This window comes from Muscardinus avellanarius (genome assembly GCF_963383645.1).
Source record: "Muscardinus avellanarius genome assembly, chromosome: 6".
NCBI classification, from domain to species: domain Eukaryota; kingdom Metazoa; phylum Chordata; class Mammalia; order Rodentia; family Gliridae; genus Muscardinus; species Muscardinus avellanarius.
The window spans coordinates 96,978,190-97,122,368 of NC_137791.1; the positions used below are offsets into that span (position 1 = coordinate 96,978,190).

Below are 144,179 nucleotides of genomic sequence, written 5' to 3' on the forward strand. Positions count from 1 at the left end.
CAGCATGGCTGGCTTCGAACCTGTGCGATCCTCCTGTCTCCGCCTCCCAAGCACGGCAATTACAAGCTGCGTGCGCCACCACGCCTGGCACAGTTAATATTTTAATGTTTATTGATTTTTGTGGTGCTGGCGATTGAACTCAAGGGCATTCTACATCTGAGCTACACCTCCAGCCCTGTTTTTATTTGGAAACTGGGTCTTGCTAAGAGTCTTGCTATTTTAAGAGATGATAAACTGAGACCCAGAAGGCCTGAGTGACTGCCCCAAACCATGCAACTGAGAGCAGTGCTGGAGTTCCAATCCTGAGTCTCCGCCAGCCTACTCTTACGCCCCGCGCTGTTCTCTCCAGCTACACTTCAGTATATTCAGAAGCCCTGAAGACACATCATCTGGATGTCTTAGAGATACCACAAAATCAGCTTGTCCCCAGTAGAGTTCGCTCTCTTCATCCAACCCTACATGTGCCTTTGGTGTCCTCTGTCTTGATAAATAACAATCCCTGGTCTTTGAATCCAAAGGATCACTTGTATCCAGGACTCAAAGCTGGCCTGGGCCACAGAGTGAGACCCTAGCTCAAAATACAAATGTCAAAACATTTTAGCCCAGCTGTGTAGGACTCAGTGCACATGCTTTCCCCTCTGAGCCTTCTCTTCCTCACCCTCTTCTAGTTAGTCAGTTCTTCCTGCTGTCATCCATGTATTTTCTCTCCATCCACTACATCTTCATTAGTTGAGGCTCTCGGATCTGTGTTCTGGCCACTGAACCAGCCTCCACTCACTCTCCCTCTGTTCAGTCTTCTCTCCCCTAGTCATGCTCTCACATTGTCATCTTCATTATAAACTCTAAATGGCTCTTCACTGCCACAGGAACAAGACCAGTGTCCTATCTTTTGAACATCTCCCACTTCCCGCACACCAATTATGATCTAGCCATGCTGAACTAATTATAGTTACCTGAATGCTGTCCAGTACTGTCCAATACAACTGTCCAATACAACTGATGGAAATGTTCTTTGTGCTGTCCAATATAGTAGCCACATGTGGCTGGCTACTAAGTTCTTGAAATGTGACTAGCACAACACAAGAACTGAATTTTTTATTTCATTTACATTTTTTTTTGGTACTAGGAGTTGAACCCAGGGGTGCTCTACCAGAGTTATACCCCCAGCCTTTTTATTGTTTATTTTAAGACAAGGTCTCACCAAGTTAGACTTGAACTTGCAATTTTCCTTCCCCAGCCTCTTGAGTAGTTGGGATTACAGACATGCACCTCCATACCTGGCTTCATTTACTTTTAATTAATTAAATTAAAATAGTCAGCCGTCCGTGGTGGCGCACGCTTGTAATCCCCGTGCTTGGGAGGCTGAGACAGGAGGATCGCATGGGTTCGAAGCCAGCCTCAGCTACTTAGTGAGGCTCTCAGCAACTTAGTGAGACCCTGTTTCCAAAAAAAATATAAAATGGGTCTGGGAGTATAACCTGGAGGTAGAAAGCCTCTGGGTTCCACCCCAAGTACCACCAAAAATAAATAAATAAATAAATAAATAAATAAATAAATAAATAAATAAATTTAAAGTCACATATGGTTGATAGTATGTTAAACAGCACAGTTCATACCCTTGCTTCCTGAAGTGTGACTCTCAGCTTGGGCAGCACCTGAAAGCTTATCAGAAATGCAGATTCTCAGGTCTCATCTCAGAAATGCTACTTCAGAATGTGCTTTTCAACAAAATTCCCAGGTGAATATGGACGTGGTGGCATATGTATTCTCAGTACATGGGAGGCTGAGGCAGGAAGATTGAAGAGTCAAGGCTTGCCTGAGCAACTTGGTGATATTCTCAGCAACCCAGCATGACCCTGTTTCAAAAACAAAAAATAAAATAGGGTAGGGGTGTAGCTTAAAGGTAGAACACTCATGGCTTCAATTCCCAGTACCAAAAAAAAAAAAAAAAAAAAAAAAAAATCCCTAGAGGATTTGTAAGTTCCAAGGAGCCATGTCCTGCACTGTCTCTTGCTTCCTTGCCTTTGGAAGTGCTTTTCTCATTGTCTGGGCTGCTGTAACCTTTCCTTTGCTCTTTAATTCCTCCTTACCACTCAAGACCCAGCATCTTAGCCAGGTGCGGTGGTGCATGCCTGTCATTCCAGTACTTGGAGACTGAGACAGAAGGATCACAGGTTTGAGGACGGCCTCAGCAACTCAGTGAGACTTTCAGCAATCTAGCGAGACCCGGTTTCCAAAAAAAAAAAGGCTTAACCTGGGCGCACCTGTAATCCCAACATTCTGAGGCTGAGACTGGAGGATCACAGTTCACAGACAGCCTCAGCTACTTAGTGAGGCCGTTTGCAACTCATTGAGACCCTGTTTCCAAATAAAGAATAAAAAATAGAGCTGGGGGTATAGCTCAGAGATAGAATGCCCCTGGGTTCCATCCCTAATACTGAAAAAAAGAAAGAAGAAAATAAAAGGAAAGAAAGAAAGAAAAGAAAAGAAAAGAAAAAAGCTAGGTGTGTAACTCAGCGGTAGAATGCCCTGGGTTCAATCCTAGTACAAAAGTGAAATCAATCAAACAAACAAACAAACAAAAAAACCCACCCAGCTTCTACTGTAGTCAAGCATGTTTATGTGGTCATCTAGAGAACAAGGGACAAAGGGTGTTGGAGAAGGAGTGAAAATGAGAAAACCTCTATGATAAAACCACATCGATCTTTTCGTCTACACATATATACTATGTATATACATGTATGTATACACATAGTCTCTGTGTGTGAAAAGATGGCCATTAAAATGTTAGTGGTAGCTGGGTGTGGTGGCGCACGCTTGTAATCCCCGTGCTTGGGAGGCTGAGACAGGAGGATCGCAAAGGTTCGAAGCCAGCCTCAGCTACTTAGTGAGGCTCTCAGCAACTTAGTGAGACCCTGTTTCCAAATAAAATATAAAATAGGTCTGGGAGTGTAGTCCGGAGGTAGAAGGCCCCTGGGTTTCATCCCCAGTACCACCAAAAAAAAAAAAAAAAAAGTTAGTGGTAGCTGGGCATGGTGGCACACGCTTGTAATCACAGTGCTTAGGAAGCTGAGACAGGAGAATCACGCAGGTTTGAACCCAGCCTCAGCTACTTAGGCTCTCAGCAACTTAGTGAGACTCTGTTTCCAAATAAAGTATAAAATAGGTCTGGGGAGTATAGCCCAAAGGTAGAAAAGCCCCTGGGTTCCACCCTTAGTACCACACACACAAAAAAAATTGTTAGTGGTAGTTCTCTCAAGGTGGTAGGATTTCATGTGTCTTTCTTTACATATTTGAGGTATTATTCAAATTCTTCACACTGAACATACATTATTTGTATAATCATCTTCATTACAGAAAACACAGTGAAGTCAAGTTTATCTTTTTCTAAGTAGAGATGGTTCTAGGCTTATGAGTTTCAGTCTATGATGGTAAATCAGCATGCAATCAGCAGAAAGCATACTCAGAGGACCTGTCTGCTCATTCAGTTTTTCCATTTCAGTACTACAGTCAGTAGAGTCCATGAAATAATCAATATTTCATTATGAAGCAGGCTTTGTGTTAGACGATTTTGACTTGATATAGGCAAAGGTTAAGTATTCTAACCATAGTTAAGGTAGGTTTGACTAAGCTAGTAATATTAGGTAGTTTTAAGAGTCAATTAAAGATGGGTCAAAGACCTGGAAATTAGACTACACAACTTGCAGCTTCTTGAAGACAGAATAGGACTAACACTCCAACACTGATAAAAACTTCCACAACAAGACCCCATAGGTACAAGAAATTGAAATGAAGATCAATACATGGGATTACATTAAACTGAAGAGCTTCTGTATAGCAAAGGAAACTATCAAGAACCTCAACAAAGAGCCAACAGAATGGGAAAATATTTTTGCCAGCTACTCCTCTGATAGAGAACTAATATATAGAATATACAGAGAACTCAAGAAACCACCAAAAATAAATAAATAAACAAGAAATGGACAAGTGAACTAAATAGATAATTCACAAAAGAAGAAATACAAATGGCAAATGTATGAAAAAATGTTCGACATCATGAGCAATCAGAGATGCAAATCAAAACTACTCTGAGATTTCACCTTATGCCAATTATAATGGCAATCACTAAAAACACAACAAAAATTGCTGGAGAGGATATGGAGAAGTAGAAACTCTAGTACATTGTTGCAAATTAGTGCAACCACTTTGGAAAAAAGTGTGGAGGATCATCAGAAGAATGGGAATGAACCTACCATATGATCCAGCTATACCACGGCTGGAGATCTACCCAAAAGAATGGAAATAAAGCTACCATAGTAACGCATGCATATGTATGCTTACAAATACACAATTCACAGTTGCCAAAGTATGAAACCAGCTGAGATGGCCATCAACAGATGAATGGATTACAAAACTGTAGGATAATGTGCACAATGGAATTTTATTCAGCCATAAAGAAGAACAAAATTGTGTCATTTGCAGGGAAATGGATAGAACTGGAGAACATTATGCTAAGTGAGATTAATCTGTCACAGAAAGTGAAAAGTTGGACGTTCTCCCTAATATGTGTATGCTAGGGAGAAGATGGGACATAGGAGGGGATCCAGACAAAGACAAAGGAAGAGAAGGCGACCTACCTGAGGGATACAGGAGGGGGAAGAGGGGAACACCTCAATGGACATGATGTACATACATGAACTTATCAAAGTCAGTCACTATGCCATGCATGGGAAGGTGGGGAGGGGTAGGAAATGGAGCAGGGCGTAATGAATGCTGTGTGTATGTATGTCTCAATCAACCTGTACTTCATCAGGATATGATTGCAATGCACCAATAATAAAAAATAATAAAAATAAAGAACATTAGGTGTATTAGTAAGTACATTTTGGACTTAAAACATTATCTACCTAAGATGAGTTTACTGGGAGCCAGGTAATTCCAGTATCTGGAAAGCTGAGACAGGAGGATTGCAGGTTCAAGGCCAGCACATCATAACCTAGTAAAATCCTGTTTCAAAATAAATAATAAAACAAGGTTGGGGTATAGGTGAGTGAGAAAGTACTACAAAAAAAAAAAACAGAAAGAAAAATTTTTAAAAATGATGGGTTTTTACAGAGGATGTAACCCAACTACAAGTTCAAAAACATGTCTACTTGCAAAAACATATCAGAATAAAGTGTAGTGCTTTGCAAGAAAACAGAGCCCACCGCTCCCACAGTATGCCCATGAGCATGCCCTCCTCATAATACTTCCCTCATTTGAGCCAGCAGTGGTGGTGGTATGAGGACCACTGAAGGCAGAAGGACACAAAGTATTCTCCTGTATCTAACCTCCCACCCAGAGACATGATTCTAACAGGGGCCATAAAGTGTACTGAGAGTATCACTTGGAACCATTAGAAGCAGCCACAGTGACTTAGATATGTTGAGTGACCTGAGTAGCATCTTACCTGGCCTGAAGCATCAAGGATTTGTTCCACTGAATACTGAGAACCAATGTTTCTTTATTTTTATATTGGTGTGATGGTTGGGTTTGGACTGTCCCACAAAAGCTTGTGTGTTGAAAGCATGGTCCCCAGTGCAACAAGGTTCAGAGGTAGGGTTTATAAGTAATGGTTCAATCACAGGGTTCTGACCTCAGTGAATTAATCTCTCAGTCACTGGATGGACTACTGGGAGGACTACATTGAAGGAAATGGGCCACTAGAGGCACGCTCTCAAAGGATTTGTCTTCTCCCCAGCCCCTTGATTTCTCTCTGCTTTCCACCTGCCATGGGCTAAATAGCTTTCCTTGACTATGCCCTGTTCCTATGACGCTTTGCCTGGCCTCAGGCCCAGGTCAATGGAATCAACTGACCATAGATGGAGACTCCTAAAATCAGGAGCCAAAATAAAACTTTCCTCCTCTAACTTGCTCTTGTCAGGTATTTTGGTCACAGATATAAAAGCTGACTAACAGAGTTGGCTATTATTTTTCTTTTTCTAAATTTTGGCAATTTTTTTTGTCACTGAAAAAAAGTAGCAATTACCTAGAGAGGTTATTTTAAATTCAAGGCAAAATGTGTTTTGCTGAGCTGTGGGATGCAATTTCTGTAGAGCTTGGCAGTCTCAGCTGTAGAAGTCAGTGGGCTCTGGTTAAAGGGTAAAGCCATAAAAAACCACCAGTTTGAACAGAGGCAATGTAGCCTCGGGCCAAAACAGTGATAGTATTCTGCACATCAACCAATCTACAAAAACAATCATATTTTGTGAAACTTGATTAAACAGCAAGGTGAAGGAAGCATTTTTTGGTTAGATGGCTAATAGTGTTATGCAAGCATTAAATCAATTCTAAAATCCAGAACATTTACATAATTTCTTTATTTATTTTGTGGCACTGGGGGTTGAGCCCAGGAGCATTCTACCTTTGAACTACAACCCCAGTCTTATTTTATTTTTATACTGAAACAGTGTCTCACTAGGTTGATGAGAGTCTTACTGCTCTTTGCTTAGGCTGTCCTCTAACTTGTGATCCTCCTGTTTCAGCCTCTCAAGTACTAGGCTTACAAGCCTGGCTTATATTCTTTATCTTAAAACATCATGCCTAGCCGGGCATGGGGGCGCATGCTTGTAATCCCTGCGCTTGGGAGGCTGAGACAGGAGGATCGTACAGGTTTGAAGCCGGACTCAGCTACTTAGTGAGGCTCTCAGCAACTTAGTGAGACCCTGTTTCCAGTATAAAATAGGTCTGGGAGTATAGCCCTGAGGTAGAAAAGCCCCTGGGTTCCACCCTCAGTACCACACACACACATACACATACACACAAAAAGACTATGACTGACTTATGTTCTTTATTTGAAAACAAAAGTGGCTCATCTAAATGAGTGACAAACCACATTTTTTGTATGTATGTATGTATGTATGTATGTATGTATGTATTTATTTTGCAGGTCTGGGGATGGAACCCAGAGGCATTTGACCTCCGAGCTACAACCCCTGCCCAATTTTTTATTCTTTATTTTGAAACAGAGTCTCACTGAGTTGTGGAGGGCCTCACTAAGTAGCTGAGGCTGTCCGCAAACTGCGATCCTCTGGCCTCAGCCTCCCAAATGCTGGGATTACAAGCGTGCGCCACCACGCCCGGCTCAAACCACCTGTTTTTTTTTTTTTTTTTTTTTTTTTTGGTGGTATTGGGGTTCCTGGAAGCCATTCTACCTCCGGGCTACACTCCCAGACCTATTTTTACATTTTCATTTGGAAACAGGGTCTCCTAAGCCAGCGCGCGCGGCTGGCTTCAAACCTGTGCGATCCTCCTGTCTCTGCCTCCCAAGCGCGGGGATTACAAGCGTGCGCCACCACGCCCGGCTCAAACCATCTGTTTTAAATGGGTCTTTTGTACATGCATGGCCATATTTATAAGCCTATAATCATTTATACATTTACTATAATCAGCACCCACCTTACCATGTATTGGTGACTTCAGAAATATAATGTCACATGTATACCAGGATGCACTCCAGACTGGGTGAGGTCAGTTTGGGCGATCTTTCTTAAGAAAAGTGATGCAAATATCATACTTTAATGTCTTTTACAAAAATATATATTCATGCAGTCTCCTTGGAGGATTCCCCTCCCAGGCCCTGAATAAGGTTTATGCAAATAAAGAAAGTGGAATCTAAACTTCACATCTGTGGTCTTAGAATAAATCTACCTGTGCTGCTCAGATGCTTTAGAGATGGAACACTTTGGCTATCCTTCAATCACAGCCAAAGCACAGCAATCTAAGGAGGAGATTCTGAGTTTATACATGGACTTCATCCTTAATAGTCAAAATAATGAACAGCATGTATTGCACTTCTGTTATGTGCTAGATACTAAAATTTTGACCTATATTGTCTCTTTGAATCTTCATGCCAATACTGAGAAATATGGATTGCATGATCTCCATGTTACAGATAGAAAAGAGACCAGAGAGGTTAATAACTTGTCCAAGAAGATAAGTGAGTGCTAAAATTCAGGTAGAGGTATGAACTGGTCTCTCCCTTTGAGTTTCTGGAGCAATGCTTTTTTTAGCCCTGTAGGGTCAGTGCAGAAAGCATTGCTAGGTCCCCAACTGAGATTTAAAAATGCAACTTCTGCTGTAGTAAGAATGAAGAAGGCAGAATTGACTCTAAGTGACCTAACAGGTCACTAGAAGATGGATCCAGTTTCCAGAACTGGACCAAAGGACTCAGCCACATTTGGGGAGTAAGGTTGGAGAAGCTCAGTCCTAAGCCCCAGGAACCTCTGCCATATAAAACGATATTGTTTTTAAAGACTTAAAAACGGTAGATTGGCAGCCGGATGTGGTGGCGCACGCTTGTAATCCCAGCATTTGGGAGGCTGAGACCCGAGGATCGCAGTTCGTAGACAGCTTCAGCTACTTAGTGAGGCCCTCCGTAACTTAGTGAGACCCAATTTCAAAATAAAGACTAAAAAATAGGGCAGGGGGTGTAGCTCAGAGGTTGAATGCCCCTGGGTTCCATCCCCAGACCCGCAAAAACAAAACAAAAAAGGTAGATTGGCTGGGATTAACTCATCAGTCAAGCATGTATTTACCCCACCTGAAGCCCTGGTTCATCTCCAGTACCAAAATGCATACATACATACATACACACATACATACATATTAAAAGGGTGGATCAATCTGCAGAAAAGTTTCCCAACATCCACAAACTCTAAAAATGGCCAACTGTCTGCATTTTCTGTCTAGGCACAAAGTTTTCTGGAAAGAATGTGACAACTGGTTTAGCACTACATTCATCTGACCTCACCTACTGGGGTGAATACACTGCCCATACTTTTCTTCATGGTTATTGTCTTGCACAGTCAGAGCAATCTCTCTATATTTTTTATACTTTTTTGATGTGTGTGTGGTACTGGGGATTAAACCCAGGGGCATTATACCTCAGCTCTATTTTATTATTTATTTGAATTAGGGCCTCACTGAGTTGCAAAGGGCATTGCTAGGTTGCCAAGGCTGGCTGGGAACTTGCCATTCTCTTGTTCAGCCTCAAGTACTGGGATTAGAGTCATGAGTTACCATGCCCTGGTCAGATTTTTTTTTTTTTTTTTTTTGCAGTACTGAGGATTGACCTCAGAGGCATTGTATTACCAAACTACAACCCTAGCCCTACTTTTTTTCTTTGTTTTTGAAACAGGGTCTAAGTTAAGGATGACCTCACTAAGTAGCTGAGGCTGGCCATGAACCTGTGATCTTCCTGTATCAGCCTCCCAAGGACTGGGATTACAAGTGTGTGCCACCACACTTGGCTCAGACCTTCTTTTAAGCCACTCGTTTGGTTTCCAATGTAGAAATAACAAATGTAGAAATAACAAATCAAATGTCCGTTTAGTCCTGTCCTCTCTCTGTTCATTCCATTTTTGTGGCAAAAACCCAGCACATTGACGGCTGATAAATGTCTGAAAGCAGCTAGAGCCTCACCTATATGAAAGAAAAGGGAGATAGTACATAGAGTAAAAGGAGTTCATCAGCAACTAAAGTCAAATTTGTGTCTGTATGTTTTTGCATTTATTTGTAATTATAATTTGCAGGTCTTTGGCTTATTTCTGCTTTAATTCAACTTTAGTCCAAAAAGATTTGAATGGAACTTACAAAAATACATTACAGTGAATTTAAAAACAAAACCAAACCGTGAGTTTCTAGGCACAGTGGCACATGCCTATAATCCCAGCCATTCAGTAGGCTGAGGCAGGAGGATCAAGAGTTTGGAGGGAGCCAGGACAAGTATGATCTAGTTCAGAACCAGTGCATACTGTATAACCTGTGGGGAACATGTGCTGAAGAAGGCCAAAAATCTTGCTCTGTATGCCTGCCAGTCAATGTAAAAATCATAAAATAGGAATAAACCAGACACTCAAGAGAAGCACAATTATTCCTGTAGAATATCCCCTCCATGGATATTCATAAAGAGGGTAGTGTAACCAACCTGTCAATATTAATAATCTGAAAAGAATATTTTAACCTTTCAAACTCTCATGTGTTCAAGATTTTTTTGATTACTAGTCAAGGTGATTTAGCATGCTTAACCTCAAAACAATTTTTTTCCAAATCATAATTATATGACAAGAGGGTTCTCTGTGAGGCCAGGTTACATCTGGCAAGAGAACTGGATTCTGATTATAAAGTGAGGAGACTACATTCTGATACTGAATCTAGTGACAAAATAGATGGTATGTTCCCACAGAAAGATATAGGGCTGGAGGTGTGGCTTAATGGTAGAGCACATGCCTTGTATATGAGACCTCTCTAGCACTCAAGAAAAAAAAAGTGATAATTTAGATTAGCTCTCTGGCCTAAGATTCAGCATTAAACTATAGGTGTGTATAGAGCATAGTCAGTATATTTTTAAGGCAAATAAATTAACAAGTTTTTAAGAGTAAAATTAGGTTCTAGAAACAATATATAACCATTGGAATCCATCCACAATAAAATGTTAAACTCATCACAATACCTTGATGTGAAATAGACTGGCTTCATCCTCATAGAAATTTGAGTGCTTTTGAGTAGACAATTTGAATTATTTTTCTCTTAAAAAAAGGATGGAAAAAAATAAAAAATATAAATAAAAATGATGACCAAGGGCCAAGCATGGTGGTGCGTGCCTATAATCCCAGGTCTTGGGAGGCTGAGACAAGAAGATCCCAGGTTCAATGCAGCAAGACAACAAACTAGTAATGTCCTGTTTCAAAACAAAAAATAAAAAGGTCTAGTGGTGTAGCTCAGAGTAGAATGCCCCTGAGTTTATCCCCAGTACCTGTCCCACACCCCGCCCCTACACAAAGACCAAGGAACTTTGAGCCCAATGTCTTTCCTACTCTATCCATTAATGGAGAGTTACTCTGTCTAGTTAATGGAGATATTCAAAATTTTCTCCTCTAGCTTTTACCTGCTCAAAATAATGACCTACTTCTAATATTTGCCCTTCAACCTTACCTTAACATTGTTGGTATTCAATGGCACAAGTGAAATTTTTGGAATCAAAACCAAATTAAGATGGTTAGGAGAACATTGAGTTCCTTTATTCTTAACTTTTTATTATAAAAATTTCTAAGCATGCAAAAAATTAGAGTTCAGCAAATCTCGGTGTATTCATCTGCCAGCCAACAATCATCAACTGAAAACGGGTTTTCCATACTTTTTTCCATCTACCACTCTTTTTGTCAAAGTATTTTAAAATAAACCTCTAATATCATGTCATTTTATTTCTAAATATTTTAGTATTCACCTCAAAAGAAAAAAGCATAATTATATCTGACAATAGTACTGGCATGATTACTAAGAAAATAAACAATAATTTAAAGTTTATACTCAAATTCTCCCATTGTCTTAAAATGTCATTTTACAGTTTGTTTCAATCAGAATGCAAATAAGGTGTGCTTGTGTTTAGTTGTTATGTTTCTGAAGTTCCTTGTAAGCTTCTTTTAGTCTAGGAAAATAAGCTTTTCATTTTAATGCCTTTAATTGTTTCAATAACAAATTTTGAGATATAATTTAAGTATAATATTTTTGTTTTATATTTTCTAAGTCAGGCACTATAAAGTCAACTTTTTTAGGTGTACACATTAGGGGCTTTTAATATAGTCATCAAGTTTTGCATAATTATCATCATAATCTAATTCTGACACATTTTATGCTCAACATTTCACTTAAAAAAGAAACACCTAGCACTTGGCAGCCATGGCTTTTATCTATATGGATTTGTCTATTCTAAACATTTTGTGTACGTCACATAAGATATGGCCTTTTGTATCTGGCTTTTTTCATTTGAAAGTAGTGTTTGCAAGGTTTATCTGTGTCGTATCATGTATTGTGTATCAGTCCATTTTATGATTGGACAACATTACATTGTATGAATATATTGCATTTTGCTTACCTATTTATCAGTTGCTGTACAAGTCCTTGACTATTTGAATAAACATGATCAGTTGTCTTAGGGCATCATACATATTGGATTTGGCTGATTGCTTATGCTTTCTTGGTACAGTTCAATTTGTTTCTCAATCCCCTATTATTCTTGTAGACTTGGGAGAAACCTGATGTTTTTGAAAACTTGATTGTCAAACTTTATTCGAAGTGAATCACCCGGCTCGCTCTCTAGAGGTACAGAGTTCTAGGCCATATCACCACAGTCCAATTTCATAAGCTCAAGAGGAGCCCCAGGAATCTACATGTTTAACACACCAGTTGATGCAGATACTGAATGAAATTTTGAGAAACATACCAGAATACAATTTTCAAAACATTACTATGTGCCCTTAAGTCTTAATGTTAATGACACTTGGCATTTCACAGAAAATGCCATAAAAGCAAACTGCAGGTCACTAATTATTTTTGTTTGTTTGAGGTACTAGGGATTAAACCAAAGGGATTTCTACACCCCTTGTTCTAGCCTTTTTGTTTTGTTTTGAAACAGGATCTGACTAGGTTGCTGAAAGTCTTTCTATATTGTTGAGGCAATCCTTGATCTGTGATTCCCCTGGCTCAGCTTCCTAAGTAATTGAATTACAGGGATATGCCAACATGTCAGAGGTCACCAGGATTTTTAAAAATTAAATTGGAAATATTACTTTTATTTATTTTTATTTTATTATCATTATTTTTGTGATATAGATAGAATCTGTATCAGGGATAGAACTGAGAGTCTCACACAACTGCTGAAACTGACTTTGAACTTACCATCCTCTCATCTCAGCCTCTTGAGTAATGGGATTATAGGTGTACACCACCATGCTCAGCAACTTATTTTTTATTTATTAATTTATTTTTTGACTGAACCCAGGGGAATTCATTTTTTCTGTGTGGTACTGGGGATGGAACCCAGAGCCATTCCACCTCTGAGCTCCACCCCCAGCCCTATTTTTTATTTTGAAACAGGGTCTTACTGAGTTGTAAAGGACCCCACTAATCAGCTGAGGCTGTCTGCGAACCACGATCCTCAGGTCTCAGCCTCCCGAATGCTGGGATTACAAGCGTGTGTCACCACGCCCGGCTAGGAAGTTTTATTTCTGAACCTGAAGCCATTTTCTTTAAGGTGATCAAGAGCAAGGTAAGCTGTGAACATTCTTTAAACTACTCATAACAAATACATTGTTGCTGAGATACTTTTTTTTTTTTTTTTTTTGGTGATACTGGGGTTCCTGGAAGCCCTTCTACCTCTGGGCTACACTCCCAGACCTATTTTATATTTTTATTTTGAAACAAGGTCTCTTTTATATTTTTATTTTGAAACAGCGAGACTGGCTCTGAACCAGCGTGATTCTCCTGTCTCCGCCTCCCAAGCGGGGATTACAAGAGTGCGCCACCACGCCCTGGCTACATTTTCATTTTAAAATAACGTATTTTACAAGACCAAAAACAACTGAAATTGGAGAATTGTTTTCCTCTAGTTACATGAAAATCATTTGTGCTCACTTAATAGATGAGTGATGCTCTTTGAGGTCTTTTAACGTCTCACAAAGCTGCAAATGGAATTCCATTTCCATTGACTGTATATGTCTTATTAAGCTATCATAAAAGAAAGTAATGCAGCATAGGGGAAACGTTGTTTTTTTGTTTTTTTGTTTTTTGCAGTACTAGAAATGGAATCCAGGGGCATTCTACCTCTGAGCTATACCCCTCGCCTTATTTTTTATTCTTTATTTTCAAACAGGGTCTCACAGAGTTGCAAAGAGCCTCACTAAGTAGCTAAGGCTGTCCTCAAACTGCGATCCTCCTGTCTCAGCCTCCCAAATGCTGGGATTACAAGTATGCACCACTATGCCTGGATTTTTTTTTTTTACCTTTAAAAATATGCATTTCAGAAAAAGAAAATTGAATTCTGAGTTTTTGAAAGAACATTTATAGGAAAGTCACTGAAATAAAATGTTTAATTCTTGAGTAATAATAACTTCCATTTCTTGCCCAGCCCTCTTACACCGATGAGCCTGTGTTAGAAGAGGTGGATGCCTATGGCAAGCATATCCAAAATTAAGAGTATAACAAGCTTAGCAACTACCAATATTTTGCTAATCTCATTTTATTTATCCATCCACCCTTATTTTCATTCAAGTTTTTGCAAAAATATTTGACATCCCTGATTGAAACAATCAGTTGTCTTTTCTTGCAGTCTGTTTCTTTTAGTCAGGATCAAGTCAAGGCCCATATATAGCAGTTGTATTTTATTTTATTTTTTGTGGCACTGGGGGTGGAACCCAGGGGCTTTTCTGCCTCCGGGCTAGACTTCCAGACTTATTTTATACTTTATTTGGAAACAGAGTCTCACTAAGTTTCTGAGAACCTCACTAAGTAGCTGAGGCTGGCTTTGAACCTGTGTGATCCTCCTGTCTCAGCCTCCCAAGCGCGGGGATTACAAGTGTGAGCTACCATACCCGGTTGGTTATGTTTTTTATAATACTCATATTCCCTTAGTCAAACATGGGTTTGTTGTAGAAATTGGATTGTCCTTCAAAATGACCCACATACTTGCCTTATCATATTGCTTCCTCTTACTGTTTTTCTTTGTCCTTTAATTCCTATTTCCTGGCTTGATGTTGAATTTTTGGGCAAGAAAACTTTCTACATCCTAATACACTATATTGTAAAGCTATTTATTTATTTATTTTCTTTCAGTAATATGGATTGAACCCTGGGGCACTTGACCGCTGAGCTATATTCCTGATCTTTTTTATTATTTTTTCCTTAATTTTTTTTGGTACTGAAGATTGAATGATCGAATCCAAGAGGTATTCTACCTCCAAATCTCCAGCTTTGCTTTTCTTTCTTTCTTTCTTTCTTTCTTTCTTTCTTTCTTTCTTTCTTTCTTTCTTTCTTTCTTTCTTTCTTTCTTTTTTTTGTGGTCCTGGAAGCCCTTCTACCTTCGGGCTACACTCTCAGACCTAATTTTACAATTTTTTAAAATTTTGGAAACAGGGTCTCCTAAGCCAGTGCGCGCGGCTGGCTTTGAACCTGAGCGTTCCTCCTGTCTCTGCCTCCCAAGCGCGGGGATTACAAGCGTGCGCCACCACACCCAGCTCTTTTTTTTTTTTTTTTTTTTTAAACAGGGTTCACTAAGTTGATCAGGGGCTTGCTGAGTTGTTAAGATTGGCCTCAAACCTGTGCTCCTCCTGGCTCAGCCTCCCAAGTACTTGGATTACAGGCATGTGCCATCACACCTGGCTTCTTGAGGCTCTTGAGGACACATTTGCCCTATTGTCTAGGCTTCATCAATGAATTCAGGTAGTATCTAATCTCTTCAATATAAAGTTAGCCTTTATCACTGTTTTTGTTTGTTTGTTTTTTGGTTTTTTTATGGTATTGGGTATGGAACCCAGGGGCATTCTACCTCTGAGTGACACTCCCAGCCCTAAGTTTTTCTTCTTTATTTTTGAAACAGGGTCTCACTGAGTTGCAAGGAGTCTCACTAAGTAGCTGAGGTTGCCTGCAATCTGCAATCCTCTGGTCTCAGTCTCTGCCTCCCAAATGCTGGCATTACAAGAGTGTACCACCATGCCCAGCACCTTTATCACTTTTGACTCAATGGCGTTATGTCCATTTATGTTTATTCTTTACATCCACTATTTTATCAGTAGCTGTAAAACAGTGATCTTTTTATTTTGGGCACTCTTGGGGATTGAACCTGGGATCTTGTACATGGTAGGCAAGTGCTCTATCACGAAACTATATCCCCAGCCATGAATTAAAATAATTCCATCATGATTTCTGCATTTATTATCTGGAAGAACTTTTTCATGTAAATGATTTGGTTACCCTAGAAAACAGTTCATACAGGAAAGTCCACATAAACTATTTTTCTTTCCCTTATCAAATTTCCCAGGAAAACCAGCTCCAAAAATGATGGGAGAGGCTTTGTGTTATTGTGAACTCAGAATTTTTACATATTTAGCATTTTGTCAAAGGAATGTTTTTAAAATTGATGCTGGAGACAAAATCATGAGGTGCTGGCATTAGTCTTCTGAGATGATGTTTCTGAAATTATGGCCATAGGTAACCATCTATATCAGAATCTCCTGGGGTCACTAGTTACTATGTAAATTCCTGGTTCTCACCAGGACCTGCTAGTTCAGAGTCTTTGGGAGGAAAGCCCTGGAATCTGAATTTCTGAACTCTCCTCCAGGGATATCTACAGAATGGACAGCCTGTGAGGCAGCTTCAGCTGCCTCATGAATGAATGGATTGAGAGCACTGAACAGTTATTCCAAAAGAAGTTCATGGATCAACCACTGATGATTCAGAGAAGGCAGGCAGACAGCTTAGCTCCTTCCAGAAGGGCCCAGAAGACAAGAGAAGTGCTATGTAGTGTGGACCACTTGCTGCTCTCCATCTTGCCTGACACATTCTAGGTTCTGACTACCCATTGTTCTTAGAACTCTTAGAAGCATTGACCACAGTAAATGTTGTACATTGTGGTTCTACATGGTAACAAATTAATTTCTCTTGTGGCTTGCTGGGGACACAGTTGCTTGTATCCACAGCCTCCCATCCTGCACAGCTGCTGTTGGCTGGGGCTCCAAGACCCCCCACTGCACGATTTCTGTCATCTCATCAGGTAACACAGTTCCTTTTCCATCAAGACATGAGTGCCATTAGTTATTCAAGATATCAGTTATCGGCATTGTCATCCACTGTATTTTTGAGTTGCTTAACTCCCCTAGGGAGCACATTTTCCATATTTTTTAAGTCCCCTAATGCTTGACATTTTGAGCAAAACATTTGTTTAGTTGCTTTTCCATAAAAGTGATTATCTGTTTTTATAATTTTATTTGCCTTCAGTTATTGAATTTTAAATAGCATTGTTGAATTGCTGATTCACAGGGGGAAAATATAGATGCTTAAAAAAAAAGATTTGAATTTGTAAATCTCCTTGTCATTTGAATTTCTAGCTGATTAGAGAAAGCTAAACTATATCTCTCAGCATTTTTCCACCCATGTATTTAGCAAGAGGGAATGGGAATCAGGTCCATTCCCATTCCCAGGGTGTAACAGAAACCCCAGGTCTTCTAGATGAATGCAACCCTGATGTAGGCCAGTGAGACTTCGTGTCATGCCAATATGCAGCTCACAGGAAGGGCAGGCAAGGGGCAGGACTGGGCAGTCCAGCAGGGCCCTGCAGGGCATGCAATTACGTGCAGCCTTGTGAGGTTCATTCACTGAACTGCCACTGGGGCACTGGTGTTATTTTTTCTGGGCAGGAGCCTGGCTTTGAGACTATTGGTTTAGAACAAGGGCTATAAATTAAATGCCTATGGGGACCATGTGGACAGCATGAAGGGGTGAAGAGTCCTGGACAGGAGACTGGTGAGTTAGGAAGATGTGTCTCTGCTGAAGGAGGCCATGTCCACTCAGCTACTTCTTGGCCACTACCAGCACATGGACCTGGAAGAACTGAAGCTTTTGACGGTTCGTCAAAAGCTGATAATCTGAATTTTTATGCAAACTCGCCAGATTTCAAGCGTTGGCATTAACTCAAATTGACTTTAAACACCAAGATGGTTAAACTAGATATGTGCATGGTCCACTCTTTTGGAACTTTTGAATTAGAGGATGCAGTACCTTAGATTAATATAATCACAAGGAAATAGAATGTACATTTCCCAAGTCAAGATGAGTGATGAGTGAGAGCGTCTGTAGCTGGCTTGCTGGATGTTGTTAGCAGACTCAGACCACAGACCTGATGGGGACACATTAGCCTTATTTTGGTTAGTATCCAGGAGCTGGGCCTCTGTAGCTGTGAGCCATTTATCAGTGAGGAGCTCTGGGTAGAAGTGCACGGAGAGTGCAGAGCCTTGACTTGAACGTCCATGCTTTATTGATTGTGGGCTCATGGTGACATCTTCCCATCAGAGAGCGATCCTATTATGGAATGGGCTCCCCTCTTGAGTCCCCAGAGGGAAAGAGAGCTGAGTATTTACATGGATTGCTTTATGAAATTCTAAGCCTTGCCTTGCTGGCAAAGCAAGCAGTGGGACTTGAGATTGCCTGCTTTTGTCTTTCAGAAGAACAATAGCCAGATAGCATGTTGTGCTAGGATTGGGTTTTGGTGTCCAGTTGCCTCCTGGTTAGTCAGGGAGAGGGAGCATGGCTGTGTAATTACAACATATGGACACACCGATCTTTTGTATGGTTAGCTAAGTGCATTCACAAAATTAATCTGAACTTTAGGGAAGTTAAAGAAAGTTTTTAGACTTCAAAAAAGTGTGTGGGTTAAAATTTGGGGTAGGTTATAAGAGCCCATGGGTATTTGGACCAAACTTCTAGTTCTGCCTCTGTCTGCAACTGGTAAAGTCTTAATTATTTAACCACCCTTGGCTTTAAATTGACTGAATTAAGCTGGGTGTGGTGGTGCATGCCTATAATCCCAGTACCAGGGAAGCTGAGTCAGAAGAATTACAGGCTTAACGCCAGCCTCAGCAACTCCGTGAGACCCTCAGCAACTTGACAAGAACTTGTCTCAAAACAACAACAAAAATACTTGGGAGGCTGAGACAGGAGGATCGCACAGGTTCGAAGCCAGCCTCAACTACTTAGTGAGGCTCTCAGCAACTTAGTGAGACCCTGTTCCTAATAAAATATAAAAACAGGTCTGGGAGTATAGCCTGGATGAAGAAAGCCCCTGAGTTCTACCCCCAGTACCACAAAAAAAAAAAAAGAAAAAAAAAAAAGAAAAAAGAAATGTAAAAGAAAAAGAAAAAAGAAAGGGCCCGGGGTGTAGCTTGAAGGTAGAATGTTCCTGGTTCAGTTCTCAATACAACAAATTGGTTTAATTAGACTGTAATAATTATTATTGTTATTTACATTTAAGGTGGCTATTCCTCTGATATTGCTTAGAAGGTCTGATTATTCATTTGTGCATTTTTATTTACTTATTTTTTGGTGGTACCGGGGGTTGAACCTAGGGCCTCCTGCATGCTAGGCAGGTGTTTTACCACTTGCACACCCCTAGCCCAGAACAACAGCTTTCTAAGCAACATGGCTAAATCTTATAAACATGATATTGAGCAAAAGAAGCCAGACACAAGAGCACACACTGCATGATTTTATTTGTATAAAGATACACAAACCAAAACCCATGCAAAATTGGACTGTGACATTAGAAGTCAGGATGGGGCTGTCCCTGGGGAAAGGGACAGTGGTTAGGAGGAAGAGTGTGTGGGGATGAGGGGAGAAAGGGGCATAGTGGCGCTAGTATGGTCCATGCCTTCACCTGGCTGGTGATAAGCACAGGTGTGTTTGCTTTACCATAACTCACCTAAATTTTATTCATTTTTCTGTACCTATGTTTTAAAGCCACAAAATTATGATCTTTGTACTCAGACATAAGAAATCTTTAAAAAGTAATAACCTGTAGGAATCCACTCTATTTGTAAGTTGAAACTGGTTATTTTATCAGTGACTTCTATCAGATGACTCATAATTATGACCCCCTAAAACACTGTTTTTTTAATTGCTTAAACTTAATTGTTAAGAAATCTTTGGATTTTTTTATTTTTTATTCTACCTCTGAGCTACATCCACCCCCACCCCACCCCCCACATATATTTTTTTGTGGTACTGGAGGTGGAACCCAGAGGCTTTCTACCTCCGGGCTATACTCCCAGACCTATTTTATATGGGGCCTATTTTATTTAGGGTCCAACTAAGTTGCCGAGAGCCTCACTAAGTAGCGGAGGCTGGCTTTGAACCTGTGTGGTACTCCTGTCTCAGCCTCCCAAGGGCTAGGATTACAAGTGTGCGCCACCACGCCCAGCTACCCAAGCCATATTTAATTTTTTTATTTTGAAACAGGGTCTCATTAAGTCACTAAGGTCCTCATTAAATTGCTGAGGCTGTCCTCAAATGTGTGATCTTCCTATCTCAGCCTTCCAAGTACTAGGATTACAGATGAGTGCCTCCATATCTGGCTCTATCCTTGTATTTTTAATTTATTTATATTTATTTTTCATAGTGCTGACAATGGAACCCAGGACCTTGCACATGCTAGGCAACTGCTCTACCACTGAGCTACATTCCACGCTGTGTTCCTTTATTTAACAAGATCAAACAGCAATGAGTATAGTGTGGTTAAAATGGAAACGTCAGCAGTATCATCTTTCAGAGGTTCCAAGTGAACCAGAATTCTGTGAAAAACAGCACAAAGTATTTGTAATCATTTGAATCAATTAGTACTCTTGAGACTGTTTAACCCAGTTCCTGTAAATCTATCTCTCTCTCTCTCTCTCTCTCTCTCTCTCTCTCTCTCTTTGGAGTACTAGAGATTGAAACAAGGAAGGGGCATTCTACCTCTGAGATACACCCCCAGCCTCAGCCCTATTATTTATTTATTTATTTATTTATGCAATACTGGGGATAGAACCCAGGGGCATCCTACCTCCCAGCTATACCCCCAACCCTACTTTTTTAATTCTTTATTTTGAAACAGGGTCTCACTGAGTTGCAAAGGGCCTTGCTAAATAGCTGAGGCTGTCCACGAACCAAGATCCTCCTGTCTCAGCCTCCCAAATGCTGGGATTACAAGCATGCGCCACCATGTCCAACTCTTACTTTATTTTGAAACAGGGTCTCACTAAGTTGCAGAGGGCCTCACTAAGCAGCCGAGGCTGGTGGTGAATATGTGATCCTCCTGTCTCAGCCTCTCAAGTATGGGGATTACAAGTGTGCAACACCATATCTGGAACCCTGTAAATATTAAAAGCCCTAGCCAGGCATGGTGGCACACACCATCATAGTACTTGGGAAGCTGAGACAAGAGGATCACAGGTTCAAGGATAGCCTCAACAATTTAGCAAGACCCTCAGCAACTAGGGAGATTCTGTTGCAAAAATAAAATAAATGAATAAAAAGGGCAGAGAGCATAGCAATGCCGTATAGGTACAGAGTAGCCAGAGCCACCTCTAGAATGCTGCTGCATACGAGGCCCTGCCAGTATACACCTTAATCTACTTGTCTCACCCTATTTTCTGAGAAGAAATGGAGGAATAGGACCCCAACCCTTCACTGGGGACAAAATTGTACCATTAGAGAATTCCAGACATGTCTTACCTTGTTTCCAAACGGGCCACATTGTTTATGGCTTCCTAGACAGGGTGCAAGAGGAAGGTGACAGGTGCTGCCCCTCTGAGGGAATCAGTCTCATTGCAGGTGCCACTGGGAGGCTCTGCCTTCCCACCAGGTGGTGGGGGTGTTGTGAAAGCTACAGAAATGATCCTGCATGGGCTGGGAAAGCACAGGATCTGATCAGGCTAGAAAACATGATTTTTGCTTTACTGTAAATAGCGTTTGTGGACATGGAAGGAATGTCCAGGCCCCCAAAGGAAGCCCACTCTAACTGTGCAGGATACAGACGACTTGCCTTTCCCTGGGGTCTATGCTTGCTTAGCATTCTTCCAGTCTTACTCTTTTTAATCACACTCTCAGCCAACAACTATTTACGGAACACCTCCTTTGTGCCTACAGTTCTGAGGGACCCAGCAGTAGTAAAACCTTTTTCGGGTAACAGAGGAAAATATATTCCTGCTTCCTCTACTGATAAGGTGGAGGCCATCTCAGGCTAATTTCCTCAACCTAATGGAACAACTTCCTCCTTTCCAATGTTTCTTGCGCCCTAGATCTGTTCCACCCCTCACACCATCTACTAACTGCCCTCATTACCTCACTGTTCACTAGTCCCTCATGATTGATTGATTGATTGAGGTACTGGGGACTGAACCCAGGGACATTCTACCTCTGAGCTACACCCTTAGCCCTCTTTTATTTTTATTTTGAAACAGGGTCTCACTGAATTGCAGAGGGCCTTGCTAATTAGCTGAGGCTGGCCACAAAACTGCAATCCTCTTGTCTCAGTCTCCCAAATACTAGGATTTCAAGTGTGCGCCACCAGGCCCCACTGACCCTCACTTTTGTGTGTGGTACTGGGGGTGGAACTCAGGGGCTTTTCTACCTCCGGGCTATACTCCCAGACCTATTTTATACTTTATTTGGAAACAGGATCTCACTAAGTTGCTGAGAGCCTAAGTAGCTGAGGCTGGCTTTGAACCTGTGCGATCCTCCTGTCTCAGCCTCCCAAGCGCTGGAATTACAAGGTTGAGCCACCATGCCCGGCTGACCCTCACTTTTTGATGACAAACATACTCAGGGTCTCCCACACAATTGTCTTGATGAAAGGAACAAAGAAATGGACAAAACAATTGATTCCCTCACCTCCTTCCAGCTCCCCTCTCACATCTCTCTTTATTTTATGTCCAAACCACTCTAGGAAGCCTCATTTCTAGAGAAGAGCATTTGCTTCAACTTCCTCACCTGGACTTACCTGCTTAACTCTGCTCCCCCACACCCTCGAGGGCTGTTGGTGCTATATCATTCAGACCAGAAGTTAGAGGAGAGAGGACACCGCCAGAAAGGCCATGGTGAGTAAAGTGGTTCTGATCAACTGAGTAAGGGCTGCAGGTAAGATAGCGACCTGCTGAATGTCAGACCTGCAGTGCTGGCGCTGTGCTTGGTGTTTCAGGCTTCCAAACAAATATCGACAAATCACCTTTCCTAGCACTTTTACTGGAGAAGGTGAGACTGGGAAGACTTCCTATGGAAGTGTGCTTTAAGGAGGGAGGAGACTTGAAACCGAAGGAAGGAAGAAGGGTGGGGGAGTGTTGAGCCTGCAGGCCGGGGACCCTGAAGTGTAGTAAGGTGTGTGACTTAAAAGTTGGAAAAGGCGGGAAGAGCCAGATCAAGGGAGGAGCAGCAGAAAGCCCCTCACTGCAGGCCCTTCTGAGCATCTTCATCGACTACTACCTCTGACTCCTCTCCTTCAAAGCCAAACATCATTAGAGTCTGTCTTCTTATCTTTTCACTTACCGACCTATTTCCATTCGTATATTCTCCTAACCATTGCACCCCAACCACCCTTAAGAGAATTCGTAGGACTCTAGTGATAATGCTTCCCTGAATCTGGGCAAGTGGCTTAAACTCTCTGAGATTTGGGGAATGAATTTTAACATGGTGGCGCACGCTTGTAATCCCCGCACTTGGGAGGCTGAGACAGGAGGATTGTGCAGGTTCGAAGCCAGCCTCAGCTGGTTTAAGAGACCCTGTCTCCAAATAAAATATAAAATAGGTCTGGGAGTGTAGCCTGGAGGTAGAAGGCCTCTGGGTTCCATCCCTAGTACCACCAAAAAAGAAAAAAAAAGGGGAATTTAATAGAACCTCACACATAGAACTGTCAAGAGGATGAAATGTATTCAAGAGGATGAAATTAAAGCTTTGTTAAAGGAGGAACCATTGTTACATTATTTATCATTCTCAACTTATCTGTATCTGACACACTGGATGACTCCCTATAGCTTTAACGACTCTTTGGCTTTTAAGATGGTGCTTGTGGGGTTTTGTTTTCTCTTGTTTGCCTCCACCACTTTGGAAGCTCTTAGCTTTCACTGTCTCCTTTCCCAGCCAATCCTCGCATGGTAGAGCTCTTCAGGACCTCCCTGTTGTCTGTAGCCACTCTGCACCCTCTCCCTGAGAAAGTTCATCCACAACTGCATGTCTCCATTTTTGTCTACATATAAATTACATTTATTTATCTGGTGCGGACTTTTCTTCTGCGCATCAGATTTGTACAGTTAAGGGCTTATGGCGTTTCAAGGTTAAGGCTTAGGGTGCGTCAACGGATTCAGATGTATATGGTTTACTCATTGCCAACACCTCAGAACCAAGCTTACTTTTCCCTAGTCACGTACACCTGAGCCTTCTCCTTCAGCATTCCCTGTTATCAGAAACCTTGGTCTTGTCTTTGTTCCTCAGCTCAGGCAACCACAAATTCAACTGACTGCCTCCAGAAGCCAATCTTCAATCTGTTTGCTTTTCTCGCTTTCCCTTGGCTCTCTGCTTCTAATGCCAGGCCACTAACAATTCTAGGATACAGAATCTCACTGGCCTCGCCTAGAGCACTTCTGCTACCCCTCCACCTTCTTTACCATAGTGTAGCCAACTGGAGTAATCTGTCCTTTCAGCTAATCAAAATGTATTATCAAATGCAAATTTAATCATGTCCCAACCCAGCTTAAAAAGCCTTCAATGGCTTTTTTCAATTGGCACTTCAAAATAAGCCAATTGTTCCAAAAGCTTAGGGCTTCTCAACCACCCATAAATATAGCCCTCAATCTATATCATGATTGTAGATGTAATTTCTCCATTAGAGAAGCTGTGATGGGATGCTCACTCCAAAGTTATCTTATCCTTATTTTATACTAATAGCACATAAGGAGTAAAGGAGTGCTACACAGCACATCTAGTAAACAGCATCTAGAAATGGTGCATTAGCATCAAGCACTGCAAGCATTGGGACTCCCTTGTTTTGTCTTAGGATCACCAGCACCTCTCATAGGCTCTAACACACCCTATGTCTTTAGTATATCTGTTGAATATATGATGATTAAGGAAAAAGGCTGTCCTAAATGCCCTAAAATTCTGCATAGATGTTAAATATAATCCACAGAAACCAGTTTGGCCATCAAACTCAAGTCTACAGCCAGCAAATATTTTTCCCAACAGAGAGCCAACATTTAATGGCCATTTGCATATCAAATGAGCTGTAGTAAACTACTGGGAGTGAGAAAAAAGGGAAGGGATTCCAGTGCCTTGAACAGTGCTTGAAACTGGGAGAGGCTTTTAAAACGTATAAGACCAGGTTCTCCCACTAGGAGCTTCCAGGCCACTTAGAAAGTGTATTTAGTATTTATTTTTTGGCTCCACCTATGGACGTTATCCTGGTTCTTTAGGTACAACATGGGGAGCAAGAACAGACCTGTTTCTTCCTGTCTGATGAGGGATGGGGAAAAGACATGAATCAAATGATCCCATAAGCAGTAATGATGGCTCCTGCTTAATGGTCATTAGTATAAACCAGGCATATTCTTTGTATTTTCAGAAAGCAGTGAAATCAGATTTCAAGGGGTGCTTTTATTGTCTGCAATTTATAGATAAGGTAATTGAGGCATCGGGTGGTTAGGAAACGTGCCCACTGTTAAACAGATAGTTCAGGCAACCTGACATCAGGGTCTGCCATTTTTTTAAATTTTTTTATTTTTTTGGTGGTACTGGGGGTGGAACCCAGGGACTTTCTACCTCCAGGCTATACTCCTAAACCTATTTTATATTTTATTTGGAAACAGGATCTCACTAAGTTGCTGAGAGCCTCACTAAGTAGCTGAGGCTGGCTTCGAACCTGTGTGATCCTCCTGTCTCAGCCTCCCAAGCGCGGGGATTACAAGCGTGCACCACCACGCCCGCCTAGGAGGGTCTGCCGTTTAACTGCCCACTGCCTCCGTCTTGGCTACACAAACATACCTGTCACAACCAGAGGACAGTTAGTGCTATAAGAACATATAACAGAGGTATCTCACGTGTCTCAGGGGACATTAGCAAAGGGGAGGAAGGCAAACTTGAAGATGGTAACAGAAGGGAAAGTAAGAAGCTAATGGCCATCTGGAGGCAGATGTTCATTGGTGGGGATGGGGAGAGAAGTACGGGTCAGGGGAGCAATGTAGGAGGGCCTCCTGTTGAAGGCAGACCTTGAAAGATCACTTTAGATAGCAGAGAAGAGGGGAAATGGGAACCTAATGAATTCAGAATGAATTTCAAGGACCAGGAGATATGGGTGAATTAAGATTCTTTCTGTTGTGAGTAGCAGTATCTATTTTTAAGTGGCCAAAGAATATATAGACTTTACTGTGTTGAGTTACTAAAGAGTCCAGGACTTAGATCTGGTAGTAAGTAGATAAATGCTGTGAGGATCTTTCTTCCATTTCTCAGTTCCTTTTTCCTACATTGGCTTAATTCTCAGGCAGTAGAAAGACAACAGGTCTAGATTTATGTCCTAGCAGCTCAGCAAACCCAGGAAGTAGAGCTTTTCTTCCCCCCAAAGTCACAGGGCCGACTTTCATTTGGCTGAGCTTGTGTTGTATCCTGTTAACTAAACCAATCACTGTGACTGGGCCATGCTGTATTCTCCTTGGCCAGGCCTAGATTCCGTGCCTTCCTCTGGAGCTAAGGGGCAAGGTTAGATATACCTAAACCCTAAGCTCTGAGAGAAGGAGAGGGAAAGTTCCCCCAAGTAGAATATCAGAGCTGTTAAGAAGAGGCATGACTGCTGGGCAAGCAGAAATAGAATCACACCACAAATGGTTGGGGGGAGCAGAATGTGATTCATTGTCTTACTTAGGCCCGGGATGGGAACTGAGTCTGTACATTCAACTATATTCCAGCTGCTGTCAGTGCTGCTCGTCCAGGGACCCCACTGTGTAACAAGGAACAAAACTACTGGGAGTGACTGCCTCCCTCAAACTCATTTACACTGTTTAGAGCCTACACCCATCCTTCCATATGCCCACTCCGCCCAGTCTTCCGCACCTTCGTTCTGCCTCTACGTGCGTGGCACTTTCCCCTCAGAGTTCCTCATCAGCTTGTCTACATCCTCAGGATTGTATCTTGCATCACTCTCAGATAATGTTTCCTTACTGAGCATAGCTAAAGCTACGATTCTCCTTCAAGTCTTCTCCAACATAGACCTGTGGAAACATAAAATGTATTTAATCATTCATGAGTCTGACAAGCTCTGCCATGTTCCATTGATTTGTTGTGTATGTAACTCATTACCTGAGTTCCAATCTGGTTGTTTGTCTATATTGAATACTTGGGCTTAGACGGCTGGCACGCCAGAGCCCCCTTCAGCTTGCTGATGAAGCCCTTAGTGATCAGATGCTGTTCAATTTTCTTCGTCAATGGTTCTTTCAGTCTTGCGGACTTTGCAATCCATGTGCCAATATCGGATGGAATACTGAACTTGATCATGGTATAAAATGTCTATATCACTTAAAGCTTTTGATTAAAATCTTTATAGTGGACCTTCTGCAAAACTGAGTTTGGAAGCCTGCGTTTTAGCCTGGAGGTTGATCCTGGGATTTTTTTTTTCTGGGCCTCAGCGCCCTAATTGGTCATAGTTTGTTTTGCTGGGTTTTCCTCCTGTAATGCCATCCAACCTAGGTTAGCACACAAGTATTCTCTTTAACATGTGAATAACACAAGACCCAGGCAGGATAATTGATTCTCTGAACCTAGGCTACTGATCTGCAAAAGAAGGCAACACTGTCCACCACTGTAGAATGAAATTATGGTGGAGAATGAAGACAAGGAATGTAAAAACCATGATTGACAAGGGTGAGAAATCAGAGTTAGCTATCATTATCGTGGGGAATCTATTTGGAAATAAAACTTAGGTTGGATGACTTAAGCAGTAATATTTTCATATCCATTGAAAAATAGTGCCAACATAACCACAAACCTTAAGTCTGAAGTGTTCATCTGTTTTCACCCATATCCTAGGGGTAATTAGAAATCATTAATTCTTAAATATTATTTGTGTAACATTTCCACCCCCCAGTACATTTCCTTGGTTAGATAAAAGCTGTCTTCAATTATACTAATTTCTAATTCAATTTGTCATTAAATATATTGGTTTGAGAATTTATCACGCATTTCGCTTGGAAAAAACTTCCCTGTTGAAAGCACTGAATTGCAACCTTGCATGGAGAATTGTTTTCCAGAGTTGGAAATGGATTCTTTCAATCTACGTGAACGTGGCTGCTGAGTGGTGTACAAATCCTCATTTGGAGCCTGTAGCCATAACGTACGTGTGTGTGTGTGTGTGTGTGTGTGTGTGTGTGTGTGTGTGTGTATACTGAGGATTGAACCCAGGGCCATTCTACCTCCAGGCTACACCCCCAACCCCCAACCCCCTTTGTAAAAAAATAGTTACACTAAGGTGCTGAGAGCCAGGGCCTTTTATGCAGGGAGATATGTATGAGCTGAAACACCATCCATCTAAACACTAGAGGCTAGGTGCCCCTGGAGAAGGGCATGCTTCCTGGAGGATGTGGAAAAGTTTTGTTCTTTCCACTCTGTGGACAATCTTTGGAATTGCCCAGAACCAGGACTTTTCCTTCCTACCTGTGAATGTCACCGACTGCCTGAGCGCGCAGCCCCTGGCCTCTGCCCAGCTCGGATTCCTTTCCTTTCCGGGGAACCCTTACCAGGCAGCTGGCCGGTGGCTGGTCAGGGCTCTCTGGCCACTCCCATGTCTTGACCCCATTTGACTTCTTGGGTCCCCGTGGGGGCCACCAGGCTGGGACCCTGGGGAGACACTAAAAAGTTGGACCTCATCGCCTTTACCCCTCTCTTTCTTGACGCGCCAAAAAATAATTCCCCAGGGCTGTTGGCGTGGCGGGGGGAGAGGAGCCGCGAGCCTGGGAGCTGCGGCGGCGGCCTGGCCTCCGGCGTCCGGCGTCCGGGTCCGGCCCGGCGCGTCGTGGGGAGGCCGAGCCCTCCGCGCTGCGCTCCGGCTCCGGCTCCGGCTCCGGCTCCGCTCGGCCGGGCGCGGCCGCTGCGCAGCGAGCCTCCGGGCCGGCGGGCGGCGCAGGGCGGGCGGGCTCCCGGCCCCTCCTCCGCGGCCTCCCGCCCGCCGCCGGCTCCCGCCCTCCGCCGCCCCCGCCCGGCCTCTCCCCGCGGACCCGCGGCCGGAGCCGACGCCAGGACCCCGCGCCCGCCGCCGCCGCCGCGCCCGCCGCCGCCACCATGGACAGTCCTGCTTTCACCTTGTAAAGATGGCGGTGCGGGATCGCTGCAACCTTTAGACTAATGACTGTCCGAAACATCGCCTCCATCTGTAATATGGTGAGTGGCCGCCGCCTCGGGGGTCGCGGGGAGCCGAAGAAAGGGGAGCCCCAGCGGCACCCACGTCCGGCGGCCGGGTGGGGGCGGGGCGGGGCCCCCCGGCCAGAAGTTCCCGCCCGCGGGGCGCCCCGGCCCCCACTCCCCGGGGACCCCGGCCCGGCCGGAGACCCCAGCCCGGCAGGGACCCCAGCCCCTTGAGCCCGGCCCCGCCCGCGCCCGCAGAGGTGGAGGTGGGGGCGCGGAGTGCCCGGGGAGGAGGGGCACCCGTCCTTGCCTCGCGGTCAATAGACCCGCGCTGGACCCCCTGACGCCTCATCGCATTTTGAGTTGAGTCCTGCGATGGTATTTAGAAATCACTTTGTAACGACGACCGGTTGTATCTAGAGAAATTTGAAATGTGATAAGCTGTAAAAAGAAAAAGTGCAAAATTGTGGTTGCAGAGGTGAACTTCAACCCGGCTTAGGAAAGCCTGGCCATGGGTTCTGGGTGCCTCAGTTCCTCCGCTCGTCCTCACCTGTGAAAGAGGACAGGGTTCCGCGGCAGTGGCACTTTGCGGCCCTACCGGGAAGGGGTGACTGTGGGCGTGGAGCAGAGCTCTGGTTATCCTTCCCTACCCACTGCCCATCCAGAGGAGGCCGGTGGGCTTGGACACGGGGATGTCACTGGGCTCTCCTGGGGTCTGGGACCGTGACCTTGCAGTCACTTCAATTTGGGATTCTCTTGTTGCTTTCCCTTTTTTATAAATCGGTTTCTACAGAATAGCCTCCAGGCGTGTCCCCAGGTTGTACCCCAACACTCCACTTGTCAGAGCCTCAGGAAGCTCTGCTCCTATAAGGCAGATAAGGCTTTGCTCCTCTGTGCAGGGGGTGAGGTGTCTTTTTGTTTTTCTTTTTTTCCTTGTGGTGTTGGGGGTCAAACACAGGGTCTTTTGAACTCTAGGCCAGCACTGAGTTACACCCCCCAGCCTGAGGTGTGTGCTCTGCCTGCACTGTTCAGAACCACCCCCCCCCCTCCAAGCTGGAGCACATGCTGTCTCAATGCTGGTTTTGGGGAACCTCCCTTGAAGCTGATACTGGGCCCTCAAAGAATCCGAGGAGGCTTGGTTGAGAAGCCTCAGGGTAAGGTGATCTGGCCGCCCTTCCCCCATCACAGAGCTTTTTAAATCTTCTGCCCCACATTCTGTTGCAAGATCAACACACCGCAGAGGAGCATTAAGGAGCTGTGTACTGAGACCCGTGGGTACTGGCACTGGCCCCACTGGCGGAGCGAATGCTGGGCTTCCTGGAGCGATGGCTGCCCGGTGGCAGCATTGGTGTGGGGCCAGTGAGATAATGTGGATGGCTCCCAGAGCCTTTTCTATTTCCTCTCCCTCCTTTTTCCCCATGATGAGACAGGCTTCCTGCCTCTTCCTGTCGGGTGGCATTAATGTCGCCTGGTGCAGTGAGAGGTGATGCTTTTCCTCTCGGTGTCTCTGGTGCAACCAGCTCCTGAGGGCCACTGTGAAACCACAGCCTTATGCATGTGCCTTTCCTGCCTGCTGGGGTGGCCTCAGGCCTACAGGTTCCAGAGGGTCTGTCCCTGCGCCTGCTTTTGCTCACCTGCTTCCCTGTGGTGGCACCTCGGTATTGAAGCAGGCTGGAAACTTGAGAGCTAGCGTGTCCCAAGAGGAAGCCAGCTCTGGGTTTTTAAAATTTATTTATTTTTGCCCTCAGTGCAGCTGGGGCTCCGTTGCACACCTGAGCTAAATGTCACAACCTGTTTTCAGTGAAACCTGGCCAGGTAAACGAGCTGCCAGGGGGACGGGAGCTATGCGGGCTGGTAATTTGTCCAGAGTGAACTAAAAAAGTACCACCATGTTTAGGATCATCACCTGGGTAAAGCGAGGATCTGCTGGTTGATATGCAGGGTGTTTTATCTTCCTCTTTGGACACTGAGTCTAGAATGAGTGATGAAGAGTCTGGGCTCTAAAGTCAGACTTCTGGGGTTCAAGTCCTGCTTCTCACAAGTTCTAGCTTTTTGAGCATGTTGTTTCCTGCCTTGCTTTTCTATAAAAAGATATTGATAATGGTGTCTATCTTAATAGTCACATTAAATGAATTACTGGGGTTTGGGGTGTAGACATAGCAAGGAATTCATGAGTGCTAGCTATCATTGGTAATAATGTTTTTCATTATTTGTTTACCTTCTAGTTGTTAAAGGGACCGTGGACCCTTTCCTACCCATGGGAGAAACCACTAATATAAATAACCCACATGTTCTGTTATGCAAGCCCAGTGGCAGTATACAAAGGCTGGGGTGGGAATCTTTAACTCCACCCCTTATAAAAGGCTGCTCAGGTCACCTCTGCCCCTCCCTGACTCATTTCCCAGAGGAGAAGGCTTGGGAGATGAGGAGACTGCTGTCTTTCCACCCAGGCACACATAAATGTTCCCTGGACCCCTCTTTAGAGACTTTCCTCAGTGATGAATTGTTTCCAGGTAGGTCTTTTCTGTGTCTCACTTTGTTGTTGGGCTTTTCTCTGGGGGCTCTTACTGATCCTTTCCATCCTAACTCTGTTTGGTCTTAGCTGGTTTGAGTAGTTGTAGTAAGAACAAGAGGTAATTGTTTTTCTAAAATATATATATTTTAAAAGCGGGTCATTTGACGTATTGTAAACAAGCTGATGTGTGTTCAGAAAAGGTGTTACAAGATACCATACTGAGTAAGACAGACCAAGAACAAGTGCTGAAAAGTGGCCTCATTTTCTCCGCCAGAGAAGAAAGGACCCAACATAAGCAGAAACAACAACAAAAACCCTGTAGTAAGTCCTTCTCGACTGAGAGCTCAATGCCACCTCTTCTCCTCACACTTCTGGTGCCAGTTTTAGATATTGGGGGCATGGAAAATTTCATTCCTCCTTTTGCCTCCTGCCTCCCCTCCAAGTTTTATTGTCCTTTGGAAGTTTAATGCTGACTCCTATTTACTTCTTCATGTGAGTTCCTACCATATTTCTTCTTGATGAACTTGCTTAGAGCAAGTCAGCCCAGCCACACAACAGTGTCTGGGTTGGCAATGGTAAAGCTTGTTTGGTTGGTGTGTTGTAATTTTGAAAATGTTGAGGCTGCTACCAAGCATGAGGAAATGTCCCCTGTTGCTAATCCTCTGATTTTTGTCCAGACCAATGGATTTAACTTCCTATGTACTTTTGTAAGTCCTGCAAATAAAAGCATTTTTTCCCTGAGTTTTCTATTTAAGTTGAAGAAACCACCTGTAACTTATATAATAGGAGAAATTTATTATATATGTAACTTATATATGTAATTTATATATAATATATATGTGTATATATCTAACATATAATAGGAGAAATATATATATATATATGTAACTTATATAATAGGAGAAACCACCTGTAACTTATATAATAGGAGAAACTTATTATATATGTAACTTATATATGTAATTTATATATAATATATATGTATATATGTAACATATAATAGGAGAAATATATATATATGTAACTTATATAATAGGAGAAACCACCTGTAACTTATATAATGCAAAGTGTCTTAAATCATCTAATCTTTATTTCACTCATTAATAGTTCTGCAAGATGTACTTTGGAGAAAATGCTATTTTGAGCCTGTAAGTGGTCGCTTGAGGATCTGCTGTGTTGGTGTTGACACACATGCTATGTAGGTCTCTGATGAGCTCAGCCATTCCTCCTCTTGTGGGCATAACATTGGTAAAAATGAAACAATCCACATCGATAAAGGCGAATGTAATTCCAGAAGGCAGGCCAGTGACTGGTTGACATAATAGGAATTTCTTTATTATTGATTCACTTTCTGCTTTTCTGTGAAGACATGATATTAGTCAGTGTGAGTTAAAACAAATCTGAACCATTGAGTGTCTTTCCAGTTAAGCGTGAATCTAATAATGGCTTTGGGCAAATTATATTTTTTGGAAAGCTTAGCTTTTCTCATAACACTTCTTAGTAGTATTTCTTGGATAAAGTGTTTATAAAAATTCACGTCCCTTAATTGATTAGCAACTGTATGAGTACCTAACTACCTTGTTTGAAACCTCATTGAACTTATAAGGTATTAGCATTTTAGTAACCTTGAAACAGCCCCAGGATAATGTTTGACACCAGTTTGAGATTTGCTAAATTTAAGGTTTTTTTTTTTTTTGGTGGTACTGGGGGTGGAACCCAGAGGCTTTCTACCTCCGGGCTATACTCCCAGACCTTTTAAAAATTTTATTTGGAAACAGGGTCTCACTAAGTTGCTGAGAGCCTCACTAAGTAGCTGAGGCTGGCTTCGAACCCGTGCGATCCTCCTGTATCAGCCTCCCAAGCGCGGGGATTACAAGCGTGCGCCACCACGCCCGGCAATATTTTTTTTTTAAAGAAAGGAAGTCACCTTGAAATGAAGGGAAAGTAAAATTAAAAATAAAATAGAATGTTTTTATAAATATAGTTTTATCTTAGTAAGTCAACTACTTACCTGAGGCAAATATCTTGAGAGTGTTTAAAAATATTTTAATAAATATGTCAATCTTATAATTTAGGGAAAGAGCAGAGCTTGCTTTTTGTCATTCATGCTTTCCATTCTCAGAGGTAATTGGTGCACCCTGGGCCAGGTGTGGTGGTGCACACTTTTAATCCCAGCTACTTTGGAGGCTGAGGTAGGAGGATCACAAATTCAAGACCAACCTGAGCAATTTAACAAGACCCTGTCTCAAAATAAAAAATGAAAAGGTCTAGGGGTATATCTCAGTGGTAAAATTCCCCTGGATTCAGTCCTCAGTACCAAAAGAAGAAGAATTAAAAAAAGGAAAGGTTAGTTTAATGAATCAGGTAGGAGTGGTAGTTACAGTTAGAGTTGTTGGATTTTGAAAAATGCAGCCTGAGGTGAGTTGCGTTAATGTTTAAAGATAAATTCTGTTCTTCTGGCCTCACTGGTCTAATATGCTGGAGTTTATGTTAGGTCAAGACCTGACAATTAGGTTTGCAGAGTTTTCTTTTTTTCTTGGACTCATAGAGAAAAAGAAAGATGAACACCAGTATTTAGTTAGAAGTAAAGATTATAATATCTTTTCTGGATATCAGTTTTGTGTTCCAGGTCATCCACATAATAAGACCTATTATTTATTTATTTATTTTTCACTAATGTGGAATTTTGGTAGGTTTGGGTTGTAATTGCAAGCAATTTAAAATTTTTATTCTCTTAGCAATTAAGAAAGTTTTCTCTAATTTAGATCCCCTCCTTCCCATCTTGGTCTCTCTAGTTAGTTTAAACCCATTGAGGTTTTATTATGATATTAAGTTCTATAATATCATTAGAAAGGTATCTCTTGGTGGTTTTATTTCTAGCCTAGCCAGCCCAAAACGAACCAACGGGATGAGTTGTAAAAATGGTATCTTTTAGGCTAGTTAACGTTTGTGGTCTACATATTTTAATGCAACTTCTTATAATAAATCTTCAGTTGTGGTGACACCAAATGCTAGGCCTTACTGGTCTTTTGAAAGAAAAGGTCACCCAAAATTGAAGTAGCAAAAACAAACCAACCTACCTCCCTTCCTTTCATGTTCTACCACTGAGCTACCACTCCTAGCCCTATTTTATTTCTTATTCTTTTTATTTTTGGCACTTGGGATTGAACCCAGAGGCTGAGCTACACCCCTTTTTACCTTTTAGTTCAGAAACAGGTCCTCATTAAGTTACTGTATGCTGACCTGAAACCTGCAATCTTCCTGTCTCAGCCTCCAGAGTGCTGTTAACAGGTTTGTGCCACCAAGCCTGACAGTTAAATTTATTTATTTATTTATTTATTTTGTGGTTCTGAGGATTGAACCCAGGGGCATTCTACCTCTGACCTACACCTCCAGACCTTTTTAAAAATTTTATTTTGAAACAGGGTCTCACTAGGTTGTTGAGAGTCTCACACTTGCTGAGGCTATCCTGCAATCCTGTTTCAGCTTCCCAAGTACTAGGATTACAAGTGTGTGTTACCATGCCCAGCTTTAAAAACTTTCTTGAGACAAATTCTGTATCAGCTACCAACACTGGCACTAAAGGCCTTTTGGATTGTGGGATTATGGGATAGCATTTTGGAGATGTTCTACATCCTCTACATGGGGCTGGGGATGTAGCGCAGTGATTAGAGCCCTTTCCTATAGCATGCATGACACTCTAGGTTTGATCCCCTTTACCTCAAAACAAACAAACAAACAAACAAACAAAAACGCCTACAGGGAATTACTGTACCACAGTTCTGAGATTTACCCTGGGTAGTTCTAAGATCATGGAGGGGTGTGTGTGTGTTGGGGGGGGGGGTTGGTTTTCAAGGCTTCACCTTCCTTGTTGTCTAATCTCATTCCTACCTTTGGAGTCCTGAGGCCACTTACAGAACCCTCAAATACTTTAACTAGCCCAGCCATGAGATTCTTTTTCTGGGTGGAGATGAATGTTAGGCATTTGGAAAAGTACGTAGAATAATAGGGTGAATACTCATAGACTCCCCACCCAGTGAAGAAATGAAGTTTTACAATACAGTTAAAACCTGTGAGCCCTCCCCCATGGTGTTGCCTCTCATCTGAGTGACCGCCATTCTGACTTTGATGTTGATGACATGTTTTCACACTTTTACTAGTACATGTACATTCATAAACTAAATATAGTATTGCTTCCTTATGTGTTAAGCATTCTCTGTAATGGTGAACTAATCTCCATTTGCTTTTATTGTTATGATTTTGAGATTACTTCATCAAGAAACACATAATTCTAGTTTAATTGCTGTATAATATTCCTTTATGTGAATGTGCTACAATATATCTATTTATTTTATTGGTGACAACCACTTAGGCTTACAACTTTTCATCTGTTGTTTCAGTGCTATGAACAATTTTGAACTCTCTAAGTGAATACGAAAATTTTTCTGTGGTATGTCCCCAGAAGGGAATTGCCAGCTCAATGGACGTGGGCATCTTCCTCTTTTATATGTTGCTAGGTTGTCTCTAAAGTAGTTGGCCAGCTTGCATTCCAAGCAGCAGCATTTGGAGGTTCCAGCTCCACATGCCTGCAGACACTTGATATTGTTAGAGGTGGCATTTTGCCAATCTGATGGGTGTGAAATTGCATCTTTGTGGTTTAAATTAGCACTTTCCTGTTTACTAGTGAGGCTGGACATCTTTTGAAGTGTTTACTGTGCTGGGTTGTTTTTCCCCAGGGTTCGGAGAACAGTTTTCCAGGGCTTGGGAGTCAGGATTACACTGTTGGTTTTGTCTGGAAACAGGTAGAGAATAGACTACAGAGGAACAAAGGGACCAAAGCAGCCATCTGGGAAGGTAGGGAGGAGACGCTGCCCTGCATCTTTACTGATGTTATTGCAGTTGGCATTGGTGAGAATCAAGTCAGGGTCCTTTTCCGGTGAGCAGACTTCTGGAGTTTTCCTTTTTACCCAGTTGCTTTTTGAAGTTCTGTTAGAAAGGCCATGTGAAAACTACAGGAAACCAGTTTTTTTTTTTTTTTTGGTCAGGATTTGCTTGAGTGTCCTGGTGGAACTACTGTCTTACATATTTAGAAAATATTCTCTGTACTTCATTTTAATTGTTAGAGCATGACAAATGTTCCCTTATTGGATACAGAAATATATGGTTTTAAAAGAATGGTTCACAACAGCTTTAAAAATACATTATGCTTTGGTGTCTCTTCAGTGTACCAAAGAATGATGCCCACATGTACATTTTCATTAAAAATTCAGACTCTGGGATCCTACCCCTAGAGATTTTGATTAAGTTGGTCTTGGGTGGGGCCCTGGAATTTATTTATTTTTATTTATTTTTTGTGGTACTGAGGGTGGAACCCAGGGGCTTTTCTACCTCCGAGCTATACTACCAGACCTATTTTATACTTTATTTGGAAACAGGATATCAATAAGTTCCTGAGTGCCTCACTAAGTAGCTGAGGCTGGCTTTGAACCTGTGTGATCCTCCTGTCTCAGCCTCCCAAGCGTTGGGATTATAAGCGTGCACCACCATGCCCGGCTGGGTCCTAGAATTTAAATAATCCTGCATTTTAAAGCAAGTATTCCATCTTTCCTCCACACTCAGTTACAGGAGACTTGAGGGTCACACTTTTGAGAAATACTGCTTTCTTACCTTGACTTAGCCTTTTTTTTTTTTTTTTTTTTTGTGGGTCTAGGGATGGCACCCAGGGGCATTCTACCTCTGAACTACACCCCCAGCCCTAATTTTTTTAATTCTTTATTTTGAAACAGAGTCTCACTGAGTTGCAAAGGGCTTCAGTATGTAGCTGAGGCTGTTTGCAAAACACGATCCTCCAGTCTTGGCCTCCCAAATGTTGGGATTACAGGAGTGCGTCACCACGTCTCACTCTAATTAGCCTTTTAAATATTGTTTATAGAAATTACCTGTCATGTGCAAGTTTTTTAAAAATTACTGTAAAATATTTAACATATTAATTTAAATTCAAGAATTATAGATTGCCATACATAATATTTACAAATACATCTAAATGCATCTAATACTTATATACATTTCTAAATATTAAAGAGTGAGGTTTTTAATATGTTAAGCTTCTGGAGTAGAGATTCTGAGCTCTGACTGTGTATCCCATTACCTTTGAAGCTTGTAAAAGAAACTTTAAAGCTGGGTGTGGTGGCACATGCTTGTAATCCCAGCATTCAGGAGGCTGAGACTGGAGGATTCTGGTTCATAGGCCTCAGCTACTGAGTGAGGCCCTCTGCAACTTAGTGAGACCCTGTTTCAAAATAAAGAATAAAATATAGGGCAGGGAATATAGCTCTGAAGTCGAATGCCCCTGGGTTCCATCCACAGTACCGCAAAAAAAAAAAAAAAAAGAGAAACTTTAAAATAAAAAATCACAAAACATCAATATCCAATAAAGTATGTAAAAAAATATAACTTACATACCCAAATACCCATTCTTCAGATTCGAGAGACACTAAAATTTGACTATATATGGCGGGTTTTTCTTTTTAGTTGTAATATATTAAAAAAAAAAAATACCGCTTAGCTAGTGCCTGTCTCTTCCCTTACCAATCCTCCCAGAACAAAACATTTTGGTGAAGTTGATATGCACCCACTATTCATGCCTTATGGTTTATGAAGCCATAGCGGTAAATCAGTGTTTGTGTATGTGTGTAAAAATATATGGCCTTTTGCAATTATCTTTTTTTGTTTCACATTTTTTTTTTATTGGTGCACTGTATTCATACATCATAGTGGGATACAAACTTTTGTAGACATACATGCACACATCGCCCAGTCAGCCCCCACCCGATCCCCACCCCATTCTCTCCCCATCCCTCCCTCCCATGCTTGGCTTAGTGGTTGACATCTAGTATTATGGCAATTTATCCAAAATTAAAAATGATAATCTCACATAACAGTTTTATTTGTCTGATACCAAGCTTTTGATGACTTAAAGATAACATTTCAATATTTCTTTTGACTTTCTTTCTTACCAGAGAATATTTTTTTTTCTATTTTTTTTAGGTGAAACTATCATATATTTATATATTTATTTTTCAGAAAAAAACTCTATCCTAATATGGAATATGGACTCTAGATACCCAAAACGATCTTGAAAAAGAACAAAGCTAGAAGATATATATTTTCTGATTTCAAACCATATAAAGCTACAATAATTGAAACAGTGTAGTACTATTCTAAAGGCAGATATATAAACCATTGGAGTTAAATAAAAGCCTAGAGCTAAATTCTTCCCTATATTGTCAAGTTATTTTTGACAAGGTTTCCATGAACATTTGGTGGTAGAAATAATAATCTTTTAACTAAATATTGTTGAAACATAATAATTACATGGAAAAGAATAAAGTTGGACCCTTACCTAATCCCATATACAAATATTAACTCAAAATAGATAAAAGACCTAAATATAAATCTTAAGACTATAAACTTTTAGGAGAAAATCTGGGTCATAAAACCTCACAACATTGAAATTGGCAGTGATTTCTTGGATATGATTTCAATGGCACAGGCAACAGAAGAGTATACAAACTCCCTAAAAATATATATATATATATATTCTATATCCAAAGACAATGTAAATAGAGTTAACAGTTACTAATAGAATGGGATAAAATATTTCCAAATGCTATATCTGAAGTTATATTAATATTCCAACTAGAAATCCTAAAAATTAACAATAAAGGCAAACAATACCATTTAGAGATAGGTAAAAGACTAACATAAGTAATGAATCTCCACAGATAACCAATCTTAGTTGACTGTTGGATGGAAACTCTTGTTCTCTGGTTCTGGTGTGTGTTACCTATTTCTTCTTTGTAGTTAATCTCTTTGAGTATTTTCTCTAGTGCTGCTTTTGAAGACAAAAATTCCTTCAGTTTCTGTTTGTCATGGAAGCTTCTTATTTCTCCATCTAATTTGATAGAAAGTTTTGCTGGGTAGGAAATTTTTGGCTGGAAGTTGTTTTCTTTCAGAGTTTGGAATGGTTACTCCAAGCCCTTCTGGCTCTCATGACTTGGTTTGGGAAGTCTGGAGTGATTCTAATTGGCTTGCCTCTGAATGTCACTTGGCCCTTTGTTTTTCTTGCCTTTAAGATTCTCTGCTTGGCTTCCACATTGGTCATTTTGACAATGATGTGGCGTGGGGATCCTCTTCTCCGATCCTGTCTAAAGGGAGTTCTATAAGTTTCCTGGATCTGTGTATCAACCTCTTGCTCTATGTCTGGAACATTTTCTGCTATTACTTCCTTGAAGAGATTGTTGATCCCTTTGGTTTCACTTTCTTTTCCCTCCTCTATTGCAATTATTCTTAGGTTAGCTCTCTTAAAATGGGCCCATATTTCTTCAATATCAGATTCCTGCTGTCGGTGCAATTATCTTCTTAACAGTTATGTTTGAGATTCTGTTGACACATATGGTTCTAATGTATGCATTCTAACTGCTCTGTGACAGTATTCTTTACCTGGGCTATCGTTTACTTATTCTTTTATTTAGGGATGATAGTGTCCTAAATATTCTCTTCTGCAAACAGTGCTGTAGTGAAATTTTTATATTTATTTATTTATTTATTTATTTATTTATTTATGGCAGCACTGGGGATGGAACCCAGGGGCATTTTACCTCTGAACTGCTACACCCCAAGCCCTATTTCTTATTCTTTATTTTGAAACAGGGCCTCACAAAGTTTCAAAGAGCCTCACTAAGTAGCTGAGGCTGGCCGTGAACCCATGATCCTTCTGTCTCAGCCTCGCAAGTGCTGGGATTACAAGAACAGGGAATGTTCCTGTTTCTGACTTTTTTGCACATGTACCTTCCTTTCTCCAGGATATGGCTCTAGAAGTAGATTACTACTCTTGAAACGGGCCCATCTGCAACTTTGCTAGATGCTGTGGTTTGGATATGGTTTGAGTGTGTCCTCTAAGGGGTCATGTGTTGCAGGCTTAGTCCCCCATGTGGTGATAAAGAGATGGTAGGCCTTTAATAGGTGAGGCTTAGTGGTAGGTCCTTAGGTCATTAGGGATGTGCCCCTGGAAGGAATGAAAGCCCTGGTTAGCTTTTGCAAAAGGTTGTTATAAAAGAGCAAGTCTAGCCAGGCATGGTGGCGCAGGCTTGTAATCCCGATGCTTGGGAGGCGGAGACAGGAGGATCGCGCAGGTTCGAAGCCCTTCCTTGGTCTGTCTGGCTTCCTGTTTCACAATACAATCTCTCCTTCTCACATGTACCCCTGCCACTGTGATTCCACCTGTCACAGGCCATCAGAGCCTGCTCCATGCTGTTTGCCCTTTTAGCTAAAACTATGAGCTAAGTAAACCTGTTTTCTCCTTCACCTATCTAGCCCTGGGCATTTTGTTATACTAACAGAAAATAGACTAATATGCTGAGTATTGTAAAATTGCTCTATGAAGTGGTTCCACCAATGCATGCTTATTTGATGTACAGATTCTAAAGGGACCTGTTCCTCACTCCCTCTCTTCTCTTCCTTCCCTTCCACTTTTTTTATTTTATATTTTTGTGCTGCTGGGGATTGAACCCAGGGGCATTCTACTTCTGAGCTATACTTTCAGCTCTATTTTATTTTATTTTGAAACAGGGTCTCATTAAGTTGCTGACACCCTTACTAAGTTGCTTAGGCTGGCTTCGAACATGTGATCTTCCTGTCTCAGTTTCCCAAGTACGGGGATCACAGGCCTGTACCTTCGTACCTGATGGCCATGGTTTCTGACTACATGCAGATATAAGTAGTTTACAGTGGATTTTAGGCACCCAGGGTGGGAGGGAGAGTGTGAGAGAGGAGTGTGTGTGTGTGTGTGTGTGTGTGTGTGTGTGTGTGTGTGGTTTTAAGTGGCGCCATTGATTCTGATGAGCAGCCAAGGCTGAGAGAGTACCACATTCTACTGGCAACTCTTTGAAGTCAGAAACTATAGGTATCTTAGGCATTGTTGATTTCCCAGCTATCATCATGGTGCTTAGCACATGTGTAGTAAATGCTCAGTAAGTAAGTACTGATGAACGAATAGAGACATGTGGCTTGGTAAAATGGGAAAATTGCCTTGTAGTAAAGCAGTGCTACTCTGGTTGCAAGTATGCACAGAAGCTTATGACAATGTAAATTCTAGTTCAGTAGGTCTGGGATGGTGCCGAAATTTTGCATTTCTTACCACCTCTCTAGTGATGTAGATACTACTGGTTTAGGGATCACATTTTGAACAACAAGACCCTGGAGAAAAAGCCCAAATGAAACAACTTTCTTCCTTATAGTTGTAAATTGGAGGAGTTTTGGATTTGGAATCTTGCACGGTAAATCTCAGAACCTGCTTCACCCCTTTACAACAGAAGCAAACCGTGAAGCGCCGTCCATCCTCACAGTGTTGCTTGGGAGCGTGGAGGAGCTCCTGCCCACGAAAGCTCTGTGTGCTATGATGCCTCATCTAGGCTACATTTTCTAATTATTTTTTCTCTTGTAGTGAATTGGTTTTTCCCTTCAGTTTGCTGAAAGCACAAAGTTGTTGGTGTGGTAGCATCCAAGGAAATTCTGCTCCCATTGTGACCTGCTGTCTGTATTCATTGGGGCCCTTGATCTGCATGAGGGCAGGGGTGGCACTGGGAAAGTGGAGGCAGGAATCTGCCACTTGCTCTGGTTCTGGGGGTGCTGTGGAGGTGAGAGGGTCACTTCTTACTGTTTCTCTGATATCAGAAAAAGAGGACTAGACAGGGGCCCATAGCTTTCTCCCAACCAGCTCAATGCAGTTAGCAGGATAGTGTGGAGGCTGTTTAATTTATTCCCCAAGTTAGATATACTTTAAAGTGAAAAGGGGGCGGTACTCAAATAACTCTAAGGTATTAGGTATAATCTGAACTATTCAAGGGAAAATAGAGCTAGAATCACCAAAGATTAAGCCATTTTAGGACGCTGCTGTTTAAACGTAAATTTGGGAGTGGTTTGGTAACTGAAGGCCCTGGCTCATTTATCTGGGAGAGGCAATGTGGTATGGAGAAAAGAACAAATAAAATTAATAGTCAGGTCCAGTGTGTGCACCTGTAGTCCAAAGCTACTCTGGAGGTGGAGTCAGGAGATCGCTTTAGCTCAGGAGCTCAAGGGCAGCCTGGGTAATATAGTGTGACCCTGTTTATTAAAAATAAAAGACTAAAGTGACGTTTAGAATAGTTGCATTGTGTGCTGGGGGTTGGGTACCTATTATTCCCAAGCTTTTTTTCTGTAGGGAAAAACCATGGGATGGATCCAATTCCTTAGATTCTCTTGACTTTCAGATGCTAGTTTATTTTATATTCTGTGGTTTTTAGTATATCTGTGTTTTTGTTGGAACTTATTTACCTAGTAGTTATCCTTAAATCTGTTTCTCCTTCTATGCTTAAACTAGGTGATAATGGATTTGGTGAGCTGGATTTGAGCTTTATAATACATCTAAAAAACATAACCCCTAGAGTTAAAAATGTTCATTCATGTGCTGCCTAAGATTATCTTCCATGATTCAGGACCCAGAGTTTGTGAAACATTCACTCATATAAGATGATCTTTATGATGATGGTTCAGAGAATGGGCTACTAGAGGAACACCACTGTAATGCCCCCGGAGTGGTGACTCAACCCTATAATCCCAGTACTTGGAAGGCTAAGACAGGAGGATCGAAGGTTCAAGGCCAGAGCATGAAGTACTTTAGCAAAATCTTGCTTCAAAAAGTTAAAAAGTTAAAAGGGCTAGGAGCTATTGGAAGAACAGTGTTCTTTAAATTGCTTTCCAAAATACGGGGCTAAAAGCCTTCAGAGGGTAGGTTAGCTGTGGATGGGATCTGGCTGGGATTTCCATGCTGTTGTTTGGCTGAGAGTCTGATGAGCCTGATATTCTCCTCTCGAGACTCATCCATGTGTGTAGACAATGAAAAAACTTCCCTTCCTGGGTTACTATGGAGCTTGAGTAGAAACAGTTATGTCTGTGGCTTAGCCTGCTGCCTGGACCTCTTACTGCTGGCTCCAAGAGCCTCTCCTTTTTTCCTTAGCAGGGATCTAAGCAATGTAGTGAACAGAGCCCTGGGCTAGGCATCCCAAATCCTGGGCTCCTGTTGCTTTCCAGTTTGGTGACCTTGGGCAGGTCACTTAGGCCTCCCTGGGTCTACCATTCCTTCTGGGAGTAGTGAGAAGATGGAGGCTTTCTAAAATAAGCATGGCTTCGAGTCAAGGAGGACCAGGGAAGGGCCTGGGGGAGAACAAAAGGAGGAAGAAGCTGTGACCTGGTGTGTGGCCAAGCTTCATAATCATCAGCTGAGATAGAATGGCTTTCCTTTTCCTGACATGAGGGTACATGGTGTTCTGAAAGATATTTAATCATCTGATGAGTCTATACCATGCCCCTTTGTGTTATCTGGTGAACCCAGGCATTCCTAACTGAAATACTAACCTCAGTTTCTTTGGTAGGTTCTTTTGTTCTGTTTTGTTTTTGTAGTACTGGCGACTTGAACCCAGGGATATTCTACCTCTGAGCTACACCCTCAGCTCTATTTCATTTTTTTATTTTTAAACAGGGTCTCACTAAGTTGAGAAGGGCCTTGCTAAGTTGCTGAGGATGACCATGAACCAGTGATCCTCCTGTCTCAGCTTCACAAGTACTGGAATTACAAGTGTGCACCACAGTTTTTAAATAATATTTCTCTATCTGTCTACTTTTAAATAGATAATGTATTCATATAGCAGAAATCCCAAAATGTGCAACAGGATATGTGCTGAAAACCATCTAATTCTTGTTTCTGACACCTACCAATATTTACAGTTTAGAGGTTATCTTAAGCATATATGAACAAATAAGTTTATATTTCCCATTAGTTTTTAGAAACATGAATAGTATGTATAATCTTTGTAGATCTGTCTCTATTTACCCCTTCCTTTTTGTATCTTGGAGGTGATTCTTTAAATAGCATCTTCATTTTTTTTTTTTTTTAATGGCTACATGATATTTGGTTACGTGAATGTATTGAATTCACTTAACCGGGCCCCCACAGACTACCAAGATGTGTAGGTAGTTTTACAGTCTTTGGTTTTTGTTTTGTTTTGTTTTGGTTTTTTTTTTTTTTTTTTTTGGGTGGTAATGAGGTTCCTGGAAACCCTTCTACCGCCAGGCTACACTTCCAGACCTATTTTTATATATATTTTTTTATTTGGAAACAGGGTCTCTTAAGCAAGCAAGGCTGGCGTCGAACCTACATGGTCCCCCTGTCTCTGCCTCCCAAGCGCGGGGATTACAAAAGTGTGCCACCACGCCCGGCCATCCAGTCTTTGGTTTTAACAAGGCTGAAAGCAACGGCTTTGTCCGTACACCAAATTGTACATGTGGGAGCATCTATCAACTGAGTTCTTGGAAATGGATTTGGATCTGTAACTTTGAGGGGTCTTGCCAAAATGCCCTCCATCTGCAATATGTACAGCTTGTATTTCCTGCAGCTTTGCCAAAGCAGGGTACCACCCAAGAAACCTTTTGATCTCGGTCAGTCGGAGGAGAGGGGGAAAATGGTGTCTTGGTATATTTTTAGATTTTATTTTTCTTATTAGAAGTGAGCTTGAGTATCTATTCATATGTTTAATAGAATAAGTTTAATCTCATTTAAGTGTTTTGCTGTTGTCAATTATTTTCAAAGTCTGCAGGAAAAGACCCATTTTATTTTTATTTTTATTTATTTATTTTTCTTTTAAATTTTTTTATTGGTGCATTATATTCATACAACATATTGGGGTAAAAAACTTGTGTGTACAAACATGTACTCATCGCTGATTTAACCCCTACCCAATTCCCACCCCATTCCCTTCCCGTCCCTCCCTCCCTTGCTTGGCTTAGTGATTGACTTCGATATGTTTAAGTACATTGTGTGTTTTAGAGATTTTCCTCTTCCCCCCTCCTTTCTCCTCCTTTAGGTTGTCTTGTTTGCTCCTCTATAGGATTTCCTCTTTCAAGAGTTCCTCCTATGACCCATTTCTCCCTAACTCTCACATATTAGGGAAAGCATCTGATTTCTTATTTTTTGTGACTGACTAATCTCACTTAGCATAATGTCCTCTAGTTCCATCCATTTCCCTGAAAATGATGTAATTGAGTTTTTTTTTTTTTGATGGCTGAGTAAAATTCCATTGTGTACATATCCCACAGTTTTGTAATCCATTCATCTGTTGATGGACATCTTGGCTGGTTCCATAGTTTGGCTATGGTGAATTGTGCAGCTATGAACATAGATACACATGCATTAGTTTGGTAGTTTGGTTTCTTTTCTTTTGGGTAGATACCCAACAGTGGTATTGCTGGATCAAATGATAGATTTGTTCCCATTCTTCTGAGGATTCTCCATACTGTTTTCCAAAGTGGTTGCACTAATTTGCAATCCCACCAATAATGTCTTAGAGTTCCCACTTCTCCACATCCTCGCCAGCATCTATTGTTGTTTGCATTTTGAATGATTGCCATTCTAGTTGGAGTTAGGTGAAATCTCAGGGTAGTTTTGATTTGCATCTCTCTGATTGCCCGTGATGTTGAGCATTTTTTCATGCATTTATTGGCCATTTGAATTTCTTCTTTTGTGAAGTTTCTATTTAGTTCATTTGCCCATTTTGTTATTGGATGCTTTGTTTTCTTAGTGTTGAGTTTCTTGAGTTCTCTGTATATTCTAGATATTAGTCCTCTATCGGTGGTGTAGGTGGCAAAAATCTTCTCCCATTCAGTTGGCTCTCGATTGAGGTTCTTGATAGCTTCCTTTGCTGAACAGAAGCTCTTCAGTTTCATGCAATCCCATGTATTGATTCTCCTTTTAATTTGTTGTGCCTTTGGGGTCTTGTTGAGGAAATGTTTGTCTGTACCTATGTGTTGTAGTGTTGGACTTATGCCCTCTTCAAGGAGCTTCAAGGTTTCTGGTTTAATTTCCAAGTTTTTGATCTATCGTGAGTTGACTTTTGTACAGGGTGAAAAAGTGGGATTAATATCCAATTTTCTGCATATGGTTAACCAGTTTTGCCAACACCATTTGTTGAAGAGGCTATGTTTTTTCCAGTGTATGTTTTTGGCCCCTTTGTCAAAAATCAATTGGCTGAAAGTGTGTGGACTTGTTTCTGGGTCTTCTCTTCTGCTCCATTGGTCTATATGTCTGTTCTTTTGCCAGTACCATGCTGTTTTTATTACAATGGCTTTGTAGTATAGTTTAAAGTCAGGTATTGTGATTCCTCCTGTGTGGTTTTTGTTGCTGAGAACTACCTTGGCTATTCTGGGCTTTTTGTTCTTCCAGATAAGTTTAAGGACTGATTTTTCTATGTCTGTGAGGAATGATCTTGGTAGTTTAATGGGCATTGCATTAAATCTGTAGATCACTTTTGGGAGGATGGCCATTTTGATGATATTTATTCTGCCAATACATGAACATGGAAGGTCTTTCCATCTTCTAAGATCTTCTTTGATTTCTTTTTCAGTGTTTTATAATTTTCTTTGTAGAGATCTTTTACCTCCTTGGTCAAGTTTATTCCTAGGTATTTTATTTCCTTGTGGGAGATCCTGAGTGGAAGTGTTTTCTGAATTTCTTTTTCAGTGGCTCTATGGTTAGTGTACAGGAAAGCTTCTGATTTTTTAAGATTGATTTTGTATCCAGATACTTTGCTGAATTTGTTGATCAGTTATATAAGCCTTTTGGTTGAGTTTGTTGGGTTTTCTAAATATAGTATCATGTCATCTGCAAATAGTGAAAGCTTAAGTTCTTCTTTTCCTGTTTGTACTCCTTTGATTTCCTTTTCTTGCCTTATTGCTCTGGCCAGAGTCTCTAGTACTATATTGAAGAGAAGTGGTGATAGTGGACATCCTTGTCTCGTTCCAGTTTTTAGGGGGAATTCTTGAAGTTTTTCCCCATTTAATATGATGTTGGCAGTGGGCTTATTGTAGATTGCCTTAATAATGTTGAGAAATGTTCCTTCTATTCCAATTCTCTGCAGTGTTTTTATCATAAATGAATGTTGAATTTTATCAAATGCTTTTTCAGTGTCTATTGAGATGGTCATGTGGTTTTTGTCTTTGATTCTGTTTATATGATGAATTACATGGATTGTTTTTTGTATATTGAACCAGCCTTGCATCCCTGGGATGAACCCTACCTGGTCATGGTGAATGATTTTCTTGGTGTGGTTTTGAATGCGTGTTGCTAGTATTTTGTTTAATAGTTTTGCATCCAAGTTCATTAGAGATATAGGCCTGTAGTTTTCCTTCCTTGAACTCTCTTTATTTGGTTTGGGTATTAGTGTGATGTTGGCTTCATAGAATGTATTTGGGAGAGTCTCGGTTTTTTCTATTTCGTGAAATAGTTTGAGTAGTATTGGGGTTAGCTCTTCTATAAAGGTTTTATAGAATTCACTTAGGAAACCATCTGGTCCTGGGCTTTTCTTTGATGGTAAGCTCTTTATTGCTGTTTCAATCTCTTTGATTGTTATTGGTTGGTTTAAGTGTTCTATATCTTCTTGACTCAGTTTAGGAAGGTTGTATTTATCTAGGAAGTTGTCGATTTCCTCCAGATTTTCCATTTTGTTGGAGTAGTTTTTCAAAGTAGTTTCTGATAATCCTCTGGATTTCTACGCTGTCAGTAGTAATGTCTCCTTTTTCATCCCTTATCTTCATAATTTGGGTTGATTCTCTCTTTTTTTTAAGTTAGGTTGGCTAGTGGTTTATCAATCTTGTTAATTTTTTCAAGAAACCAGTGTTTGGTTTTGTTGATTTTCTGTATTGTTTTTTTATTCTCTATTTCATTAATTTCTTCTCTAATTTTAATAATTTCCCATCTTCTGCTGGCTTTGGGTTTCAATTGTTCCTGCTTTTCAAGGGCTTTGAGGTGTGTTGTTAGGCTATTTATTCGAAGATTTTCTTATGTGAGCACTCAGTGTTATACATTTTCCTCTTAATTCTGCCTTCAAAATGTCCCAGAGGTTTTGATATGTTGTATCTTTATTTTCATTTGTTTCTAGAAATTTCTTGATTTCACCTCTTACATCTTCTATGACCCATTCTGAATGAAGTGTGGTGTTCAGTCTCCATGTGTTTATGTTGTTTCTCTGGGTCTTCTTATAGTTGATTTCTAGTTTCATTTCATTATGCTCTGAAATGACACAGGGGAGTATGTAACATTTTTAAAATTTGTTAGTGCTCATTTTGTGTCCCAGGATGTGATCTATTTTGGAGATGGTTCCGTGAGCAGCTGAGAAAAATGTAAACTCTGCTGTAGTTGGGTGAAATATTCTATATGTGTCCAACAGGTCCATTTGGTTAATGGTGTTCTTTAGTTCTGAGGCATCTTTACTGACCCTTTGTCTGGAAGATCGGTCTAGTGTGTTGAAGTCTCCCAGTATTATTGTATTGGGATTTATGTGTGACTTCATGTCACAAAGAGTTTGATTTATGAAAGTAGCTGCCCCTATGTTTGGGGCATAGATGTTGATTATTGTTATTTCCTCTTGCTGGACTATTCCTTTTACCAGTAAAATGTGACCTTCTTTGTCTCTTCTAATATGTTTGGGTTTGAAGTCTAACTTGTCTGATATCATAGTTGCTACTCCTGCTTGTCTTCGAGTACCATTAGCATGGATTACCTTGCTCCAGCCCTTTACCTTGAGTTTGTTCCTATCTTTACTTGTAAGGTGTGTTTCTTGTAAGCAGCAGATGGATGGATTCTGGCTTTTAATCCATTTTGCCACTTTATGTCTTTTTATTGGGGAGTTGAGGCCGTTTACATTCAGTGTGATTATAGAGAGATAATTTTTAATTCCCAACATGTTAAGATCTTATTTCTGTTTGAGATACTGTTTATTTTTCTTTGCTTAGTTGTCTGCTGGATGGGAATTCTTGTTTCTTTGGTTCTGGCGTGTATTACCCATTTCCTCTTTGCAGTTAATCTCCTTGAGTATTTTCTCTAGCGCTGGTTTTGAGGACATAAATTCCTTCAGTTCCTGTTTGTCATGGAAACTTCTTATTTCCCCATCTAATTTGATGGATAGTTTTGCTGGGTAGGAAATTTTTGGCTGGAAGTTGTTTTCTTTCAGAGTTTGGAATATGTTACTCCAAGCCCTTCTGGCTTTCATAACTTGGTTTGGGAAGTCTGGAGTGATTCTAATTGGTTTGCCTCTGAATGTCACGTGGCCTTTTGTTTTTGTTGCCTTTAAGATTCTCTCCTTGGCTTCCACATTAGTCATTTTGACAATTATGTGGCGTGGGGATCCTCTTCTCTGATCCTGTCTAAAGGGAGTTCTATAAGTTTACTGGACCTGTGTATCGACCTCTTGCTCTATGTTTGGAAAATTTTCTGCTATTACTTCCTTGAAGAGATTATTGATCCCTTTGGTTTTAGCTTCTTTTCCTTCCTCTATTCCAATTATTCTTAGGTTAGCTCTCTTAAAATGGGCCCATATTTCTTCAATGTCAGATTCCTGCTGTCGGATTTTTTTTTCTAAATTAGAAACTATGCGTTCATTTTTGGAGTGAATCTCGCTTCTTGAAGAAGTGAGATTCTATTCTCCATGTGGTCTAATCTGTTGTTTATACTTTGAATTGAGGCCTTTATTTCAATGATTGCATCCTTTATCTCTTTTTGACTCTCTCTGAATTCTTTTCAAAAGTCCTCTATTATTTCTAAAGTTATTTTTCTGATTTGATCTTCTAGAGATCTTTGGATTTCTGTGTTATCAGATTCTGATGTTGTGGGGTTGTGGGTATTCACTGCTCCATTGTTATTTCTCTTTCCCATAATTTTGGAAGTTTGTGCCTTCTCTGGGTTCTTCCCTGGGTCACTACGAGTTCACTTAACATACTCTGTATCTTGAGTCTGTGGTATCTCAGTCACCACTACTCCTTTACTGGGTTGTATCACAAAGTCTCAGACCCAGGGAGTCAATCGAGGCTGTTTAGACTGTGGGTGGTGCCAAGTTGGGCGTTCTCCAGCGGGGAGTTGTGACTATGGTGTGATATCTCTGCCACCGCCACTCCCCCACTGGGTTGCACTGCTAAAATCTCCGACCCAGGGAGACTATCTGCGCAAGTCCCTGGGAATGCAGTACTGGGATTTCTCCCCTAGGGGCTGCAATTTGACTCAAGGTTGTTGAGTGCGCTGATGGAGCTGTAGTGAACTTGGTGGATTCGCTGCTGCCACCACTGGCAATATCGCACCACTGCCACGCCCTCGGCCATGATGCTGTGTATTTCTTCTCCGGTTTTGAATTCCGCTCCGAGTCCCTGCCAGGTGTGCTGTGCCCGGCCCTTGGGAGCTTTAGATGTTCCCTGTGCCGAAAAAACTGCTGACTGCCGCCTGGATGTTCAGCACCTCCTCACCTCGGCTCGCTGTCCATCCCTCCTCTCTGGAGCCTGGTGGCTGGTTGAGTGCGTTGGTCTTCAGCTGTCCGGTGAACTCACCGCTGCTGCTGGCAGTAAGGTGCTGCTGTTGCGTCCTCGGCCGTGAGGTTGGCGTAGTTCTACTCTGTTTTGAGCTCCGCTGAGTCCCTGCGGGGTGTGCTGATCCCGACCCTTAGGAGCTTTAGACGCTCCTTGCGCCGAAAAAACTGCTGACTGCTGCCCAGCTGTTCAGCAGCGGCTCACGTCGGCTCGCTGTCCACCTCTCCTCTCTGGTGCCCTTTGGCTGGTTGAGTGTGTTGGTCTAGAGCCGTCTGGTGAACTCGCCGCTGCCGCCAGCCGTAAGGCGCTGCTGCTGCATCCTAGGCCGTGAGGCCGGCGTACCTCCTATCTGGATTTGAGCTCCATTCTGAGTTTCCCTTCTCTCTAGAGCCTGGTGCTGCTAGGGAAGATGTAGGCCGCGCCCATTTTATTTTTATTTTCAATCTGTTTCAGACCACTTTTTTTGTAATATATAATAAAAAGCATCACTAGCAAAAAGAAAAAAAACCCCAAAGATAAGTGAAAACACACACCATAGTTTTTTTCTTACCAAACTTGACAGAGACGAAATTGGTTTATCTCGATGTTTGCAGTGTCTGATCTTGGCTCCCAGCAGAGTGTTAATACTTTGAGCGACACTGCTGGAAAGGACTCCTTGCTCATTTTCTTCTTTGGTCACCCTATCTGGGGAGGGGGAGAAAGCATGGAATTTTATATTTCATATTTCACAATCAGTATGTTTCAGGATGTTTTTGGTTACATTAGATTAAAATACCTCTGGTGCTACTGACCTAGAAGGACATGGCTCCCAAGGGCAGGAACACCACCAAATACATTCAGGCCCAATGAGTCTGTCATTTCTCCCCATGATGTGAAGAGGGGTGCTGGAGTCATGGTTTTCACTGATGAAGACCTTGAGCTTGAGTAGGGGGATGGAGAGAGGATTGGGGAGGAGGACAAAATCACCCCGTAGTAACACAGGCAGAGCTGGCCTCTTTGACTTGCGGCTTTGCTACCTCCTCCCCACCTTTCTGGGAAGTGACAGGAAGACACCCTGGGTACTTAAGACACCCTGGGAGCTTATGGCCTGTCATCATTGAGGAGGCATCTCGATTACTCTGGAGAACACTGGCTGGGAATGAGGTCCTTACTTCCATCCCACTGAGTTCAGTGACCAGGGCTGACTCTTTCCTCTTCTGCCTTTAGCTGGAAGATAGACCTGGGCCTGGGATTCTGGGTTCTGCTTAGAGTTGAAGTCTGCCTCTGTGAGGACCTCACTGTGCTGTCTCTGTGTGCGGAGAGTGAGCGGTTTGACTGACCAGCACCTCTCACAGGTGCTTCCTGCTTCTTCCTATTGAGACTTCATGTTACTTGGTGGTCAGGTATCCTAGGTCTGCTGTCTTGAGTAGCGGATATTTGAATCTGTGTTAGGATAATCAAATGAAGCCATGTGGAAATGTCTTTCTGAGTAGTTCTCTGTCTGGTACCAGGTAAGGGAGGGACATACCTGCTGGCCATCCCTTGTATGGTACAGAGTGATGGTCACCACTGACCTCTGCTAACTCTTGACCTTGGTAAATTACTTAATTAATCTTAGTTGACCTTCTTTCCCTCACCTATTAAGTAAGGATAGTGAGTCCCTATCAGTGATTTAGCTAGTAGGGAGAGTTATGTTGAGGGTTGCTCAGTGAGATGGGCTTTGAGGTGGCCTGTATGCTAACTTGGAAGGGTGGGCATCTCTAACGACTCTGGGATGCACACAGTGGTCAGGTAATGTGTAGCAGTGAGCAGCCTAAGTGAGCATGCTCAGAAACATTCCTGGCTCTCTGCCCAGACCCTGCACCTGCAGCTAAGGGATTACTAAAAATGTGAATGGAAAGGGCCTCTCTTCTGACTTGTGGTCAAGAGCCCAGATTCTGCAACTGAATGACCTTGGTTTGAATCCTGGCTCTGCTCTAAGTAGCAGAGTGAGCTTGGCAGCTTCCCTTCATTTTTTTCATGTGTAGCTTGGGACGATTAAAAGCAATCTGTCCTGAGATGGTGAGATTACATGAATATAGAGGTGCAAAGTTCTTTGAATGCTGAGTGGACATAACTGCTTGCCCTTCCTGTTTCTCATGTTTATTCAATCAAAAAAGTTATCAAGTATTTTCTAGATGTTGGGTCCCAGGGCTGAGAGATGAGATATATTTTGTTCTGCATAGTTCTAATATTTTCTTCTTCCCTCTGAGTTTCATTGTTATTGTTTTTACTACTAACTATTGTAAATAGTAGTATTACTAGAAATGGTATGGCTTAGAAGTTAGGGAATTAGGATCGTGCTTTCTTTGATTATTAGCTATTCATTTTTGCAGCTGGGCATGGTAGTGCACACTTAAAATCCCAGTACTTGAAGCCGGGCGTGGCGGCGCACGCTTGTAATCCTGCGCTTGGGAGGCAGAGACAGGAGGATCATGCAAGTTCGAAGCCAGTCGCGCGCTCTGGCTTAAGAGACCCTGTTTCCAAATAAAAATGTAAAAATAGGTCTGGGAGTGTATCCCGGAGGTAGAAGGGCTTCCAGGAACCCCAGTACCACCAAAAACAAACAAACAAACAAACAATCCCAGTACTTGGGAGGCTGAGACAGGAGGATCACAGGTTTGAAGCCAGCCTCAGCAACTTAGTGAGACCTTGTTTCCTAATACAAAATAAAATAGGTCTGAAGGTGTAGCCCAGAGGTAGAAGGACCCTGGATTCCATCCCCAGTACCACACACAGAAACAAAAAATTCAGTTTTGCTTTGTAGCACTGTTTTCTCTTTTTGCCTTTTAAAACTTTAACATTATCTTCCTTTCTTAATTGGTTAGATAGATACCAATTCATGGCCTTTGAAGTGAGTATGAAAAGAAATCTCTTCTCAACGATGTCTCATGTCTTGTATACTCCCAGCCTCAGTGGGACATTTTCTTTAAACAGGTTGCAGTGATCTGCAGAGGTGTTACAGAAGAGAATCTGTGTGTTCTCATTCTAGGATACTTCAGGGATGCCTCAGAGGTAGGGGTGCTCCTGTACATTGAACTCTCACACCTTGCGAGACTTTGTTGGTAGTAGTTGTGTGAGTTCAAACATGGTTACACCTCTCAGTGGCTGTGTAAACTAGAATCAATTTACTGGCCCTCCCTATGCCTCTGTTTCCGGATCTTTAAAATGGGAACAATGATGGCATCTACCTCCTGGGACTATTGTGAGGATAAGTAAAATATGTATAAAGCCCTTAGAAAAGCGAATGGTGCGGTGCATGCTACTGATTAGTCTGCTCTTGTATCCCTGGATTGCACTGGAGGGGCCAGTGCCCTGCCTCCTCCTGCGCCTCCCTGGAGCAGGCAGCTCCCCACTCACCTGACATGTGGCTGCATCACTGCCTTCCTGCTTCACTTTCTCCACAGGCTCTAGAGCAACTTTTGCCATCAAAGTTCAGGAATACCAGTTCTTTTCAAAGGTAGTCCTTTATTTCTTATTGTACTTGATAAAGTAGCCTCTTGAAGATTGGGTTTAGTAGCAACATTCTGCTCCTGTTTTAATTTAGTAGCAATATTCTCCTTTATTATTTTAATTCATGCTTTATAAGTAATTATTCTCTGTGTTCTTTGGTGTAATCTTTACATGTTATCTTTGGTGTCCCCTCTCTACTTTGTACCAACTGGAAAGAGAGGCCATGTGCCCTGGAAGGTAGGTATCTGCGCTGCCTTGGGAAGACCCTGGGCAATCAGCCACCCTCTCTAGGACTGGGTGGTCTGGCTGACCTGCAGGGACCTTCTTGGCTCCATTTGTTGTCAGCTCCCTGGTGTTGTGGCAATGTCCTCGCCGGCTTTTACAGATAGTGTCAGGCCGGTGTTCTGATTCTTTCTCCTGGGCAAGAATATTTTTCCATTTTCCCCTCAAGGAAGAAATTCAAACTTGTTTTCCTTATAAATTGCTTTTCAAAATTGTTTTAAAAAGAAATTGCTCTCTGTCCCCATCGCCTGCACTTATGACTCATCCTCCCTGTGTCTCTGTTGGTGTTTCTTGTGTGTTGGTAGCACCCTTGGCAGTCATAGAATTGCTTTCAGAGGTGCTTTGAAAAGCTAACATTAGAGTCTTCTTGTTGGAACTTGTTCCAGCTCAGATTCTATTTTTAATAAAGTTGGCCGCATTGTTTTTCAAAGGTTACCACTTTTTTTTTTGTTTTATTTTGTTACTGATGGAAATAAGAAATTTGTTTCTTCTATATCCAGACCCTGTGATTTACCCCCACAGATAGGCTCCTTGTTCAGCCCCTGGTCATGCAACCGTCATCTTACAGTTTCTCCATTTGCCTTTGGTGCCATCACGCTGAGTGCCAGCAACAGGAATGCCACCTTTTGAGTTTGTAATGCGCTTTATGATTTATATATTTTGATAATATTGCTAGTTTTGTTTCATTGTGTCGCTCTTCGAGGTGAGAAGGCTACATATTAGCGACTCAACCTCTCAGCCAAGGAAACTTACATCCTAAGAGAGGTGAAGTGACTGAAATCAAGGCAAATAAATACTGGCAGGAAACAAAAGGTCAGGTATAACTCTGAGGTACATGCTGTGGGCTTGAGGTAACTGGGGGCTTCATGGCATTAGTTTACTGAGTTTTGTTTTAAAACTTATTGAAAGTTTAATACAAAAATAATACACGTTAATAGTAAAAAGTTCAAAGAATCGAGACAATATAAAGATAAGCCTCTTCGTGACTTTCCCTCCCCCCTCCCCAATGTCCTGATGCTGATAACCATAGTTAATAATTTCTTAAGTGTTAGTGGACACAGTGGTGCTCAGGAGGCTGAGGCAGGAAGATAACTTGATCGTCAGAACTTGAGGCTAGCCTGGGGAACATAGTGAGGCCTTGTCTCCAAAGTGGGGAGAAAAACGAATAAAAGACACAAAACACAAAGGGAATAAATAATTTCTCAAGTGTTCTTTTGGGAATTTCCGCTAAAGTGTGGGTGTTGAATTCAGTGTCCTGGTCTGCTTTATTTACTGTGTGTTCTTCACATAAGGAATAGTTTCAGGCACAAAGTCCGCGCAAAGCAGGGCCTATTGTCTGTTGATGGAAAGAATGCTATTTCCAGGACTATCCTATATACATTGTTACTCTATGCTGTGTTTTTTTTTTTCTTGTAGCTTGGACACATTTTTTATAACAGTACTGTGGAGCAACTTTACTTTTCCTGTGTAGGGTACCTACCTATATGGAATTCTATCATATGGATTATCATAATTAACCAGTTTAAATGCTAACTTTTTCTTGTATAAATTTTGATGCAGAGCCATCTGGGACATTGACTGGTGATTGGCTCCTCAGTATCTATTTTCATTTCTACTGTAAGAGAAATTTTAACATGAGGACTCAGGTTAAAGTCACTTTTGCTAGGCTCCCTTGCAGCTAGGTGTGGCCATGTGACTAGATTAGATTCTGGCCTGTGGGGTTGTGAACAAAAAAGTAATGGGTGCAGCTTCTAGGAGCATCCTTGAAAGGGAAGGACCAGTCCTTCCTTGTTTTTTCTGCTTATCTCTGGCAGAGGTTATTTGCTGGTTGAGCTGGAGTAGCCGTCTTGGCTCCAAAGCTAGAAGCTGACCCTACAGTATGACAGAGCAATACGATAAGAGGAGCCTGCATTCTCAGCACCACCAAGCCTCCGAGTAAGACCTCCACTGCAGTATCTTGAACATTCGCATGAAAGAGACAAATATTTATCTCGTTGAAACCACATTTATATTATTTGGGTCTTTATTCTAGTCTCTGTATTTATTCCAACCTCAATGAATATACATGTAGAATAAATTACTTAAAGTGGAATTGCAGGGTTGAGGGACGTGGTCATTTAAAATCTTGATTGAGCCAGGCGTGGTGGTGTACGCTTGTAATCCCAGCACTTGGGAGGCTGAGACAGGAGGATCACACAGGTTCGAAGCCAGCCTCAGCCACTTAGTGAGGCTCTCAGCAACTTAGTGAGACCCCGTTTCTAATAAAATATAAAATAGGTCTGGGAGTCTAGCCTGGAGGTAGAAAGCCTCTGGGTTCCACCCCCAGTGCCACCAAAAAATAAATAAATAGAAATAAAATAAAAATCTTGATTGAGCTGGGTGTGGTAGTATAAACCTGTAATCCTAGTACTTGGGAGGCTGAGACAGGAGGACTACAAGTTTGTAGCCAGCCTCAGCAACTTAGCAAGACTCTCAGCAACATAGTGACAACTTGTTTCAAAATAAAAAGTAAAATAGGGCTGGAGATGTCATTGTCATCATCATCATCATCATCTCATGAGATGTTCTTCATCATGTTTGCGTCATTTTTATCATACAAACATTTACATTTAATATTATTAAACCCCCAAGTCTGTTAAAGATGCATAAAAATTCATTTTAGCAAAGGAAAATCCTAGCATGTGAAGTAAGAGTTTGGTTCTAAATGTCAATATCAGTGACATTCTGTATCCATGGAAACTGCTTCCTGGAATGTGACTATAAAAGGGAAGAGAGAATGAAGAAGTGGTGCAGGGTACCACTCATGTCTCATTAAATAGTACGTAAGGAGGAACACTCACATCTGTGTCTAAATTATTGTGCACATAGTAGCTACTCAGTGCTAACCATCCCGGAGTGGTTAGCATCCATACAGCATATGTGTATTGTGGGCTCGCCACTGGGCAGGTCAGATGCAGCATTTCTCCCTTGAGATATATAGCTCAGGTGTTGATAATTATATAAATAATAATTAGAATATATAAGGGAGACATACAGTATGTTTTTGGGGAAGTAGAGGTTGGAGAGGAGGAGAACTAGTTTCCTATTGCTGCAATAAAAAGATTATCATAAACTTAGCTTAAAAAGATGCACAACTTTATTGTCTTATAGTTAGGAAGGTCAGAAAGGCATAAAATCAAGGTATGGTCAGGTTATGTGCCTTTTGAGGCTCTCTGGAGAATCTGTTTCCTTTTCCGGTTTGTACAGGCTGCTTACATTCCTTGGCTCGTGGCCCCTTTTCCATCTCTAAGGGCAATAGTGTGACATCTTCATTCTGTCTGACCTCCCATTCCAGTGTTATATTTCCTCACTAACTCCTCATCCCTTTCTGCCTCCTTCCCATGAGGACATTTGTGATTGTGTGGGGTCCATCCTGAGAATCCAGAAAGACATTTCCATCTCAGGACCCTAAATCTAATCATACCTGCCAGTGCCTTTTGCCATGTACAGTAGCATTGTTGTATGCTTTAGAAATGGAATATGGATGCCTGTGGAGAGGAGCTTTGTTTGAGACGGAGAGACTGACTTAATTTAGGGATGGTTCCTGAAGAATTTCCCAAGGAGCTGGTCTTTAAAACAGGCATGCAGGACAGCAGGATCAAGAGAGGGGAAGCACGTACAGACAGTGAGTGGGAAGGAACTGGTGGTAATACAGGACGGCCACTGGGCCAGGGCGAGGCAGAAGGTACAGGAGAACCAGTAGCCAGACCAGCCAGATGAGGTTGAGGACAGCAGGGAAAGTGAAAGGATTCCAAAGCAGGTTTGTGTTTGAAAAGAGTATTTTTACCACAGTGTTGACAGTGGGGTGAGGTGAGTTAGGTGGACGTAGGAGGCCATGTAGGAGGTGGTTGTAGTTCGGATGAGGTACTGGCAGCCTGGACCAGAATAAAAGAGAAGCACATGGAATGGAGAGATTAGGGGGCAAATCAATCAGTAGGGCTTGGCAGTAGGTAGCGGAGAAGCATTAGAGCCATCAGGTGTGAACTGTGGTATCCAACTTGGGCCAAGAGGGGCGTGGTGCCATGTACCAAGCAGAAACACCAGAGAAGGCAGAAATCCAGTTTGGGTAGATGGATGTGGAGGCCCATGGACAGGCAGGTGGGAAAGCCTGTATTCATGCAGTCTGCAGCTCAGAAGCGAGGTTTCCAGGTGCATATGCAATTGGGAATGGTTGGTTTTAGCTGCTGATTGTAGCCCTGGGAGTGGTTACTGCTTGGAGAGAGAGGGATGGAGAGAGGCCAGAGGGCCTTGGACTGCCCTGGGGAAAGCCAGCCTCTAACTGCGCTCCCCTTGGAGTCAGCAACATTTAGAGCTCAACAGGGACGAGGAGAAAAGAATCCAGAAGATCTTTGGAGGAGAGATCTGGAGGTGAGGCTCCAGAGATGAGTCTTACAGAAGACTTTATTACCAGAAACCTCAGACATGTTGTACACATTGTATTAGTGGCTTAAACAACACACAGCCTTATAGTTCTGGAGGTGGATCTCACCAGGCCAGTGTCAGGGTGGTGGTGAAGGGCGGTGTTGCTCCTGTAGCTCCAATGGAGACTTCACTCGCTCCTCCTCCGGTTCTTAGGGGCTGCCTGCATTCTTTGGCTCTAGCCGCCCATCTTCCATCATCAAAGCTTGCTGAGGCAAGGTGCATCCTTATACTGCGTGACTCTGCTCTCTCCCTCCTAAAAGGGCACTGATTACTCTGGGCCACCTGGATAATCCCAGGCAACCTTTCTATTTTGAAAATCAGCTGATTAGTGAATTAATGCCACCCCAATTTCCCTTTGGCGTGTAAGGTAATTGCCAGTTCTGGGGGTTGGGACAAGGACATGCTTGGGGGACTATTGTGCTGTCTATATTCTCATAGCCATGCACCGCCTAACAATGCTTAAGTCAGCAATGAACTACATGTACAGTAGTAGTCCCATAAGTATGGAGCTGAAAAATTCCTGCCACCTGGTGATGTTGCAGTTGTTATAATGGGTTAGTGTGATAAATTACTTGTGTTTGTGGTGGTGCTGATATAAACAAACCTATTGCCAACTATATGAAAGTATAGCATATCCAGTCATGTACAATGCAAAACATTTGATAATAAACAACTGTATTACTCATTTATTCATTTACTATACTAGACTTTTGTTATTTTAGAATATATTCCTTCTTACATACAGATAAAGCCTACTATAAAACAGTATGCATTGGCCACAGCCTTCTGTGTATCTCATGTTTACCTTGTCTCTTGACCACATCCTTTTTTCTTGTACTTGGTTGGATTTTGTGTTGTTTTGTCATCACAGCCCTAGGAGCAGTAGACTGTCTCTCTCTCTCTCTCTCTCTCTCTCTCTCTCTCTCTCTCTCTCTCCTCTCTCACATACACACACACACACACACACACACACACACCCATACAACCTGGGTGTGTAGCAGGCTATACCATCTAGGCTTGTGTAAATACACTAAAATGGTGGTGATCTTCCCTCACATTCATCACTCAGTCCAAAGAGCATGGTTTTTTCCACCTGATATATCCTAGCCATCATCAGGTTCATCTGTACGCACTTCAGAAGGGCATATGTTTAAAGAAGTTATGCTCTGAAGAAAGGAAAATAAGGTGGTGGCTAGGGAGAGGTATAGGGAAGTGTGTGTGTGTTTGATATGGGAGATGCTGAAGGATGTTTAGACTTTGATGAGATGGATCTGACAGAGGAGAGATCCTTGGCTGAGAGAGACATTTCTGCCATTGACAACAGATGGGCATATAGGTTTTTGAGAAGCAAGTTAAAGAAGTCCTTTTCTGCTGGATAAAAATGGGTTTTTGTTGAATGGGAGAGGTAAAGAGAGAGGGATAGAGGGGATGCTGATGTTCTGAGGAGCATGGGGACAATTGGAAAAGGCCATTGTGGACAGCACAGAGAGTGTACTTGCAACAGTAGAGAGGGAGCATGCTGGGGACCACTGGAATTCAGTGAGTTCTACTGACTCTAATGCATGATTTCTTTTCCTCTTGTATATTTGTCTGGCTTTATGTTTAGAAGTGGTGGATAATTTGGTTCATATTGGGTTGATTTTTCTTTTTTTTTTTTTGCAGGGTGGTATGGTCAAAGGATAGGGTAAGGGTTTAGAAAGGTATCATCCATAGTCTAAGCTGATTAAGAGAGTGGAGGAGTGAGAGTCAGGTGAGGTGTAAGTGTGGCCATGGTGGGATACTTAGAGGCCTGTGAGCAGAGCCATGCTTGGTGGATAGTGGTAGCTGGAGAAGAAGAGTTCGGGGTGGTGGCCAGATCCAGGTTATGCCTTGGGGTGTGTTTTTGTGCTGAAGTGCAGTAGAATAAAGGAGAATTAAGAAATAGGACCCCGGATTGTCAAAAGCAGGGGAGGGAAGCTCATCTGTGGGCTGTTGGAGCACCCAGGGTCACGGCAAGGGTTGAGGTGTAAACATGGGTCTTCCATGAATGGGGGTCGAGGGAGGGGAAGGAGGGAGCTGGTACATTGTGGGAGGTGGGAGCCTCAGGAGGGAGTGCTTTGACAGCAGGGGAATGGCCTGGAAGCTCTGTCAAGGACCCAGCCCAGCCCGCTTCACCTCCTGAGCTTTCCTGACCTTGGGTGCTGTGTAGGAGGATGGCACACTTGCAGGTGGCAAGGAAGAAGCACTGCCCCAGGGAAGGGGCAGGCCCGCTGCCTCCCCTCCGTGGGGGTGCCATGGGTGCTGCTTGGTGCTCCTCTCAGCAGGGGTCCTCCCAGCTGGGGTCACTACCCTAACTCCTGGGCTTCCCCGCCACGGTGGTAGGTACTGAGATAGGTAGAAAAGAGCGACTTGATCTGAGAACTAGCCACCAGAAAAAACTGATTAACTTGAATATATCGCTTTCATAAAGATTTAACAAGATATATTTTTATGTGCTGTATTTTTATACCTGACATTTCTCCTAGGCTTTAAGTCATATATTCTGATTTCCCTTGATAAAATGGCTGTGGGGATATTTAATGCACATTATTTACATTGGATTATGATTGAAATGTTACCTACTGAAATTTCTTAGTAATTTTTGTCTATACCATAAAATTCTACCATAATTTGGTGTTAGTTTAAAAAGTCTAGCTTTGAAAATAGGGTCTCATTACTGTGATGGCAGTGACCACCCTCATTTCAGCACACGCCAAAGAAGACACGGAAACCACCCCACCCACTAAGGAACCTTGAACTAAAGCCGCACATGGTGGCAAAGGAGTTCAGACTGGTGGGGCAGCGTAAAGGATCTAGCAGCGTAAAGGATCTAGAAACACATGGAGACAAAGGACGTCAGGGCAAGATGATGTAGCGTGCCATTTCTGACGCTATCTGTTTGCCTAGATTTGTATTGTTTTGCTTGGTGATTGGGATTATTAGAATATTTTGCTTAAATTCAGGTTATTTAATATTTGCTTGGTGTCTAGTGACCATTTTGACTGCTTCTCAGGCTATTTTTTTCCTGTAAGAAGAGTTGCTAATTGTGAATCAAGAATAAGTAGTAGCAGCAGATTTACAGGGTTTTTTTTTTTTTTTTTTTTTTTTTTTTTTTTTTTTTTTTTTACATAAAGCATGCCCTTTTATCAACCTTCCAATCTTTGAGTTTTTGTGCAGTGAGTCTTCCGTGATAGCCTGAGTATGTGAAAGGCTACAGAATGGTGCAAGGGCCCTGCAACCAGTGGAGTCTGATCCGTCCGATCCTTCCCACTCCTCAATTGTAGCCAGACCTTCACATCCATGGCCTCAATGACAGACCAAAAATATTAAAGGAAACTGCATCTGTGCTGAACACACACAGACTTTTTTCCCTTATTATCTATAAACAATGCAACATAACTAAACAATACAACAACTATTTACACAGCATTTATGTTTTCTGGTTGAAAGTATAGAGGAGGAGGTGTGTAGGTTGGATGCTGATACTACACCATCTACGTAAGAGATTTGAGCATCTGTGCAGGAGTCCTGGAACTAGCCCATGACGTACTTACCTCATTGGATCAAACTTTGGTCACATTTCCTAATCCCAGCAGACTCATTCAGGCTTGGGGCATTGATTATGATCCATCACCAGTAACTGGCCCTTTGTGGGGCTCATCTGTGTTTGTGTGTTTTGTTTTTTTTTCTTTTTTTGCATTACTGGGGATGGAACCCAGGGGCATTATATATCTGAGCTATTACTGCCCCCCTATTTTTTATTTCGAAGCAGGGTCTCACTGAGTTGCAAATGGCCTCACTAAGTAATTGAGGCTGACCTTGAACCTGTGATCCTCCTCTCAGCCTTCTGAGTACTGGGATTATAAATTTGCACCACCACACCCGCAGTCTGTCTTTCATGGGATGAGATGACTCTGTAGAATTTCGTTAAGAGCATGAGCTCCCAAGTCTGATTCCTAGGTTCAAGCCCTGGCTGTACCACTGGGCCATGGACCTGGGGCAGATTCTGTGGTCCTTCTGCACCGTAATTGTCTGTTAACAGAACTTAATCCTTGCAATAGTTGTGAGGATAAGTAGTGTGGTCCTGGGCCTATGGCTGTTATTACCATATTAGCACATCTCATGACTTCCCAATTTGATGCATCTAAGAACTGTTATATCTCAAATTGTGTTTTTGCCTTATTCACAATATTCTTTGGATATGTTGACTTGCAAGTAAGGACTTTCCTTAAAGGTGCAACTCTTCACCTTCTACCCCTACCACTACTCCCTTTCCTCCCATCCCTATTTCCTACTTCTATTATTTTTCTCCATTGCACTTACTACCTTCTGATACAGTGTCCAATATGCTTGCTTTGTGTTTCTGGCTGTCTTTCTTCATCTACTAAAATGGGAGCTCCACGGAAGCAGGCATCCGTGTCTGTCTTGCTCCCTGTTCTCTTATCAATGCCTAGAGCTAGAGACCAGTGTCTGGCTGAGTGGGCACACAATAAATCCTTATCAGAATGAACAAATTGACTTTGAAAGTGGTAGTACAGTTCTTTTGCTTTATAAAGCTGCAGCAGCTGTCTAGAATGATGGTGTTTTATTCAGAAGGTTTTAGTCATAGTTTGCTCATTTGCCTATCTCAAGCTTCCTTTCTTCATGGGAGATGATGGAAGCCACATTGATCAGGGCTGGTATTACTTAATATCCCAGTTTACATTTGGCATCTTTTCTTTCAGTACAAACATCCCCGAACACTTTGTCAAGCACTTCCCCTGGACAGCTTCAGTATCATCTGATTTTCTTGCTACTTCACAGGCCACAGAATGTTTATTGTTTTCTCTTTCAGGGCACCAATGCCTCTGCTCTGGAAAAAGACATTGGCCCAGAGCAGTTTCCGATCAATGAGCACTACTTCGGATTGGTCAATGTAAGTATTTAACATGAGCTGTTTTATCAAATGTGTTGGTGTATTTGATGCAGCTCTGCTCCCATGTTCATCACTGTCAATTTTTTAAATGATTGTTAACATGCTTTAGTTGGTAGACGTGGCAGATGTTAGAGAGAGAACATGTTTATCTATTTTTCAAAGTTAAATTAGTTGTCCTTTCAAAAGGATTAAATTACTACATTATGGGGTGAGATTTTCCCCTACCCTGTGCTTTGGGAATTTTTTTCGCACACCTAACTTTCCTAGTGGTTTCATTTGCCTTTGTAGCCAGTCCGCTTTGGTACGTCCTCCCTTATCCGCTGGGTGAACTCATCAGGCGCAGGCAGGCTTTGTTTCAGCACAGGTGCTGCCAGCGCATCAACAGCAACTGGCTCACCCTGGCAGGGGACCTTCCTGGAGCAGGCCCAGGCTGTGGGGGGACAACTGGGACCAGTTACTCAGGATGACGTGGCCTCCTTTTACTGTCGCTCAGTAATAGCCCCCACATGTATCTGGCTAGACTTCCGGGCTCTGCTTCCTTGGTAGTTGGTGATAACAAAGTGTAGGTCTGTCTCACCCTCCTAGGGGCTTTCTCCCTCACCTGATCTTTTCTCTCTGTGGTGGAAAGTTTAAGTGACATCAAGTGTTAACCCATAGACACATGGTTTTCTGGAATTGCTCTGTGTATAGACTGTCAGTGCCCAGGTGTGGTAAGTACTGGGGGAAGCTGGGACTATTCTCTTCAAGTAAATGCAGCCTGGGACGTAAGGGTAAGAGCAGTGGCGCCAGGGCAGTGCAGACCTCTGTTTGAATTCTGCTTGTGTTCTTCACTAGCTGTGTGATCTGGACAAGTTATTTGTCCTCTCTGAATCACATTTCCCCATCTGTAAAGTGAAGATCATAATGGTTTCTCTCCTGTTGGGTAATGGATGAATGAGAACTTCTATATAAGACCCTGACATGAAGCTGAGGCCTATTGGGGACACTTGGGAAATATTAGCTCCTTTTCTTTTCCAGGAGTTGTTCATTGAGTCAGGGCCAAGCACTGAAGACTGTCTGGGTAAAAGTGAGACACTGAATAGAAGAGAAAAATATAGAAGGAGAAAGCATAAATAAAGCAATGGAATATAGGGCACTGTTTGGCAGAATTCTGACTTCTAATTTCTTTTTCTTTTGTGGTACTGGGGATGGACCCAGGGGCATTCTACCTCCAAGCTATACCCCAGCCCTATTTTTTATTCTTTATTTTGAAATAGGGTCTTACTGAGTTGCAAATGGCCTCACTAAGCAGCCAAGGCTGGCCACGAACCATAATCCTCCTGTCTCAGCCTCCCAAATGCTGGGATTACAAGCTTGCACCACCACGCCTGGCTGACTTCTAATTTTAATACAGTTTTTTTTTTTTTTTTTTTTTTTTTTTTTAGCCATGCCCAGGCCTCTGCTTAGCTCTGTGAAGATAGTTATTCAAATGTTGGAAATTCTGTCTAGGCTAAGGAAATACAAATGCAGATTGTGAAGGAAAAGAAGAAAAAAGGAATTAAGGCCATTTCTTAGTTTGTGGAAGAATTGTGATATATATATATTTGCATTTATGATCCCCTGAATTGTAATTGATGACAGTTCCAAAGCTTGGGCTGTCTTCTGTAACAGTGTGTCAAAGCAGATTAAAATATATAGAAATAGGAAACAGTCTATGTCAGCACACATAGAAATGTCACAGAAGTGTGGCAGAGCACCTGTCTTGCTCTTGGGTAGACAACACAAGCGAGTGACTGGTTCTGGAAGGTGTCCGTGTTCTATTTAATCTTCCGTAGCCATTTGTAATCTGCACTAGTAATCTTGTTATTTCTTTAGGGGTTTGTTCCTATCCATTTTACTATGTAGGAACAATTCTAAAGTGACGGCCTCAGCCGTGTTCTTCTAGTCGGCCTTACAGTCACTTGGAAACCAGGGAGATAATCACTTTCCCCATGTAATAGTAATCACAGTGGCTGTGACTTAAGAGGTATAAAATGTCACTGTGGGCCCCGATCTGATTGTAGGGGAGCAGGGACTTGGGTGATCATATTGGGACAGTTGCTATCTTGGAGGACACAAGAGGGAGGGTGACTTAGGAGGTGAGGGGTGGACGGTGGCATGGCAGGGACACCTTTCTGCCTCTCCTGCTCTAGAGTGAGGGAGGCCTTCTGGTCTAAGCAGTGACCGGGGCCTGGACTCTTGACAGAGAAGAGCAGGACCCGTCCCCAAGCCTGCTTGAGCCAGGCAAGAGTCTTCTAGTTCCTCTATTTGTTTTTGATTTGGGTTTTAGTTTTCTTGTCATTGGAATTCTAATGTGTTTCAGTGACGTCTTTTATTTGGCCAGCTGCATTTCTGGATCTACAGATTATGAAGATTTTTTGTCTTTTTTTCTTTTTTGGTTTTTCTTTTTGATCCTAAAGATTGAGCCCAGGGACACTCTACCTGTGAGCTACACCCTTGGTCCTATTTTATTTTTTATTTTGAAACAGGATCTCACTGAGTTGTTGACATTGGCCTCAAATGAACTTGTGATCTCCTGTCTCAGCCTCCTAAGTATTGGGATTACAGGCATGGACTGCCATGTCCAGCTGTTTTCTCTTTTTCTAAGTACTAGAAAAATCTCATTAGACACTTTATCTATGGAGACCACATATTATCATCCTAGAGAGTTTTACAGGTTAGAGAAACCCCAGAATTATGTGCAGTAGGTCTCCTCTTATGATATGTTCCAGGACCTCTAGTGGATGCCTAACACCAGAGATAGGACCAAACCCTACATAAACTGTATTTTTTCCTACACACACACACACACACACACACACACACACACACCCATACACACACACACACACCCATGATAAATTAGGCACAGCAAGAGATGAACAACAATAATAATTGATGCTCTAATTAAACAGAACAATTAAAAGAATATATTGTAATAAAATTATCAGCGTTACTACTTATTTCTTTCTTTTTTTTTTTTTTTGCGGGTCTGGGGATGGAACCCAGGGGCATTTGACCTCTGAGCTACACCCTTTGCCCTATTTTTTATTCTTTATTTTGAAACCGGGTCTCACTGAGTTGCAGAGGGCCTCACTAAGTAGCCGAGGCTGTCCGCGAACCGTGATCCTCCAGGTCTCAGCCTCCCGAATGCTGGGATTACAAGCGTGCGCCACCACGCCTGGCATTACTACTTCTTTCTTAATAATCACCATTAACTAAAATCAAGGTTACTTGACCTGAGCACTGCAATGCTATGACAGCTGACCTGATGACCAAGATGGCTGTTAAATGGCTGATGGGCTGGTAGTGTATACAGCATGGATACACAGACAGTGGGATGATTCACATCCCAGGAAGGATAGTGCAGGAAGGCATGAGATTTTATTACACTACCTAGAGTCGTCCACTTCTGAAAACTTAAGACTATTTCTGTAATATTTTCAGGATGTAGGTTACTGAACTGTGGAAGGCACAACTGCAGATAAGGGGGCAGGGGGCTGTCATACACTTACTCCTTCCGTTGAGCAGGTAGTAACTGGTGTTAAGAGTAGCCAACCAATTTTCTAATATTGTACCGGGCTCTGGTATAGGAAATCTGAGAAGGTTCATAGATCCTCCTGTTCCAGAGGGGGCATGTCCTCAGGCAGTGATCCGAGCCCTCTCTTGTCCTTTGGCAGTTTGGAAACACATGCTACTGTAACTCCGTGCTTCAGGCATTGTATTTCTGCCGGCCGTTCCGGGAGAATGTGTTGGCATACAAGGCCCAGCAAAAAAAGAAGGAAAACCTGCTGACCTGCCTGGCAGACCTTTTCCACAGCATTGCCACGCAGAAGAAGAAGGTTGGCGTCATCCCACCAAAGAAGTTCATTTCAAGGCTAAGGAAAGAGAATGGTGAGTAGTGTGGGGCACAGTGGGCCTAAAGCTCTGAACTAAGGGAAACGAGCAGTTATGTGCATCCTCCAAATGCAAAGCTGATTTCCTTAAAAAGAGAACCCGGGTGTGGTGGCGCGCACCTGAGCTTCCATTACTTGTGGGGCTGAGACAGGAGGATGTCATGTTCAAGGCTAGCCTCAGCAACTTAGCAAGCTCCTGTTTCAAAATAAAAAATAAAAAGTGTGTGTGTGTGTGTGTGTGTGTGTGTGTGTGTGTGTGTGTGTGTGTGTGTCTGTCTGTCTGTCTGTCTGTCCTGGAGGTAGGATGTCTCTGGGTTTGATCCGTAATACCAAGAAAAAAAGGGGGGATATGATACTCAAGTATTATTTTTATGAAAAGATATTTCTCTTCTACCAATTATGTATAAGAGAAAATCAAGTTCAAAATATGCTTAAAAATTTAGATGTAGCATTTCATTCTAGAATGATTTTTTATTTGCTCCATTCTGGGTAGTATCATTTTAAGAGAAGTAATTGCCCATGGCAGCCTTCTGAGCAAGACACTCAGCAGATTAAATGGGCTGATGCAGTAATTGAATAAAATAGTACTATCATATGAACTTGTCATAAGTGCATATTATTGAGACACTGCTATTTTAAAAATATCTGATTTTTATTTGCCCAAGGCAGTTGAAGTATATCAAATTGATACCTTTATATATTAAATTGGTACCTTTATATGAGTGATACTAATCAGGTCCTGCTGTCACCTGATTTATCTATCTTCTATTTTGGAAGAAGTGGTGCTATTTTAGAAGTTTTGCAGTGTGTGTGTGTGTGTGTGTGTGTGTGTGTGTGTGTGTTATGGAAGGGGGGATCTGTGGATTAAACTCAGGGACATTCTTCCTCTGAGCACACCCCCAGTATTTTTTCTTTTCTTTCTTTTTTTTTTTTTTTGTGGATCTGGGGATGGAACCCAGGGGCATTCTACCTCTGAGCTATACCCTCTGCCCTATTTTTTATTCTTTATTTTGAAACAGGGTCTCACTGAGTTGCAGAGGGCCTCACTAAGTAGCTGTGGCTGTCCGCGAATCACAATCCTTCTGGATTGGCCTCCCGGATGCTGGGATTACAAGCGTGCGCTACCACCCCAGCACTTTTTATTTTCTCTTTTGAAACAGGGTCTCGCTAGGTTGCTGTGCAGGTCTCAATAATCTGCTGAGGCTGGTCTCAAACCCACAACCCTCCTGTGTCAGCCTCCCAAGCACTGGGATTACAGGTGTGTGCTACCAACGCCCAGCACATTGGGAACATTTCTGATTACAGAAATACTTAATATGGCAACTTGTGGCTATCCTAGCTTCTGCTGTGCCCCAATAGACTTGCACCATTAATCAGATGTTTGATTTACAAAATCATCTTTAATTTGACCACTGTCTTCTGAAGCAGTTGTAGTTTATACTAGGATGAAAGTAGTTCAAGAAGAGTAGGAAGCAGAGCACTCTTGGTCTAGTCATGAACATGATTGATAATGGCTGCATCCACCTCAGGTTGCTTGTCCCAATAGCAGGGAACAGGAGGCTCCTAGAGTCACTTGTATCCGGTTTCAGAACATAACCAGATAGATACGTGCTCACAAACATTCCCCATCTCTCGTAATTACTTCACTTAAGCTGCTTCCAGGCTGGTTCAGGGTTTAATCAGCTTTTGGGGAAGAGACTACAGTTACTCTGGGTAAACTACCCAATGGGTCGGTCATTGGTGGTCACATCCTGTTGATCATTGATATTTTTATCAGAGATCTTGTCAGCTAATTTCTGATCTTCTGTTGAAACAAATAAAAAATTGGGTCGCTTTTTATATGTATGACTACAGAGAGATAGGGGAAATTAGTTTTCAGTGAATGACAGAAAATGGAAATGAACCAAATTCTTTTAAGACTTAGCCATTGAAGTTGCATGAAATTTATATTTCATACCTATCCACTCGTTCAATATGAAAATTGAATTATAGCATGTAAAACTCAGCTTGGTCTGTTTGCTTTTCAAGAATCAGAGATTGAAATAATGACCTTCTCCTTCCCAGATCTCTTTGATAACTACATGCAGCAGGATGCTCACGAATTTTTAAATTATTTGCTAAACACTATTGCGGACATCCTGCAGGAAGAAAAGAAACAGGAAAAACAAAATGGAAAATTGAAAAATGGCAACATGAATGAACCTGCAGAGAATAATAAACCAGAACTCACCTGGGTCCATGAGATTTTTCAGGGAACGCTCACCAATGAGACCCGATGCTTGAACTGTGAAACTGTGAGTATCGGGGTCTCCTATGGAACTCATTCATGTGTATTTAGATAGGCTGTGTTGTGCATGAAAGCAGTGTGTTATTGTAGCACTTAGCAATTCCCATCGGTGTATTTTGACAATACTTTTTATGCAGGTGAAACTCAAGTACAAACTTTTGGAGGCAAGTATCCATCTACAATGCCTCTGTAGGTTGATACTGTAAGGAAGGCAAACCTTCTGCAATGTTGGATTGCTTTGAACCCAGTGCAAATTTTAGGAATCTGAAAATTGGAACTTTTGATCATAAGCTTAACCCATTATCTCAAAGATTTTGGTCATGAGGAGGCCAGGTGTGATGTAGAACAGACTACTGTCCCAACCTAAAGGGAATCAGCTGTGAGACAGTGGAATTGAAGTGAGAAGGTTGAGTCCAGTTTTTAACCACAGGTGGCTGGGTAGATGAGGTGAATCGCTTACAGCAGTTTTCAAGGGTCAGGTGAGCTTATGTGTGTAGAAGGGTCTGGTACATGAGAGGTCTCAGTGTTAGTTGAAATTAAAAACAAGTTCCCTAGAGCACAATCCAGAATGCCATAGTTGCTTGTTATTTAATTTAAATTTCAGGAGTGGACACATATTTTGATGATTAAGAGGGGGCTTGGACTCAGGCTGCCTGAGTTCGTATGCTGGGTCTAACATTGAGCAACTGTGGGCCTTTGTGTACATTGGTCTTCTTCTCTGTCTTCACTCTCTTGGTCTGTAAAATGGGGATGTTGAGAGTACCTATCTTGTAGGTTGCTGGGAGGATTAAATGAGTTAACAACTTGTAAAACACTTAGAACCATGCTTGGCACATGGCGTGTATGCACTAAATATTGACCATTGCTATTTATAATACAACCACTTACAACATAAAAGTTTCTTGATACTATCTGAAAAATTCTGTATGTGATTGGTCATGCAGGGAGAAAGTAGCTTTCCACAGATTTTTCTAAGGGTTGATGTTGCAGTTTGGTCAGGCTACTAGGACACAATGCCATCATGGAGGGCTCAAGCAACAGAAATGTATTCCTCACAGCCCTGGAGGCTGGCAGTCTGAGATCAGGTGCCAGCATGGTTGGTTCTGGTGTGGGCACTCTTGCTTGCTTGCAGATGGCTTCTGTATCCTCCCATGGTGGAGAAAGAGGAAACAAGCTTTTTCATGTTTCTTATGAGGTCACTAATCTGGTTGCAATTGCAAAGGCTCCATCCCTATGACCCAAAGGCCCCATTTCCAAATGCCATGACATTAGGGATTAGGATTTGAACATAAACTTTGGGAGACAATAGATATTCAGTCCTTTGTAGGTTGTGACCTAGGAGTGGTTAAGAAATGTGGATTCCAGCCAGGAGTGGTGGCGTATGTTTGTAATCCTAGCATTTGGGAGGCTGAGACCAGAGGATAGCGGTTCGCGGACAACCTCAGCTACTTAGTGAGGCCTTCCACAACTTAGTGAGACCCTGTTTAAAAAAAAAAAAGAATAAAAAGTAGGGCAGGGAGTGTAGTTCGGAGGTAGAATGCCCCTGGGTTCTATCCCCAGACCTGCAAAGAAAAAAGAAAAAAGAAATGTGGATTCCACATCACATCTCCGTAAGGTAGGAGGCCTTTTGTTTTTGGCAATCTTTCTTATGAACTTCTTAACAGTGTTTGAGTCAACATTCTAATTTCTTCATTATAGAAACAATTATAAAATATATATCAGCAAAGAGAGACTAAAAATTACCAGTCATCTTCCATGCAGAGATGATAAATTTGTAATTTTCTAAAAATTGTGATCACATTAGCTAGAGAGAACAATTTGAACATTTAAAACTACATCTCACTAAAACATCTTCTATACATATTTATCTAGACATCTTACCTCCTCCTTTACTTTCTCTTTCTCCCTCTGTCTCTTTATACTTTCTATTCCAATAAAATTCAATTGTATTTTGGTATTGTAGGAATATGCCACAGTATCTCTTTCCATTCTTTTGTGATGTATCTAGTCTTTGGCTTTTTAACAACACTGCTACAAACCTTCCTATACAATCTCCTGGAGCACATTAGCAAGCTCTTTTTTGAGTAGCCCCTCAGAAACAGAATTGCTGGGTCATAGGCATGCTCAGATTTACTGGGTAATGAATGTCAAATTGTTTCTAAAGTGGTGGTAAGTTATATTAATAGTTTTTCTGACATTGATCTTGCATTATGTTTTTGTAATAAACCAAACTCAGTCTTTTATGTGCATTGTTGAATTTTGAGTTCTAAAATTTTGTTGAGGATTTTTGCCAACTCTATTAGTAAAATAAAACTTTCCTTTTCTCACAGTGTACTCCTGGTTTTGGAATCAATATCCTTACAAAATAAAATCTTTCTTTTCCTTGGAAGAGTTTATATACATTTTGATTTATATGTTCTTTGAATGTGTGCTAGAATTCATTATTTTATAATCCTTAAAATATATAGTTTGGTTTTGCATGTTTTTGAGGTTTACATTAAAGGCCATATAGCTTTTCTTTATTTTCTTTTGTGGCTGTGTGTGTGGGGGGGTGCTGGATTGAGGATTGACCCCACAGCCTGATGCATGCTAGGCAAGCACCTATAGCTCCCATGTAGCATTTTGCATCTTAATTTCTTCTGTTCAGTATCCAACATGAGATTCATTTATGGTGTCCCATGATGCTTTAGTTCATTCATTGTCATTAATATATAGTATTATATAGCACCAATATACCATGATTTACTAATCTGCTTTACTATGAATTATTAAATCCACAAATGAATATTTTGTTGTTCACAGTTTGAAGGATATATGGGCAGTGCTGGTATGAACATTTGAATATAAAAAATTCAGGGTACATAAACTCGGTATCTGAGGTTTTATATGTGTAAGTAGATTTGTTAGGTTATACAATATGCTTATCATTGATATCATTAAAAAGTTTCCAGTTCGTAAAGCAGTTATACCAGCTTACACACGAGCACTCCTCTTTTTCCACATCTCTGTTCATCCATACTATTCTCAGATGTTGTCACTTTTGCTATTCTAGTGGCTGTATTTTATTCAGTGGATTTGCTCTCCCCCACTCACTATGTAAAGGTAGAAGGTTCTGAGGATATATAGACTTGCCCATCATGTAAACAGATATTAATGAGAAAATGAATAGTTATGTAGCTACAATCACAAGATACTGTAAAGAAGAAATGCACTCCACTGTGAGTTTGTCCAGCTACCAGAACAATGGGCATCATGTTTCCACCTTTGTATCCAGGAAACCTGTACCACACTGCACAGCTGGGTCTCATCCCTTTGGTTATCTTTGAAGTAAACTCTGTTACTAAATCCATCTTGGCAGTATTCCATGTGGATTTTCAGGAAGACCCTGATAATAGGCTCAGTTTCTTTTTTGTCCATGAACAGGTCAGCTGATTCCAACAAAGGCAAATATTACAACCTCAAGTGTTTGTACTGTAAAAGCTATTTCCTAGCTTGATATTTCCTGGAGAGTTACCATGGATAAGGAGCTCAAGCCTAGGGTTTCCTCCAAATTTTTGAATCATACTATAATATTTGTTATAATGGATTCCCGCTGTTTGTATTTGGCTTGTGAAAGTAGATGAAAGTGTGTGGGCCTATCTTTCTGGAGGATGGGAGGATGATGATTTTTTTTTTTTTTTTGGTACTGGAGTTTGAACCCCAGAAGCATTCTACCTCTGAGCTTTAACCTCTCCACACCCCCCCCCCGTTCTATTTTATTTATTTTCTTATTTTGAAACAGCATCTCACTAAGTTGCTGAGGGCCTTGCTGAGTTGCTGAGGCAGACTTTGAACCTGCAATCCTTCTGTCTCAGCCACCCAAGTACTGGGACTACAGGCATGCACCACCATGCCTGGTTTATAACAATCTTTAAAAATGATGCCTTTTTTCCTGCCAGAATTGATTAGATAATTTGAACTTCTTCCTCTGAAGTTACTCTATAATTCCCTCTATTTTCTTAGATCCTTCAATTGGACGGGATGCTAGTAGTCATCTAATCCTTCTACTGGTGCCCAAGTCCCTTCTATGATGTCCTGTCCAGTTGGTCACCAGCATCTGATGGACCCTGTCCAGAGGCAGGGAACTCAATCTACCAAGGATGTATTCTGTTTTTAGAAAGCTCCAGTTGTTCGAAAGCCTTCTACTTTCTAAGAAAACACACTGCCTGCAGGCTATTCCTGTAGGACAGTGCCTAAGAATTAGTGTTACAAAAAAGACCTAATGTGAAAGAAAGTTTTCCTCCACAGGATGAGAATAGAGCCCCTTTTGAGGGCGGTCCCTTTGAGGACTGTCCTCTGCCTGAGGCGGGCAGGTAGCCTGCAGACAGCTCGGAATTGCCAAAAGCCCCAAATTTGTGAAAACTCACTGTGGGATTAAATTGCCCTGGATCCTGAGTAGCAAATTAGCCCCTGGGGACACCTTGCCTTTGTCCCTTCTCCTCTTGTTCCTCCAGTTGTGGAAAACCGTTGTGCCACTCCATGCTTTCAGAAAACAATGATTTCTCCCCCCTGGGTCTTACCCTTTGCAAATGTTGCTTATGATTGCAGTGAAAATGTCAACTGAAGGATTTATGGAGACTAGCAGTTTCTTTTGCAATAGATTTGGAGAGACTGTTTTAAGGGGTAATTTCAGTGCTGACTTTTCCAGATAACCTTGATAAAGCACTTAAGAATTGGGGCTTGGGGATTTTCCACTCTAGCCTAAGTGCCCCCACCCCTGACGGTCCTTTGTTCACTTCATAAGATTTATTAGACTAGCTGGAGTTTAATTTTGTTGTTTATTTTAATTTTCCCCCTTTTTAATTTAAGCTATTTTTTTTGCTTTGCAAGTCTTTGGTTTTTCAATGCTTCCCAGTGGCTTTAAGACACATTTATATGTGTTGCTGGAGCCAAATGTTGTGTGAGGAACTGCTTTATTAAGTACCAGTTCGACAGCTCCTTCCTGCTTTGTTTGCAGAGGTTCAAATTGATCCAACAGAGCTTCTGAGGCCTCCATGAACCGAAGGTCGGTGCTGGGTGATGGGGGGGGGCACTCATTCAGAGGATTCTGAGGCCCAGGGCCACAGATGGGCAGTTGTGGCCGCTTTTCCCATCCCCACATTGGGCACCACCTCCAGCCAGCACCATGTCGGTTCTTGGCTGAGCAGTGCAGAACCTCGTCGCCTTTCCCCTAGCCCAGGAAAGGAGCCTGGGGATCCAGAAGCACATTTGAGTGTAACTTTACTCAAGAATTTAGCAAAGCTCATGATTTATATGTATGGCCCACAGAGTCATTTGTATTATGAATTCACTTATGATTAATTACTCTGAAACAAAGAGCAAGAAGGATCTCTTACACCCCTTCAAAACTGTAGTGTCTGGGCAAATCAATGCTCAGAATTAGGAAAGAAAGAAAGGAGAACAAGATGTAGCCTGTTCCTGCTGAGAATATTGGCGTCTCTTAGTGATATATGTTTCCTTGGAAACGAGATGCATTTTCCCTTAGACCAGATCCTTGTGTGGAGGAAGGACATGGTTTTCTTTCCTAGCAGCTTTCTTGGAAGCGAGAAAGACAAACCCCACCCCCCTTCCCCAAAAAGAAGCCTCCAAAAAATATTACTTGATAGATTATTGCTCAGTTGTCCAGGAGAGGTTGTATCTTGTTTCTATCTTTCCTGCAGGCTGGTACGTGCCACCAGTGCTTTCTGTCTAAGTAAGCTGGGTGTGGTGGCACACGCTTGTAATGCCAGTACTTGGGAGGCTGGGACTGAAGGATCACAGGTTCAAGGTCAGCCTCAGCAACTTAGTGAAACCCTTTTTCAAAATAAAAAAATAAAAAGGTTAGGAGTATAGCTCAGAGATATAATATCCCTAGGTTCAATTCTCATTACAAACAAACAAATAAGGATTTAATATATTATTATTATTATTATTATTATTATTATTATTATTATTATTATTGTTTGCAGGTCTGGGGATGGAACCCAGCGGCATTTGACCTCCGAGCTACATCCCCTGCCCTATTTTTTATTCTTTACTTTAAGACAGGGTCTCACTAAGTTGTAGAGGGCCTCACTAAGTAGCTGAGGCTGTCCGTGAACCACAATCCTCCAGTCTCAGCCCCCGAATGCTGGGTTTATAAGCGTGCGCCACCACACCCGGCTGATTTTTTTTTTTTTTTTTTTTTTAGTTAGTTGACAAGATTTTTACCTTTTCCCCTTAGTAAATAGAAAAAAAATACCACATGCAATAGGACAAAATGATTTTGTGTTTTTTCCCCCCTCTCTATTATAATAGCTTAGGTAGAACTTGATCCTAACTTTTTTTTGTGTGTATGGTACTGGTGATGGGACCCAGGGGCATTCTACCTCTGAGCTACATGCCTAGCCCTATTTTTTATTTATTTTGAAACAGGGTCTCATTAAATTGCAGAGGGCCTCACAAAGTAGCTGAGCTGAGCCAGGTGTGGTGGTGCACGCTTGTAATCCTAGCATTTGGGAGACTGAGACAGGAGGATCACCAGGTTTGAAGCTAGCCTCAGCTACTTAGTGAGGCCCTTTGCAACTCAGTGAGATCCTATTTCAAACTAAAGAATAATAGGGCTGGGGGTGTAGCTTGGAGGTAGAATGCCCCTGGGTTCTATCCCCAGTACCGCAAAACAATAAAAAAATAAAAAAGTAGCTGACCTGTCCTTGAACCTGCAATCCTCATGTCTCAGCCTCCCAGAAGCGGGGATTACCAGCGAGATAGAAAGGAAATAGGCAGATAGGGAAAAGGCCTCAGTAGAGAAAAACCTAATTTCCTGAGGGGCGAAGGGCCAAGGTTCAGAGATAAGAAGGACCAAAGCTTCACAAAGCCATCGGGTTTACTAATCAACAAACCCAGGAGCCACCACCAGAGCAAGTCTGGCACTCCTGAAAAGAGACTCTTCAAAGGACTTGCAAATACCCTATGCAAATTCTGAGAGCTGCTTCCCAGAATTCCTGGAATCCCAAACTCACCCTAACCCAAAAGAGAACACGAAGACATCTGGCAAAGGCCCTAGCCGGCCACCAGATGGGGTTTTTCCCTCTCGGGGACCCCCTTCCCTTTGGGGAGCTTTTCTGTCTCTTGCAGGTCGTGTTAGCCTTGAGAGAAGGCAGAGTGCAATTGAGGGCACGTGGCCCAGGCTGCTCTTGGGTAGTGACCTGAAGGCCTCTGCTGGGCATCAAGACTGACCAGGGCCCCTAGGGGTGACCTCCTCTTTTCTGGCAGATTGTGTGGATTCTGGAAGAAGGCAGCCTGTAATTGAAGGCATTTGGCTTGAGCTAAGTAATGTCCCAAGTAATGTCCTGAAGGCAGCTGCTGGACCCCCAAAGTTCCGACCGCCCCTTTGGGGTATTTAGCCATCTTTCCTTACTCCCTGCCGCTTCCAATAAACCATTTACTCCCCTTCCTGCAGTCTGCAGGTGTCATTCTTCGCTCACTGTAGACAAGAACCCGGTAAGGAAATGCCGAGTTTCTGCTCAAGAAACTCTGTTTCTGCTCAAGGAAACGCCGGGTTTCTTCTCAAGAAACTCCCGTTTCAGAAGCATCTGCCACCACGCCCAGCTTTGATCCTAACTTCTTTATGACTTCAGTTGGCTATACTCTTTTTATTTTCTTCCAGAGATGATCTATCTAAAATGTTTAAAAAGTTTTGCTAACTGAAAGAATATGTGGATTATTAACCAAGCAAATAAGCCGGGCGTGGTGGCATAGGAATACACCTATAATCCCAGTGCTTGGGAGGCAGAGATAGGAGGATTCCAGGCCAGCCTCAGCAATTTAGTGAGGCCCTCAGCAACTTAGCAAGACCCTGTTTCAAAAAATAATAATAGCCAGTTATGTGGCACATGCTTGTAATCTTAGCATTTGGGAGGCTGAGGTAGGAGGATCATAGTTCATGGACAGCCTCAGCTACTTATTGAGGGCCTTTGCAACTCAGTGAGCTCTTGTTTCAAAATAAAGAATTAAAAAATAGGGCTGGCAGTGTAGCTCAGAGATAGAATGCTCCATCTCCAGTACTGAAAAAAAAAATAGTAATAAGAATAATAAAATGGGACTGGGATCATAGCTTAGAGATAAAATGCCCCTAGCCTCAATCCTCAGTAAACACACACACACACACACACACACACACACACACACACACACACACCAGAAATAAGCATGTATAGAAAGTCTGCCGCTCATGTCACACTCACATTTAGACATCTTCTCATTTGTTTGGGTATTTATTCATTTATCAAATATTTATTGGGCACATAGTAAATGCTGCTATGAGAGATATTATTTTAGGTGTTGGAGATAAACTAAACAAAGTGGAAAGTTACTTTCTGTTCATTTGTTTACTAATATACATATATGAAACACAAATTTTCTTTTGTTGCTTTAGCTGCATCCCACACATTTGATGTTATGTTTTCTTTGCCAAAAGTTCAAAGTATTTTCTAATTTCACCTATAATTTTTCACTTACCCATACATTAATTAATATGCCATTTAATTCCCAAACATTTTATATTTTCCTAAATATCCTAATTACATTGATTTTTTTTTTTTTTTTTTTTTTTTTTTTTGCTGTGCTGGGTATGGAACCCAGGGGCATTCTACCTCTGAGAGACAACCCCCACCCCTATATTTTTATTCTTTATTTTGAAACAGGATCTCACTGAGTTGCAAATGACCCCACTAAGTAGCTGAGGCTGTCCTTGAACCACGATTCTCCTGTCTTGGCCTCCCAACTTACAAGTGTGCGCCACCATGCCTGGCTCTAATTACATTGATTTTTTTTTTTTTTTTTGGTGGTACTGGGGTTCCTGGAAACACTTCTACCTCCGGGCTACACTCCCAGACACCTATTTTTTATATTTTTATTTGGAAACAGGGTCTCTTAAGCCAGCATGGCTGGCTTCAAACCTACGCGATCCTCCTGTATCCGCCTCCCAAGCGCGGGGATTACAAGCGTATGCCACCGTGCCCGGCTACATTGATTTTTAATTCTGTTGTGGTTAGAGAATATATTCTATATGGTTTCTGTCCTTTTAAATTTATTGAGATGTTTTATGTCCTGACACATGTTCTATCCCTTGAAAATCGACCACCTGCCTTTGAAAATAGGGTCTCCCAACCTCAGGACTATTTACATTTGGGGTCAGATAATCCTTTGTCATGGGGGACCCCTTTATGCATTGTAGGATGTTTAGTAACATCTTGTCTTCTACCCATTAGATGCCTGTAGCATCTCTTAAGATGTAACAATGGAAAATGTCTCAAGCTAGACATGGTGGCACACACCTATGATCCCAGTACTTGGAGCTGACGCCAGACATAGTATGACAGGCTGAGGACCCCTCAGTAATATAGCTAGACTCTCAGCAACCTAGAGATACCCTGTTTCAGAAACAAAACTAAAAAAGGGCTGGAGGTGTAGCTGGGAAATAGAATGCTCTTGGGTTCAATCTGTAGTACTACCACCATAAAAAAATTGTGTGAGAGATTTATATACATTTTTATAGGTATATATACTTACACACACACACACACACACACACACACACACACACACACACACATATGGACTCACTAGGTTGCGAGGCTGGCCTTGAACCCACAATCATCCTGTCTCAGCCTCCCAAGTACTTGGATGACAGGTGTGCACTGTGTTGTTGGGTATGATAGTCTTTAGTTGTCAGGTATGGTAGTTATTAGTTATTCAGATCTTTGATATCTTTGACTTTTTACCCCTAACTTTTCTGTCAGCTGCTGAGAAAGGGCTGTTAAAATTCCTAACTACAGGGGATTGTTTAATTTCTCCTAATTCTGTCAATTCTTGCCTTATGAATTTTTAAACTTTTTAAAATGACTTTGTTGCAGTGTAATTTACATACCGTAGAATTCATCTCTTCAGTGATCTTTGAGTAATCTGCTGCATTGTGCAACTATCACCATGACCCAGTTTTAAAGCATTCTATCACACCAGTAAGATTTCTTGTGGTTGGCAATTAATCCCTGTTCCCAGCACCAGATCACTGCTCATCTACTTCCTGTTCATGGAGTTTTGCCTTTTCTGGCTGTTTTATATAAAAGGAATCATGTAACATGAGGTCTTCTGTGTCTTGACATGTTTTAGGGTCTGGGAATCAGTATTTCTCTTAAAGAATGGCCTTTGACCTTTCTTGTAGTACAGGTCTATTCTTTTCATTTTGAAGAACTTATTCATAAGATGTAGGAGTTCTGGTTGACAATTTTTTTTCAACATATAACGATGTTGTTTCACTGTGTTCTATTCTTCATGGTTTCTGAGAGGTCAGCTGACAATGGAATCATTTCCTTTTATATGTGAAGTGTCCCCCCCCCCCATGTTTAAGTTTTGCTTTTTATATTTGGATTTCAACAGTGTGCCTCTATTGTTTCTTGGCTGGTCTCTCTGTATGTGTGTGTGTGTGTGTGTGTGTGTGTGTGTGTGTGTGTGTCTGAGGAGAGGCATTCTACCTCTGAGCTCCACCCCCATCCTGATTTTTTTTATTATTATTGTTTATTTTGAAACAGGGTCTCACTAAGTTGTATAGGGCCTCACAATTTGCTGAGACTGGCCACAAACCTGCAATCTTATTGTCTTAGCCTTTGGCGCGCACGCGCGCGCGCGTGTGTGTGTGTGTGTGTGTGTGTGTGTTCGCGCTATTTATCTTGGTATTTGTTTAGTGTCTTGAATCTAGTAATGTATACATTTCACCAAATTTAGAAAATACTTAGCCATTATCATTATTTTTTTTTTTAATGTAGTACTGGGGATTGACCCAGGTGCATTCTACCTCTGAGATACACCCTCAGCCTGATTTTATATTCCTTATTTTAAAACAGGGTCTCACCAAGTTGCGAAGGTCCTCACTAAGTAGTCGAGGCTGGCTGTGAACCCAGGTCCTCCTGTCTCAGCCTCCCAAATGCTAGGATTACAAGTGTGCACCACCATGCCCAGCTAGCCATTATTTCTTAAAGTAGTTTTTCTCTCTATTATCTCTTTCCTCCCTTTCTAAGGTCTGGATTATATGTATAGTGTGATCCAAAAGGATTTTGAGTATATGCTAATTTTTAACTTTAATTTTTTCTTTCTTCTCTTTTAGGTAATTTCATTGCTCTGTCTTCAGGCTAACTTGTACTTTCCTTAAGTTCATCCAGTATGTTATGCTTTTCAGTTCTAGAATTTCCATTTGATTCTTTTTATTGTTTCTGTTTCTCTGCCAGAATGTCTTTTTTAAAATTTATTTCAAGAGTGTTTTCTTTTACTTTACTGAAGATATAATAACATCTTTAAAATCTCAATCTGCTAAATTCCAACATCTGGATCATCCTGGGACTGGTCTCAGGTACCTTTATCTTATTTTAGCAAGATCTTCTGTTTCCTGGTTCTTCGTGTATTTTAAGTGTAGATCTTGTCCAAGACATTGAGAAACTGTTATGGATCTGTTATTTTTCTTGAATGAATATTGTATCTTTAGTTTTAGCTGTAAGTTGTCTTGGACTCAAGCTACCAACTGTGCTTACTGGGTGGCATGTTGAGTTTTGGGTCAGCCCACTTGTCTCCAGCTGTATTGCTGAGTGCACTCTGAGCTTGTGTAGCCCAGTGATCAGCCAGATGTGGCTCGAGTTGAGCATGCCATCACAGACTCTTCCCCTTCTTTCCAAGGGACTTGGTTTCTCAGATTTAGTCTTCTGGCTCCTAGACTGGAAAGACTGCGTGTTGTCCCCACAGATTTCTCCCCTCTCCCAGGTAAAGACTGTGTTTTCCCTATAGACCCTCTCTAAGTAAATGAACTCATTGTACCATTCTTCCTCCTAAGCATGTATTTCCCCTGCCCCCTCTACCTATTTGTGTTCATTCTCCAACACTGTTCAGGTGCCTGAGTTTATGATTTTCTGAAATTATAGTATTTGGAAGAGTTATTGGTTCTCTGGAGGAGTAAATACATATAAAAATAAGTAATTGAATCAGTTCTCCATTACTTTGTTATAAATCACCCCTAAAGCTCTGCTTAAATGAAACTATAATTATAACCCTTCAGCTCTGGGTTAACTAAGAGTCTGATCTAGTGTGGACTTGTGTGTTTGAAGGTCAGTGGGCTCATTCCTGTGTGTGTGTGTGTGTGTGTGTGTGTGTGTGTGTGAGTGCACACATGTGCAAGTTACCTGAGGGTCTTACTCTAGACTGGGCTTGACTTGGACACCTTAGCTAGGACAGCTCTTCCTCATGGATCCTCCCTCTTCTTGAGAACAGCAGGCTATGCTGGGCCTCCCTTTCCTCTAGTGATGCCAGATACACAAGATGGCAATATCACAAATGTACATTCCTGCCCCTGCTTGTAGCACATCTCCCAGAATCCCCACTCCCATTACAAGTCAAGGGATGCATGCAGAATCTAGAATGGGGAGCATAATGAACTCTTGGCAGGAGTGTCTAGAAAGTCATATGGCCAAGAAGCCAGTATTGGCAGTGGTGAAGATATGGGGCCATAAATTCTACCATAGCAAGAATAAGTGCCATAAAAAATTAAAGGCTCATGCAGAATTGTGAGGGAGGAAATGTGTGTATAAATATATGCATTATTTTTTAAATACAAGTTGGAATTAACTTATATAATTGTATGTGTACTTCATCACTTCATTCATCATTGTATAAGCCTTTTTTTTTTACCATTTTAAGTCATCTAAAAATTTTTGAGTGAATTCATTTGAATCACCCCCCCCATGCCACTCCTAACTGCTTTCTGTATTTCTATCTTTTTAATAAACTCATATAAATCTTTAAAAAATGTTTGTGTTCCCCCACTTACTGAACACTTTCTTTTTAAAGAACTTTATGAAGCCGGGTGTGGTGGCGCATGCTTGTAATCCCCGCACTTGGGAGGCGGAGACAGGAGGATCACGCAGGTTCAAAGCTAGCCACTCTGGCTTAAGAGACCTTGTTTCCAAATAAAAATATAAAATAGGTCTGGGAGTATAGCCCGGAGGTAGAAGGGCTTCCAGGAACCCCAGTACCACACACACACACACACACACACACACACACACACACGCACAGAGAACTTTATGTGTATTACCTAATTTCATCCTTACAGTAACCTATGAGATACTTTTATAGTCCTAACTTTACAGATGAGGAAATTGGGGCAAAGAGATAAGTAACTGACCCCAGATCACCCACTTTATAGGGACAGGATAGTGATCTGGCCAGTCTGTCTCAATACCCGTTTTTGTGTATATTTATAAAGGCATCAAAAATGTGTGTCTCCAAGTGTGAATATTTCTTGAGATAATTGCCAGAATTGAGCTACTTTCACATTTTTTAAGGAGTGTAGTTTTGTTTTGCTGCGGGTTGACAGAGCACTTAGAGGCTGTGTTGAGCCACTGTGTTCCCCTGGCCTCCCCAGCTCCCTTTGTAGGGCAGTGAGTGCTGAGGTTGCCAGTGAAAGTGAAACGTGAACTGTGATGAGACCTGGTGTGGTGTAACCTGCGAAGGTCTGAGAAGCAGCTGGGCCAGAGGGCAGGCTGGGTGGAGGGCAAAGCACAGCATGGTGGGCTGTGTGAGCCAGGGCTCAGGCCACCTCCAGAGCACTGGTGTCACAGACAGCATGGGGCTCTGGAGACGGTGACCACTTCCTGACCGAGAATGGTGTGATGATGTGTGGCTGGTGTGACTCCAGCTCCCTGGCCTCACACGGTTAGAACAAGAGGCTCAGGAGGATGGTGAACTCTGGACTGAGCCAGAGGTGACACAGCTCAAAGGGGCAGATTATCTGGGTGGTGGTTTTCTAAGTCTCTTCTCCTTTTTTGTTTTCATCATTTTGCCAATCTGGTCTCTTCAGATGTTTAATGCCCCCTTGTTGAAACAATGGGGAAAGGACTAGAAGGGAAGAGAAACGCAGTCGAGTTCTGATTATTAAAAATTTGGGTTAGCCGGGTGTGGTGGCACACGCTTGTAATCCCCTCACTTGGGAGGAGACAGGGTTGCGCAGGTTGGAAGCCAGCTGCCCTGGCTTAAGAGACCCTGTTTCCAAATAAAAAATATAAAAATAGGTCTGGGAGTGTAACCCGGAGGTAGGAGGGTTTCCAGGAATTCCAGTACCACACACACAAAAAAATGGGGGTCACTGTTGTGATGGGATGGGGTTGATTTGGAGTCTGGGGTTCCCATCAGCGGGGGAGGTTTTTGAGGTGTCCACCGTGTGAGCATGTGGAGCTGCTGGGACTCTTGCTGCAGTCACCAGTTGGATTAATTGTATGTGTTCAAAGAGTTGGCTACTGTGTCTACTGTATTTTGTGCCTAATACATTTTCCTTTCATTTTTCTTTAGGTTAGTAGCAAAGATGAAGATTTTCTTGACCTTTCTGTCGATGTGGAGCAGAACACGTCCATTACCCACTGTCTGAGGTAACCTCATGAATTCTGCCTGAGGTTTGAGCTTTTGATCAGGCTAGTAAACAGTGGGGGAAGGAAAATCCTGTGTTTCTTTAGGACCTAATCCTCCTTGCTCTTAAACCAATATAATCCTATTGTTTTCTATTTCTTCCTTCTCAAGAGAGATTAGAAATAAATATATCTGGTCTGGAGAGGTGTCTCGCCAAGCAGAGAGGATCGTGTAGAAGTCATTAGTCATTAAATTTAAAAAATGGAATTTTAATCTTTCATACAAATGTATGTTTTTGGCTTTCTTCCGTCTCTTTCTCTCACATGCCCTTACTCATATAAGTTAATAAATGCCATCAATGCCTACCATTACTTGCTTTCTCTAAAATAAACTATTCTTCTAAAAATCGTGCCTTTGAGAACAGATGAAGGGATTGCCCTTTCCTCCATCTTTTTAGTATTCTGTGGAGCTCAGCCATGGAAAGAAACTTTTCCTTATTAGGAGTGAGAGAAAATAGGGAGCCCAGAGTGTAACCATTCTTATTCAGGATTCCTATAAATATTGTGTATTTCTGTATGCATTGAAAATGTGCTCAGAGTTACTATGTAGACAGAATTTCCACCCTACATGCACTTCAAACAAGAGGAAATAAATGTGTGCTTATCATTTGCTTGGCCCTGCTCTAGACATGGGATCGGGAAGTGAAATTAGGCCCTTGCTCTTGTAGCGCATGCCAGTGGGAATTCACAGATGGTGAGCAGTGGGTTGAAGAAAAAGAAACCCTGTCCAGAGAGTGGCCGGTAGTGAAAGTCAGGGTAGCCCCCCACCCCCGCCCCATGCACAGGTGCTGCAGCTCAGAGACATTTTATCCCATCCTAAGAAGGCACTGTTGATTTGTATCAGTAAGGCTCAGGTAACAGGACTGGTTCCTTCAGGAGCTCAGGTTCCCTGGAACCTTTCAGAATAGATTCCAGGAATGTGCAATGGTGGCCGCCTGGTGGCCAGCCATTTTTTAGGATGGTGACTCCAGCAGCAGCTCAGAAAGGTCTGGTTGCTTCCCTGTTATCAGGGCCAGGTGGTTTCCAGAGCGCTCCCAGTTGACTTAGTGTTTCAGCTGTGGTCTTCAAGTGCTGTGGGTCGGGCATTTGGGGTGAGTTTGCCATCTCTTCACTGTATTATCTAGATCACGGAGGCCTCCTCTTCTTTCCCTTGGCTCTGTTTATGGCTCCAGTTCTCAACATTTCTGTGAAAAGAAGGCATTTTTGATCTCGCAAGGTTTTATCACTGGATGTGGAATGAGTTAAGGTTGTATCAATATCGGCTGCAGATGAGGGGCTGGGGGGACAGTGTTATTTGCCTGTTCCCCTTCTTGGTGAGAATTTGGGGTTGAGGAGGTTGACAGTTCCCCTCTCTTCTTGGCAATGTCTGGGCTTTTCAAGAGGGCAGATGGCAGTGGCTATAGCTTTGAGATCAGCTAAGATAAAAAGTAAATGATTCATTCTAATTTTGACCTTTGGGGGACTATGTTATGAAGAAATTAATTCAGATTTGTTTCCATATTTCCATTTCATGGAGAAGTGTGTATATTGGTCTCACTTACCTGATGAGTAGGGTTGAAGCATTTGGAATTGTTAAGGCTGGGATGGGTAAGGGTGTAATAGCCTCTGAATGCCTTTTAAAAGTCATTAGCCTTGTGTGATTGAGCAATCCAGGCTGATGCTGCTGACTAGTGACCCCCTTCTATTTTACATCTCCATTAACCTCCTTGCCTCTCACCTGTATCTGCCCTCTCCTGTGCACCTTCAGAGAAGCTGCCAGCTGTTGCCATTTGCTGTTACAAGTTCTGTGAATGGGGGTGGCAGCTTCCAGCCTGTCCCACCCAAAGGAAGTGTGGGCCACACCGAGGGGATGCATGGTACCAGCGGGTCCATTAGCTTTTCTGTCCCTGAGACAAAAGGGAAGAAGTAATGTGGATTTTTTTTTTTACCCCTTTCATGATTTAATTTGGTGTGTATTCTCCCCCCCCCTCTGTTTTTGAAGTTACAATTACAAATTTTCTTCTAACATCAAGCCCCCATATCATTTATGCAGTATTTGTTCTTTTATCTATTTAAAAAACTTTAAAAATCAACCTAAAATATGAATTTAAATGAAAGATCTCTGCCACTTTCTTCCAGAAGAGCTTTAGGTGATGGGTTACAATGTATTTTCACTGAACTTTTATGCCAGAGCAATGGTAGAAATAGTGGTTCAATTGAAGATGCAGGACTAGAGGAGCTGTCATCTGTCCACCTGTATTTCAGATCCCAGTCTGTATTTCAGATCCCAGTCTACATGATAGCCAGACACTGAGAACGATTTTTTTTTTCCTTTAGAGAAGTTCAAGAATGCCTTCAGGCAAAAACTTAAAATACCTGCAGTTTATCTTAATTGTTCTTGCTTGTTTTTTTTTGTTTTTTTTTTTTTTTTTTTTTTTTGTCTTTTCCCTCAGTGCCTTCCTCCGTCCCTGTGGCTTCTTCACAAAAACTAACTTTTCTCTCCAAAGCACTCAGTACCTCAAACCATTTCCACTTCCCCTCCTCTGTCTTCTTCTCTTTTAAAATCCCCACTGTCCCAGTGCTGGGGAGGTCAGCCAAGAGTTAGAGGAAAGCAGCCTTTTAATTCTCCCAAAGCTCTTTCCATCTGAAAAATTAATGTTCTTTGAAACAATTTTCTATCATTTTTGAGAAACTTCTCCGATGTGTCCATTCCCATTGCTTTTTACTATTGGTTTTTCTCTTTCCTTTCTCTGACCTGAATTTCAGTTCTGGTTATTATTGATATATGGCTTTTTCTATTTTTTTTACACATAAGTTCCTGGATTTCTTTAAAATTTACCATCCTACTCAGTGTTTCTTGAACATTGGCATAGATCAGAATTATCTAGGGAAGTTGGTAAATATAGAGGCCCAGGCCATATTTAAGAACTTCAGTGAATCAGAGTATCTGTCTTTAATTAATCCTCTGGTGATTTTATTTTATTTGCATTTAACTGTGTTTATATGTTTGGTGTTTTTTTTTTTTTTTACTTTTTTTTATAAAATGTTATTATTCCTCTTCCTCCCCTTTGTGCTCCTCCTCCTCCTCTTTTTAAAATATACTTTGTTCTGGTGATTCTGCTACCACCCAAGGTCCTTGCTACACAGAGGTCCTCCCTTTTATGTCACCTAGGATCTCATTCAAAATGCAGACTCCCAGAACCCACCTAAGAGTGACTCCAAACCTGCATTTGGAGGAGATTCACCAAGTGGTCCCGTTGTGCATGCTAACCTTTGGGCAGTACCAGGACAGCTGTTGGCAGACCTGACAGCACACTGGACCTTCTGGGAAGTTTGGAAGACAGTACTGCCTGGGATTTTTACCTGGAGAGACTCTGATGTAATTGACTGGAGTGGGAGTGGAAGGGGACATTGAGTGTTGCGATTGTTTTTTAACAGTTCCCTGGTGATTCTAATGAGCAGCCAGGAAGAGAGTCACTGCTCTAGACTCAAAAGCAGATCTTCCCAGCACAGAAAATTCGGGTGACAGGTCTGGCCTGGTCCCCTCAGCTCCTGGGAGGCTGGGCAGAGCCTGGCACATGAGTCTTCCCAGCCTGCTGGGGGAGCAGCTGTGTGAGCATGAGCCAGCGAGCTCCTCCCTGCCCTTTCCACCTGTGCCTTGATGTGAACACCACCAGGAAGCACTGCTCGAGAATTTTTTCTCCCCCAAATCTTTTTTGATCTATTATGTTGAATCAGTTAAGATTTTAATTGAAAATGTTATCAAATACAGGCATGAACTTGAACATGATTGCTCTTTCTACAGAAGAGTGCCTGTCCATTCAAGGAAGTATTCTTTCACACATTTCCGTAAGGTCTTATAGTTTCCTTTTTAAAGGCATGCATTTCTGACTAGATTTATTCCTAAAGTGTTTCTTGAATTCATGCTTGCTACTGTGACTCTTTGGAAAGAGAGGCAGAGCAGCATGCCTCCCCTTGCTCTCTGTGTTGGCAGTGCATTGGAGAGCGTGTCATCTCCTGCCACTCTTTATCTTGGAAAAGTTTCCTCCACCATTGTTCACAGTTACTCCAGCAGTAGCTGCTTTGAACCGACGGGTCTGTGCTGCCTCCGCTTACTGCTGCAGTCAGTCCTCTGCCCGACTTGCCCTCATTTGCATCCCTCAGCTCGGTGCCATGAGAGTGCTGCCCGCTTTCCATGGCAGCTGGGGCTGGACAGGATGCGGAGGATTTGTACACTGGCACTTCAGACGCCTACAGCTTGAGTGTTTCTTAGCTGAAATGGTGGGACCAGAAGCACCTCACATTTGGGGGCCAGGAATGCCCAACCTATACTAACTTCCATTTTTACCTACCTGGGTCTGCAGAGATCATTTTTGAGAGGTAAGAATGAGTAGAAAGCATTTAACTCCTTACTCTGCCATGTTTTCCTCACTTATTCTGATTCCTTAGTTACAGGGGCTCACCTTCTTGCTTCAGCTAATCCCCTGTGACTCCAGCAAGATTTCACAGAGGTCCCTTGCTGAAGTCATTATTCAGCCCGATTTGAGTCTGTTTATGCACCAGGCACTTGAAATCTGAAAGTGGAGTGTAATCGCCCTCGGAATGGTTTCCTTGCCTTTTGGCTTCATCCAAGCCTTCCTCTCAGGGCTATCCAGAGTGGTATTTCTCCGCCCACTGTCAGATTGTGTTTCTCTTGCTGAGGCTCCAGTGCCCCAGGACCATACCAGCCCTTTGGTATACCTAGTGCTGTACTCAAAGCTGCATGACTCTGTGCAACTGAGTTTCCCTAGGTCAGGTTAACTTTTCTTTCTTCTGTGCTATTCCCTGGGCTTTATTTCTGCAACTGTCTTTGATCATTCACTCATTCAGGTAGTAAATATTATTGAGGGCAATTATGGGTCAGGCTGTTGATTCAGCAGTGAGAGACAGATAGGGTCGATGTCCACTTAGTGGTGAGGCGAGTGATCGAGTGAGCAGAAAGATGGTTTCAGGGGATACATGAGCTGAAGAAAGCCACACAGCAATGCAGAGAGGCTGGCTACCTGGACAGAGTTGACACAGAAGTCCTTCCAAAGAGGGGTGGTTAGGCTGAGCTCTGAACATTCACCCCGCCACTGTGCAGGCCTCTGAGAAGCACTCTCAGTGCTGAGGAGCAACACCTGCAAAGACTAGCAGAGTGCTGAGGGGGAGAGGAGGCCCAGGGACAGGTGGGAGGGGAGTACGTGAAGTCAGTGGTAGGGAGTTTGGCTTTTATTTCTGAATGCAACAGAAAGCTGCTGGCAGGGGAATCATGGGCAGTGTTTGGTGTCTAAGGTGCACCAAGCATTTCATGTGGTCAGTGGATTGTTTGCACGTGTCTCTGTTGGATATGACTTGTATGAGGGCAGTTCTCTGCAAATCTCCAGGACCCAGCTCGGAGGACTGTCAGTAAAATCCTGGGGATATAACGAATGGACAATCAGTGTTTTCTTTTGATACGTTCTGTGCAAGTGGTAGTCATTAACACCATTTAAATGGCTTTTTCTACTTAATATAATCGGATCATTCTGGTACTAGGGCACTCTGTGAATAGGGAAATGTCACAGACGTTTTCAGGACTGGAGAGTATTATTATATTCTAGATGTTCTTTTCAGCTTTTTGAAGCAGACCACAGAAATGTTAAGTAGAATCTCCACAACCAGAAAAGAATGAAAGGCCATGACATTTAAACAATGGAAACTCTAAGTAGCAGAAGGAAACCTTATGATAAGATGCATACGCATAGAACAAACACAATAGCTTTTGTTCTTAAGAGGAGGCAGGCTAGTTTTTCTCATCTGGGAAGATGGGGGAGTGGTGGGCAGCAGGGGTGGAGAGGAGGCTGTCACCTCCTGAGAACTTGGGATCTTTCTTAGTTCAGTATAAGGGCAGTTGCAGATGGTTTAAAATGTACTATCTTTACTCTGAAAATATGGTCATACTTTTTTTAATTAACTATACAGAATTGTTACCTTGCATTGGGTGGGCTTATTTACTATAGATAGTAATTTTTATTATAATGTTTAATTTCTAACCTAACAGGTATTTGCTATTAATATTGAGTTTTTCTTAATCCACTGGCAACCCTAATGTATATGTTTGTATTCCATAAAATAAAACTGTATTATATGTGTGTGTATGTATATATATATGTGTGTGTGTACTGAACACAGAGAGTTCTGCCTCTCATCTATGCCTGCCTCCCCAGTCCATTTTATTTTTTTATTTTGAAACAAGGTCTAACTAAATTCTTGTCCTAAGTATTGGATTATAAGCATGTACCACTGCACCCTGCTTAAATTAAGCTGTATTTAAAGTCTCTTGTGGTAAAATCATAACCTAATCCCATAGATATGCCCTAATGGGCAAAGCCCTCTTCTTTTAAGAAGGACCTTTTCTGATTACTTCTTTTCCTACTTTAACTTAAAAATTGCCCTGCTGGTAATAGAGGGTTTAAACATGTTATACCAAGTGTATTTGGACTCCCCGCCACCACCAACACACACACTTTTTTGATGCTGGGGATTAAACCCAGGCTTTCATGCATGCTAGTTAAGTGCTCTACCACTGAGCTATACCTGTAGCCCTATTTGAACTTTTTAAAAAATGAAACTGTTTCTTTCTACAGAGACTTCAGCAACACAGAAACACTGTGTAGTGAGCAGAAATATTATTGTGAAACATGCTGCAGCAAACAGGAGGCCCAGAAAAGGTATGTAAAAGGATCTCCTTCTGGAAGGGCTTTGGGTGAGGAGCCGGACTTGGGGGCACCACAGACTTGGTTTCTAATGTGTTTTATGGAACTTGGGGTCAGTTACCTTCCTCACCAGTAACACCCGGTCTGTTTGTCACACTGTGGGCTCATTTCTTCAGTCCTTCATTCAGTGTAGATTGAGTGCTGGGCAAACACGTGGAGATCAAATATAATCCCCATTCTCTTGGGATTAAATATAAATTCAATAAGGTATTTAGCACAGTACATAACATAGTAAACACCCAATATTGTTGTTAGTATTTCTTAGACATTAGAACTTCTTATTTACAGACAGACTTTTAAAAACCCATCACTTCATGAGTCATGAAGGAATCAAGAACACATCCGTTAGAGGGATAGGTGATAATAAAGTTATTGTGTTCTGAATTGCTATAGGACCCAGTTTCCCATCTTTTTATTAGCACCTTCCAGTTAAAATTCTTAAACAGTCTGAGATAACCAATTGTTCCTTATGATCTGGCCCTCAGAAGCCAAAAAGCTTGGCATTTTAATTATCCTGTAAAGCCTTACTGCACGTTAAATTTGTTTTTTTTTTTTAATTTTAAAATGTTGTGTGTGGTACTAGGGGTTGGACCCAGGGTCTGGCATGTGCTCTGCCATAGATCTACACCCCTTACCTGGGAGTTACATGTATCTTGCTGGTGGTTCTAGAGTTTTCAAGGTAGCTCACAGATATCCAGTACTACCATTTAAAACCCTCAGGAGCCAGGCATGGTGGTGCACGCTTGTAATCCCGGTAGTTGGAAGGCCAAGATGGGAGGATTCAGGTACATGGCCAACCTCAGCTACTTAGCTAGGCCCTCTGCAACTTAGACCCTGTTTTAAAATAAAGAAAAATAGGGCTGGGGTATAGCTCAGAGGTAGAATGCCCCTGGGTTCAATCCCTAGGAAAACACACACACACACACACACACACACACACACACACACACACACACGCACCCCTCTCAGGGATCTAAATCTGAGGGTGAAATAAATTATCTGTCCAGCCTCTCCAGTCCTCCACCCCAGACATGTTTTATCTTTCTTCATTGCATCAGAACTTACAAAACGTCAGTTACTGAGGCAGGTGGCGGTGGAGGTTGTGGTAGCTAACTCTTGTTAGTGGACAGGGGACTCACTCTGTTCCCTTACCATCTCAGTCTGCCTGAGGTAGCCCCAGGTCTGCGCATGTTGCATAAAAATAATTCTGTTCCCTTGGAGATTTTATGCATTAAAGTATCATATGGTCCTGTAAAATACAGTATTCCTTAGAATTCTTATTCTTATGATGATATTTTATTTTGCTTTTTTTTTTCTCTACTGGGGATTAAACCAGGGACATTCTACCTCCGACCTACATCCCTAGCCATTTATTTATTATTTATTTATTTTGAAACAAAATAAAAAAATAATAATTGCAAATTTTAAATTCTTTTTATTTTGAAACAGGGTCTCACTAAGTTGCATGGGGCCTCACTAAGTAGCTGAGGCTGGCTTCAAACCCAGATCCTCTTGTCTCAGCCTCCCAAGTACTGGGATTATAATCATGTACCATCACACCCAGCTTATTTTGCTTATTTTTATAAACAGGTTTTACCTTAATTAATTTTTTAATAACATTTTCTTAAAGTTTGTCCTTTTGAAGCAATACACATTGAAAGTGTGCACAAGCTGAACAGCATTTCTATTAACTCGGCATGTTCAGAGCCTGGGGGCCTGGCAGGTAACTGGAAGCCCCTCCCTTCTAGCACGTTATCTGTGTAAACAGTGACCAGTGGTGACAGTTTATCAAGGGATATTAGTGATCATCCCATGAGAAAAAGCTTTCTAGTATCATGTGGCTTTGGGGCATGTGGTTTCAAGCAAGTCAACAGTGCTTTATTGCAGGATTTCTCAAAGTCTCATTGCATTCATGTACATGAAGTCTTCAAAACAGGCAGTAGCCCTGTCCAGAGGTCACTACAGGAACCCCACATCTGCCGACATCTTCATTGTTCTCTTGAGTACAGTTTGGGAAATGGAGCCCTGAGGCAGCTTTTGCATTATAAATGACTTGCCCCAGATCTTAAGAGGAGAAGTAACAGTGAGCCTGACACCGTGAGCCAGGAGCATCCTCCTGCCAGTCTTCAGTACCCAAAGCTTGGCTTGCATCTGTCCACCCTGTCCTCTTTCCAACTTCCTTTTCCCAACAGCTCTCAGCCCTCCTGGTCATATTACAAGGGAATTGAGTGTCCAATTGTATTCCACTCTGGGAGGCAGAGGGCAGTAACAGTGAGCAGTTGCACACTGTGTTTATATTGGTACACAAATTCTGGAGCATCTACTTTGGCCAAATAGAAATGCACTGTTCTTTTCTCTTGCTAATGATACTCAAGTCAAGTAAGGATATAGCATAAGTCAGTCTCCATAAGGGAGCATACATTTTGCCTTGCAAGTGGTTTGATTATTTGCTGGCCTGAAGTGTGTATGCTACACTTCCTCCTCCTCTTTTATGTGCAGGGAACAGTGTATCCCCCTCCCCTTACAGGTGTTGGATACAACTGATTTTCTGTTCCGTGATTTCTTAGGATGAGGGTAAAAAAGCTGCCCATGATTTTGGCCCTGCACCTAAAGCGGTTCAAGTACATGGAGCAACTCCACAGGTACACCAAGCTGTCTTACCGGGTGGTCTTCCCTCTGGAACTCCGACTCTTTAACACCTCTAGCGATGCCGTGAACCTGGACCGCATGTATGACCTGGTTGCCGTTGTGGTCCACTGTGGCAGGTAAAGGTGGGCCGGGAAATAGTTGCATAAGTGTGAGGTCTCTTTGCTGAAGTAGACACAGATGTCCCTTCCTGGGCTGTGATGATCAGCCCTTTTGAAGATATCATCCAAATTCTCATCAATCACCTCAAAATACATAGATTTGTGTCACTTAACAGCAGAGGTGAGTTCTAAAAAATGTGATGTTTTTGTATAGTGTAATAATCTTGTAGAGTGATGTAGTGTGAGTTCACTGTAGAGTGCACTTAACCAGGCTAAAGCTGTGACACCACTAGGCAGTGTATCTTATGTGGGACCATGAGAGAGACCCATGTGGTCTGTCACGGACTGAAACGTCACGTGGTCCATGACTACCTCCAGACACGCAACAGAAGAACTGTGGAGTGACAGTAATCTGAGTGTTCTATGATAAGGAAAGTAACTGGAGATTGAATCCAGGGGCATTCTACCCTCTGAGCACCCCCCAAGTCCCCCTCTTTTAAAATATTTTGTTTTGAAACAGAGTCTTACTAGGTTGCTGAGGTTGGCTGCAAACCTGCAATCCTTCTGTTTCAGCCTCCTGAGTACTGGGATTACAGGTGTGTACCACATGCCTGACTAATTTAGTTTAATAAATCTTCATTGGGTAGAAATGATGTTTTGATACATAAATTTAAATTAATGTAGAGAAAGAAATGCTTATGCTGTTATTAGGGTTTTTTAGAAGCCAAATTACATGTCATATAACCTAAAACTATTTTTTAAGATGTTATGAATAAATGCTGGAAGCAATAGATCAGATTTACTAATTTTGTGGCATTTTGAAAGAATAGATTAAAAATCTATTCTGTCCTAGGGTGCTTGCTTGTTCTCCTGGTACTAGGGAGGCTGAGACAGGATGATTGCAGGTTTGTGGCCAGCCTTAGGAACTTTGGCTCTCCACAACTTAGTGAGACCCTCATTCAAAATAAGGTAAAATAGGACTGGGGGTGTGGCTGAAAGGTAGAATGCCCAAATTCAATCTCCAGTACCACATACTCACACAATAAAATGTGTGTGTGTGTGTGCGTGCATGTGTGTGCATGCGTGTGTGTGTGTGTGTGTGTGTGTGTGTGTGGTGTGCCGGGTATTGTTGAACCTAGAGTCTTGCACACGCTAGACATGTTCATTACCACTGAGCTAAAGTGGTTCTTTACCACATCCCTAGGCCCAAGTCTATTCTTAAAAAAAAATATTCTTTATGCAATTTTGAGTCTTTTGCCCAAATTATGCATTAAGTATACAGAGAAGCAAAGTTTTTTTGGTTGTTTCTTTCTTTCTTTTTTTTTTTTTAGAGCTGGGGATTGAACCCAGGAGCATTCTACCTCCAAGCTATACACTCAGCCCTATTTTTTTTTTTTTTTTTTGAAACAGGGTCTCACCGAGTTGCAGAAGTCCTCACTAGGGCAAAGTTCTACTAAAGGTTTTTTGAAAGCCAGGCGTGGTGGCGCACGCTTGTAATCCCAGCCTTCAGGAGGCTGAGACCAGAGGATCTCGGTTCGCAGACAGCCTCAGCTACTTAGTGAGTCCCTCCGCAACTCAGTGAGACCCTGTTTTAAAAATAAAGAATAAAAAATAGGGCAGAGGGTATAGCTGAAAGGTCAAATGCCCCTGTGTTCCATGCCCAGACCCTCAAAAAAAAAAAAAAAAAAAAAAGTCTTTTGAGCAAATACTTTATTCCATAATTTGGTAGAAGCATGTGAAAGTAAATTGGAAAGTCACCTGTTTGCAGTTCTTAGCTCGACTGGGATGGGTGTCTGTCCTGTCCTGTCCTGGGTTGGCACAGCTTTCCCTGGCCATGCAGGTTTAGCTTGGGGTGCACCAAAAGGCAAGTGTCTTTCCCTCTCCATCCACCTGGTTTATGGTGAAGGTACCGTCACCACAGGACACAGTTCCCATGCAGGAGTGGGCTGACAGGTTTTTCACTCTGTGTGGGGGTGGGTGGTATCAGACACTCTAGCTTCATGTTTTGTCTCCAGCTTATTAACTTCAAGTCACCAGATATTTCCTTATGTTTCAGTGAGTTATATTTATTGGCTGGTTATGAGCCTGCTTTGTGTTCTCCTGAAGAATAGTTTGAACGGTTATTCTTCTAATGAACACAGGGTTCTAGTCACTGAACACTGGGGAGACCTGCCCCCCAACTGTGGTGCATTGGGGAGTCTTGGGGCCAGCACAGTCTGGTGTGGTGGGCTCTGTGGGTGCTGGTGATGGTGTGTACTGGCAGGGTGTGCCAGGGAGGCTAGGGTGGGGAATAGGAGCATGCAGGCATGCAGGTACACTAGACCCTCTGGGTGCTTGATTTTGACCCCTGGGAAGACTGGCAAGGCCAAGGCAGAGATCCAGTTAAGGGCCCTAGGGCACCTGTGGGGAGTTGGGTTCTGAAATCACCAGTTTCTGCAATAGGACACAAAGATCTGAGCAGCCCTGGCAGCGGGGAGGTGTTACTGCCAAGTCACACATGCTACCAACTAAAATGCGATGCCCCCTAGAGGTAGGCTCCCCCCACACATGGAGCAGGGCTGGTCTGCTGGGGAGCGAGGGCTTCTGAGATTTGAACTGTTGCCACCTGTTTTCCTTCCCAAGATCTGAAGCCTAGAGCCAAGTAAGAAAGGTAAGTAATGAGCTAGAAAGCCTGTCCCGCAGAAACCAAACCTCTGCCCAGTTGTTCATGATTTGATCGATACTATGAAGAATAAATGGGGGAGACGGGAAGGAGAGAGGAGATGCCTCTTGAGGCCTAAGGATGAAATGAGGGAAGGATGCAAATGTACGGGAGGGGCATTTCAGGCAGAATAAAAAATAGGATTGGGTGTAGCTTGGAGGTAGAATGCCCCTAGGTTCAGTCCCTAGAGTGACAGCCTGATAGAGGGACAAAACTGTGAAGAGGCGGCCCAGCGGACGGGAGCTCAGGGAGACGGAAGGAATCACTGGGGCTGGAGAGGCGCAGGAGCGGATCATTTGCAGCATCTTGTGTTTAAAGAAGACAAACTGAAGCAGCGGGAGGGGATTCAGCCTTTTGCCTTTAGTGGTGCATTAAAAACCAACTCTAGATTGAGGAGTAAAATACCCTTATCATGTACAAATGAAATACCCTTATCATGTACAAATCTAACAACATAGTAACGGTCCTCTCTACTTTTTTTCATAATGCCACAATATATACCTACCTTAGCACTTACTACGTATTGTGATTTGTTACCATCTTTTAAAACTTAAGCAGGTCGTGGTGGTGCATGCCTGTAATCCCAGTACGTGCGAGGCTGAGACAGGAGGTTTGCAGGTTCTCGGCCAGCCTCAGCTACTTAGTGAGGCTTTCTGCAACTTAGTGAGACCCTGTTTCAAAATAAAGAATAAAAAATAGGATTGGGTTGTAGCTTGGAGGTAGAATGCCCCGGGTTCAATCCCTAGTATCCTTCCTCTCTGTCCCTCAGGAAAACAAAAACAAAAACAAAAACAAAAACAAAACAAAACAAAAAAACCCTCCTAAGAATTCTGAAGTGTCTTCCCGCTCCCTGAGCAGATTCTGAAATGCTAGCTGTGATGCCTCACACGTCTGCCCCTCCACTCCCCTGGTCGGCTCCCCTCTCTCTGCAGCTCTAGCAACTGAGGCCTCCTAGCTGTTCCGTGAGCAGACCATGTGCTGACCTCCCCAGGCCCTCACACTTGCTATTCTCTGTTCCTCAGACGCTCTCCTTCCCACGCCCAGTTTCCTTCTAGCTCAGCTCTCACACTGTCAGAAATCCTTTCACTGCATTTTGTCATATAACCCCTTCTCATTTCTTGTTATCCCATTACCCCGCTTTCCCCTCCTTCCCGGCACTCATTTCCACTGGACATATTTGTTTCTGTTTGGTTTGTCTGCTGCCTGTCTACCCCCACTCTGAGTGTCTCAGTCCCTTTCATGCTGCTATAACAACATCACAGACTGGTTTAGAGGCAATGGCAGTTTATTTGGCTCACGGTCCAAAGTCCAGGGGAAGTCTTAAAATCTAGGGGCCACATCTAGTGAGTGCAAAATCTGGGAACCCCATCTCCTGAGGGCCTTCTTGCTGGATAATAACAGGGCAGAAAGCATTGCATGGGGAAGAAGAAGAGTCTGACCTTGCCTTTAAACAAACCTGCTCTTATAATAACAACATTATTGACCTCTTAAAGATCCCACCTTCCACTCTTGTTTCTTGGGAGTTGCATTTCTAACAAGTGAACTTTGGGAGACACATTCCCACTATAGCACCAAGTCTCAAGTAAGGGAGACTTTCTTTTGTTCACTGACAGCCAAAGTCAGGCCTGGCACATAGTAGGTATACAATAACTATTTGTTAATACTTGCTGATTTGAATGTCTGACTTCCTCTATTGGACTTCGAGTCCTTATAGGACATTTTCTTTGTGCCCTTCCGTGTTTCCCTCTGACCAGCATGATTCCAGTATCTAGATCCTCCTCTGTGAACTGGATGTGGACATGAGTTACACGTGTGTTATGCATGCAGGCCCCAAACTCCTGCCTCCGCCTCCCAAGTGGCTGGGACTCCATGCCCCCCCCACTGGTCTGGCCAAATCAAGTTCTTATCCTGGTGACTTTAGTTTTTCCCGTAGTGAGTCACTGCTTATAAAGAGCTAAGTAGAGTTTTTAAAGAAGTAAATGCTTACCTGGTGGCTTTCTCTTGTTCTTTTTCAGTGGTCCTAACCGTGGGCATTATATTACTATTGTTAAAAGTCACGGCTTCTGGCTTTTGTTTGATGATGACATCGTAGAGGTTGGTATGCAGATTTTCCCCATTAGGCATAGGGTAGAGATGGGATTTTGGGGGGATGTGTATGTGTGGGAATTTTTAGAAAGCCTGTTTTCTCATAATCTGAATTGAAAATATCTGACATTTCTATCAAAACTAAATTTTGCCGACCCCCTCCTCCATGGAAAGGGAGAGGGGTATGAGTGTGGACTAACTAGTATTGTGTCCTTGTTAACTGAAGAGCTGTGGGCATAGCATCTTTATCTCTGTGCCAACATTAGTTGCTCTGGAATCTACGTCCTGTTTCCTGCCATGAATAAAAAGCCCTTTCTGGCACAGGGAAAGTAATAGACTTCAGAGTTCTATTAAGTTCTCTTTTTATAACATAGTTTTCTTGATTATTGTTAAAAATATATATGAATATGCTGGATCAGGAAATCATTATATTATGCCAAGGCATTTTGTAATTTGATGTAAAGAAATACTAGCTGGAATGAATTCTGTCCTCAAAGACATGCTCTATTTGAATGGGCTCTGTTTTCATAGGGCCACTGTTTCGGTAGCACAACACAAATGAACTCGGGCATCCTTTTATTCCCAGACTCATCAGACCTGAAAGAGACTTCCTGGCTTCCTCAAAAGGTGTCCCTGTGTGGTTGCTGATGGATTAACGAGTGGCTTTCTCCTCCAGCAATTTGCAATTTCTGTAATGATGTTTCTCTGTTGAGTCTATGGAATTATCCATTGGCCAACAAGTTTCAGACTGTGATTTTATAGCAGCTAGTGTTTCTTAGATTTTATTGCATAGTCCATTAGGTTTCCCTCCCCAGGAATCTTAGCAAATAATTGCATTGTCTTATTTTTCCTTCTTTGCAGAAAATAGATGCTCAAGCTATCGAAGAATTCTATGGCCTGACGTCAGATATATCAAAAAATTCAGAATCCGGATACATATTATTCTATCAGTCAAGAGAATAACTTAAAGAACTGTGGGACTGACGCAAGTGGGGGAAGCGATCAAAGCACTGTCGTCCCTTTCCTCCGCGGACCTTCCTCTTCCCCAGTGGCCCACTAATGTTCCCACTGAGTCTCAGTGATGCGGCTGTGTTGTTAAACCCTCCATCCCCCCTTCGTTTTCTTTTATACATGCAGCACTACTCTTGGTTTTATTTCGGTCTGAGGTAGAGTTAACTGCAATCAAATTGTAGTAAGATTTATATGAGTAACAGTTGCTAATTTTAGGATTTGGGTGAATGCCGTGCCACTCATCATGTCTGGCTGAATTACAGTGATATTTACTCCTAATGTCACAGTCCATTTTGAGTGTTTGCTAAACTTCCTAAACGGCTTCCAGGGGTCTCCTTCCAATGCATTCCTTTCATTTGTCCCTGGAAGCACCACTACCCTTTCTGAGTTTGTCTGCCTCTTTTCTGACAGAAGGACAGAAGGATCGGGTAGGTGTTCACCTTTTAGGGCTGCAACTATAGCTTTAAGTTTGTACACGTGAAAATGTTTAGGTGTCTAAGTGAGTAACCATGATACTAAAAGTCATCATCCATGTGGAGCAGGGCGGAGAGTTGTTTGTGGTGGCTGGTGTCCGCGCCACGCCAGGTCGACCTGGCCGTTAGGATTCCAGGGGTTAAGCGCGTATGGAGCTCAGGGCAGGCAAAGCTAAGAAGAAGTTCTTGTGGACAGTGAAAAGTTGCTTTTCCTATCTTTCTACCAAAACCAAGTTTCAGGAAATGACTTGATGCTGTTAATTTTTAGTGACACTTTTCTTCTGTAAAGTCCTGTGAGCTGTGATTATTCTGCATCGGGCACTGCTAGGCTTTTCAAGCTCTCTTTCCAATCCTGCTGACGTTGGCAGCCTGTGGTCATGGGGCTGAGACTCCGAGTTGGCTGCCTCCGGCGCATCTCTCCGTAGCCAGTCGGCACCAGCATCCTTCCACGTCAGGAGTCACCACCGTCAGCCGCGCTGTGCAGCTTACGTTTTTAACAAACTCATCTGTTCACTGAGGCACAGACAAGCCCAGGGCAGCCACAGAGAAGCCTCCCCAGAGGGAATGCTGAAGTTGGCCGGGTGTGAGGGCTCAACACAAGTGGAGGTGGCGGGTGGAGGAACGGACCGAGTGGTGGCTGTTTCTCTGGCTCAGACTCCTAGAATGCTTGACAAGACAAGAGTCTTTTTGGAAGAACCTCATCTCACTGTAGTTACTTTTACTTTTATTTCACTTTCATTATGTATGTATTTATTAGCGCATATGAATATTGGTACCTTTCTTTTTTTCTTTTTCTTTTTCCTTTTGGTACTGGGGATTGAACCCAGGGGCATTTTACCTCCAAGCTACACCCCCAGCCCTTATTTTTATTTTATGTTGAAACAGGGTCTCGCTAAGTTGCTGAGGGTCTCACTAAGTTGCTGAGGCTGGCCTCGAACCTGCGATCTTCCTGTCTCAGCCTCCCACGTACTGGGATTATAGGCGTGTGCCACCGCACCCGGCTGGTACCTTCTATTGAAAGGGTCAATTTTGTGTGATAATGTTGAGCTAGTTTTTGGTTTCCTACAAATATTAAGTCATAGGTCTTGGCTTCCTTTAGGAAGTCAGTTGACTTCCATACTCTATAAGATACTGTGAACACGTTATTTTGTTACTAAATACATCAAGAACAAACACACAAACTCTTGGCACAATGTGAACTAAAATTGAAATAGAAAATGTTAGTGGCCATTTTGCAACAATGAAGAGGATAGCACTTTATCTAGATGAAAACTGGATTTCTTATTTTTGAAATACCTTGAACTGTTTATTGCTCAGAATTTAAGCATGCTGACACCTAACACTTCATTTGTTCATGCTCGAAGCAAAATGTTTTACTCTTCACTTGAGAAGACAAAACAGGGTGATCTTCATGTTGTTGTTTTATATAAGTGACAAAGCTGTACCTTGCCTTGACTAGAGGCAAATTCATATTTATGAATATTTTGTCTTTTTTTTCCCCCTCCATGAAACATATGCAGTGGTCACTTACCTGGGAGGTGAGTCTTTATTCTCACGAAAAGGCACTTTCCAGTTGAAGGTGACTGATGTAGGGAAATGTTTGTACTACATATCGTCCATATATTTGACTGCAAGTTACAAAGTTTAAGAAAATAATGGTTGATCTCTAATATATTTGGAACTGATAAGAAAACTATTAAAATTATCTTTGAAAAAAGTCTTGAAGTGAGTTTATTAGACAAAAAAGTTTCCATTGGAAGTCTGTAGAAGCAATAAATATTAAGTCGTAGGTTCCGAGCATTTTTTCATTTCTTTTTGTTCTTTTTTTATTTGGAAAGAATGCTTTGCTCAGTGATTTAACTGAAATTATTGTTTTTAATGAAAAAGTTAGTTAAAATTCAGTATTCATGGACAGAATTTGATAATAAAAAGATCAGTATGGACACCATTGTTTAGACATCCAGGGGCTGTGGACAAGAGGATTGGAAACAGACCAGAACACTGCCCTATCGACACTCCATCAGTTTCTTGAAATTAGAGCTATCTAGTAACTTTTTTAACCTTCTTCAATAAAGAAAACAAACACTAGGCAGCTACATCACCCCTGCTCCCCGAGTCGTTTCCGTGTTATGTAAAGATGATAGCATGCGAACACTTTCCCCTCCATCCCTCATCCCTAGCATCAAGCAGGGGATGGCGTGAGCTATGGGGCCATCCCCGAGTTGCAGGGCAGCACAAAGGCAGCAGCATATCCCCCCCCCCCACCCCAGCCAGCAGGATTGAGGAGGCCTGCTGTATTTCTCTAGTTGATGGGTGTTAAAAGTAAGTTACAGTGTTTTACACTTTTTTAGAAAAGAAATATTCGCTTTATTGGTTACTTAGTAGTTTAGCATCTAGATGATGGTACAGTGTGCTACAGTCTTTTGTTTAAAAGCAGCTTTTGATAAAATGCTGACACCCAGTCCTGTTGTGTCCACACATCTTCCATCGCCAGGAGTGCAAGGTGGGCTGGTTTGAGAAGAGCAAGAACAACGTATGAGGGCCTGGTTGGAGTAAAGAGCCAGTCATCCTTGGTGTATGTTCTGGTATATTTTAGAATCAAGCTGAAATGGAAAAGAAATGACAGAAATGGTCCTATGCATTTATTTTCTTGGACACACCTAACAAAGAACTGTGTTCTCACTGGCGCGTAGGACTTATTTTAGATATTGAAGTGGAGCTTTATTATAGATGGATTTTATCTTTCAACATTGCATTTTGATCAACTTTGTATATTCGTGTGTATTAAAGAACTGCACTAAATGTTCTGCCCTCGTTTGCTATTCTGTGGTCAAGGCATTTATCAGCACTAGTGTGATTAACTCTCATAAATGGTATGGGTCAGAGAAAACTATTTCCTATTTTTCTGCTTAATTAAATTTCTGTTTTCTAGTATTACATTAATTTATTTTTGGTTCCAACTTCTGTATAACCAAATTAGTTACTATATTTGTGTGGCATTCACTTAATTTTGATGCTTAAAAAAAAAAAAGAGAAAGAAAAGAAGGACCTGTAGTTTTTCTTTCCTCTGTACCTTAATTTTTAATGTAACCAATTGAAGCACTTTAAGCAATAATGTCAATCTCCTGAAATCCCAATCAGTTTTAACACCCTGCCTCTAAAACTGTTTGCAAAAAATAAATGAGAATTCTCTTCCTAGAGAATTATGTTCAGATATGCTACATATGTGGACCTGAAATCCTTCTATCAGGTATGTGAGTGGCAATCCTCATTCTAGGGAATCCTTCCAAACTCTAATTATTATTATTTTTATTATTATTATTATTATTATTATTATTTATATTTTATTTATTTTCATGGTGCTAGGGATTGAACCTGGGAACGTTCTACCTCTGAGCTAAACCCCCAGCCCTATTTTATTCTTTATTTTGAAATAGGGTCAAACTAAATTGCTGAGAGCCTCAGTAAGTTGTTGAGACTGACCATGAATCTGTGATCCTCCTGTCTCAGCCTCTGTGATCCTCCTGTCTCCGCCTTCCAAGTACTGGGATCACAGGGTGTACACCACCATGTCCAGCTCCAAACTTAATCTTGAAGCAGTGGAAGTGTAGAGGAGATTCTGGTCACTGTATATGTAGGGTCAGAGCCACTATTAAGGTCAGGAAAACCAATGTTTTGAAAATTATGCATCACTTTTTTGAGTGTGAAAGATCAATACAATTAATCTAGAAACTGGTACCTAGGAAACAGTACATTGAAAACAGTTAATGAATAGAAGAATTTGGGGGCAGCTAATATCTGATTCTTTGGGACTTTGCTGGTTATGAAATGAAAGATCTATTTCTAAAATAAAGAATAGTTTGTAGCTCTGAGTTCCAAATAGTATCTTGTTTCTAAGAAGTAGGGGTGTGGTCTTGGCTCCAGGTGCTTGGCCTGTTTGAGATTTCAGGACCTCCCCAAGCTTCAAGAATCCCCAGCTGGGTGACGCTGGTAGACTCCACTATCTACAGAGAAGGCGGCATGTACAGGGTGAAGCCTACAGTGACCCAGTGAGGCTTCTTTTTCCATCTGGTTACTGCAAAGGATGCATGCATGGGCCCAAGGTTGACATCTGAGTATGTGCCTGCATGTAGTTGTGGAACTCCAACCCCACAGGCCCAGAGCAGGGACTGCCATTAAGTGGAGAATCTTCCAGTTCCTGACCATATTCTGTTGGGACAAGAACCAACCGAGCAGGACCAGGCTGTTGGGAAAGTCACCTGTCTGCCAGGAAGGCTAGAGGAAAAGGGTGTACTTGGGAATGCCACTTTTCTACACCTCATTTTCTCCATCTATTAAATGGTAATTATGGGCCTGTCCCCCCTAAGGTTCCAAGGTAAAGAATGCAGATTCCATGTTTTCCAAAGTGAAGAATGCGGATTCCAATTTTCCTTCCTCTCTCTTCATTGACACTGAAAACACCTTTAACAGGAGATGAAGCCTCCCATCACTTTATAGTTACATGAAGAAAAAATATCTGCTAAGCTCTTTTCCTCTTGGAGGAAAATTTTGACTGGATATAGTACTAAAAACAACTTAGATCTGTCTTAGAGATGACCCAGGTGAGGGGGCTTTTAATTAAGCATTTACCACCTTTTGGGTGCTAGATGTTCTGATAGCAGTTGGGACAGAAACATGAAGCAGACAGGGTTCTTCTTAGTTTTCCTCAGAAAAAAAATGTCTGTAGAAAAAATTTAAAATTTATAGAAGTAGCTGGGCATGGTGGCACACACGCACAGGTTCAAAGTCAGTCTCAGCTACTACTTAGGCCCTTTGCAACTCAGTGAGACCCTGTTTCAAAATAAAGAATAAAAGATAGGGCTGGGACATGGCTTGGAGGTAGAATGCCCCTGGGTTCCAACCCCAATATTGCAAAAAAAAAAAAAAAATTACAGAAGTAATGTGTGGAGAGGGACTGGCATTCAGCCTGGCACTTGCTGTGTAGATGGTGCTGTCGCAGAGTAGGCCTGTCCCTCTCTTCCTTGGGATCCTGCTTAGTTCTCTGCCTACTTTTTGTGACTTCAGAACCTGCCTTCCAGCTCCAGAGAACACAATTGTGAAAACCTATAAATCCATTAAGTTGCATAATGGACTTGAATGTTTGGTTTCTTTTATTTGTTTTTGGTGCTGAGGATTGAGCCCAGGGGCATTCTACTTCTGAGCTACAACCTAGCTCTTTGTATTGTTTTAATTTGGAAAACAGGGTCTCACTAAGTTGTTTTGGACCTCCCTAAACTGCTAAGACTGACCTTGAACATGCAGTCCTATCTCAGCCTCCCAAGTGCTGGGATTACAGGCATGTACCACCAACCCTGGCTAAATGTTTTGCTGCTTAATCTTCATAAAAGATCCAATATGTTGAAAGAACTAACTGGATTTTATGAATCAAATGTGATTTCTAAACAAATTGTTTATGTTATTACCAAGTAATTAGTAAAATTAATCTCTCCAGACTTACCTAAATAAATTAGGGCCTGAATTTTTTTTTTTTTTTTTTGTACTGAGGATTGAGCCCATTGGCATTCTACCTCCGAGCTGCACTCCCAGCCCTATTTTATTTTTTTAATTTATTTATGTATTTATTTTTGCAGTACTGGGGGGATGGAACTCAGGGACATTCCATTTCTGAGCTACATCCTGGCCTTTTTTTTATTCTGAAACAGGGTCTCACTGAGTTACAAAAGGCGTCACTAAGTAGCTGAAGCTGGTTGCAAACTCAGATCCTCCTGTCTCAGCCTTCCAAATGCAGGGATTACAAGTGTGCATCACCACACCCAGCTATGAATCCTTAAGCCATGTGATTAGCCATTTTACCCATGTAACAACCTGTGTTTACATTTCTTAGATACTCATTTGATTTAAAGTGCTTTGAACCAAACATGAAGAACTTAAACACAAATAAAAGGAGTCAGAAATGACATTAGATTTTGCAAAAACTTTTTCAAAACAAATTTGCGATATCATCTTCAAATTACAAATTACACAAGTGCTTCTCCACTTTTATTTTCTCCCCAGAGTGAGCTTATAGGTTGTATTAGAAGGTGGTTTGGAACTGCAGAACTCTTCATGAGAATTAAAATCAGCAAGTGGTGTTGACCGCAATTCCAGTCTTCTTTCCCTCCTGAAGATAGTAGGGACGTGAAGATGAAAACAGAGAGCCTTGGATCTGGCTTGACTGGGAGCTATTTTGATGGTTGAAGCCCCCATTTCTATATATTTAACCAAGTCCTCCTGTGAACCAACTCAACCAATAATATCTCAGGATCTCTCTTAGTGGACTTTGCCAGAGAGAACTCTGTGAGCCGCGCCAACCAAAAATAAACAGAAAAATGGCGGACTGAGCCTCGGCATCTCATGTATCAAGAGGGGACTTTGTTCATCTACAAGTTGAGAACTGCTGGTTTTTTACTTCAAGGAGATTAGAAAGATATTTTTGCAATGAGTTAGGACACCTGTGTGAAGAAGAGACAACTGGCTTTTCCCTTACCCCCTCGTAGAATAAATTGTTTGAAAGCACCTTCAAAAGAAATTGCTCCTGCATATTTTTTTGTCTGCTACCCAGAAAACAAAGCACAAGCATAAATTAGCAGCCCCGGTGTGTTATTTCTGCCCACCGGAACACGAGAGGAGGCTTCTGTGGAAGGGCTTCAGGCTATCAATGCAGAGAAAATTTTCCAGAAAGTTCACTGGCTGACTAGGAGTTGAGGCGATTCATCATCTGAGGAGTCTTGTCACGGTTCACGAAGTCTGAGTTCACTGTAGAACCTGATCTCAGATGAGAATTTGTACAGTGTAGCATAATTGAGTGTGGTTCTCAGAGGGGTAAGAGGAGGGTAATAAGGTTAAGACCTCCTGCCTAGATTCTGGCCTTGGGTCTTCCTGCTACACCTGTTTGGGTCTGGACATTTGCCCTGCGGGGTTAGGTGAACCCAGTTCAACCGCACAAGCACCCTTGGTGATAAGCATCCTGCAGATTCTATGCCCTCTGTTGCCCTGATCTTGATGTGTGACACTTTCAGTAGCTGCGTGGAAGAGCCTTGGAATTGGAACCACAGCCTGGATTCCACAGCGGATTGGGCACCTGCCATGGTATGGGAAACCAAGGGTCAGGAGGGAGAAGATCAGAGTGCATGTCCTGTCTTCAGCTTTCTGGTTGGATGGTGTTAGAGGGGGACGTTCTCCTGGGGGAGGATGCTAATGAATTTGGTGAAGGAATCCTCCACAGGATCTCAAGGGAGATTATAGGCACAATTGCAAAACAATAGAAAATGTGTATTAACTAGTTTCTCAGATTTTTAAGGGCTCTTAGGGTATGTGGCTGCAATGCTCTATCGACTCCCTAGGCATAGAAGATGGAGCGAGAAAAGGAAAAACACTGTTGACGGCCAAGGGCCAGCCGGAGACAGCCACGCATGGGGTGTTGTCAGAAGCTGGCCGGGATCGGATCTGGAGCAGCACAGGGTTGTCTTGTTTGACATAAACAATCTCACAGAACACGAGCCTCAGACAAGGTCATGGCGTGGCCATGATGAAGTGAGACAGCATGTCCCCTTCATAATTTTATATACACATAGGCAAAAATCAAGGTCGCAGTGCAAACCACAAAATACCAAGCATTCCCCTCCTGCCCAGTCCTCATCAGAGTGACTGCTGCTGTTTTACTAATTCCCCACTCTGGCTTCATTCTCTGGCCTAGAGAAGATTTAGTAAGACATCCAAGCAGAATTATCTCCACTGCCTGGCAGCAGCCAATCCTGAGCATGCCCCAGTGTCTTGACCCTCCCCAAGTCACCCAAAGGAAGGCCAGCCCTCTGAATTCTACTCCCTTACTAAGATGCCCCAGTTCTCCATGGCTGTGGCCTTGGATTACGATGAGCTCTGAACACAATTTGTTCATGATTGTTGTGCCCCTGGTGGCCTGGCTGGAGGAGTGTGTCATATACCTCTTTCTGGGGTCTGTTCTCTTGGAAGGAAGGAAAGACAAATGCCTGACACATAGGTGGTTGTTAACGCCCCCGTGCCTAATTGCTGGACAGCCCAAGGGGTTGGCAGTGTTAGTTTAGACACCAAGAGAGGCATTCAGCTTTGGGTAATGCTGGACTTTAGCTTTACCCAACCCATACAATGAGCTGAGAGAGTCTATACTGTATAGAAACTGCTGGAAAGCACAATAGGCATGTAACATGGCGATTATGGGCCTGATATGGTGGATTTTGCTGATTGATGTAGATTCCTGGTACCCCTACACCTCCCCTTAGAAACTTTGTGGCTCAGATGTCTGTCTCCAGATCCCTGAGTCTGCTGAGGTGTTAGGACTCCCATTTAAGGTAGGGTCTGAGCTCCTGCTGTATGGAAGATCCAAAGTCTACTTCAGGAACTCCAGTTTGCTCCAACAGAGGAAGTCCAAGTTCTGTCTAGATCTTGTTTTGTATGATAGAAAGCTTCTCAGAATCCTAGGTTTGGGGATGGAGAAAGGGACAGTGAGGGGTAGAGAAGGTAGGAGGCTGTGGAGGTGACTAAGGACACTATGCAAGGTCTGGTGCCCTCTAGTGGGTGTGGCCGAGAAATAACCCCTGATTATTATTTTTTCCTCAGAAGAGCTGTTGTGCAAATCTTACTTTTATTTTATATACATTATTTTTCATAGGTCTTTGTAAAAACCCCAAACGAAAACATGACAGTGATCAGATTGATTTCAGCTGAGGCTGAAGTCAAACTGACCCTCATCTTCCTGCAAAACAGAAATGGGTCATCAAAGGAGGGAGGACTGTCCTGTTTATCTCTGAAGCTTTGCTCCCAGAAAGAGATGTCGAGAGAAACCGATGCATGATACGGGGTGGGGACTGCAGTGTAGAAGCTTCTGACGAAGAGTAGAGGGCAGTCGATTCTGGTTCCTCTTGAGCTTGTTAATGTTACAGAACAGGATGGAAAGACAAAGAAGAAAAGCAACATCTTTGAGAAACTGATGGGTCTAATCAAAGCTCTGAGAACCATTTCTTATTTTAGGAGGGGTAGTGAGAGACTCCATAGCAAGGTGACTGAGTATATTTTCAGTGCATATATCCCTACCCAAGAGCAAATACCTACCTTTACTTCTGTTATTAAAGTTTTGGTTACAATTCTTAGCAGGTTATTAATTTTTACCAACAAAAATTCAAAGATTTTCCTCAAGGTGGCATAGAATATGGAATTCATTGACTGTTTAAAAAAAAGACACTGGAAATTGTCTTTGCTGCTCCCCCCCCCCGAAGATATTTATTTGTGACCACATCTGCTGACCGCAAACTATAGGTTATATAACGGAACTTCTCTTAAGCTCAGGGTTTTCTTCTCTATTTGCATAGATGAGGAAGTGAAGTATTGGACAGAAAGACTGCAGTGACATTCTGAGAACAGGAGCTGTGAAGAAGCGGATGATGGAAGTGTGAGAAGAATATTCAATAAAGAAAATTTGCAAAGCAGAGCTGGAGGGAACAGGAAGAAATCGTGTGTTACTCTTCTCGGGCATGACTAGTTAGTGAGCGACTTCTGTCAAGCCAAGAATTAGATGAGGCTGCCTGATGGAATTTACTTTAAAAATAGATTCGAGGCAAGGCAGATCTATTTTATTTTAAAACCTTTTTATGATAGGGAATTTTAAAAATGTACAAAAGCAGAGAGTAGAATATTGAGGCACAGCTCAGCTTCAGCAGTTAACTGTGGCCGATCTTTCAGACTGATGGGACTTTCAGATAGAATTGGAAAGTTATCCAAAAGACAAGCCCTCAACTGTTTAGGTTACCTAAACCCCAAAAAGATAAAATGTATGAGGTGTTAATACGGTCCAGATTGACACGCAGCTCCAGGGGATTAGCTACTTGTTTTGTCATTCCTCTTGCTTGAAATAATACCCCACCAGCAGAAACGTGGCAGTGTTTTTGTGGTGCAGAGATTTATTTTTGAAATGGCTTTAACTTGTGTAATGGCCAAATAAGATGAACTATCATGAGATCAAAGCTGCAGTATAGGGGAGTAACTATTTGTATTGGGAAAATTATCCTGAAAAATAATTGCCCTTCATAACTAATATAAGTGATAGAATATGTTCTTCTATACATTTATAAAAGTGAAAACTTTTCTGGCTTATGTATTTCTTTTCTGGGTTTTCATGTTTCCATCTACAAGTTACTTTTCTGGAATTTCCCCAAAGGAATGGAGCCAGGATCAACATTTCTATCTGTCTCTACCCTTTCCCTCATGGCAAGTCTTGGGTGGATTTTGCTGATCCATGGATTACACTAAAGAATACCAGAGCGGAAAAGGAGTTCCTGCATAATGGCTCAAACTTTCCAAAGTTGAGATAAGGAGACAGAAGCGCTGGCAATCTTAGTGAGACTGAATTGCATGACTTTCCAAGCTGGTCTTAGGAAGGAAGGATGGGGGCAGTTGCCCTGGTGCTGAAGTAGTGTCACTGCCATGTGGTGACCCTCAAAGCAGGAAGGGAATGCAGGCCCCAAGTTAGCTTTCAGGGTCACCTTCTGCCCTAGGAGTCCACAGGCAGCACCTTAGGGCTCTGGCCAGGAGAGAGAAAGAGGTGGTCTTAGCAATAATGAGGGAGACAGAATTTGCATCTTAAGTTACATAAAACTCTACTTTCAACACCCCATTGCCCAAATGATCAGGGAATCTCATGTAGAACTTATAGTGTATGCGTGCGGGGGTGTGTGTAGTATTTTATTTGGCATTTTATTAATATCCACTTCTTTTAGAAGCAAGTTTTATAAAGTAAATTAATGAGAATGATGAGACCATTCAGTGACACTTTGAAACAGGGAATTATCCGTGATAGCACCAGTCTCAGTCTTAGTTTATATCTGAGGCCTTAAGTTTAATCCCCAAAAATACTGCAATTCTTTTGTGTGTATATGTACTACTGGGGATAGAACCCAGGGGCCTTCTACCTCCAGGCTATACCCCCATACCTATTTTAAAAAATATTTTATTTGGAGCCAGGCGTGGTGGCACACACTTGTAATCCCTGCGCTTGGGAGGCAGAGACAGGAGGATTGCGCAAGTTCAAAGCCAGCCTCACTGGCTTAAGAGACCCTGTTTCCAAATAAAAAAAATATAAAATAGGTCCGGGAGTGTGCCCCGGAGGTAGAAGGGTTTCCAGGAACCCCAGTACCACCAAAAAAATTATTTGGAAACAGGCTTTCATTAAGTTGCCAAGAACCTCACTAAGCAGCTGAGGCTGGCTTCTAATCTGCACAACCCTCCTGTCTCAGCCTCCCAAGTATTGGGATTACAAGTGTGCACCACCATGCCCGGCCTCAAAAATTATTTTTAATCATAATTCCATAATCTATTTAAAGAAAACTTAGGTTTTTCTATTATAAGCAACCTCACAGTGGTTTTCCACTTTGTATATCCACATTTTTAACCTTAAGACTCTTCCCCAATCGGGTAGGAAGGATTTACACCAGCAGGCTCAGAAGGCTTATCTGTGTCCTTGAGCAAGTGTTGGATTAGTCCAGGAAAAGTATGGGGAAATGGAAGGGACTCATTAAATCTTTTGGACCAAGAGCTAACACTGAACCCCAGCATTACTTGGTTTTATAAATGCCGATGGAGATGTTTTAGTTTCGCATTTGCTTAGCATATACAGATTCTGGAACCAGCATCTAAGTATAATAATCTAAGATGTAATTTTAAGATTGCCAGAAGACAGTATAATGGGCTTAATGTCGGTCCTTGGCTGGTGTGGAATCTTTGCTCTCAAATATCGTAGACTCAAGAGAGGCTTGAAAGTTGATAATGTGTGTTTTTCCATTGTTGCCCTTTCAACAGGGTCTAGAATTTCCAACTGGTCCAAGTTGTGAAACTCCTGTTCCTCCTGAAATGTTTCCCTTGATATGGAGTTGTTTTGTTGTTGTTGCCAACAATACATGATATGAATTGTAAATGCCACAAAAGTTGTTCTTCTATTTTTGAGATAAAAGATGGAAATCTGAAAGCTGGAGGGCAAGACTGGGAAAAAGGACTTGAGAAGCTACTGTTTCAAAGTCCTTGATGAAAAAGTTGACACCCAGCATTGCTCTGAGTTTGAGGTCTGTGGAATCTTGAATTATCTTGTTTGTCAGACAATTCTCGCCTTGGTGATTAATGAGCTCACTCCAGTCTGAGGGTGGGTTTGCTTTGACACATGAGGGGAGCAACATACTTTAGGGCCAGTGGCTAGAATCCAAATACAGACTGTACTCAAGGCAGTATCCCTAGCCTGACTGCAAGTCACAGCCAGCAGGAAGCTTTCACCACCACCACCACCACCAGCAACAGAGCCCGCTACCTTGCCCATCCACGGGTCAGACTCCAGTATGCAGTTGTAGTTCACCCATAAACATTTATGATATCCACAGAATCAAGTTATTAATATGGAGTCTAAAATTATCACATGAACTATGGGACTTATTGGAGCTGATAGTGATTTCAATGACTATTATGATCGGCTGAAAGGCAATCTTTTGTTAATAGGACAATCTCTCAGAAAGCAATGGACCATGTAGATTTGTGACAGTGACAAGTATAAATAAAACGCAGCCTTTCTCTCATTCCCTAGACTTGTTTCTTCTACTCTAACGCACACGTCTACGAGGGAGGTGCCCCACTTCACCCAGTGATAGCCCCTAATCCAATGCTCCTACTTTCTTGCCACCCAACCTTCTGTTTTGGTCTCTCCAATCCATCCATGGCATAGCGGCCTGAGAGATTTCTTTTACTTTTCAAAAATTGCGAACCTACAGGAAAGTTACAAGAATAGAATAATAAGCACCTGTTCACCTTTTCTCTAGATTGATTTTTTTCCTTTTCTCTTCTTCTTCTTCTTCTTCTTCTTCTTCTTCTTCTTCTTCTTCTTCTTCTTCTTCTTCTTCTTCTTCTTCTTCTCCTTCTTCTTCTTCTTCTTCTTCTTCTTCTTCTTCTTCTTCTTCTTCTTCTTCTTCTTCTTCTTCGTCGTCGTCGTCGTCGTCGTCGTCGTCATCTTCTTATTATTATTCATCTTCTTCTCCTCCTCCTCCTCCTCCTCCTCCTTCTTCTTCTTCTTTTCTTTTTTGGTGGTACTGGGGATGGAACACTTCTACCTCCGGGCTACACTCCCAGACCTATTTTATATTTTTATTTGGAAACAGGGTCTCTTAAGCCAGCGAGGGGCTTCGAACCTGTGCAATCCTCCTGTCTCCGCCTCCCAAGCGTCGGGATTACAAGCGTGCGCCACCACGCCCGGCATTAAGATTGATTTATTTTAAATATTTAATTGGCCAGGCATGGTGGCACAGGCTTTTAATCCCAGTACTTGGGAGGCTGAGACAGGAGGATCACAGGCTCACAGCCAGCCTCAGCTACTTAGTGAGGTCCTCTACAACTTAGTGCAAGTATTGTATTAGTCCAGGAAAAGTATGGGGAAATGGAAGGGACTAATTAAATCTTTTTAAAGAATAAAAAATAGGGCTAGGGGTGTATCTTGTAGGTGGAATGCCCCTGGGTTCAACCCCCAGTAACCCCAGAACATTAATTTATTTGCTTTATCTTATTTTCTCTGTATATGCAGACATTATTATTATTGCTGACCAATTTGAGACTACATTGGCGACATGATGACTCTTTACTTCTATACATTTCAGTCTATGACCTCTAAGAACAAGAACGTTTTCTTAAGTAGTCACAACACAACGATCAAATTCAGAAAATGGGACATTGACCTAGTACTATTAGCAATTATATAGTCCACAGTGGAATTTCACCAGTAGTCCTCCTTATGTCCTGTACAACATTTTTTTTCTCTTACAGGAACCCATTTTGGACAGACACTTAGTTGTCATGTGTTTTTAGCCTTCCGTCATCTCAGACTTTCCTTGTCTCTCGTAACACTAGGAGTCTTGAGTAGCTCAGATGAGCACTGTGCAGAAGGCTCCTCCCTTGGCATTTGTCTGAGGTCTCAGTGGTGGATCAAGGTGAAGCTTCTGTGGTGAGTCCTTCTCAGGGCATCACACCTGGGGCAGAGGGACCTTTGACCCAGGGGAAGTAGATTATGCCTCTGCTCTGTCTCACCCTCCAGGGCATCTCATTAGATTTGAACACACCAGCCCTGCTCCTTCCCCACCCTGCTTCTTCCTCTCACCATGCTCTGGCCACACTGGGCTTCTTCTAGGTCCTTGAGCAGGTCAGACACACTCCCTGACAACCTCTTCCCCACTCCCTTCCACTTCCAGTTGGTTGGTCCATGCATTCTAGAAGGTCAGCTATGAAAGAGGGGTACAGGATGGAAATGTAATTACCTGGAAATGGAAGTAACTGCAAGGTGAGCTTTGTTATTTATTTATTTATTTATTTATTTATTTATTTATTTATTTATTTATTTATTTTTGGTACTGGGGATAGAACCCAGGGGCATTCTACTTCTGAGCTACATCTCCAGCCTTATTTTTATTCTTTATTTTGAAATAGGGTCTCACTGAATTGCAAAAGGTCTCACTAAGTAGCTGAGGCTGTCCATGAACCTGTGATCCTCCTGTCTCAGCCTCCCAAATGCTGGGATTACAAGCGTGCACCACCACGCCCAGCTGTTATTATTATTTTTTTTAATCCCTGTAGCTACCTGACTTTTGGAGAAGAGGCAGAATAAACATACTTGGCACATTAAAAAAAAATGGCCTGGGTGCGGGAGCATGAGTCTGTAATTCCAGGACATGGTAGACTGAGACTAGAGAACCCCAAGTTCAAGGACAGCCTCAGCAACTTAGTGAGACCCTATTTTAAAATAAAAAATAAAATAAGGCTGAAGGTGTGGCTTGAGAATAGAATGCCCCTGGATTCCATCCCTGGTATCAATAACAAAAATAAAATAACTTCAAAAGAAAGTACTTTATGCTTTTATTTGAAGTATGTTTGCTACCTTACATATGAAAAGTAAGTCTATTCGTGTTTATAAAGTCAGATGATATGGTCAAATAATTCCACTTAGAATTCTTGGTGAAATCATAAGCAAATATTCCTAATATGTGTTCTAAAAACTCCAACCCAAATCAACATCACACCCTGTTTCACAGGAAGAACACGGTGTTCTTATTGAACCCAAGGGCATTATATCTCTGAGCTATACCCCCACCTTTTATTTTATTTTATTTTATTTTTTTGTGGTATGGGGGTGGAACCCAGGGGCTTTCTACCTCTGGGCTATACTCCCAGACCTATTTTATATTTTATTTGGAAACAGGGTCTCACTAAGTTGCTGAGAGCCTAAGTAGCTGAGGCTGGCTTTGAACCTATGCGATCCTCCTGTCTCAGCCTCCTAAGCGCTGGGATTACAAGCATGCACCACCACGCCCAGCTTTTATTTTTTATTTAAAACAGGGTTCTGCTAAGTTGCTGAGGCTGGCCTTGAACCTATGATCTTCTTCTCTCAGCCTCTCAAGTACTGTGATTACAGGTGAGTGCTACCACACCCGACTTGTTGCTTTATGAGATGAAGCATGTGGGGCTATCATGGGGTGAAGGTACAAGCCAATTCAGAGCTAAAGCCCTGTTCTTCATAGATGACATCTTCTATGTATATGAACTTAAATGGTTGAGGGGGAACTTGACATTTTTAGAGTAATTTAGATTTTCAGAAATGTTGAAATAATATTACAGAGAGTTCCTGTGTATTCTTAACCCAGTTTCCCCTAATATTTTACATTACCTTGGTACAGTTATCCAAACCAAGAAACCAACTTTTCTGTATTGTTTATTACTAAACTTCAGTGTTTATTAAGGAAGCACCAGCCTTTCCACTAATGATCTCTTTGAAGATCAACACCCAGGAAATGAGGCCACATTCAGCTGTCATGTCTCCTCAGTCTCCTCTGGTCTGGCCCAGTTTTGTGTTCTCTCCTTGACCTTGGCCATCTGGAAAAGTATTCAATATTTTGTAGACTGTCCTTCCATTTCAGTTTGTCTGGTTTTCTCATGGTGAGACTAGAGTCACAGATTTTCTGGAGGTGAGACACCCTTCTCATGCCCCTAGTGCCTGCAGCCCCTTATATGACGGCTAAGTAGTCAAGAAGAGGTTGCCTGCCCTAAGACACATGTTTTCACCTTTTTATTATTTTGGAGAAAGATGTTAAAGACAGATCATTCTGGAAGGTAGGGAGATGAAGGCTGAGGAGAAGTGGGGGTACCTGGCACCAACACGGTTTTACCTAGTGTTTTTCCTTTAGCAGGAACAAATCCTACAATTGTATATGTTGTTTTTAACTCTTTTTGTGTGTGTGTGTGGTACTGGGGTTCCTGGAAGCCCTTCTATCTCCGGGCTACACTCCCAGACCTATTTTATATTTTTTATTTGGAAACAGGGTCTCTTAAGCCAGCGAGGCTGGCTCCGAACCAGCGCGATCCTCCTGTCTCCACCTCCCAAGCGCGGGGATTACAAGTATATGTTGTTTTTAGATTTAACAAAGACAAAAGTAGCACACTGATTAAAAGTTGGTCCTCCGGTGTCTGCCTGAGAGCAAGTCATTTTTTCTCTGCTACTTGGTGGCTTTGTCACCTCTGGCAAGTTACTTAGCCTCTTGCCTCCATGTTCACTTCTCTTACATTGGGGTGGTGTTGTCACAGGGGTATTGTGAAGATAAAATGAGATAATACGCAGACAGAGCTTTGAGCAGTAGTTAGCAAGCACAAAGCAATAGTCTAAGCTGCTATATTATTAGTAGAAGACATAGTAGTAGTAGCAGTAATGTGAAATAGATTCAATCAGCTTAAATTTACATGCCCAGGACTGTCAACTCTTTTACTTGCTTTTCCAACTCTTGTTCATGCGATAGGAATAAAATTAATTCAGCTGCAGCTGCTATTTAATCTCCGGCTATTTTCTGACTCTTTGGCAAATAAATTATCAGCCTTTAAACAATCAGTTCTAGATTAAAAGAATTTGTATACATCTCCAAGGCCATGCACTATGAAACAAATGCTTTTGTTTCCTCTGTTTGTATACACACTTTGAGATGTAACTATAGAGATCTCTGCTCTTCTGTAGGGTTTTTTTTTTGGGGGGGGGTGAGTGGCAAGGGGAAGACTATGGTAATAAATGTCAACAGAAGACGTTGATAAATTTCTATGCACACCCTTAAAATTCAGAAATCTCTCTCTGTTTTCTGCTATTATATTTCATAATATATCAAGTTATACCCTTATAGTGGGTTGGATTGTGTCCCCCAACACAATATGTCCCAAGTCCACGCCTCTAATACCTTTGAATGTGGACTTATTTGGAAGTAGATAGTTGAGAATCTCAAATGAGATTCTTCTGAATTTAGGGTGGGCTCTAAATCCAATGACTATTCTCCTTATAAGAGTCAGAAAAGGAGGCAGACACGAGACAGGCAAGAGCTGATAAAGCTGAGCTGGAGTTGGAGGGCTTCATCAACAAGCCAAGAAGGTAGGACAAGGTGGCTGGTGACCACCAGAGCTAGAAGGGACCCCCGAGAATAGGTTCTCTCTCAGAGTCGTCAGAGGGAACCCGCCCTACCAACACCTCGATTCTGACTTCTAGAGTTGTAAGAGAATAATTTCCTGTTGTTTTAAATTGTCAGGTTCATGGCAATTTGTTATGGCAGCCTTAGGATATAATAACTCTTATGATAATAAAAGGCATTCTGAGAATTTTAAATCCCAAACTGAAGAAATTAGATCTAGACATTGTACTACTGCCAGTACAAATAAGGCTCCTTCCCACCCACACACTTTTTATTTATCCTAAACTAGTTGAGGAAAGGGCGAGTTCTAGTTAACTCCTGGCACACACCAGGGTCCATGTTTTTAAGAAGTCCAAATATTTTAAACCCTGCCACCCATAAACGAATCATTCTTAGATGACTGGAGGCTCTTCATATCTTCACAGACCTGGGATTTACCTGTTGTCTTTGTCTGTTTGTGCTTCTCTAACAAAACACCAGGCCAGATAACTTACAAAGTATAGGAGTGTTCTTTCTCATTGTTCTTGAGGCCAGGCGTCCAAGATGAAGGTGCCAGCAAGTGTGATTGTCTGCGAGGGCTCTTTTCTGCTTCTGAGATGGCTCCATTGCTGTACTAGCTGGAGGGAAGGCACACAATCCTCACAGGATGGTGATAGGTAGTTATCCAGAGATAAGCAGGGTAGAGAAAGAAAAGGCAGAGGACGCCTTCTGGAGAAGAAATGTGGAGATTGCCCCCACTCGGCCGTGGTCAGAGACTTCCAACCCATTACACTGCTGCTTTAGACACCAGCTAAACATCAGCACAGTGTACTAAGCAGTGACTGCCCCAAATGAGCATGCATGAGGAGGGGTGGGGTTCCTGGACAGTAGAAGAATCTCACCATGGGGCTCTTGCTTCCTCCCTCGTTCTGCTCCTGGACCAGAAAGCTCTGTGACCCACCTGGTGAACTCACCCAATAAAAGCCATTATGCTCACTGTATCTGGGTCCCCCAAATGAAAATCTTTCTTTTGGGGGAGATAAGAACAGAGGGAAATTCAGGGCCCTGGGAGAGTGGAAGCGAAAGGCAGCCGAGCTGAAAGCTATATGAAGTGTCTTGGGAAGGCTCGAGTCCCATTTCTAGATCCTCTGAAAGGCCCCAGCTCTTGCACTGGCCGCACCTGAATATCGAGGAGGCACATATGAGACACCGCACCTGCGATGCCTTCATCACCCGTGTGCTGGCATCCAATGAATCACCAAGTTCCGTAAACATTACCTTCTAAAGCTCTCTCTTTTTTTTGGGGGGGGGGGGCGGATACTGAGGATTGAACCTTGGGTGCTCCACCTCTGAGCTGATTTTATTTTATACCCCTTATCCTATTTTATTTTTTATTCTGAAAGAGGGTTTCACTAAGTTGCTGAGGCTGCCTTCAAACCTGTCAGCCCCCTGTGTCAGTCTCCCAAGTGCTGGAATTATAGATGTGTACCATCACACCCAGCTTTAACTATCTCTTGAGTTTATTCATTTCCTTCGGTCCCCACTGTCACTCTTTAGTCCAAGCCACCATCATTTCTTGCTCTCAGCAGCCTCCCACCTTTGCCACACAAAGGGAGAGCACTCTTTTTTAATATATATTGGGGATGGAACCCTTGAACGTTCTACCTTTGAGCTAGACCCCAAGTCCTATTTTATCTTTAATTTTGAAAGGGTCTTGCTAAGTTTCTGAGGCTGGCATCAAACCTACAATCCTCCTGTCTTGGCCTCCCAAGTACTAGAATTAGTGCTTAACACAACCATGCCCAGCCCAGAGAAGTTTTTGTTTTTGTTTTTTTTGCAGGTCAGGGGATGGAACCCAGGGGCATTCGACCTACGAGCTACAACCCCTGCCCTATTTTTTTTATTCTTTGTTTTGAAACAGGGTCTCACTAAGTTGCGGAGGGCCTCACTAAGTAGCTGAGGCTGTCCATGAACCACAATCCTCAGGTCTCAGCCTCCCAAATGCCGGAATTACAAGTGTGCGCCACCACGCCTGGCTTCCAGAGGAGTCTTTTGATTATATTATCTCCGTTAGTTAGTCCTTCAGGACTCTTTAAAGATTAGACTCCCTGGGAGAGAGGCTGTTTCCATATAAGTCAGTGCCTAAAGAGTGCATGGCACACAGTAAATGCTCAATAAGTACTGAAATGAATGACCTAAACCTACAGTGCATAATCTACCTCAGGATGTATCCCGTGCCCAGCATCCTGGCAGTGTGACTTTGGCAAGATCATTTATATTCTCAGGCTTCATCCAGGTCCCCTCTCCTCTCGGCTGGCTCTGTCTTAGCCACATGGGGTGGGGCTTGTGGGATCTTTGTGTACGTTCAGTCCCTTCCTCTCTCAAAAGTTCTTACAGGCAGTTTTCTCCTCCTTCCCTTTGCATCTACACACCACACGCCCCTTTCTCAGTGCTGCAATCTGAATGTTTGTGCCTTCTAAAAAGTCAGAGGTTGAAACCTAATCCCCATGGGCTGGTATTAGGAAGTGAGGCCTCGCGAGGTGATTGGCTCCTCAGGGTGGAGTCACCTGGAACGAGGCTATCAGTTCTATAAGAAAGTCCTAAGAGCTGCCTTGCCCTGTTAAACCTGTGAGGACAGCAAGAAGACAGGCTATGAAGCAGAAAGTGGGACCTTACTGAACACTGAAACTAGTGGCATCTTGATTCAGGAGATCTCAGCTTCTAGAACTGTGAGGAATAAAGTTCTGTTTATAGGTCATCTAGGATCTTTCTTTATACTAATTAGTCTTGAAAGGCTCAGATGACACACAGTGAAATTTCTCCAGAGTTGGCATCTTCCTCATATAGGCTCTCATGGAACTTTGTACATTTCCTTCACAGCACATGTGACTTTATATATTTGTTTGAGAGTACGAGTTTATAATCCACCTTGCCCACTGGGCTTTAAGTTCCTTGAGAGGAAAGAGTGGTTCTACCTTATTCACCACTATATTTCCAGAATCTGGTACATAATGGTTGTTTAGCAAAGGTTGTGGAATGAGTGAATGTCCTTATGGTGTCTCAGTACTGCCATGAGCCTTTGCTGGGGCAGAGTGCCTGGGGATGAAACCCACGGCCTCATGCACGCTGAGCACATGCTTTACTGCTGAGGCCCCCTTCCAGGTCCCAGGCCTATTAATGTGCACAGTATGTGTAACCACTTTGGGAAACAGTATGGAGGATCCTCAGAAAATGGCACAAACGTATCATATGATCTAGCAATGCCACTTCTGGGTATCTACCCAAAAGAATGGAAACCAAAATACCAAACAAATACATTGTATCTATGTTCATAGCCACACAATTCACAACTGACAAACTGGAACCATCCAAGATGTCCACCAACAGATGAATGAATTATAAAACCATGGGATATGTACACAATGGAATTTTACTCAGCCATAAAGAAGAACAAAATTGCATCATTTACAGGGAAATGGATAGAACTGGAGGACATTATGCTAAGTGAGATTAGTCAGTCACAGAAAGTAAGAAACTGAATGAATGCTTTCCCTAATATGCAGAAGCTATGGAGAAAATGGGTCATAGGAGGAACTCTGGACAAAGGAGGGGAAACCATAGATGAACAAACATGGAGGCCTAACTAGGGGGTGATGGGAGGGCAGAAGAGAGAAATTCCCTAATGTACATAATGTACATTCACAAATATATCAAAGCCCATCATTAAGCTAAACATGAGAAGGAGGGAGTGGGGAAAGAATGGGGTGGGAATTGGGGAAGGGCTAAATGAGCGGTGTGTACATGTACGCCTCTACCATCTTCTACTCCATTCAGATGTATGATTATAATGCACAAAAATTTTTTTAAATAAAATAATGGGTGTAGCTTTCTGGCCATGAGGTGCAAGATATTTGGGACTTAGGCATTCACTGCCACATTCACCAAGACCCAAGATGTTCAGTGTGATACAAATACTCTCAGGGGCACACAGCTGGGGTATAGTGGAGGTGTGAGAGGAGGGAGGTTGGCAGAGGTGTGCATGGCAGCCAGGATGCTAAGGGGAATGGTGCAGAGAGAAGGGGGCCAGGTAGAGCTTTTGACCTGGCCCCTGCACTTTGACCCTGAGAATCCCTGCAGGTAAAGTGCAGTCCCAGTGCTCCCACTGGGCAGGTCTATGCAGTGCTTCTCAGGCTGTGAACTAGAGATCATCCTTTGAGAGGAACATGTCTCCAACTCTGCACTTCATAGTTCCCCTGAGAAATGAATATTTAGCAGTTATTAAAGGTTTTAGCCTCTCCCTGATTCAGCTATTATGACATTGATGTTTATCACCAGGAATAAGAAACCAGAAGGCGGGTTGAGAAGGAATAGTTTCTGAAAGCCTTAGGTGGACTGAGTACTCTGCCAGGCCGGTTCACATTTCCATTTCTTTGTCTTTCCTTTCTCCCTGACATACATACATACATACATACATACATACATACATACATACATACGTTCCCAAGCACTGTCTTAAGTGCTGAGAATGAATTGATGACTAAGACCTGCATGGTCCTTGCTGTCATGGGACGTACACTTTAGCTTTTATATTTTAATCCTCCCAACAATGCACTGTGATATGTATTAACCCTATTTTATAAGAGGGGAAATAGACTTTCATAGGCTAGGGTGATTTACCCAAGAAGATGGCAGAACTGAATTCAATGTTTAATCTACATATTCTTTACTATGTATTTCAAGTTGTCTCCACTCAGGAAACTTGAGCAACTCTTGGGAAAGTCAAATCTCTACTAAGGGCCTCATTGTGAAGGAGTTGGTAGGAATTGGGTGGGATTGGGGAAGAGGTAATGGCAAGAGACCTCTGGTTCAACACAGGGACCTGGAAGATGGTGGTGGTGCCCCAGGCACATCCCCCAACTCTCAGCACTTGGGCACATGTCAGAAGAATCCTATCATGAGCCCCAGGGACTTTCCACATGAAGGCTTACTCCCAGCCTGGTACGAGGTAGGCTGAATGGGCAGGTTAATTCCCCTGGGAGCAGCTGTCAGTCAGTGACAGCTGGGGGATGGAGGATGGTCACACTACCTCCCAGAGTTCCCTAGTAGATGGACCTGTGTCACAGAGGGGTAAACTGCCCAACCGTGCCATTGTACTGGCTTCCTCCTCTCATTTATTCACTTCCTGGGAGACTCCATCCTATGAAAGATAGTAACACCTTACACTGTAGTGTGTTCTAGTACTGATATCACCGTTTTATAGCCATATGACTTGGGAAAGATCATCTAATTGAATAGTCCATTTCTTTTTCTTTTTTTGTGGTACTGGGGATTGAACTCAGGGGATTCTACCTTCAAACTATACCCGCGGCCCTATTTTTTATTCTTTATTATTATTATTACTATTATTATTATTATTGTTGTTATTATTATTATTACTATTATTATTGGTACTGGGGTTCCTGGAAACCCTTCTACCTCCGGGCTACACTCCCAGACCTATTTTTATATTTTTATTTGGAAACAGGGTCTCTTAGGCCAGCTCGGCTGGCTTTGAACCTGCGCGATCCTCCTGTCTTCGCCTCCCAAGCACAGGGATTACATGCATGTGCCACCACACCTGGCTTTATTTTAATTATTATTCTTTATTTTGAAACTGGAGCTCACTGAGTTGCAAAGTAAATGAGGCTGTCTGAGAACTGTGCCTCCCAAATGCTGGTATTATAAGCGTGCGCCAACACACCCGGCTAGGATTCAATTTCTTGAGTTTTGGAAGTGGAGGATAATAATACAGTCCATTCCTCCCTGGTGAGGTGAACATAGAGCAAGTATCAAATAAGAAGATGTTTTCAGCGGCGCATGGTCATGCACACCTCTAATCCCAGTACTTGGGAGGCTGAGACAGGAGGATCCATCTGCAGGCTCAAGGCCAGCCTCGGAAATTTAATGAGGCCCTCAGTAACTTAACAAGACTCTGTTAAAAATAAAAAAAGTAAATTAGGGGTGTAGCTTGGAGGTAGAATACCCCTGGGTTCAATCCCCTGTACTACATACACACACACCCACCTGCCTCCCCCCGACAAAAGTTTTTATAAATTATAAAGTCCACAGAAATGTGGTGTGGTAGTTGTATGATTAAAAATCCCCAAGGTGTTGGGAACAGTTGAAGTGTTTGAGTCCCCAGTTTGATGGCTTCCTTAGGCTAGGTTCTTGGGGATGAATCTTATTCACAAGGCATCCTGGCTTGTGTTGTTGAATGTGGGCGGAGCTTGGATTTCAGCCCATGTGTCTGCAGCAGGGCTTAGTCTGTGGCTACCTCACCACACTGCCCCTCTGGGGAGTAGCACAGTTGGGGGTCTCAAGACTTGGGGTCTTGAAGAAACCTATACAGCTGTTCTTTGACTTTTGCCTCCATGTGCTCGTCTTTAAAATGAGGATTAATAATTGCTTTCTCTTAGAGTCACTGGGTGGATTAACTAGAATAGTGGGCATCCAGGGGCTTTATAAACGGTTAGGTACAGTGCACATGCTGCCATTTTTGTATCAGAAGAGGAAGAGAAGCCTATGAGCTGACTTTGATTGATGGTCACCGCAGTGGTGACAGAGAAGGTGGGGGGAGGCGGTTTGCCAAACCCTGTCCTCTTGTTCCTAGCAACAGAGTGGAATGGTATTTCCTGGCCTTCCCTGCAACTATTAGGGACTCCAGATGGAGATCTAGCCAGAGGAGTCTAAGTGGGGTCCAGCACTTCTAGCTAGCTTCTGTTTACTCTCCTTTCATTGTCTGCTGGCCAGATGCGGTCGCTCTTCAGGACAGTCCCAAGTCACAGCTAGAAGACAGTGAGCCCACTAGGCTGCCTCCCCAGTAGCCAACCAAATTTTCCACCAAATAACTAACTAACTAACTAAATAAATAAATAAATAAATAAATAAATAAAAATTGCCTTAGATTAAAACATTGGAATTATTTGTTACAATAGTGAGCGTTATCTTAGTAGAGGGGATAACAATATTTATCTAGTTTCATTCTCCTTTATTTTTTCTCTTAGACCACATAGAGGTCACATCTTGAGATCAGTTGTGTAGAAAGTGCTTTTTTATTAACAGCAGACCAAAGATGAAATTTCTGTTTCATATTGCTTTAATGAATAAACGAGCCCAACAATTCGCTGTTCCTTTAATTTCATTTTTTGACACAATGGAAAACAGGATTTAGAGAATAATAATTCTTTGAAACTTTGGGGATACATGCTTTGGTATTAATCCTATTCCCAAATCTCATTATCCCAGGGAGAATCACCGATAAAATTTACAGGAGCTTGAGTTCTAGTTGAAAAACAAAAAGTGCAATCATCTCCTTAGGATGGAGGTTTTTCCTGGGGGTGTGTGATTTATGGAATGTGGTTTAACTTAAGCTTTCACAGCAGGAGTCTTTCATATGAATGAGGATTATTCTCTTGACTGAGCCCTTTAGAAGGTCACCCTAATCAGCCCGCAAAGGGCAGAATATCCATTTTATAAACCAAGCTTAAACTTAGAATGGAAGAAAAACACAAAACAAAACTCGTGTACCTCATGAAAACAGGGACACCTTGGTTTTGGAGTTAAGCCAACAGTCAGGGATCGCACCCATCGCAACTGCCACAGCGCCCCTGAGAAACCAGGAGGGGTTTGTAAAAGCATGAAATTTAAGTAGCTGCAATATGCCAGGAGTCTTTTGAATCTCTGCAGCTTGGTGTGGCCTATTGTATACTTCCATTTGAAAGAAGTTTATGGGGTTCAGACTGCAGGAATTGGGTTCTTTCCCTTGGCTTGGCATTCTTTTGATGAATCCAAATGTATAGCACCCTGCGAGAATCGGGCTTTTTCCTGGAATCCGAGAGACCTAGGAAATCTACTCTATTCAGCAGTTTGTTAGTCTCCTAAGTGCGATCACCTAGATCATATTTCCTCCCCAACTTCATAAACGCGTAAGCACAGTGTTTACAGACACCACAAGTGGTACCATCTTTCCAAGCTCTCTGTGGTCTTAGTCGCCCAAGGAAAACCAAGAGGATATGTTGCTTTCCCATCTCTTGCATCAAGCCTGGTTGTCCTGTGATGATCGCCATTCCAGTTAAACAATTGGGCTTTTTTTTTTTTTTTTTTTTGCAGGAGAGAGTAAATTTAATGCAAATAGACTTAAATAAACATAGGAAAGTATTCTTTAACATAAGTTGAAAAGTATAGGTCTTTATCTCCAGCTTTAAGCAACTTTAATTCAGGACTCAAGTAATTTACCAGGATCCAACTTCTTTTCGCTCTTTTCCTTTATCTCTCACCAACTTTTGGCCTTCTACTCTCAATTGTTGCTGCATTCTCAGAGTTCCTCTGCTGTAAAGATGGTCAGTAGGTCTTGTATTGTCCAAGGTTCAGGTTGGTTAGGAAGGAGCCCCTCCTTCTAGCCTAGCCTGTCCACAGAAGGCCTCACTGTGTCTCACTGGTTTCGTTTTGTTCCCATTCGAATATAAACTCTAGGAGTCCAAATTTTTTTTCTGTTTTCTTTCCTGTTGTATATATGGTATATATATGAGAAAGTGCTTAGCACAAAACGGGCAGCATCCCCAAATTTCTCAGCTTCTTCAGTCTTCCTGGGTTGAAGTCAGCTTGAGGTCACCTAGAGGAATGTCACTCTGTAAGGACAGTGATAGGTCAGGTTTCTCCCTTCCCCCACGGGGCACTGCAGTGGGGACAGGAGGTGGAACCCCAGAAGCCAGAAGAGATATCTCAAGAATCCAGGTGCCTCAAGACTTCAAACATTACAAGATAGACTCCAGGCATTGTGAGACTCCAGATTTTGCGAGATAATCAGAGTTCCCACCCCAAATGCTCCCCCCACTTAAAACATCAGTACTTCCGCTCCATCGTGTGACTCTTCCGACCGACTAGAACTACTAGCCAAATCTGATGACTGCATGGCTCATTGGTCCCTTCTCCCATGGCCAGCAGACCTGCCCAAAGGTTCTGGTTAATTAGGCTGATTAAAGCCACTTTTAATAAACTGGTTGATGTTTGCTCCTTCTCCTCAAGCTTAATTTCAATGTTGAAGAAACTAAAGGACTCTAGAGAAAATAATTACAGAGACAGCTGGTCACATTGGAAGGACCCTAGTAGTTGAATTATTACCAGAGTCCTGAGCCAGAGTGTTGGACCAGAGGCTTGACCCTAAAAGTTCTAACAAACCAGATCTAGCCACTCATCCTCAAACCAAACAGAAATGGTAATGGTGTAGGACAATGACTGACGGGAGACTTCCGATCACACCTCCAGGATCTGAAACAGGATGCTGTAAATATCCCTGCAAATTCTGCCCCAGTCTTGAAGGAGAACAAGATAGGTTAGGTAAGTTTAGGGCTAATGAACCTTGTAGTACCGGTTTTTATATTAACACTCCACTCCTTAAACAATTTGCCTGCCAACGTGCAGAGCTAAACAAGAATATGAAGACAAATACAAAGTGAAGGCAGAGATGCCAGCTTTATCCTGTGTGTAGTTACCCACCAGGCATCTGAGGCCTGAGCAAAGAGTCACTGCTTTTAGCAAGGGCAGTTCCCATTATGGAATATGGAGCAGCTCGCTTGAGGAAGTGAGCTAGTAGTATCAGGATATGTACCCATCCCTCTTCAACAGTGGTTTCAAGGACTGGAAAGTGCCTACTGATGCAGCTAGCTTAGAGTTTAAATGTCAGACAAAGTATGGCCCTTTTTGTTGGAACACTCAGTGATTTATTTATTTTTTTGGTACTAGTGATTGATCCCAGGAGCATTTTACCTCTGAGCTGCACCCCCAGCCTTATTTTATTTTTTATTTTGAAACAGGGTTTTACTAAGCTGATGAATGCCATGCTAAGTTGCGGAGGTTGGCCTCAAACCTGTAATCCCATTGTCTCAGCCTACCACACCAGCTTCAGGGAAGGAATTCTTATGAAAATACAAGGCCAATGTGGCCGGAGAAACTGGAGTAACCTGAAGAACGGCTGTGGTTTTTTATTTGTTTGTTTTTGTTTTGTTTTGTTTTGTTGGTGGTACTGGGGTTCCTGGAAACCCTTCTACCTCCGGGCTACACTCCCAGACCCATTTTATGTTTTTATTTGGAAACAGGATCTCTTAAGCCAGCGCGGCTGACTTCGAACCTGCACGATCCTCCTGTCTCCGCCTCCAAGTGCAGGGATTACAGGCATGTGCCACCATGCCCGGCAAACGGCTGTGTTTTCATAGAGAAAGTTCAGCTGAGTGTTCTCCATATCACATGGCCACTTGATATTCTTGCTCATATGATCACTTAAGGGCATCTGCCCATCTCTGACATCACTGGGAGGACCAGTAGTTAATGGTGACAGCTGGAAAACACATGTTCACCACAGCCCACCACTTCTCCCCCACCATCAGTATTTAGTAAAAGGATAATTGAAGGCAAAAATCACAGAACACCATCTGGACTGCCAATACCCTCTTTTCTTGTTCCATTTCCCCACTAGATTCTGAAAACACATGAAGATGAAGGAAGAGGCTTTAGAGCCCTCTCTATCTCAGGCAGGAAATTGAAGGATCCTTCCTGACAAAACCTATCAGCCCAAGAGTAAAGGATTAGTAGCCGCATCATGCAAACATTTGATGACTGCAGTCTGATAGTCCACCTGGAAAGCCCACTGGTCCATAAACCCTGTGCTCACAGAGTTTCCATAATTACTCACTGAGTTCCCAAGGTAATTTACAAGGACTTATAAAGATAACTCAAGTTGGGCAAGCTGGTGCACACCTGCTATCCTCACTGATTAAGTGAGGATTAAGGCCCTCAGCAATTTAGTGAGTCTCTGTTTTATTTTTTATTTACTTTTTTTGGTGTGGTACTGGGGGGTGAAACCCAGGGGCATTCTACCTCCAGGCTATACCCCAGCCCTATAATTTATTTGGAAACAGGGTCTCACAAAGTTGCTGAGAGCCTCACTAAGTAGCCGAGGCTGGCTTCGAACCTGTGTGATCCTCCTGTATCAGCCTCCCAAGCGCTGGGATTACAAGCATATGCCACAACGCCTGGCTGAGATCCTGTTTTAAAATAAAAAAAGAAAAAGGTCTGATGGTAAAGTTCAGAGATAGAATGCCCCTGAGTTCAATTTCTAGTACAAGAAAGAAAGAAAGAAGGAAGGAAGGAAGGAAGGAAGGAAGGAAAGAGGTAACTCAGAGAGTAAAATGGTACCAGTGGGACTGTGCACAAAATATCAGCTTACACTTGCTAAGGTGGGCCGCTAAATTGGCTTGCTCTTTCCATAGATGACTCTGAAAGGGGAATGGGACTGTTAGACCATTTGCAATGTCCATAAGATAAAAGCCAGGCAGTTGCTCCCAGCTGTCTTCTCCTTTATTACACCCACATCCCCTAGTGATGGTTGCCATGGAATCCTCCTCAGGACTCCACTTCCAAAGATTTAGAGTCTCTCGTTGGGGCATCTCAACAAATTCCAGGAAGCTCTGGTCTGCTCTTAACTTCAGTTAGAGCCCTTAGGAGCCTGTCTCGATAGATGGGCACGCACATTTCTGTTTTTATTGCAGCTGATGAAGACACACGCCTCTTGGGGACATTCTGTCATGGCTTTTGACTTTTAACCCGCCAATCTATTAGATTCCTAAAGAGGATTAAAGAGATGATGGAGATTAATTTGAGAAAAGAATAGAGAAAAATGTCACCACAAGGGCTGACTTCTAAAGCATCCACACCCCAGGGGGAATATTGGCTAAGATGTATGTTTTGCCACGGAAGCTGCTGGGAAGGATCAGGGGTCATTCACACTCTGTGGGCACCGTGTTTAGGAACTTCAGTGCCCTCAAGGAAGCAATCATGCGATGAAACTCCACTCAGGCCATGCCCTAAGCTCTGTCGATTCACTGTGAAGAAGCACACAGACAGCCTGAGAAACCTTTCTTCTGAGGCCCCCAAAATATCTCAACAGCACAATAAAGGTAAAGTCATCTTTTCTTGTCCCAAATAGCCAAGCAAGAGAGAATTTTATCCCTTTATTAAAAATGGAGAGGACAAGGAATTTTGTATATAGAGAAAGTGTTTTTAGTTTATTCTACCATGCACTCACAACACATAATGGACACCTATCATGTGCAGGGCAGGGTGCTTGGTGCTGGTGGTATAATAACAAATGAGAGCTGGGTATGGTGTGGTGATGGAAGCCTGTAATTCCAGTACTTTGGAGGCTGAGACAGGAAGATCTTGAGTTCAAGGCCAGGTTTAGCAACTTAATAAGACCCTGTTTCAAAATAAGACATTTTTAAAAAAGAGCCTGGGGTATAGCTCAGAGGTAGAGTGCCCCTGGATTTAAACCTCAGTACTTCAAAAACACAAACAACAAACAAAATGCCTAGTATCTTTATATTAGGGTGTGGTGGTGCACGCTTGTAATTCCAGTACTTGGGAGGCTGAGAAAGGAGGATCGCAGGTTCGAGCCAACCTCAGCAATTTAGTGAGGTCTTCTGCAACTTACTGAGACCCTGTTTCAAAATAAAGAATAAAAAATAGAGCTGGGGATATAGCTCAGAGGGAGAATGACTCTGGATTCAGTTACCAGTTCCACATACACAAAAAAGAAACAAAAACCCCAAGATACCAAACAAGACCCTGCCCTCTTTAAGGGATTCACAACTTACTGGGGAACAGATATATACAGAAAAATTTCACTATCATATATGTTGGCCAGTTTTATTTATTTATTTATTTATTTATTTATTTATTTTGCCGTACTGGGGATGGATCCCAGGGGCATTCTACCTCTGATCTACACCCCCAGCCCTATTTTTTATTCTTTAGTTTGAAACAGGGTGTCACAGAGTTGCAAAGGGCCTCACTTAGTAGTAGCTGAGGCTGTTTGTGAACCACAGTCCTCCCATCTCAGCCTCCCAAATGGTCAGTACCTTTAAATAGGGTTTTAAAAAGTCCTGTGGAATTACAGGTTGAAAATAAGAAATCTGACCGGGCGTGGTGGCGCACGCTTGTAATCCCCGCACTTGGGAGGCGGAGACAGGAGGACCGCGCAGGCTTGAAGCCAGCTATGCTGGCTTAAGAGAACCTTTTTCCAAATAAAAATATAAAATAGGTCTGGAAGTGTAGCCCAGAGGTATAAGGGCTTCCAGGAACCCCAGTACCACCACCAAAAAAAAAAAAAAAAAAAGAAAAAAAAAAGAAAAGAAAAAAAAAAAGAGAAAGAAAGAAAGAAAAGATGAAATCTGAAATGCTTCAAAATCCTTGACTTTTCCAGCACTAACTTGATGCCACAAATGAAAAATCTCACACTTGGCCTCATGAGACAGGTTGTGGTCAAAGGCAAGTGCTCCACAAATATCATACACAGTTATCTTGGGCTGTCTGCTTAAGGTCTATATGAAACGTAAATTAATTTAGTGTATAGACTAGGGTCCCATGCTCCAAATATGTCATTGTATATAACAAATATCCCCAAATCTGAAAAAGAATGAAATATAAAACACTTTTGAGCCCAAGCATTTTGTTTGTTTGTTGATTCGTCTGCTTTCAAGAGGACTAATTTTTTTTTTTGCAGGTCTGGGGATGGAACCCAGGGCCATTCACCTCTGAGATACACCCTCTGCCCTATTTTTTATTCTTTATTTTGAAACAGGGTCTCACTAAGTTACAGAGGGCCTCACTAAGTAGCTGAGGCTGTTCACGAATTGTGATCCTCCGGTCTCAGCCTCCCAAATGCTGGGATTACAAGCGTGCGCCACCACACCCGGCTTAAAGAGGACTAATTTTTTTGGTATCTAAAACTGTACACATGGGCCGGGCGTGGTGGCTCAGGCTTGTAATCCCAGCATTTGGGAGGCTGAGACAGGAGGATCGCGCAGGTTCGAAGCCAGCCTCAGCTGGCTTAAGAGACCCTGTTTCCAAATAAAATATAAAAAAAATAGGTCTGGGAGTGTAGCCCGGAGGTAGAAGGCCCCTGTGTTCCATCCCCAGTACCACAAAATAAATAAATAAATAAATAAATAAATGAATAAATAAATAAATAAATAAACAAACTGTACACATGGAATAAACTGTCCTGTGAGGTGACAAGTGCCTTGTTATTTTGTTTGGCTTAGTTTGGTATAGAAGATTGAACCCAGGAGCATTCTGCCCTTTTTCTGTTTGTTTATTTTATTTGTGCATTGGCTTCATACATCTTAATGGGATAAAAATCTTGTGAAGGTATACATGCACACATCAATCACCCCGTTAAATCCTACCCCCTCCTCATCCCATTCCCTTCCCTTCCCTCCCTCCATGCTTGGCTTAGTGGTTGACATCGATATTTTTTTGATGTACATCATGTGCTTTAGAGAGTCTCCTTCTTCTCCCCTCCCATCCCTTCAGTTAGGTTGCCTTGTTTGCTCCTCTATAGGATCTCCTTCTTCACCTGAATTCCTCCTATGACCCATTTCACTTTAGCTTTCACATATTAGTGAAAGCATCTGATTTCTTATTTTTTGTGACTGACTAATCTCACTTAGCATAATGTCCTCCAGTGCCATCCATTTCCCTGAAAATGATATAATTTTGTTTTTTTTTATGGCTGAGTAAAATTCCATTGTGTACATATCCCATAGTTTTGTAATCCATTCATCTGCTGATGGGCATCGTGGCTGGTTCCATAGTTTGGCTATGGTCAATTGGGCAGCTATGAACATAGTTACACATGCATTAGTTTGGTAGTTTGGTTTCCTTTCTTTTGGGTAGATACCCAGAAGTGGTATTGCTGGGTCAAATGGTAAATTAGTTTCCATTCTTCTGAGGATTCTCCATACTGTTTTCCTAGTGGTTGTACTAATTTACAATCCCACCAACAATGTTTTAGGGCTCCCAATCCTCCACATCCTCTCCAGAATTTGTTGTTGTTTGTGTTTTGAATGATTGCCATTCTAGTTGGAGTTAGGTGAAATCTCAGGGTAGTTTTGATTTGCATCTCTCTAGAGATTGCCAACGATGTTGAACATTTTTTCATGCATTTATTGGCCATTTGGATTTCTTCTTCCATGAAGTTTCTATTTAGTTCACTTGACCATTTTTTATTGGATTACTTGTTTTTTTTTTTTTTAGTGTTGAGTTTCTTAAGCTCTTTGTATATTCTAGATATTAGTCCTCTATCTGAGGTAGAGGTGGTAAAAATCTTCTCCCATTCTGTTGGCTCTTGGTTAAGGATTCTGACAGTTTCCTTTGCTGAACAGAGCTCTTCAGTTTCATGTAGTTCCACATATTGAAATGCCTTTGAGTTTGTTGTGCCTTTGGGATCTTGTTGAGAAAGGTTATATCTGTGCCTATGTGTTGCAGTGTTGGACCTATGCCCTCTTTAGGAGCCTCAATGTCTCTGGTCTAATTTCCAAGTCTTTGATCCATCTTGAATTGACTCTTGTGCAGGGTGAGAAAGTGGGATTAATTTCCATTTTTCTGCATATGGTTAACCTGTTTTGCCAACACCATTTGTTGAACAGACTATCTTTCTTCCAGTGTATGTTTTTGGCCTCTGCCCTTTTTATTTTGAAACAGGATCTCGCTAAGTTGCTGAGGCTGGCCTCGAACCTGTGATCCTCCTGTCTCAGGATCCTGAGTCATGGGATTACAGGTGAGTGCAACTGTGCCCAGTTGCAAGTGCCTTGTTTCCACTAAGTAAAGCAAAGATGAGAAAAAGATACTAGGTATCCAAAAAGATTGGACCACATTCATTCAGTAACTTTCTACCATGTGCTCAACATATTAGAATCTAGGGATCTAGGCATTCATTAATGAATGAGTAAGATATAAATCCTGCTCTCAAGGAAACAGGAGGTATACAGGCAAGTGTGCAGACCATGACGTGTGACAGCAAAATTCCTGTGCTGGAGAGGGTAAGGAAGGCTCCACACAGCACTTGGTGGGCTTTCCCCCCGGCTTTCTTCCTATCCTTTGCTTGTCACATATGTACAGCTGATGTTAGTAATTCCTTCACTGATCCTCACTTTTCCCCCTTCCCTTCCCCTAGACCACTTCCTTGGCTCCAGTGAAGTTTCTCCTCCATCATTTGGAGTCCCTCTGGTATCCCGATTACTCCCTAGCTTCTGCATATTAGAGAAAACATGACCCTTCACTTTCTGTGACTGGCTAATCTCACTTAACATAATATTTTCCATGTCCTTTCATTTTTCTGAAGATGATGCAATTTTGTTCTTTTATCTTGCTGGGTAGAAATCCATTCTGAAGTTCATCCAGCAAATGCCAGGAAGCAAGAGCTGAGTTTATAACCAATACCCTGGGCCAGATTGATTCTGACAGCAGGAGAACAGTGTATACTTTTCTTAAAGCAGTGAAAGAAAATGCATGAATGCCTAGATTAAAATACTAAGATTTTATGTGCATTAAACAATAGAACAGTATTGCTGAGGACACCTCTATGCTATCATCCGCATCAGGATGCACAGCTAACCGTGTGCACTGGGCGAGACCTGGAAATCTCCACATCCAGAATACGACTAATGGCCATAAGGCCAAGGGGGGTGGTTTCCTGGGAAGCGAGACTGAGCAAGTGTGAGTGGAGGGGTGATGGTTATGGGGCAGGTTGAGCAGAGAGAGAAGCTGAGCCAAGATGCAGCTGTAAGGAAGACCAGGCTGATGCGAAGCTCTGGAACTGGGATAATTTTCAAATTTATCCCAAGTGAGACAAAAGGGGTAGAACTGTAGCCCCACCCGCGCCTGGGACCTGCATGGGAAGCTCGCTGCCTGGAAAGGGGGCGTTATGTCGGCGCAGATGATTCTGGGAAGGGGGCATGACGTGGGGCAGGTGATTCTCTTCAGGTGAGGACAGTTCCTGGAAGAGTGAACAGCTTCCATTAATAGAGTTTCCTTGGCGAGGATGCAGGAGAAGAGGAACTCTTCTACACTGTTGGTGGGAATGCAAACTAGTTTAGCCACTATGGAGACCAGTGTGGAGATTCCTTAGAAAATTAGGAATGGATCCACAATATGATCGGCTATACCACTACTAGGTATCTTTTCAAGGGGGGTGAAATCAGTGAACTTCAGTAATATGTTCATACCCATGTTCATAGGAGCATAATTTGCAATAGTCAAAATATGGAACCAACCTAGGTGTCCATCAACAGATGAATAGATTGCAAAATTATGGGAAATACACACAATGGAATTATACTCATGTCGGGGCCCACTCAGCTAGACCGGGATGGGGCGGTGGCTCATGATGGCGCCTAGGCATGTTGCCAAGTCACGAGGCTCACGAGGCTGGCGGTGCCCTGAGCCTGCACAGTGAGCCCTATCAGGCGCCCTACGGATGATCAGTGATGCAGCGCCTCGTGCTATCACCAGCCCGCCTATGAGAGGGTTAGAAATGTGCATGCCCTAGCTGTGGGAAGCTTGGGGTTGGTGGAGTGATGAGGGAGGGGTTATGAGACTGATATATATATATTTGCCTGCTGTGCGCATTGAAGGGGAGGCATTAAAGAGGAGAAGCATTAAAGAAGAAGCATCATCAGCAGACTCGGCATTTGTGTGTTCTTTCCCAGGGCTCTGCAGGACGGAGCCTTAGGGACGGGACATACTCAGTGATAAAGAAGAACAAAATTATGTTATTTGCAAGAAGATGGAAAGACCTGGAGAACATTAAGAACAGCCAAGCACAGAAAGAGAAAAGACTTATGTCTTTTCTCTAATATGCTCAAGCTGGGAAGTATTAGGGATACCAGAGGGACTCCAGATAATAGAGGGGAAACCTCAGTGAAGCCAGGAAGGAGGGGTAGAGGAGGAAGGTGGCTAAGGTTCATTAATGGAAAAGCTACATGCAACTATGTGATGTGAATGTAACATTGTTAACCTGAGCACTCTGTATTGGGAGGGAGGGAAATGAGGAAGTGGGGGAGGGCCCCAAGTATTTTGTGAATATATGTCATTGTCAACATAATCCACATTATGATGCAAGACTATAGTGTACCAATAAAAATAAGAAGAAATAGGATTTCCTTGTCAGGAATGACGAGCCATGGCTATTAAGCTAGTTGCCAAGCAGTCAAACTTATGAGTGACAAACCTAAGAATCTCCAAGTTTTTCTTGTGGGGCCATGTAGACTCGATTCTTCCAAATGTTTGTGAGTGTTCACTAGTCAGGGTTCTCCAGACAGACAAAGCCCAAAGAATGTGTGTATGGGGGGAGACAGAGAACTCAAGAAACTGGCTCGTGTGATACTGAAAGTTGGCGAGTTCAGAGTTTGTAGGGTGGGCTGGCAGGCTGGAGACTAAGGTTACAACCCAAAGGCAATCTGCTAACAAAAATTCTGCTCATTCTGGAAAAGTTCAGTTTGTTTTTATTCATGCATTTAACTGACTGAATAATGCTCACACATATTAAGATGGGCAATCTGCTTTACTCAAAACATGCTGATTAAAATATTGCACTTGTAATCCCAGTATTGAGACAGGAGGATTGCAGGTTTGAGTACAGCCTCAGCAAGTAGTGAGACTATTATTAACCTGGCAAGACCCTGTTTTCAAAGTAAAATTAAAATAGGACTCGGGGTGTAGTTCAGAGGCACAATGTCCTTGGAGTTCAATCTACAGTCTAAAAAAATAATGTTATCACAGGGTATTGTGGCATATAGCTGTAATAAGAGGATCCTAGACTGAGATAAGAGGATCCTAGACACCAGTTTGAGCATCTTAGTGAGGTCCTTAGCAACTTAGCGAGACCGTTTCAAAATAAAAAGTAAAAAAAGGGCTGGGATATAGCTCAGACATAGAATGCTCTGAGTTCAATCCACACCAACCTGCGTGTGCATGCGCGTGTGCGCAAGCAGCAACACACACACACACACACACACACACCACAATAAATCAAAATAAATATAATAGAAAATAAGCCAGACATGTTGGTGCGTGACTGCAATCTCAGTACTTGGGAGGCTGAGACAGGAGGATTGCAGGTTCTAGGTCAGCCTCTGCAATTTAGAAACTCTCAGCAACTTAATGGACACTGTCTAATAAATAAATAAATAAATAAATAAATAAATAAATAAATAAAAATAGCTGGCTTGTATCTCTGAAGTAGAATGCCCCTGGCTCCAATCTCCAGTAACCCATAAGCCCAAATCTTGCTATTGTCTAAAAATTGCTTCACAGAAATTTTAATAACTTCTAGAATAATTTGAGAATTATGTTTGACCAAACATCTAGCCCAGCATATCCAAACTGACACATGAGATTAACCATGAGTGTGTATGCGAGAGGGAAATGGTCTGGGAAAGCACTTTCACCATCACTCTTTCCCCTTTGCTCCTATTTGCCAACCAGACGGGTCCCTCTCACCTGCACCATGCCCCTGCCGGCCCCCATCAGCATGTTACAGGGGCGCTACTTGAACACGGGCAGGCTGGAGAGTTCGCAGGAGGAGCAGAGCTGGTCCCTCAGGCCTGTGCTGAGCACCAGCATCCTAGGCTACTGGGTCTGTGTTTATCTGCTGGTGTTTTCAGGCTCTGCCTTATCACTTTACTACATTTAGGTCTTACTTTTGGCTTGGGAGACTCAGTGATTAAGAGAAGCCCCGAGGGAAACCCAGCATCTCAGATTGTACCCCACCTCACCTCCCCAACCAAGAAGCCCAGCCCGAACCTCCCCCAGTCCACACACTCAGCATTGGCGTATTTACTTTGACTGGCTGCAGACGCTGCAGATCTCCCAACTGAACATTTATTAGAGAGAAAAGCAAGACCTAGTACTGAACGATTTTTCCTTTTCTCTCTCTACACAAAAAAGGTACTTTGCCTAGCACAATCATCCAGCATACTTTTATGTTTCACCCATCTCTTCGGTTTAATTATACTCTCAATATTCCTGTTGAGTATTAACACAGGGAAGCCTTCAGATAATCATGTGCATTTCTTAGCCACAGAAAAATGCTTAGAGACCTTTTCAGCTATAACAACTGTGTATGCAGCTTAGTTATTATTTTAGAATATCTTAGAGTCATTTAAAAAAAAAACACTATCTGTCAAGCCCTGGACTGGACTGGAGAAGAGAAAATGTAGTTTGATAGTTTAGTGAAAAATCAGTAGCATTTCTCCTCCTGCTGGGGACAGGTGTTTTGTTTGTGCAGGGCGGAGATGGGGAGGGAGCTCCTCTCCTGAACATGTGTTATTTAGTTTCTTTCTCTGTGTATATGTGTGTGTGTGGGGGGGTGCTGAGGACTGAACTCAGGGGCATTCTACATGAGCCCTGGCCCATCTGTTTTTTATTTTTTATTATTTTTTATTTTTGGTGGTACTGGGGATGGAACCCAGAGGCTTTCTACCTCTGGGCTATACTCCCAGACCTATTTTATACTTTATTTGGAAACAGAGTCTCACTAAGTTGCTGAGAGCCTCACTAAGTAGCTGAGGCTCGTTTTGAACCTGCGCAATCCTCCTGTCTCAGCCTCCCAAGTGCGGGGATTACAAGCGTGCGCCACCACGCCCGGCATGTTTTTTAAAACTTGGAAACAGGGTCTCACTAAGTGGCTTAGAGCCTCTCTAAATAACTGAGACTGGCTTTGAACCTGTTGTTAGAAAAAAATTTTCATAGTGTCGTAAGAAAAAACACATGTTCGAAAATGGCTCAGCAAGGAGGATTTTACTTTTTGCAAAAAGGGTCTCATCACCAGGAAAGCTAAGTATGTAAGCACACTGAATGGGCAGCCCACCCAGTTTTTATTTATTTATTTTTTTAGATACTGGGGGTGGAACCCTGAAGCATTCTACCTCTGAGCTATACCCCCAGTCCCCTTTGTTTATTATTTATTTTGAAACAGGGGCTCACTGAGTTGCAAAGGATCTCACTAAATAGCTGAGGCCAGCCACAAAACTGGATCTTCCTGTCTCAGCCTCCCGAATACTGGGATTACAAGCACGCACCACCACACCGGGCCCAGTTTTTATTCTTAACACACCATGCTCCTTGCTTTTGCACCACGCTCCTATTGGTTGGTCAATTTGTCTAGAATGGAAAGCATTTATGGGAAGGTTTTGGCTTTGGTAATTTTCAGGAGATAGATACAAACAGGACTGTATACACAGTTACAAAGTAGTGGCTACTCAAATTAAGCTAATCTTTTGATAGAAAAGACTTAGTCATATTCTTATATGTGGGAACCTGAAGAGGGTCATTTTTATGTAGGACACATTGTTATGACTTGAATGTTTGTGTCCTCTCAAAATCCATCCTTAACATCTAATCACCAATGTGACAGTTTTAGGGGTGGGGCCTTTGGGAGGTGATAAGAGCGTGAGGGCAGCTCTAATAAATGGGATTCGTGGCGTTATAAAGGGGCGCAGGGGAACAGGCTTGCCCCTTTGTTATGTGAGGGCACAGCAACAAGGTTCCATATGTGATCCACAAAGGCCTTCCCCAGACACCTGCTGGAGCCATGACCATGGACTTCCCAGCTACCCCAGCTGTGGGAAATGCATTTCTGTGGCTTATCAGCTGCTCAGTGTGTGACATGTTTATCATAGCAGCCTGCATGGACTGAGACACACATACACTAGTGAGGTAGGCTCTTCAAAATTTCAATTTCTGTTTTAAAACTAAGGTGGATTTCTGGAACAGTCTAGTCTGTCAGCCTCTTACCTTATCCCATATAATCCCTCTTCCACGCAGCAGTAGTTTTATGAGGTGGTCCTATGGGATTAAATGATAATTGTGTGGTGATAGCCTGTGTAGGGTGCCCACTGTAAAGGTTTGTTGAGGGACAAATAGGGAATCCCCCTCGTTCTCATTCCCCTTCCTCCCCCCCGCTTTGTGGTATGTGACTGATCAATTGACAAGTACACTGTACCAGTATTAGGAAATGGCCTAAAAAGATTCGAAAAAGAAGTTTTGAAGATAATATATCCATCTATCTATCTATCTATCTATCTATCTATCTATCTATTATATATTATATATATGTTTGGGGATATATATATTCCTAAAACTTCTTTTATATATATATATATTCTTATATGTGTTAGGCTGTGGCATTGTCACCCAAGGAGGGCCCGAGGACTTCCTAGAGAGGAGGACCTCAAATCAGGGCAGATGGGGTTCTTGACAGACTTCACAGAAATAACACATCAGTTCATGAGATTGAGGCACAAGCCGAGATTTATTTGAAAGTAAGGGTTAAGTGCTCTTAAGGAAAGAGAGTGGAGGCTTTCTTGAGGGTGAGAAGTAAGTAACCCCTTGGTGTGGGGTGTTAATATTTAACGAGGGATAGCAGCGAGGGGCTGGGATAGAGGTGGAGTCCGCACAGTTACACAATTTTGCATTGCTTTTTTTTAGCATAGTGCATTACCCTTGCATCCCGGTACTTTCTGCAGGCAATGACCAGGGCCAGGGTCAAGCCTGGACCACTCACTTGTGGCCTGCTTTGCATCCCACTGGTTCCTGGGTGTCTCCTGCATTCCAGGGGCTCACAGGAACTTCCCTTTTGAGACTCAGTATATCTTTTCTCTCTGTATCATCAAATTACTACAAAGAATGAGTAGAGAGGACATGAGACCTGGTTTCAGCCATCTTGCAACCATGAGGCATCCAGATGAAATATAATTAAGTCTTTTCTATTAAAGGATTAGCTTCACTTAAAGTAACTTTATTTTGTAAAGCCACCATTTTGTAGCCTTGTATAGTTTTTTTTTTGAAGTTTCCATTTTCTAAAAACCGCAAATGTCAACCCCTCCCCCAGCATTCTGTTCTAGACAGAATAGCCAACACATAAGACTATGAAACCATTCTCCCACCAATAGGAGTATGGTGCTAAAAATCTGTGTTAGGGATAAAAACTGAGCAGACTTCCTGCACAGGGTGCTTGCTTTCCAGACTTTTGTTGGTGGCATACTCTTTGCAAAAACTAAAAAAAAAAAAAAAATTTGCCTTGCTGAGCAACTACCTGGCGTTCTCTTCTATCACCTATTATTCACATTTCTCACAGTTGGAGAAGTTGAAGGATGGCAAGAGGGTGGCTGCAAACAGCAAAGCATTTCTGGGGACTGCCCATCTCTGTTTTCTCCATAAATAAAATGTCCTTAGTGTTAAAGCCAGTTTTTTTTTTTTTTTTTTTTTTTATGTGGTGATCTGCAGCTAGAATCAATCCCAACAGATACACAAGCCAGGCACCTGGCACAATGGAGAATATGAATATATATATATATATATATATATATATATATATATATATATGGAGAAAGAGAGAGAAAAAGATTAATATATATATGGAAAAAGAAAGAGAGAGAAGAGAATGAGCTAATGAATGAATGAATAAAATCCTCCCTCTACCAAACCTATTGTACTCTGGCCATACCTGACTGTGAACAAGGCCTTGCCTGGGAGGCTAGAAGCCTGCACTCATCTGCTCCCTGGGCTGATAATAGATATTGGGAAGGCTGAAACTCCTGGGGCTGACTCTCCTTGAGCATTTTTAGCCCTGTTGTTCTCCCACATAGTCTCCCCAGGATTGCAATTGCAAAGTAGGTAGACTTTTTTTAGATTATTTTTTTTAACAAAGTGTCTGTGGGCTTCAAAGGAACCAGAGTGAGAGCACAAGGCAGTGGGCAGGTGTCCTCCAGGATGTGGCCTTGGATGTCACATAGCATCACTTTCTGCCAGACTGGATTAGTCTAAGCATTGTGCATGTTGAAGGAGCTGGAAAATAGATGACCCCTCTTGATGGGGAATGGAAGGTTCTGGAAAATCATATGTATTATGGTTTGGATAAGTGTCCCCCAAAAGTCCATGTGTGAAACACTTGCTCCCCAGGGTAGCGCTTTGGGGAGGTGGTGGGTCTTCAGGAGGTGGAGCCTAGGGGTAGGTCTTAAGGTCTTTGGGAGTGTGCTGATGAAGACGACTGTGGGACTCTGGCCTTCTCCTCTTCCCCTTTCTCCCTAGGCACGAAGCCGGTGATCTTGCTCTGCAACATGCTCCCATCCTGAGGTGCTGCCACAGGCCCAAAGCAACGAGGCCAACAAATCACAGACTGCAACCTCCAAAACAGTACACCAGAAACCCTTCTCTCACCCAGGTGTGGTGGTACAGGCTTGTAACCCCAGTACTAGGGAGGCTCAGGCTGGAGGGTGTCAGGCTCCAGGACAGCCTCAGCAAGTAGTGAGACATTCATCAACCTCTAAGACCTTGTTTCAAAAGAAATATAAAAAAAATAGGGCTGAGGATATAGCTCAGAGGTAAACTCCCCCTGAGTTAAACCCCCAGTAACACACACACACACACACACACACACACACACACACACTCTTTTCCTTTAATATGATTATTTCCAGTAAATTGTTATAGTAACAGAAAACTGACTAACATAATATGGAACTAAAAATGTTGCCATGACGCCATGACCATTTTTGGAAAATCTGCTATAGTGCCATATATTCACCTCTGTTGTAATATTGACCTTTTTTTTTTTTTTTTGTACTGGAAATTGAACCCAAGGACCTAAGTCCCAGCACTTTTTATTTTTTGTTTTGAGTTGCTAAGGTTGGCCTTTATTCTATGATCTTCCTATCTTAACTTCCCAAGTACTGGGATTACTGGTGTGGGTTACCATGCTCAGCTAATAATGATCATCTTGATGTAATTAATTTCTTTCCTGTCTATTCTTCCGTCAAAGGACATGAATACATGGATGTTTGGGGTTGTGTTCTTCACTTTAGTATTATAAATATATGTTCAATAAATGCCTTAAACTAAGCTCTCTGGACCTCAGTTATTGGGGGCAGGGGGAGAGATATCAGGAGAGGTAAGAATTTTTACCTTGTTTGCCCAGGTGGAGTCTTCCCATCTTTAATGAGATAAAAGAATAAGAGGTCAAGGCAATATGGACAATGGCCAGGATTTGCTTTTCTACATGTCAAACTGAGAGCGATACTGTCTTCTAAAGCTTTCTGCCATGATGAAAATGTTCTATACCGGTGCTATCTTGGGTCACATTGAGCACTAACTTGCAACATGGCTAATGTAATAGAGAAAATGAATTTCACATTCTGTTTAATTTTAAAATATGGGTAATGGCTACTTTATTGGACCATTCAGCTCTTGAAGGTTTTGCGATGTCATTCTCATTAGGCAAGACCAATTGTTACTAGGCTTTCTTTCTTCAGCAAAATAAAGTCACAAAGGTTTTTTATTTTTGTTTTGTTTTGTTTTTTTTCTCCCTCCCCACTCCAACCCTCTCACCAAAACACTTCTTTAAATTCCAGAGATAGCTCTTAATTGCTGGTCTCAGCAACTTTCCCCTGCTACTCACATTTTGTTTTCGTCTTCCCTGAGTTATTTTTTTTTGTCCCTCCCCCAATTTGGTCTTGATATAAAACACTTTTGCTCCTATTTTCTTCTCTATCTGGAAAAGTAGTTCCTTCTGTGGAATCTGTAGCACATACACTAATGTAATCATCTCTGTTGAAAGGCTGTGGCTATTACTTAAGTCAGTCACCACTTCATGCGCTTTAATTAAACCCTCCTTCAGACAGGCTCGCTGTTGACTGTGTTCACTAAGAATCTTTAATCTGTCCTCGCGGGCAGCTCCCTCGTTTTTAATCCCAGTTGTCATTCTCTGTATGCTTCCTGTTTGGCATGTCCTGTTTTTATTAAGCTGTCAGTGGAATGTTTTTGCTTTTATGTGGTTTTTGGAGAGTAATGAGTTTTGTCTCTTTCCTAGTTCGGAAGGGGGGTGTGATCGTCTTAACTTTATCGACAAAAGTGTGCAGGAGTTTTGTAACCCTGTTTGAGCAATTCGAGGGTAAAAACAAATACATTTTCTTCCCCATGCACAGAGTTCCTGCCAGGTAGAGAGTTCAGGAAGCCTGCCTGGGGCTCTGGGGCATTTACATTAGAAAGGCAAATTTTAGTTTCATAAAAACAAGTGTGAAATCAAAACCTAAAAGGCCTTAAGGATCTAAGTTTTGCTGCAAGGGCACATAGACTATTCTGGAAAGAAGCCATAGACTGCCTAGGACATTTGTAGGAAATGACCAGAAGATAAGGACAGTATAATAGCAAAACAGCTGGATTTAACCCAGTGAATAGCACCTCTGTGTAGGAATGAATAAGGAGAGATTGCAGACGACAGATAATTTGATCTATTTTGTCCACTCTTATACTCCCAGCACTCCTTTTATTTGTACACCAACAAGTCAGTACCTTTTGGGAGCCAGGCCCTGTATTGTAAAGCAAAATTGATTAAGATTCCTGCCACAGTTATGGAACTGACATTTTGGCATGGAGTGGGGGTGGGGAAGGGCATACTGAAGTAAATTATAGCATGCTAGTAAGTAACTCATGCTATGAAATAAGAAAACAG

General features: G+C 42.3%; 1 protein-coding gene across 2 annotated transcripts; it reads left to right on the forward strand.

The window, feature by feature from the left end:
- Positions 1–28,716: 28,716 nt before the first annotated feature.
- USP46 (ubiquitin specific peptidase 46) lies at positions 28,717–99,771 on the forward strand (the record flags this gene model as incomplete). 2 transcript variants are annotated; one of them, XM_080697658.1, is made up of 9 exons in its annotated part: positions 28,717–28,752; positions 63,738–63,818; positions 67,517–67,730; positions 69,797–70,026; positions 84,408–84,484; positions 91,147–91,230; positions 93,843–94,040; positions 98,739–98,817; positions 99,670–99,771. In XM_080697658.1, the coding sequence occupies 9 exons, from the start codon at positions 28,717–28,719 to the stop codon at positions 99,769–99,771; spliced, it is 1,101 nt and encodes a 366-aa protein (XP_080553784.1). The 2 variants fall into 2 exon arrangements, with proteins under 2 accessions (XP_080553784.1, XP_080553785.1); XM_080697659.1 differs by having other exon boundaries at positions 67,553–67,730.
- Positions 99,772–144,179: the final 44,408 nt, after the last annotated feature.